The sequence below is a fragment of the Cavia porcellus genome, unplaced genomic scaffold (genome assembly GCF_034190915.1).
Source record: "Cavia porcellus strain 051 isolate PalLab524CR breed Dunkin Hartley unplaced genomic scaffold, mCavPor4.1 scaffold_18, whole genome shotgun sequence".
In the NCBI taxonomy this organism is placed as follows: domain Eukaryota; kingdom Metazoa; phylum Chordata; class Mammalia; order Rodentia; family Caviidae; genus Cavia; species Cavia porcellus.
In genome coordinates, this window is record NW_026947501.1 from 49,858,157 (window position 1) to 49,981,122 (window position 122,966).

The following is a 122,966-nucleotide window of genomic DNA, read 5'->3' on the forward strand; positions in this document are numbered from 1 at the left end:
GCTTCAAGTCTTTCGAGATCGGTTACACTAGCAGGAAATCCAGCAGAACTAACTGCTGTTTCTATCACCCCTGCATAATAAATAATTCTTTTACTTCTTTAAATGCACTCCTGGAAATTACTCAGTCTTCTGGGTTTTTCTGGTAGGGTTATTTTTTTCAACATGACATTGTTCATCCTTATGCAGCTGATTTTCCTTATACACTTAAATTTGTTGCTGTTAAATAATCGCCCAGCTTGCACACTATAACGATGAAATTTTGGTCCTCATCTAAGAAATTATTCTTAAATATGTAATTATTTCAACCTGATACTGTAATCAGTAACAATAGTTTTAAAAAATGACTGTATATAAAATAGGTCTTATATATGGCAAGGATTCACCCAAATAAATAACACAAATTTTATTGGGCAGCTCCTTCTAAAAGTGGTTCACCAATTAAGCGTTGCCAAGCTCTGGGGTGCTTGACTCTTCTTCTAGGGTTGATTTCAGGCACTTCTCAGGTTGAACAAAGAATTGAACAAAACAAAGCAAAAAGCAGTGGCAAAGTTTATTTGAAAGAGCAAAAGTGAAGCATGAGGGGAAAATTGGCTCTGCAGGCCGAGCTTAGGCAGAGTAAAAGAGGAAAGAACAAGACAAAATTTCACTCTGGAGAAAGCAGAGCAGGCTGTCATGAGGAAAGTCACCACAGCAAGCCCTTCCCAGTGACCCTATCCTTTTATGCTGACCAAACCCAGGAGAACGCCTACATCCGGGTCCTGAGAGGTGGTGCTAGGATCCCACAGCTTAGGCTGACTTCAAGTGTTGGCATCCTGCTGAGAACCTGCTCAATTCTCCTGAAAAATCCACGCACAGGGCTTAGAGAACAGTTCTGACCGAGTGTCCAGGATCTTGTAATCAACAGGTCCTGCCTGCCTCTTCAGCCAGCTTTTCCACACCCTGATCGTCTGTCTCACAATCAACCAAAGGAAAAGCAAGGAGAAATATTTGCAAAACATCTCACCAAAATAGTTAATGCCCAAATTATAATCCTTTCTATTGGAAGGACCCTTAAGAATCAATAAGAAAAAGCCAAAAGCCAAAAAGCAAAGGACATAAATACAACTAACCCATTCAGAAAAGATTCAAGGAAGCATGTGAAAAAGATCAACAACTTCACTAATAATCAAAGAAATAAAAATGAGGAAAATTTGCTGATTATATTAGCGACATCCAATATGGCTTTAAAAACAAACCCCAAGTCAGGACTTCTGGCACATGCCTGTAACCCCAGTACTTGGAGGCTGAGGCAGGAGGAGCACAGACAGTTTAAGGCCAATTTGGGTTACAGAGTGAGTGCAAGACCAGCCTGAACTACACAGCAGAAAGTTACTGTGATAAAATCAGCATGGTACTGGCAAAAAAAACAGACCTGAGGATCAGTGGAATAGATTAAAAGGTACAGACACAACCACAAAGACACTCAGCTGCCTTATCTTTGACAAAGGGGCTAAACATGTTCACTGGAAGAGAGACAGCCTCTTTAATAAATGGTGCTGGAAAAATGGGCTTTCCACATGCCAAAGACTAAACTTAGAGCCACGTTTGTCACCATGCACTAAACTAGTCAAAATGGATCAAAGATCTACATACTAAAACAGAAACACTAAATCTGCTGAAAGAAAAGGTAGGTAAAAATTTTGAAGACATAGGGGTAGGCAGAGAGCTCATGAACAAAACCAAACTGCACAGAAAGTATTTCAAAGAATAAACAACTGAGATTTCATCTTATTAAAAAGTTTTTTGCTTATCAAAAGAAATCACCAGGGGCTGGGGATTTAGCTCAGCAGCATAAGCACCTGCCTTGCAAGTGTGTGGTCGTGAGTTCGATCCCCGGTACGGATAAAAAAGAGAAAGACAAAAAAAAAAAAAAAAAGAAAAAGAAAAAAGAAAGAAAGAAAGAAAGAAAAGAAAAGAAATCACCAACAGAGTGAAAAGATAACTCACAGAGTGGGAAAAATGTTAGCCAACTGTCTCTCCCACAAAGGACTTATACCCAGAATATACAAAGAATTAAAAACTCAGGCCCCCCAAATTCAAAGACCCAATCCAAAAATGGGCCTCTGAGATGAATACACAATTCTCAGATGAAGAAAGACAAATGACAAATAGATATATGAAAAAATATTAAATATCACTGGTCATTTGAGAAATACCAATTAAAACAACCCTGAGATGACATCTCACTCCAGAAAGAATGATTATCATCAAGAAATCAACCGATAGGCATGGTGGTGCATGACTGTAATCCCAGCACTTGGGAGGTTGAGGCAGGCATGTTTAAGACCAGCCCAGGCTACAGAGTGAGCTCAAGGCCAGCCTGAACTGCATAGTGAGACTTTCTCAGAAAAAGAAAAGAAAAAAGAAAGAGAATTCATCCGATGACAAATGCTGGAGGGGAGAAAGGAACCCTTCTCCACTGGTGTAGACTGGTGTAGACTGGTGGAAATAAATATGGAGCTTCCTCAAAAAACTAGGATTAGAGGCCCATCCGACCTACCGATTCCCCTTCTGGGTATTTTACCAAAAGAATTAAAAACATCCAACCACACTGATATATATTCACCCATGTTTATAGCACCACAATTTGTAATAACTAAATATTGCAAACAACCCAAATGCCCATCAACTGAAGAATGGATAAAGAGATGTGGTATTTTTATACAATGAAGTTATACAATGAGTTATACAACTCAGTTAGGACAAACTCGAGACTTTTACAGGTAAGTGGATGCAACTTGAGATCATACTCATAAGTGAAATGAGTCAGACTTGCATGTGTAAATAATGTATTGTCTCCTTAGTGTAAAAAACTGAAAGAGTAATAAAGATATTGTGAAAGTGAAAGGGGAAGAGATTGCTCAAAAGGAAAGAACAACTGGGATGGATGAAAAGAGAAAAGAAAGAAGGGAAAAGATTATATATATAATACATAATACATAATACACATATATACAAGATAGATAATTATACTACTAATCTGCTAGTTCATCAAAAAGAACAGTTCGTGCTTATACTATCTGACCACTTTTTGCATGCCTATATCTTGCAATCTGAGCAACTACTTTGGAGATAACAACATGCAGTATAGTAACCATTGTTAATGTCCTATTATGTTAATTTGAAGTTTTGCATCATTGTTTTTATTCTTTCTTGTTATAAAATAAAATAAAAAAGTAAAAACAAGCCACAGAGTGTTAACGGGAATATAGAGAAATGGGAAGACATTGAAAATTGTGCCAGGAGATGGAGAAATAACCTTTCTGGGAAGCAATTTGAGAGTAGCCATTAGCAATTTAAACATGCATGTTCTTTAACTTACAATTCCAAATTTAGGAAACATACTAAGAAAATCATCTATGTCTGTAGAGAACTTTGCAGGTTTATACATTACTCTATCATCTACAATGAGGAGAAGGAATATGATTTCCTGCTTTTTTCATACCAAATGCATATTGCCTTTATAATAACAATACTAACCGTGTTATTATGGAAGGGGGAGGGGAAATAAGGCACATGGTCGATATTTTCAACAATGGATAGCAGAATATTTTCTTACACCAAAAAAAACAGAAAGTCATTTGTGTTGTATACTCGGGGACAGTACCTGCCACATGGTGAGGCCCCTTAAAGCCAGCACCATCAAGAGCTAAGGTAATGTTGAGGAGCAGGAGTCCAGTTGGACCTACTGTCACGACAGACAGAATAATTTTTAATACAATCTGATCATTCGTGTGAAAAGAGCTCTTGCTGAATCTAAGTGTCCAGGGAAAGTAAGTAATGTCAGTATTTTGGAGTGAATTTTTATACAATGCAAAGCTCAGTTTGATCCTGTGGCTAAATTAACGAGTGAAAGCTAATTTATTATGAGTTTTGTTGTGATGCTCCAATCTGTTTGTACATTGAAAGAGGCAGTGAAATAGTTTCAAGATACTAAATGGGGTTTGCAGCTAATCTGTTGTTGGAAAAAAGTCCCACCAAGTGGGATTCAAGAGTACCACGGCTTCCAGTTTTTACAGTGGGGTTGTATTTGTAAAAAGATAAAGGAAAAGATGTACCAGTTGGAAATACGGTGACAGGACGGGGTGGGGGTGGCTCCATTGCCTTTCCAAGTCCTTTGGGGCACAGTACAGCAGGCCGGCCCAGGGCTGTGTGACTGTGGTATGCCTGCCTTTGTCCCCGCTGCGAATGATCACTGCATATGGCTCAGACTCTAGGTTTTTATCCACTGAATTTGCAAGTGATGCCTACCCGATATGAAAAGGGGAAGAGGCTCAGGTTCATACTCTCCCTGCTGCGTTAGAACATTAGCCTGCTCGGTTCACTGCTTTGGGCTCTGGGCCCAGCCGTGTCCTGCACCCTCAAACCCACACACTGGGGTCCTGATCCCCAGTTCCTCAGCGTGCACTAGGAACTGAGCCTGTCACAGGGGTGATTAAGTTAAGTGATGTCACTGGGATGACCCCTAATCCAGGAACTCCAGTGTTCACATAAGAAGAGGAGCTGAAGACATAGGCATCCGCAGAGGGAACTGTCTGGGGACACAGGGAGAAGGGCCACCTGAAAGCCACTCAGGCGACATGCAGAGGGACCAGGCTGCCTGCACCTGGGCCTCAAACTCTGCCAGCATGGTGAGAAACCAAAGCAGTGCCCTAGGAAAGGAGCACTCTGGGCTAGAACCCTGCCCCGCCCGCCCTTCCTAACGAGATCCATCGCACGCGTGTGCGCGCACACACACACACACACACACACACACACACACACACACACGCTGTCACAGCCCCGCCCTGCCCTCGTGGGTTATATAAACCTTCTGTACTTAGCATGAAAGTCATGCTTTCAGCCTCAGAGCTACACTCTGACACACATCTTCTCCGAACAATAATCCCCCTGACTCCTTCCTGTCTGATGCCTGGTGGAGGGTTCCTGCCAAGGGTTCTGTTGTTCATTCTTCTGCTATCTGGGATATCAGTCGGTGGGTTGGGACCGCTGTTCTCTTTGGAGTTTTCCCCTTGTTTTTAGCTTCCTCTGCCAGTTGCTTCCTGCCGGGAATTCCCCTTCTTTCTTGGTGTCACCTGAGGACAAAGACGGCTGAGAGATTTTTACCCCTGCAGGGTCCAGGTCCTGGCAGGCATCTGAGACTAATTCGGACAGGCAGAGGAAACAGAGGCGTTTCCAAGCTCAACAGGCTTCCCGGAGAAGTTGGTCTGGTGTTTCCCAGGAGCTGCTCGGCAGGGGAGTGAGGCATGGAGGATTCTGCCCTCAGGGATGTTAGCAGACACAAAATCCAATCCAACCACTCTGAGTCAGCTGGGACAGCGTCTTCATCTCACCAGCCAGAATCTGATGCTATTCACAGCGAGGCTTCCTTTATTTATATTAATATGACAACTATTTCATAACCCTGACATGGATTAAATTTCTCCCACTTACCAAAGATAGAGAGCAGGCCCTATCTGGACAATGAGATGGGAGCCAGTCATCTTTACCTAGAAAAGCATTAGATCATTGTCAGGTAGAAAAATATGAATTGGCTTACTCAAGGCCCTGGGAACCAATGGGGAAACTTAGCTCAATGCACAAAATGATATCTGGGTGTTTGGAATAACCAAGTAATCAACCAAGTCAAATAATTAAGATTCAATCAACAATTCAGGAAACAAATCAATGGTACGTGGGTACTGATTTAGAGGAAGAGTACAGGATGGGTTGGAAAAGGGCAGAAGAAAAGCAGGAGTCAGCGGGAAGACAGGAGACCACAAGGGAATGGGCCCTGGGGACGGAAGCCCAGAGGTCACCATGCTTACCTCCTTCACCCCCAGAGGAAGGAAGCGGTAAATAGTTCAAATGCCTGTGTGTGCCGGGCGGCGCTGGGCTTCCTGCTGCCCAGGCAACAGCAGCTGCTCTGCTCCTTGCTGACCTCTGCACCTCTGTCCAAGGGCGGTGGGGGTCAAGGAGCCCTGAGCGCCTGCCTCTGTGGGCTCCTGGTTGCACTGTCTCACCCCAGTCACCTTCTCGTCAGCCCCAAGAGGAGCTAGTCCCATCCCATTCATGAGCGAGGAAACGAAAGCCTGAGGGTTGAGGACAGTGTGCTCCGAACTCCGACGTTGATTCTCCTCAGCTCCGGAAGCCATGGGTTCAGTGCCCAGCACCTCAGAAACAAAGACAGAAAGGAAAGGGGGAAGGAAAGAAGGAAAGAAGGAAGGAAGGAAGAAAGGAGGGAAGGAAAGAAGGAAGGAAGGAAGGAAGGAAGGAAGGAAGGAAGGAAAAGAATTTCGAGTAACATGTTGGGCTAATTTATTTAAATGAGTTTTTTGCAGAAAATCATTGAAAAATAATGTACAAATATTTTTCAAAAACCATTAAAAGCAGCAAGAGCTCATAAAACAGTAAAAACTACAGAATCAGAAATTTAAGTGGAAGCCTAGATAGGTGAGTGGGGTTGCCTTGTACCCTGGAGGCATACGCCCACCTGGGAGAAACTGAGCTTGGGACAACATGAGACAAATCAGCATCCAGAGACTGGCCCCAGGGGACTCAGTCTCCCAGAGACTCTCTCCATAAGGATGCAACCGACAACAAGCTTTTCCTTAAGTAAACTTCCATCAAAAAGACTTCCAGGAAAAGTGAGTCAGTGCTGAACAGGGCCCGGAAAATGGAAATTTCCCCTGCCATCACAACCATAAGGCAGTCCGCGTGGAGATTTGCAGACTAAAACCGTATCTCCTGGGTGATCCAAAAAACCTCAAGTTTTCAAATTAAACTCTTAGACCAGAAACATCCAAGACTGCCGGAGGAAATAAGCATAGATTCTCCCCAGAAGAAAACAGCTTCATCCTAGGATGGATAAAACTTCAAAAATAACTTTCCTAGGACAGTAGCCAGTCATAGCCAATGTAAGCAAGCGTTCAGGGAAAGCAGGCAGCCTGAGCAGAACCGGTGTAATGTGGGTCAGAGAAACTGAACGGAAGGACTTCAGATCCTTAGGTATCTAACAGAAAACATAAGACAACAACACTGGGTGTACTTTTAAAAGAAAAGTATATAAAAATGGTAAGTCTCATATCTGTAGGAAATAAAGGACAACAAAAATGTGACTAGAAGATTCGAATAATAAACAGAACTTTCAGAGATAAACAATAAAGTAATTTGAAATAAAAACAGTGAATTAAACAGAAGAGCAGAAAATACAAGAAAAACTTAAAGACACAGAAAGTAGAGTGACAGTTTAATCTCTTTTTGACAGCGATTCAAGAAGGAAGGAAAAAGAATGAGACAGAACAAATATATGAGGATGCTGATTGACAATTTTTCATCAATGATGATTTTAATCTACAGGTTCAAGAAGTCAAACACGGACCTAGGCATGGTGGCGTATGTTGGAGACCCCAATTTCTTGGGCAGCTAAGGCAGGAATAGTTCCTGCCACAAGTTCAAGGCCAGTGGGGACAACTTAGCAAGAACCTGCCTCAAAAATCAAATAAAAATGGCCAGGATGAGAGCTCAGTGTGAAGTGCTTGCATAGCACGCACAAGGTCCTTGGGTCCATGCCGAGTACTGAAAAGAGAGGGAAAGAAAGAAGGAATAAAATGTCTCAGGCAGGATAAAGTAGAAGAAACCTGCACGAAACTTATTATAATGAAAATAAAAAACACTACAAGCAAGTCAACTAGTTCAAAAAGCAAAAGAGAAACAAAGACTTATTACATTTAAAGAAACCACAGAGTGAACGGCTTTGAGGTCTCAGCAAACAAGGAGGGAAGAAGGGGAGAGAAAAGGGAATGGTATCCCCAACAGGTAGAAGGCAGCAAAGGCCAACCGGGAATTCTGAATTAGATGTCAAAGGGTCGAGATTTATGCTGTCGTTTCTAGAAGAACCACTAATAACATAGAAACCTAGGGCATTACTTCCATACGACTAGAAGATTTAAAAAAATAAAATGATAAAAATATTAAATTAATCCCAAAGGAGGCAAAAAAGGAAAGAAAGGATTTGTAAATCTCTCACGCAGCCAGGTCCCCAACTGTGATGCCAATAGTACAGATAGCAAGGTAGGAGGTCACTGTGATGGAAGCATCTCCCCTTCCCCCCTCCTCCTCCCCCTCCTCCTTGTCCTCCCCCTCCCCTTCCCTTCCCCCTCCCCCTCCCCTCCCCCTCCTCCTCAGCTATCAGAGATGAGCATGCGCAGTCACTCTATTTGTCCGGATGGTTTCACCATGTTCTCAAAGGGGTGTCCTGTCCCAGTGTTACTGGGAATCGGAGTTTGTGTCTCACGATGCAGCAGAAGGGATGGGAGGAAAGCTGGAAGAAAGTGTGCTAGAGGAATGTTCCTGAGTGCAGGAGGGAGCCTGGAAGTGGGTTTCCACAGAGATTCTTGGTCTGGAAGCTGGTGCACAAAAATGACCACATCTCAGGCCACTCAGGGTCAAGCTGAGGTCCCCTGTGAGGTCACAAGCGGGAGATTTGGACCAGGAGTACACAGAGAAAATGTACTTTTGCAGCACCAGTAACTGTAACTGTTCCAAAATCATCCACACATGCAGAACAGACATTGCTAGGGAGGCAAGAGTTGAGGCTTGGTGGCCCTGGTTATATCACCTCATGTGTCCCATTTCTGGGCTTGCTAGCCCAGGAGGGTCTCCCCAGCGTTTGTCTGGGACCCTTGCTCATCAGCCCATGGGAGCCCTGCCCTGGCCCCTCGTGTCACCATTTTGGAGCAGTTTTAGCCTGTGGCTGCTCACAACCTCTTGGCCACCGGGGGTGTGTGTGTGAGGGGGTGGCCTGCTCCTGGCTGGCTGTCCAGAAGGAAAAGAGGCCCTGGTTGGACCTGAGGAACTCTCTTCCATAATATAAAATAATTTTAGCAATTCGGGAGCCGAGTTGGGGAGGCATTGTTTCAGCTTTCCTGTGCTGCTCTTTGTTAAGTGGATTTTGTTTTTGCTTTGTTTTTCTTCCTCACAGAGGAAATTAAATGCAGCGAGCTGGAGGAGGGGCTGAATCCAATGTGTCAGGGCCAACAAAGTCAGGAAGTTCAACTGATGGCCCCTGGCTGGGTCCAAACAAAAACACCACCACTGCCACCTCGTGAAACAGAAACCCCTATGCTAAAGCAAAAGGTGTGAGAAACGGTCCCTTTGGGAAACACAAAACTCAAGTTTCTAGGTGGCATTTCTGTTTCCAGTCACTCAACAAACATTATTCAGCACCTCACAGGGTCTGCCTGGTCCTGTGCTGCCAGCCTCAGCCTTCAGGAGCTCCCGTTGTGGAGGAAGGACAGAGACTCTAGACTGTCAGTACCCAGCCTGGTGAAGAGGGGGATGGGGAGTCTCCTGTGGCATTAGCTGCAGATGAAGTAGTCGAGGAAAGGCTTTCTGGACAAAGGGAGAGTAGGCTAAAGCAGGCCAAGCAGAATGTGACCAAGGCAAAAAGAGAAAGAGAGATTCCAGGCAGAAAGGGCAGCATGTGCAAAGGCCGTGAGCCAGGCAGACCTGCAGCTCTCAAGGGACTGTGAGCTCTGTGCATCAGGAAAGTGAGAGGGCAGATGAGTGTGACAAACGGTTTCTATGTCAGCAGCGTAAACTGCAGGCCTGTGCCCAAGCAGAGAAAGATCTATGATCTCAGACATCCACCTCCTGTCGCTGTTTTCACCCTGGGTTAAACTGAGGGTCCAGGGGGTGAAGGTAAATACTGAGACATGCCATGGATCTGGTTGGTGCATACATGGCCACTGTCTAATCTGGAGCAAACGGCCAAAACTCTCAGGGAATCTGCTTATCGCTGAAATAATAAAGAGACTGCCTCCCTAGGTTACTGGGCATGAGGTGCTGCTTGTGCCAGGGGTGGAACCCAGGGCCTCACATGTGCTCGGCCCACACCCAGCCACCAGGCGGACCCCAGCCCCAGAGCCGGGGGAGTTCCCTGAGTGAGAATGACCATCATCCTCATCATCATTGTCATGGTCGGCACCATCCCAGGGTTTCTAACTCTCCTTCCCAGCCCGATGAATTATGAGAGATGGAAACATGGAAAGAAAGCAGGAGAAGTGGAAGAAATGGAAGGAGGCTACAGAGGACTCCAGAGTCCCGCTCCTCCAGGGACCCTGACACTGGGAAGCCACAGGAAGAGAGGGAGGAAGGCAGGTCCCCTTTTCTGAGCCACAGAAGAGTGGAGAAGCAGAAGGGGCCGTGGTGCAGGGTAGAAAAACACAGAAGAGTCCAGATTCAGCACTGACAGCCATCAGTGGTGCGACGCTATCACTGCGTACTTTCGCTTTTTTTCTTTTTAATAAAACTTCTTTATCAAGGGACTCCCGCATTGCCACGGAGGGGAAAAGCGACGGACATCATATTGAAATGCTGAAAGTGTAAAACATGGCTATGTATGTGTTTTTAATTTTATGTCACCCCTCCTTGGCAAGGCCAATTATACCCAGCAACAGAGAAGACAGAAGGGAGGGACAAGCTCTCACTCTGAGTCCCCAGGGCCAGAGCTGTTTCCACAGCAGAGCCAGAGATGCTACCCCTGCAAGGCTCAGCAGGGTGACCCACTGCACTGCCCTTCCTCCTCTGGGCATGTGACAGAGGTGACAGAGGGATGGAAATAGGCAAAGGATAGGACCAGCGGATGCAGATGGCAGGAGACACACACATTGGTAGTTCTGGTGCTATAACAAAATAGCCATGCCTGGATAATTTATAAATAATATACATTTATTTATCATAGTTCTGGAAGTCTAAGATTAGAGTATCACCAAGTTCAGGTTCTGGTGAGGGTCCTGGATCCTGCTTCCAAGATGGCACCTGCATGCTGTGTCCTCCCAGGGTGGAAGGGACAGAAGGGAGAGAGGCAGGGAAGGCTGAAGCTAGTTCCCTCTGCTCCTTGGTCAGGTGAGAACATTCATGAGGGTGACTTAGTCACTTTCCCAAGGGGCTCAGCTCTTAACACTTTACCAAAAAGCTTCCTATTTGTCAAACCTCTAGAAATAGCTTTTTAAAGGCAGCCAAACTCTTTTATTCTGTGATGCCAGTGTTTCTCAAACTAGGATCCTTGGAACTGCAGCATCCTTCAAGATTTTTATAAGTGACAACAATTATTATGCAAAAAGTAAACAAATGAGAAAAGATAGGATTCTGGAGACAATCTCAGAAAAACTAAAAAAAAGTAGAATTAACCAGACTTCTTCTTGGTAGGAACCCTCAGGTCTTTAATATAATAATGTATCCATGAGTCTTCAAACCAGAGATTTGGGAGTTTTTGAAAAGGAAAGTTCTCAGGGGTCATGGAATATCTCGCTGCAAGTGTTCTATAGAAAATTAAGCCATAGCGCTAAAGTTATGCTGATGAGACACTCGTGTTAATTTTGCCGTTCATTGCATACCATGCTGGGATATTTCACATGTTGAACAAGACCATGTGAACCACGCAACTTCACCCTCCCTACTCTGAGCATCGGAACTCTGCCCTGCAGGCCTCTTTGAGCACTGACAGGAAGCCACCCGTGGGAAATCCCACACCATGAAGCCTCGTTCCTTGCAGAAAACTGTTAAGATGTGTCGAACAAACTCGAGGCTATGTGTGTAAGAGTACACAAAACATAAATGGATTTCATGTTTAGACCTGATGCCCATCAAGGAATTGCACCACGTTCATGCAGATGTTCCAAAATCAGCAAGAAGGAAAAAAATCCCAAATCTCAAACTGTTTGGGTCCCAGGTAGCTCAGAGGAGGGATATTCAACCCATATCTGCACTTCAGACTAGCTCTGTGCGAACTCAGTACTATGTACTTTTAACCCCTGTGAAGACCTGCTTCTTTTATTTTTAATCTGTGCATGTTTGCGGGACATAGTTGTCACACTCATGGAGTAGTGGGTGTGTATATAACACACTCCAGTCTTTTCTCCCTCCCTCCTCCCCGGCCCCTCCTTCTATCCCTTGGTCCTCTTCCCATTTGAAAAGCTCTGTCTAGCAACCTGCTTCCTAGTCTGTCTCTCACTCTGCTCTTTAATTGATTTATATTTTGGGTTCCTCCTAAAGAGAAACCGTGCGGTACTCCAGCTCTTGTCTAACTGAGTGCGCTTAGCGTGAGGACCTAAGATTCACCCATTTTCCTGCTGCAAGAAGGGCTGGGAGACAGGCAGGGAAGAGAAGAGCCTTCGGGAGGCTTCTAACAAATCTTGACTAAAAGAGTTAAAGCCTCATGAGAGAGCAATTAAGAAAAGCAGAGAACGCTGACAAGCAGCCCCTTTTGCTTTGGCAACATGGCCCCAATTTCTCTTTTCCTCTTCTAGCTAAATACAAAAACCCACGAAGAGGTGGGGCCTACATAATGAAAAACTCCGTGTGTAAAACGTATATTCACTCCTGGACACCCACACACCCACAGAGGAACATATATTCTATATTTCACTCTTCTCACCATATTAATACACTAATGCGTACATGTATCCTTCCTTTGCCTTCAGCCCTAATTGTGAGGTTCTGCTAGAATTCTCCCAGACACCTTGACAAAACCAAAGAGACCAAGAAAAGCTTATCCCAAAATGTACACATAAACAATAAAAAGAGACAGTGGCAGAATTTGGCATCTCAGAGCTTAAAACAGCCAATCGAGTTATAATAACTCTCAAGAGAAACGAAACTACAGATAAAAACTCTGGATCCTGGCTCTGGGTTTGCTACCTTATTCCAGCAAGGTAATGATCTATTTCCTTATTTCTTTCCCTTTCTAATGAAGCTTCTCCCTCTAAACTTTTATCTCTGTTTATTTATATACGTTTAGAAAACCTAGATAAAATCTACCCCCACTGGACACAGCACTACAAATGACCCTCATGTATCATTCTTTGTAGCAGACTAGTGCTCGCCTGTGTGTAAACAGGGCATTTTATTCATTCATTTCTCTTTTGATGGACGAAGGGTTGCTTTCAAGATGTGGCTATTACAGCTGGGGATTTAGCTCAGCAGCACAGAGCCTACCAGCAAGTGCAAGGTTGTGAGTTTGATCTCCAGTACAAATAAAAAAAGAAAACAGAGGTAGCTATTACAAGTTGTGCTGCTATAAAGATAGGAGTGCATGGATCACTGTGATACCCCAACTCACTAGGGAAGATACGTAGGAAGGGAACAGCTTTCTGAGGACTCTGTCTCCTACTGATCTCCATCATGGTTGTATAATTCTTGTTACAAATGACAGCATAAGTTTCCTCTCCCCCACCCCCTCCAAAGCCTCTTCAGCTTTTGTTATTATTTGACTTCTTGGCGCAGCCAGCCTTTCGGGAGTGAAATGGAATCTCAGCATTGTTTTAATTTGCATCTCTTTAATGGCCAGAGACGCTGAACATTTTTTCCTGTATCATTGGCTGTTTGTACTTCCTCTTTGAGGTGTCTGTACATTTCAGTTTCCCATTTTTATAGTAGGTCTTTTATTGGGGGGGTTGATTTTTTTCAGTTCTTTATATATTCTAAACATTAGTTTTCCGTTCTAGGTGTAACCAGCAAAGAAGTTTTCCCAGTTACACCTCAGACAGAGGGCCTTGCTATTACTCATCTTTAATGGAGACATCTTTAACCCAAACAGCAAGCTTTTTTAAAACACTGTCCTTAGACTCCATCAGGATTTGCAGACTTTTGTGTTCAGCCGGGCCCCAGACAGATGCTCTTAGTAAAGCAGTCTGCTTGCTTCTTTCTGCTGGGAGAATCTAACTGGTAATTAACAAGGATCACGTGATCCAGCCAAACCCAGTCTGCGGTCCTTTAGAAAGATGCGCCAAACATATATTCTGTTTACAGATGATTTTGTGAAATGCTTTTCACAGGAGGGATAGTAACAAGAACCACACACAAATCCACACAGCGCAGTGGGAGTGGGCAGCTTTGCGAGAATATTCTAACCTGCACTGCAAGGAACAATGAAGATATTTGTGCCGAAAAGCCAGCCAACACCACCATACAGAATTTGCTTTCAAGAAATTTCCCTATGCCCATACAAACCTTTAAAATAATGTTTAAACAAATCCAAAATAACTGCTTGAGTATGCCTTTTCCTATTCTTTTGGAAAATTATTTAATGAGCTAGCATAAGATTTATGTTTTTGTACATAATTATGATTTGGAAAAGTGCCTAACTGCCTGCTTCATTTATGTGACAGTTGTAACAAGATGACTTATTAAATTCCAACTAATCTCTGCAAGAAAGGAAAGAAAACCACTTTTCATTTTTGATTTAGCTATTTTTCTCTTGTTACTGTGACAAAATACCCTACATCCAAAATTAGAAGGGGAAAGGTTTATGTAATTCAGTCAGTAGAGATTTTAGTTCGCAGTCAGCTGGCTCCAAGACAGGGTGGCAGAGGGGTTCCCAGCAGGCAAAAGGCAGCAAAAAAAGCAAGGGTCTTTCTGTACCTTATCTTACTAAGGGCACATGGAGTAGGCAGCACTCACACCTTAATCCCAGTGCCTTGATCCCAGCACTGCACCATGAATCAATCCCAGCCTCACACACTCTAGACACAAGCCACAACAATCTTGTTTTGCTTGGTTTTCTATCAGACTTCAGGAAAACTCCACGTTTATTATAACAAATTTCAATGGAGTTGCTCTACAAATATAATTTGCAAGCATCCTGTGAGGAGCGAAGCTGCTCTGTTTCATTCCATACGTTCCCTGAGTCCCTGTGCTATTTGTCACACCCATGCGGCCAGCTTTCCACCGGACCATGGCAAAGGCGGGGGAAGGCAGGCTGAATTGGGAAAAACAGTCTCAGTAGCAATGGGAGGTCTCCCCTGTGCTCCAGATATGGATTTCAGGTCCAGAAATGGCAAGGAGCCAGGAGAGGGGACATGCAGTTCCTGCTACTCGGCAGGGCCAACATGGGAGGATCTTTAAACCTAGGAGTTCAAGACTAGCCTGGGCCATACAGCAAGAAGCCCAATAAAAAGAAGGAAGGGAGGGAGGAAAGAAATGAAATGAAATAAAGCAAAGCAATGCTCAAACTAATTTCAACTGGGGCAAGACCCAGATACTGAAGAGGTCAATACAGATCAAGGAAAATTCCACCCTGTGAGAGCAGTTTGGGATCTGTCCAGAGTCCGTCAGTCTCCGCAGTCCCCGAGTTTGAAGTGCCACACCTTCTGCTCTTTCTGTCCGCCATGGATGGTCTACGCGCTTGTCTGTTCCCCACAATGCCAGGTCTGCCAGGTCTGGCCTCATGCATTACAATCACTCGTTCGCTTTATTGAAAAATACACCATTTCCTGAAGACACCTGGGTACCTCGACAGAAAGTGACTAATTACCAGAGCTGGGTGAAACCGAGCACCCAGGATCATCAGACATGGTTTTGTGTGCAGACAAAGCCCAGCTGGTGCCCTCTCAGAAGGTGAATTGAGACTAATTGGGTAATCTAGAAGCCAATTAGACAAAGTCGGCAAAGGAAGTTCTGTGTAGCTAAAAGAGACATTCTCTCCAACAGGGGAAGAAAAAGCTCTGTGTGTGTAAGTTGCAGCATAAGGAGCTGGAATCACTGTAGAAACACTGAGATTTACTTCCCTTGCAATGGCATTAGGTGTTAGAATGAAGATACAGAACCTAGAAGCAGACGGAGACCAGACGTTTCAGGAACCAGTCATGTGTGCGGGCCAGGCTTCTCACAGTGGGTGCCGCAGAATGATTTTTTGTTATGTCAGGTGCAATTCCACATTCCCCTGAAAGCCACGATGACTCTGCTGTTACAGACCCATGCAGGGGCAAATGTCTCTTGCAGGTTTACCACACGGGAAGTGAAAAGCTGTGGTTACGTTTTCTGCGGGTGTTGTTGCATTAACACACAGCTGCTGCTAACTGCCTCAATGTATATGATGGCTGATCAAATTAGGGATACCAGCTGGCACCTGTAGGAGATGAAATTAATAGGCCCTCGGGATGGAGGGGGTGAAGTGCATTTTTAGAGTCATGTAGCCAACAGGCCTCCACAGCTCTGGGACAAGATGAGGTGAGGTTTGTATTTTGTAGCATCTGATATTCAATGCAGTCAGTAGCAAAGAGACTACTGGTCAACCAGAGGGTTGCGGTGTTTCTGTGGCATTGCCAGGTGTGCCCCAGTGCCTGTACTGGTTGGTGCTCAGTACGCAGGCAAACATTATGCTTGACCGGTAGTAAATAAAAAGAGTCACATCACAAGGCTCTTGCTACAGTTATTCCCAGTCTCCGGGGACATAAATGGGGGCATCTTGGCAGGTCACCTGTTGGAAGGGAGCTGGTAGGAACAGCATGAGGAAGGAAAAGAACTCTGCCTTCAGCTTCCCTGGACCCCTGAATAAGACCCCTGCCCGCTGGGGGAAGCTCAGGATTTGAGAATTCCTGGCCCAGCACACAGAGGAGGAGCCTTATTTATATACCTTCCTCCTTGTCAGATTGAATCTGTCAGCTCTTCCAGAGAAAACCTGAAAGCTGAGCTGGAGCTGCCCTGGAGGGATTTTCGAAGCACAGTACTCACTGCCTTCTCCCTTCTGTGACATCTGGGTTGCAGCTGCCATTTGCCTTTCCTGCCTAGCAGTCTCTTGGCACTGGTGGGGGACCAGCTGCTCGAATGCTTATCACCCCCGCCAGTCACCCCCCATTCTAAGGGGTCACAAAGGAATCTCCTGGCACCGCCTTCTGGTGCCAGGGAATTCTGGCTTTTTCAAGCAGCAGAAACTTGGGCTGAGGAGATAAACAGGCAGCAGTGACCCACTTACTGACTGATTAGGGACTTACTCCCACTGTCCTGACCCTGAAGATTCCCCAGGCACTAGGACCAGGCGCTGTATAGTTTCTAGGGGACAGCCAGAGGCCATCCTGAGCCAAATCCAGGGCCCTCATCAAACTTCAGGCTCAGGGTCCTCCTGCAGTGTCCTCCACCAGCTTCACTGGAACTGTCCTTGGAGCCTCACCCTTGGTGACCACGCCCCTCCTCAAGGGAGGGTGCTGGCCTTGGAGATCCCTGGTGTTTCCCAACAACTGTCCCAGGCTGCCACTTTTTTTTTTTTTTTTCATTTGAATGAATCTCTGTCTACTTCCAGAAGTGGTTCTCAAATATGTAGGGAGGGGGCTGTTTTAAAATGGTAAAATATACCCGACAAAAAATCACTTTAACCATTTTTAAGTGTAATTCAGTGACATTCACATCCGTGTGCAAACTGTCACTGCTACTATCTTTACAATTTTTCATTATCCTGTAACCTAAGGTAATAGTTCTGCACCTTGGTGCGTGCAAAGGCAAAGAGCACAACCAGGAGACAAAAAAGTAGAAAAAGATTTGTTTCCTGCAGCAAGGAAGGAGCACACTGAAGTTATTCACAAAACAGGGCTTCTCCTTGAAAAAGTACAGGGATTTTATTCAAGGAGTTAACTACATAGTCATATGGGAAAGTGTATGTAAGGATAGGGACACTTCTGAGCATGCTCCATTTAAGGTGCACCCTTCTGAGCATGCTCAGTTCCAGGTCCTAGATCCCATGGAAACAAAGAAAGATGGCTGTCATGAACACATCCGGGCATGCTCGATTTGGTATTACACTGGGCAAAGGTTACTTTAAGGTCCCCTAAAAGAGTCAGAGTGGCTCTGGTGACCTTGGATGATCCCTCCTGAGTTTCTGGATAAAGCCAAATAAAAAGAAAGAACAACTTTGAAGGGGCGTTAAGAGCCATTTAAAAGGACAGCAGCTTTCTCACTTTCAAGGAGAGAAGTTGGCCCCTCAGAACACCTGCTTTGCTTAGCAGCCATCTGTCACAAGACGCAGCGCTGCACTCCTGAGCCTGAGCTCCCATCTCCCTCTGCCCCCAGATCCTGATAACCACCATCTGTTCTCAGGCTCTGAGGGTTCACCTATCCTAGGCTTCAGGTAAGCAGCACTACACTTTGGGTCTCACTTTTGTTACTCTGCAATGTGTCCAAAATGTATCCGTGTTGTGACAAGGCATGATTTCATTACTTTTTAAGGTTCAGTACTGTCCTGTGGTGTATCCGTGCCACGTTCTGCTGATGGGTCCGGCTGTCACTGGACATGGTCCTCAAGTTGCTCTGCATTGTGAAAAATGCTGAATCGTGAGACCATGAACATCGTTGGACAGATCGGATTCGGTCCTTGAGCTACGTTTCTTTGTGCACCTGCCCAGGAGCAGAATTTGCCGGTCATTCATTAATTCCATGTTTAATTTTCAGAGAATGGCCAAGCTGCCTCCCATAGCAGCCACACCACTTTGTATTCCCACCAGCAATGAACAAGGGCCCCAGTTTCTCCACAGCCTCACCAACACGGGTTAGTTCCTAGTTTTAAAAAAATGGCCATACCAATGGGCTTGGTTTTGATTTGCCTTTCCTTAATGTTCAGCGATGCTAAGAATCTTCTGCTCTGCTTCATGGGCACTTGTGTAGTGCCTATAGAGACCTGCTCATCTGTCCATTTTCATCCTGGCTGTGTCTTACTGCTGAGTCCTCTGTGTTTTTAGTCCAGATGGAGATGTCCTCACCAGGAGACACCACTGTCCAGCTGCCTGACAGCCCCTAACAATGCCACACGCCACCAAAATGTGTGCGACCCTAATGCCACCACCACACGGTTCCCTCGAAGGAAGCAAGGGTGGGAAAGAGGACCCAGCCCAGCAGCACGGGGCAGGAAGGTTAACAGGAACAGCACTGCGGGGCAGAGGCGGCCAGGGCCAAGCTGCAGGTCTGGGCCTCACAAAGGAGCAGCCATGGCCTAGGTGGGCACCACTGGACTCCTGGGTGCTCCAACTTAGTTACTTTTTACTCATTGCTGGGACAAAATACCCAACACCCAAAATGAAGGAAGGAAAGGTTTATTTCTTACAGTTCTTGAGTTTCAGTCCATACTCATTTGGCTCCAAGGCAGGCATGGGAAGCCTGGCCACAGTTCATGGCAGCTGCAAACAGCAAGGCAGAAACCAGCAAGAGAGAGAGAGAGAAACACACCTTCCTCCCGCTATTCCATCGTATCCTGGCTCCACCCCTAGGCATGTGTAACACTCACTCCACCAATCCAAGCGCTAGACCATGAACCAATCACAAACGCATAATTGCAAGAGGCTTGGGGGCCACTGACATAAACCAAGACGCCTCCACCAAGACAGTGTTCTCCTCTTCCCACCCCCTTGCAACAAGACCTCCTGGGAAAGAGGAAGAGGTAGTGCCTGGCATCAGTATTTTTAAAAAGGGCCCAAAATCAGACAGTGTGATGCAATTTTTTTTTTGTTTTGGATTTTCAAGACAGGGTCCCTCTGGGTAGTCCAGGGTGGCCTCCACTCACTACCTAGCCCAGACTGACCTCTGACCAGCCGACCAGCCGGGACCTCTTGCCTCAGCCTCGGGAGTGCGAGCACCACCGCAGCTGGCCACACACTGCAGGCCTGCCTCAACCTGAAGGCGACCCCTTGGGTTTTGTTTGCGGCTTCCCGCTCTGGTGCAAAAGTGGGCGGGGCACCGCCTGCCTGAGACCCTGGCCCGCAGCGCAGGGGGCGGGAGCTCTGGCTGCGGTCTTCGGGTTCTTGTCCCGCGCCGCGCCTCCGCGTGCCCCGCTCTAAAATAAACACTGCGGGTGGCGGGACCGGTGCAGCCCCGATCCGACCGCTCGCCCTGCGCTGGGCCATGGCCGAGGCGCCCGCGGACCCCCGGGGCCTGCATGGCCGCATCCTGCGGTGGTGAGCGGCCAGGACTGGGACCGGGAGGGAACTAGGTGGAGGAGCGTCGCCCCCTAGCTGCTGCCTGAGGCTCCAAAGCCTAGGGTAGGGGCTGCGGCCCCAGAGGAGGTTCCCAAAGGGCGGGGCCTTGGTACTCACCCTCATGCCCAGCCCATTCATTTTATTTCATTGTGTGCGATCCTCCTGCCTCAGCCTCCCAAAGCGTCTTTTAAAGCTGGCATCAAAGCCCAGATGTAGCGACGGTGTAGACTACACACACACACACACACACACACACACACACACACCTCTATGAACCTCTGGGTCGGGAACTGCACTATGGATACCAGGGTTTTGGTCCTAGGCACCCCATCTCACAGAGTTGGGGGGTCGTTGCTTGGCCAGGGGAGCCCAGAGTTCGCGGGCCCCACGATGTTTTGGCTTAGCGTGAGATCCGAAATGGGGTCACACACGACGCACAGCAACTTTTGTCTGTAACAATGCGTTGTGCTTTGTGAGGGTCACTCCCCGCTGTTTAAGCAGAGGCAGGGAAAACAATCTGGGGTGGAGGGACCTCTAGCTCCCGGGCGGGAGGAACGCCCTGTGCGCAGCACTGTGGAGAGGCGGAGGGACAGGCGGCCAGGGCGCGGACCTCAGGGGACACGACACGGTCGCGGTCAGGCGGCCTGCGAGAAGCGCAGGCCTCCAGGATTCCCGGCGCATTTCTCAGGAGGACGCGCTGAAAAGATGGCGAGTGTGGAACAGAGAAACCAAGGGTGCGACTGTGACTTAAAACCCCAAAGGAGCTGCGGGGTCACCGTGCTCCCCCAAAGAAAACCTGTGGGCGTGTCCTAGTGCAGACCTGAGGAAGCAAATGAATAAATGAGTAAAACTCCAACCAGAAACGGTGCTGCACCGGTTTTTAGGAAGGTGCAGCGCGGCCTCCCAGCTCTCAGCCGAGTCCTCACCAGAAAGGACCTGGCGGCCACCCTTCCTTGGGTGCCCACGGCAGCGCCACCAGGCCTCCGTTTAGTAAGTTAGGCTCTCGGGGTCCTGACGTCACTCCAGAGATTGGGAAGAACGGCGAGAGGATGAAATGCAGCTGAAAATCCTCCTTTGGACAAGATGGTGCCCTCGATCCTCAGAGGTAAACTGAAGCCATTAGGAGGGTGAGGACCACTCCAGCGGCCAGGCCAGATGCAAGACCTGTGTCCTCGCGCACAGCCCTTCCAGCTTCCGGGCCCCAGGCACACTTCTTAGGGTCCTCGGAAGGCAGTGAAAGTGGCAGGGGCTTTGGCTCACGAGCAGAGGGGCAGCACAGGTGGGCAGGACACTGGCATGGAACCCAGCCTGGGGCTTGCGATTTCCAGGGACCTTGGTGTCTAGGGTTTCCAGGGAGACCAGGCCACGTATAGCAGGGACCACATTGATGGTGTACAGAGCCCCCAGGGCCTGTGGAGACTTCCAGAGCCGGGCTCCTGGGGGAGGACCAGATGAACTTTGAGTATAGCCTCGCTGTCCTGTCATCTGTTTGAGACCCTGGGCCACCATCACCATTGTCACCTCACAGGGTCACTTCTCCCCAATCAGTCTGCAGTGGAGACAGCCATCCCACCAGGAAGGGCGGGTGTGGGAGGGTGAGGGCAGATCTCAGGCAGCACAGAGAAGGGGGAAAGTGGGTGCAGACCCCACATGTGTGATGTGGCCTGGCTTGTGGCCCAAGGCAGACCCCAAAGACCTCCCTCTGCCCAATTTCTGGGCGCACTGAGCACTGGGCACACTGAGCCCTGGCTGGAGACAGCAGAGCCTTGTCCCAATTGTCCATGTGACCTTCCCGCAACCGGCTGAAATACAACAGAAGTGTATTTCAAGAGCACAGAACCAGACCAGAGCAAAAGGAGCTCCAGTTCCCACGTCCATCCTCATGGGAAGAGCCAGGCTCGGGAGAAGGGAGACCACTGACCTGCGGGACTGCATCGAGGCCTTCTCAGAGGGAGGGGCTGCTCTGCTGCCCTTGTCTCCTTGGAGACTGGAGAAACAATGAGATTGGGCAGCTAGGAGAGGACTTTAGTGACCTGGCCCACCTGTCACCCTGGCTGGTGGTGGTGCCCTGCGGTAGTTCTGCCTGCACCCTCCTAACTCGGCCTCTCTGGAGGTCAGGGTCTCCCCCAGCAGGTGCTCTGTACTGCCCTGTTCCCCCTACTTCTGACTTCTGACCCCACTCTGCATTTGATGGGAGGCATAAAAATGCTAACAGTAACTGCTGCTGGTGCCTGCCAGTGTGGCCTGCATGCCATATGTTTGCTTCCTCCTCGCTGAGGTCACTCAAGAGTTTAAACGGAGTCTCAGCAGCATTGCAGAGGGCTGGCTTGGGGTCCTCGCTGCAGTTTCTGCCATGTGTGGGCACTAGTGCTGGACTGAGGTCCGGCCTTGACATCCTCTGCGTGTCTTGGCAAGGGTCCTCCTGCTGCCCACGTCCAGGCTTGGGGGACCTTCAAGGATGTGGCCCAAGATGGTGGTGACTTTCAGAGTAGCCAGGACCAAAGAAGCAACATGGGTCTCAAACTCAGGGAGCCCTTTCTTTCTGTGGGTTTCGAGGAAGGTGCTGGCCGGGTGACAGCCCTTTGCGGATCCTCATGGATGTTATTTCGCTGTACTGAAGACCAAGCCAAGAGCTTCCCGCGTGCTGAGAGGACTTGGTCCCCATTGTTAATCTCAGCACTGGCTGAGGCTCCCTTGAGTCAAAATGACTGGACCAGAAGAGTTTTGATTTTGATTTTTTTTCCAGATTTTGGAATCTTTGCACACATTTAGCAAGATGTCTTGGGACGAATCCCAAGTCTAAACGCAAATCCATCTGTGCCTTATACACCCCCACACGTGTGTCCTAGAGCACTGGTTTTTCCTACACATTGGTGTAGTTTCCTACACAAGATAAGGTTTTATAGTGGGAATTTCTCTCTGGTGGCTACATGTCAGCGCTTTAAGAGGTTTGGGTTTGGAGGAGTTGGGGATTTGGGATTCTGGGTTTTGGGTGTCTCAGTTGTATGACCATTTGTCACCCCCACACGCCATGAGCCACGGTCACATCATTTTGAAACAGGAGGACAATCCCCAGAGGCCTCCAGTGATGAGGAAGAGCCATGAGCAGACGTGGAGGTGGGAATTCATCTCAGGAGTCGGTGTTTTGTACTATGCTTTTGGGATCTGTCCCCTACTAATCTGCTGTAGCTCTGAATAAACAGAAGCCAGTTTGAATCTGCCACGTGGCCCTTCTTGCCATAGTGCGCCAGCATTTTCCCACAATTCAGGGTTTTTCATATATCAACAGGTGTTGTCTTAGGACCAGACTCCATGGTATGGCCTGGAGTCCCGACTACTCAGGAAGCTGAGGCAGCAAGACTGCTTGAGCCCAGAAGTTTGAGGCCCAGGGGGCTGGGATTTAGCTCAGCAGCATAAGCACCTGCCTTGCAAGCAGGCAGTTGTGAGTTCGATCCCCGGTACTGATAAAAAGGGGGAAAAAAAAAAAAGAAGTTTGAGGCCTGCCTGGGTAACACAGTAAGACCCTGTCCCTTAAGAAAAAAGAGAAAGAAGAGCAAATATTAACATCAGCTCCATGGGTGGGCTTGTCACCGCCCCACCCACTGCTCATCATCACTCTGTGGTCAGCCTCCAGGCCAAAAAAGGCCCTGAGTCTAAATCTCTATGCAGCACCTGAAAGATTGGGTCCCACGGTGGGGACACCACACCCTCTCAGAAAAGCCACCTTAGGATCTGTTCTGGACTGAATGCCATCACCCCCAAATTCATATCCACCTGGAACCTCAAAGCACAGATGTAACCAGTCAAGGTCACACCCGATGAGAGTGAGCCCTAAACCCAGCCATGGGTACCTGCAGAAGCAAATCCACAGAGAGAGGAGCACTTGGGGAGATGCGCACAGGAGGATGCAGGGAGACTGGTGTGAGACTCCTGCAGGCCCAGGACTCAGCTGTCACTTGTGGCTCCAGATCCAGAACCACACAAGTGTGACAGTGGCCTTTAGTTCTTTGGGAACAGAAGTGAGCTGTGTATGACCAGTTCTGTAAATTTCCTGCTTTAAAGACTCCTCTGTGTTTAAAGAATGTGCAGACCGTCTTTGCCTATCGTCACCTGCTGGAGTTCATCGGGAATGCACTCCAGACCCTCATGGGTCCATCTCCAGGGATGGCCACTTTCCTTATGTAAAATGACGTGTGGTATTGTAAACCCAAATATTGAGTTCAGTCATCCAAGTATTGTAACCCTCTTTCTAGTTTTCCTCACAATCTAAAAGGTTATATCTGTGATCCCATCAAGACGTTATTGGAATCCCAGCAAGTTAATTCCAATCTACCACCACCAACGCAACCCATGGCAAGAGTAAAGACACCAAGACATAGTAGGGCAGTCAAGGGGTCCTAAGTCCAATCCCTGTGAGGACACGTGGACCAAGGCCTTGATCCTAGGTCTCTCCCAAAATTTAGTATCTTGTGAAGCAGGGGGGTGGCTCAGGGATCAGTGACAGTGAGGATGGCAGGAATTAGGTGAGTAACAGCTGCAAGATTGGCATCTCTGTAAATTGCAGAGATAAAGATATGCAGAAGGTCAAGTTACATAACCCAATTAAGGTAGCAGTGGAATTGTTTTGGGGGGTTGTCGCTTTGGTTTCTGATATGCAAACTCTTATGCCCTGGGGAGTCATAGCCTCTTATTTTGAGGCCATACCCAGTTGACATTCCTGGAGCTGTTTGCTCTAACATCTCCATGCTTATATCATGTACATGTCTGTATTGTACAGAGAACACTATTCGAAGAAACAGGACTGTCTGTTGGCTAGAGAGATTATATACTAGCACCTTGGCTAGCCTTATTTGCAATGCTTAGAGCCAATTGAAAAGAGAAGGAAATGCCAGCCTTTTACATGTCAGTATAAGGAAATGAGTCTCCAAATAATCAAAGACACGGTAATTATTTTGGATTCAATTGTCTTCCACAGTGTGGTTTGCATAAAATCAAGGTCCATCCTGCAGCCTTCTCACTGTTTCCGGTGACAGATGCCTCACCCAGGGTAGGAGCTGTGTGAACAGTCACTGCTCTCCATTGCTTAGGGAATCAGTCACTGAAAGTCCATAATCAATATTTTTTCACACTAGCCCAAGGACAAAAGGCTCATCCTTGATACTGATGGTGAGCTTTCTAGGGGTCCATCTACTCAGTAGCGTAGATGGATTTTACTTGGTGGGTCTCACACCTGTCTGATCATTAGTTTAACAAAATGTTCTGCTCCCAAAAAAGATGCCAGTGTCCTCTTCTTTCTCCTCTCCCCCAGGCTGGTGGACAATTTCTGCATTTGTGAAGGGCACAGCTTGCCTCGCTGTCTCATGTATGAGATTTACATGGATACCTGCGGACGGAATGCTCAGAACCAAGTCAACCCAGCGACATTTGGGAAGGTAAACTGTGCAGCCGTGAGGGCACTGTTTGTTATAGTCCTGTGTCACCCAGGGGTGGAGATGCGCTCAGAGAGCTGCACTGAAGCTGCTTCCTTGGTGTTCAAGCATCACGGAGTGTTCCTCCTCAGAGCAAAATAGCTGCAGGGTCACTGGGAGCAATAAACACCTGGCCCACCATTCTGTCATCAACTAAAATGTCATCACATGGTGCATGACTGTCATTGGGGACATTCTGACATGCATTTGGGTCTAACAGGTTCTCAGTGGGTATGCTGGGCTTCGTTCTGGAAAGCCCACCAGATGGTCAAGATGTTTCCTCTGCGTCTCCATCCTCCTACGCTTCAGAGGAAGGGACCGGGAGGGATGAGGAGTGGATCCCCCCCACCCCGGCTGTTACTATGGCAACTCCAACTGCTTCTCAGAGAGCCAGGTTTGCTGGGCTGTTAGTTACTCCTGCCTAGAATTCCTGATGCTCAGCGCCAAACAAACTCCCAGCCACTCTGTGGCTATAGGGCAGTTGCATTTCAAGAACTCACACACTTTGAAGATCTCCTTTGGAGGGGGTGACTCATTCCTGCCCACTTTGAGAGTGAGGGGTTTGCAGCAAACAGCAGCTCAGGATAGAGTCTGAGCCCTCTGCAGCCCGCAGATGAGGCTGAGGGGACAACAGGGGCAAGGTAGGTGAGAACCCTTGCCCTTAGTGACCTTAGAGTCCAGTCCGCACACACACACACACACACACACACACACACACACACACACACACAGAGCGGTATAGGCAGGCAGTGTCAGCATCGTCTCGTGGTCAGGAAAAGAAGCCTGCAGACTGGGGATAGGATGGCTGCTAACCACAGTGTGTATGTGGCAAATCTAGCCTTCTGGCAGGGGTTCAGGATCTGTCCACACATAGAGCTCCCCAACACATTCCTGGGTTCAGAGATGTTGGAGATCACCCCATGCCCAGGGTGAGAGCTGTCTGGAGCACCAGGGCTATGGGCTTCTCAGGAGAACAAAGGTACAGAGGTGCATGAGAGTCACACAGCCCAGCGACAGTGGGGGAGGGTGGGGGAGGGGGCCTGTTCTTCCTCGGGGCAAGCTCAGTCCTCGCTGGGACTGGTGGCTCGGCTGACAGGGCCTTGGTGCAGTTTCCAGCCTGTGCATCCTGACTGCTTTGGGTGGCCATCAGCAGGGCCTCTAAGATTTGGGTGATGAGGGGCTCCCTTGATGGGTCCCCAAGCTGCCAGGCCGTTTCCTGCCTTGTCTTCCCTTCCTTCCTCCCTTTCCCAGTGGTCCCTGGCGGATGTTTTGTGTCACACTTTCATTACCGGTGATTCATGGCCTGATTGTTGAAAGAACTTCCTTAGATAAGGGCAGAAGAGAACCAGAGAAACTCATGTTCACAGTAGAGTGACATCTTTCAACCCACTGCCCTCAATGCAGCACTTCGCCTGTCCCCCATCCGAGGCCCCTGACCCCCCCCGGTGGGGACCATCATCCTGGGCACTGGTTTTCTCTTGCTGGAGAGAGGGTGAGGTGTAGCCCAGTGATAGGGCCCTGCGTTTCAATTCCCAGCACCAGAAAATCAAAATCAAGAGTCCCAGAGCATGCATGGTGCTGGTCCGAAGCCTGTCACCAGAGTTTGCTGTGTGACATTATTGAAAGGAGTCTCAAGTCATCCACAGTCACTGGGACTTCGCTCCCTTGGTGTTGCGTTAAGAGCCATCCTGGTTCCAGTGACACTGGCCTACTGGGTCACAGCTCACACATGCACTGTCTATGCATGTGGGTTTGTGCTGCCAGGGCTTGTGCACCTGTGCCCTATGTGCGTGCGTGCGTGTGTGTGTGTGTGTACGTGTGTGTGTGTGTGTGTGTGTGTGTGTGGCTGTTGTGAAGATGTTCCCCAGGCTGTGAGTATCCTTGAGTGAACCTGCAGACCAGAATGCAAAACACACATAGCCAGCAACATCCCAGCCAAACTGTCCCCAAGGCAGTTGCTGCAGGTCGCCTCGCCGGCAATCCCACGGGCACCAGCGTTACTGGCACAGTGTTGAGAAGCTGGCATCTGGTCTTCCAGCCCAGGTCGGAGTCCCTGAAATTTGCATATTTGGTGGGGGCTCCGTGCTTGTGACAATTAGACCACACAAGGCCACCTTCCCAGGTGCCGAGGCACAAATATTGGAACCGGCCCCTGAGCTCCCTCCCAACGCGGGCTCACGCTCGGCCTCCCCTTCCTTCCCCAAGACTCAGGGCCTTGGGGTCATCAGGGAGCGGGGCCCTTCCCTTTTCTCTTCCCTTTGTTCCTCCTTCTCCTCTCAGTGGCTTTGATTCCGCCTGCTGTCCACAAAACTAAGGCACGTATTTTTTTTTCACATAAAGATAAATTAAGCGGGGCTTCCCGGAAACTGCTCTGCGAACTGTGACATACTACATGCAGACATGTTACGTGTGAACATACTCCATGCACAGACCAGAACGTTAGTGTTGGCAGTCTGTTCACACTGTGCGGCTATTCTGAACGCAGAAGTGGCTGTGCCTTTGTCCTTGGTAGCTCATGCTGCTGCTTGATCTGTAGGGTTGTCACCCATGCAGCTCCCATGGTATAAGCGGGTCTCTTGGTCACTTGGGTCTGCTGGGTGACCCTCAGGAAGACTTTCCTCAAGCTGGGAGGCCCCACTGTGCTACCGATTCATCTCTCAGAGTACCAGTAAACCTCATCCTCAGCAAGGCCTCCCAGGCTGTCCCCCATCTGCCTGGACATGTTATGACTCTGTGTGGTCCCTGCTGCATTTTCTAAGATTTCAAAAACTCTTTTCCACCTTGTTTTAAGGCCTTGGGGTCAGGGGTGACAGCAGGACATGTGTTTAGTGCATGTAGACCCTAGGTTCAACCTCTGCCCCTAAAAAACAGCCAAAGGGGGCCTTCCACAAAGTCATTCCAGAGTGCAGGGTGGGGGGAATACAAGGAGGAAAAGGGAAAAATTCAAGGAGACTAGTGCAGAGACTCGTCCCCTTGCATTTATTTTGCATTTGTTTTTCTTTCTTTCTTTCTTTTTCATTTCAAACAACCGGTGTACTTGGGTTACTTTTAAATCTTCACTTCTGGGAGCACACACTCGCAGTGTGTGATGCTCACTCTGGTGGCGGGGAGTTGATGTGTGGACCCAGCACAGCTCCAGCCCGCCTCCCTTTCCCTCCCTCCCCTCCCTCATCTCTCTCTCTCTCATCTCCCCTCCCTACCCTTCCTCTCCCTCATCTCTTGGTTCGCTTTCCTTTTGCAAAAGCCCCAGCTCCCTGTTTCCCGTCACATGTCTTTTATTTTGGTCTTTATGTATTTATACTTGGGGTGTGGGTCGGAGAGCCCTCTGGGCCTGGGCCAGCCTCCTGGAGCAGGTCCTCAGTGCTGCTGCGGACTGTGACTAACAGGAGAGGAAGCGGAAGAGGATGGGGTCCCGGGCATGTTTACCAGGGAGACAACAACACCCCCAGTCCTGGCTTCCCGCCTCCTCCCCCGAGAGCCTGCTTGGGTGGGTGCCAGGCTCCTCTGCATATGTGGGAACGCAGCTGGTGCTTTCTGGCAGCTGTGGCCGGTGATGGGTGACACTGTGACGCCCCTTCCTGGGGCAGGCGATGTTGCCCATGGGCCAGGACGCTTCTGGAAGGTGGACTTCCTCTGTTGAAATAACATTTACTCTTGTTTTTCTGATTAGGAAGGAGTACATCCTCTTGGTAGGAAACGTGGAAATTAAAGAACAGGACATTAAAAGAAGGAAATAAACACTGGAGATCACCCTGAAGTGCAAGGCTGCAGCTGTGTGCATGTGGCTCTTGTGTATGCTCGTGCACACGTGAGAGCAGCAGCAGCCAGGGCAGGGGCTGCAGGCTGGTCACCTCCACTCCTTGCATCCCTTTGCATGGCTGTGCCCTACCCCGCTCCTTCCTGGGTGAGCACAGGAGCCTGGGGTAATTCCATGTCCCTGTGTCACACTTACAAACCTACCTCCATGCTCGTTCCTGAGCCCTGAGCTGAGATCAGCCGCCCACCTGGTGCTTAGGGTCCATCCCAGAGAGCCAGCTCTTTATCTCCCAGGCAGGATCCCGCTCACCTCAGCCTTCCTGACTATGGGTCTGAGCCCAAACGGTAGCTCTGCTCAGCCAGCCCTCCCCTTGCTGCCCCCCCCCCCAGAAGTCCAGGCCATGGCCAGACACAACCAAAGGGCCCTACAGAGAGCTCTCCAGCGACCAGAAACACCCCCCACCCTTCTCACCCCCCCCCCCCACCCCCGTGAGACTGAGGTGCTGGGAGCTCAGCCTTTCCTGCAGCGCTGCCCAGGGAGAGGATGCGCTCACAGCAGGAAGTGCCTTGCACTGTTGCCTCCTCCACTCGCCAGGGTGCACAGCCCAGAGGACATTCAGAGGCTTAGGATGAGAGCTGGCTGAGAGCTCCAGGACGCAGCTGGACGCGTCAGCCTATCACACAGTCACTGGCTGCGTGGATGGATCGACAGGAAGACGGGTGGATGGAGCAGTGGGTGTGGGGGAGCATGACAGGCAGATGGGCAGGCAGATAACAGAGTGAACACCCCCTCTGGGGACTTTCTCCTTCCCCTTTTGACTTTTGTCTCCTCCGTAGGCATTGGGTACTGAGAGAGCTCTTGTCGCTTCTCTATCTCCTCGCTATACCAGTCATAAAGACACCCTTGGTAAACTCTTCTTTAACTGTTTTCATCTGGCAGTGCTGTTTCCTGATCAGCACTGAGAGAGAGAGAGAGAAAGAGAGAGAGAGAGAGAGAGAGAGTCCTATATAAATATAGAGATGGATGGTAGACACAGATTAGAGATGAGAAGATAAATACATATAGAAGTAGATAGCTACAGATAGATACAGAGATATAGTCACAGAGATAATTAGAGACACACAGATAGACATGAAGATAAAAAGATATTTACAGAGATAGTCACAGAGACACACAGAGGTAAAGGTAGGCAGAGATAGGTACAGGGATGGAAAGACAGACAATGCAACCTTTCACGCACCAAGCTGAGACTCACTTTGTAGGTTATGACCCCGAGTGAGTTCTTTAACCATATTGTCCTACAGCTGTCATCTGTGAGGATATTAATAGCACTAATGTTAATAAATAATGCCTACTTCATAACCGTCTAAGGAGCAATGAATGAAAAGCTGCATACAAAGAAAGTAAAACCATTCTCACAGTCAAGAAATACTTTTACTATTAGCATGCCTGTTTTTTTCTCAAAATGCCATTACATTTTCATATTAAAACATTTTCAAATGCATGTTGTATAATGGCGGGAAAAGTTTTTTGAACTGTACCATAATTTATTTAACCATATTAGTTTCTGGAGATGCAGGTTGTTTGTAATTTTTCTCTGGCTAGGCAACATGAACCTCTCTCATTGCTTGGCTGTTTCCCTAGGATAGAGTCTCAGTTATGGTTTGTATTTGAGGTCCCCCTAAAACTGAGTATGCTCATAGATGGGGCTTTGGGGAGTGATTGGATCACAGGATGTGACACTCATTGGTGGATGCAGCCCCTAGTGAATTTATAGCTGAATGTGATGATGGGAAGTGAAGCCTGATTGGAGGAGATGGTCACCGGGGGCGTGGCCTGGGAGAGTCTGCCTCTCTCCTCCTCCCTTGATCTCTCTGCTTCCTGTCCACCATGCCATGAGCAAGTCTCCCCTGCCTGCCACCCTGCCTTGGAGCTATCTGAAACTACACTGAAATCTTTACAAACTGTGAGCTAAAATGAACCTTTCCTACTTTAAGTTGTGAGTGTCAGCTATTGTATCTCAGCATGGAGAAAGTAACTAAAAAACCTGCCACTTTGCTCCCCACATCAAATTGTAAGCAATTATAACCAGCTCACCACTCTGATGATAATTCATGGTATTCTTGCTCAAACCCATGTATCCCTATTCAAGAAAAATTTATTAGGTAAACACAATATTCAGCTGTTTCTGTCTGCACTTATTGGGTGACTAGAGAAGTTAAGTACTGTACTTTTGCACAAGGTTTGGTCGTGGATATCTCATGTGTACACAGATTATCACCAGACTATTTTCTACTTGGAACTAGAAATGTTTCAGATTTTGGAATACTTGCAAGGATATAATAAGATATCTTGGGGAAAGGTGAGGCCTAAATCTAAGTTTGAAATTCACTTCTGTTTCATATGCAATTAATGCACATAACTTGAAGGTAATTTTGCCCAACAGTTTAATTTTGTGCTTGAAACAAAATTTTATTGTGGGAAATTTTCTGCTCATGGCATCTTATCAGTGCTTAAAATGTTTCAGATTTCAGACATTTTGGAATCTGAATTTTCAGATTAGACATGTTCAACCTGAATTTGTCTTTTTCTTATTGATTAGTAAGCTCTACCATGACTTTCTATAAACTTCATTATATTTTTGCAAGTAATTATCTCAGGGTTTTTTTTTTCCATATTAACTGTAACATACCTGATCATGAATAAAATTATAGGATAATCTTAGGCTAGGGTTATGTGATCTAATGTACAGATTTTTATGTTGCCAGGAAAGCCTGAAGTTTATTTCTGCATCTCCTTTCAAAATACCACATCATTTCCCAGGATGTCATATCTGAACCCATGGCATGAGTTCCAATGTTCATTTGCTTGTTGGTTTTTGTACTAGGGATTGAACTCGTGACCTTCCATTTTTCAGGGAGGGGCTTGAGCCATAGAACTAAATCCCCAGCCATCCAATAATTTCCTTAGGCACCTCCTGTTCATATCTTGGTTTTATTTTGTAACTAGACAGGAAGATGTGGAGTGATTTTCTTAAGATGATTTATTGATTTTTCATTCTCCATTTACTGACTTTAGTCTCCATTGGCTGACTTTAGCTCTGGCCTTTGCTATTTATTTTTCTTCTGTACATCTTGTACCCCCCTCCTCCACCTGAAGAGCCCCTTGATTTGCACACATGGCTGCAGGGTTGCACTGTGCCCAGGCTTATATTGTCTTCCGGCAGGAAGACTCTGACCAAAGAGTCCGTTAAATCCTACTTTTTGGAGCCAGTACAAATGGAAGAAGATTTTGGAAAACCAAGAGGAAGTGCACAGCATGGCTGCACAGGCCAGGGGCAGAGGTGATTTTGGGGCAGCTCCAGCAGGGAAAGCTTCTGGTCCCTCTGGCAGTTCCACCACCCCCGGGGTGCCCTGTGCTCACAGGCCTGCCCGTAGGCCACACTCGCCTTGGCTTCCTCCAATAAGCGAACTAGAAAAGATTTTAAGGGATCACAAGCAGAATAGCTATCCCCTGCACCAAGCTGCAGATTGGTGAATCAGAAGTAACCAGGGTGCTTAGTTTCCAAGCATTCACCAACAGAAGCTTGAAACAGAAAGTTAGGTAAAGAAATGAATAACAGAAAGTCAAAATCATTCCCCCATCACAAAAAGGGGGAAGTGGTGCACTTGTAGCACCTCACAGGATAGCCTATAGGGTGGCTATCAACCACCCCCCATTTCCAGGGAATTTTAATAACCAGAGGAGATGGCCATGGTGAGATGGTGCAGTGGGTGGGGGAGTAGCATACAAAACATCAGCTGTGCTAACTGTGGGGTGCTGGTGACCTCACAGAACTCACGCACATCGTGCAGCTTTGATCAACAGCCGGGAGGCAGCCATGGGCCAGAGGGAGAACCAAGAAGCCAACCCGCTCCTGTGCGCCAGCCGGTGCCCAGGCTGGGAGACAAGAAGGGCCCCTCCCCCACCCCGTAGGCAACCAGCGGATCCGTAGGAACACAGGCGGAGAAGACAGCTGCTGAGGCAAAAGAACTACTTCATGCTGGTAGTGTTTGACTGACTTCGCAGGCCTAGAGCCGGTGGTCTCGGCATCCATTGAGGGGATAACAGTATGCAATACAGCAACTGCAAGGATTTCCTTCTGTCTTGTTTTTGAAACCCAGTATTTTTCTCCCTGTTTTGTTTGGTTCCATTTTATTGCTTTCTTTTATTCTCTTTAAAATTAAAGAAAAGAAAAACAACTGGGACAAATGACACTGAAGTGTGTGTGCTTCAGTTTGGTGCTGGGGACAGAACCAGGGCCTCCTGCCTGCTGAGTGCAGGCTCCACCACCAAGCCGTGCCCCAGCCTGGCACTGGGATGTTTAGGTTTTATTGTTATTGGTACATGTTTGCAGCACTTACTGGTTACATCGCTCATGGGGAGCTGGCACTTGCACACAGCCCATCTCTTCAGTCTTTCTGCATCCCTTTCCCCTCCCTTGCCCACTCCCTGCCTTCTTCTCTTGGATCGTTTTTGCAAAAGATCTGTCTCCCTGTCAGCTATCATCCTTTACTTTACTCTTTCATTGATTTGAACTTTGGATTTCTTGGATAGAGAAATTATGCAATATTTAAGCTTGCGTGTCTGGTTCATTTCACTTACCATTATTATCTCAAGAAGCGTCTATCTGCCTATGAATTCCTCAGTCTTCCTTGTTTCTGGCAGAGAAATGCTCCACTGCATACAAATAGACATATACAGAGGTACCTTGGTTTACAAACTTAACTACTTTCAGGATTTGGGGAAGGATGTCTGCATCTATGTTTGTGTGAAGAACATGGCCACAGTTGTGTTTGTCACCCAACATGGAGTTTGCAAACAGGAGCGATATTTTGCCAAACACTTTCATTTGGAAACCAAATTATTTGCAAAGAGAAGCATTCGTGAGCTGTGGTTATGAGCTGCACTCCTATATACGTGGATATGTGTAGTCCCTGTGACATGATACCTTTAATTCTTTGGGGAAGATGCCCAGAAAGGAAATAGCTGGGTCCAGTGGAAATTCCAGTTATTGTTTTCTGAGGACTCTTCACACTGGCTTCTACAGGGGTGTACCAGTTCACATTCCCACCAAAAAGGAGGAGGCCTCCTTTCTCAGCACCGGGATTTAAACACTTTTCTCTGAACACTGCGTTCTTTTTTCCAAATCTATTTGGTTTGGTTCCCCACCCCCAAAATCTCACTTATATTTATTTTCTTTATAATTGGAAAAGAGAAAGTGATCTGGAATATTCTAAGAGTAAATAGGGTGTTGGTCCGGATCCCTGCCCTAACTCTGGCTTCTGTCCACAGCTCGTGCACCTGGCCTTCCCTGATCTCGGCACCCGCAGGCTGGGGACCAGAGGCAGCGCCAGGTAAGGTCACATCTTCATCTCCTTTGCGATGGTGAACACAAGGGTTCCGGGAACTGCAAACTCTAAGGCACAGCTCTGACCAAATGCCCGTAGCTCAGATTAAAGCCTGTGTCTGGAAGCACTCAGGCGACAGAGAACAGAAGGCAAAAGTCACTGTGTACATGTGTTATTTCTGTGTCCACACTTTAAATCTTTAGACAAGTAAATGTCTATGGAAATATTTGGGTAGTTATCCCCATGAAATAATGAATGCTCTTAATTTCCTTTGAACTAAAATTTCTTGTTTCTTTGCAGAATTTTGAAATGTTTTCCTTTTATTATTAGTGCCTGTGAATCACAAAATACTAGGTTTCGATGTGTGAAATACGTCTTGATCACATCCACCTGCCCTCCTTCCCTTCTTCCATCTAATAATAGCCCTCTACTTCCGAGTCGTCTTTTTGGTCCACATATCAGGGAAAATATGCAGTATTTGTCTTCCTGAATCTGACTTACTTCACTCAACACAGTGATCTCCAGTTTTATCCATTTTCTTGCAAATGACAAAACTGCATGATTTTTAATGGCTGAATAATACTACATTGTAAAAATAAAATAGTGCAGAGTGCACCACGCACTGTCTGTCACCTGTCCGCAAGCAGCACCTGTGAGCTGTGCTGCCATCAACACAGGTGTGCAGGTTTCCCCAGGACCGACACCAACGGAACTAAGTCGGAGTCCTCCGGAGCCCGGAGTGAGGCCCACCTCCTTAATCAGAATCTCAGAAAGGAAATTCTCACATTAGCAGGGGCATTGTTACCGCCACTGTCACACAGCCATTACAGTCACTTGCCCATTGGTTAATGGAGGTGAGAAAAGGGTTGGAAGCCAAGTTAGAAAGGTCGCTTCTTCCCCCTCCTCTGCCAGCCGCGAAGCAGGAGGAGACAGTGGCAGAGCTGTCTCAGCAGGAGAGAGCGGTGCTTAGGCACTTGGGCCACAGGGAAGCATAGCTCAGGCACCTAAATGAGCCTGCAGCACAGCGGTGCTGCCACCGGCTGCTTCCTCTGAACCCACCGCAAGTGGGAAGGTGGCAGGTGCACTTAATAACTTAACCCAGGGACCTCAGATGAGCTGTGTCCCCTCCCCGACCAGCCCTCCTCCTATCACTCCCCACCACCACCCCGGAAGGAAAGGTCCGCATTCAAACTTCACAGTTCAGTTTCCACCAGATGGGAATGGCTTTCCCGCCTTTACCCAGTTAAACCTCCTCACCCGAACTCTTGCAAGCCCCTGATTGTCTGTGATAGGAACTTGCTGGTCCACTAACCGAGCCGGCTCAGCCCAGGACTGGTTAGCTTTTCTGAATGAATGGAATCAGAGGTGAAGTCCAGAGATGGACTCTGGGGCCTTCATCTGCCACTCGCTCTGTGGGAGACGTGATTTTAAAGCCGACTTTGTTCTCAGGTATCATTATGACGGGATCTACATCAAGAAGAGTTCTTTCTTCTACTCTCAGTATTGCTGCCTCCTGGGTGAGAAGAGAAGCCTCAGGTGGGTGTCCGCCTCGGCTCCTCGGCCGAGGACAGAAGGGCCAGAACCGGCAGCATCTCAGCTGTTCCGCCCTTCGGTCCTCCTCAGGGTGGGGACACGCGGCACATCAAGACACCTCTGGTCAACAGAACTTTGTCAATCTCAGACCATGTTATTGGCCAGAGAAACCCCTTCTGTTTTCATTTCCATGGGCACTCTTCCCCTGGGTTATCACCCTCATGGCCAAAGCCATTTTTGCTGAGACTTCTCTCTTCTCTGCCTTTCTGCATAATTTGACATAATTGGCTGCCTCTTTCTGGAAGCTTCCTTTTACCCTCAGGACTCGGGCCCTCCCCTCTCCACCTTCCCCCTCCGCCCTCTCCAGTGACTTTGCTGTCCCTGACATGGGAGAGCAGCATTTCCAAAGATCTGCTCTCCCTCCTGCTGGGCTCTCTCACCCATCACCTCCCTCTTAAATTGGCCTTCACTGACTCTGACCCCGCCCACCTCCTAGCAACTCATCTCTGGCGGTTTACTGGACGTTTCCGTTTGCAGAACCACAAAAGCCTTGAACTCAGTTGTGGGCATCTAAACTTAGCAGCTCCTCCCAAGTTTCCTCAGCGCCTGGCTTCCTTATTTCAATCTGTGGCACCAACAGAGAGAGTCTATACAGCGTACCACAGCCACCCCAACTCTCCTGGGTCATAAAAGCCTGTTCATTCTCTCTTTCCTGTTCCCTTGGCTTATGCTATTAGGTCACTGGTCTTTCTTTCGAGCCCTTGTCACCCTAGACTGAGGTTATAGGTGACCCTCCACACAGAGGGCCCCACAGGATTCACCTAAACTCCCATCATGTGCTGTGTCCTTCAAGGGTGGCATCTGTGCTAAATATGCAGCCCTCTCGTGGCCATGATTCCCTGAGTAACACAGTGGAACAACTATGCTCGGGGCTCGTACATTGTGTGAAGTATTCTGAGTCGTCTAGAGTTGATCTCAGGTGCAGGGAGGAAGTGTGTGACCTACGCCGTTTGGTACAAGGCACTGCACGCCTGTGGGTTTTGGTGCCCGTGGGTCCTAGAGCCAGCTCTGTGGATACCAAGGCGACTGTGGTTCTGTGGCTCCGCGATGGCCCCCGTCCTCAGCTGCTGCCATGACCCAGCCTCTGGTCAGTCTTCCTAAACTTCTGCCCGTGCTCTGCGCCTGCCTGCTCCTGCACGCACGGGTGTCCTTCCAGCTCGCAGTTACCCTGCCAGGCTGAGGTGGGCAGCTTGGTGCCTTCCTGCTGTTTCCCAGCCATGTGGACCTTTCCCCTGCCAATTTAAACCAGAATTATAGCCAAATTCTGTTTCCTGAACATTTCCACAATGGCTGTCCCTCAGCTCCTGCCACCCATCCTCCCCAGGTCACTCCTTCTGTCCCTTCCTGGTGTCTCTCAAGGCCTTTCTCAAGTGAAACCATCCCAACAAAACCTGCCCCAAACGGGTCTCCTTCCTCCGCTTCCCCTTCTTGTTCACCACCTGCCCTTCCACCCAGCACTGCTGCTGAACTCACAAACCAGCCCTGGGCCTCATTTGGCATCAGTAGACGACTGACTGTCCAGGTCAGCAAGGACACTTCAGTTCCACTTTTAGCCCAGCATAATCATTAGGAGTGCCCCCCCTTTCTCTTGAATTGAGTTGGGCAATAAATTATAGCAGACTCTATGGTTACCCTTTGCCTGAGGTCCTCAGAAGTCTCCAGGATGGCCACACACAGATGGCTGAGGTGAGGAGCTAACTATGCATTCAGTCTGACGCCGAATGTGACGGAAGTGTCAGAAGTGTTCTGAGCCCCCAGGAGGGACAGCCTGCATTCAGGGCAAGGAACTGTGAAAGGCCTATGGGTGAGTGAAGTTTTCAGCCGAAGGACACATCAGAGTTCTAAGCAGAAAAGATGAGAGAGGCAAGAGGACACCCAGGCTCAGGTAGGAAGAGAAGAGAAGAAGAACTGTGAACACCTGGATGTCTTCCTGCATAGAAGTGTGTGGAGCTATGGCCAAGCACAAACCTAGAGGAAAATTCAGAGGTCCAAGACCTCCAGGCTGGGACAGGGTTCTCATAAGCCCTGCAGAGGCTTCCTTGGAAAAGCGGGTAGAATCATCACTGAAGCCTCCCCAAACACAGAGGCTTCCTGGAGCTGCCTGTGCCTTCCATCTCCTCTACATGTGGACTCACAGCCTTTGTCCTTTTGCCCTTCCACTTTCTGCCATGGAAGATCTAGCAACAAGGTGCCACTTAGAAACAGAGAGAGCACCTGCACCAGGCACTGAATTGGCTGGAGCTTCCATCGTGGACTTCCTGACCTCCAGAACTGTGAAACGTGAATTTTTTCTGTTTGCAAATCACTTAATTGAAAGGACACGTGAAGGGGTGTCCCCGTCAGAGTGACTGGTGAAGAATTGGGAACTGGAAATCGGGGTTTAAAGGACAGATCAGAAGAGAGGGGGGATGGGCCCAGGCTCCTTCCAACACCCAAAAGAGCTCCAGGCCACAACAGAGGAGGGTCAGGGAGGCCTCAGGACGGGGAAGCTGACTGAGTCAGCATCCATGGAAGGGAACAGAGGTGACTCAGCCACGCCTGTCCCCTCAAAACCTCAGATGCAACCTCGAATCAAGTCATGGTGTTCTACTTCAAACCACCTCTTCCTCTTCCCTCTCTTATTCATAGCTTAGTCACGGAGGAAAAGATTACATCCACCGAAACAGAGAAGTTCAGGAAGCGAGCAGCTGCAATGAAAGCTCCCTTTCAGTTACGGTAGATTTCTTAGCATGAAAGAGGCCTTGTGTCCCCCATCCCCTGCCCCACTGTACTGTCCTGAAGGCTCAGCTGAGGTCCTTCGGCCTTTGTTTACCCCAGAGCACCTGGAAGCCAGTCAATCAACAGACACTAACCAGCGCACTCTGCAGAGTGTCCCAAGGGTGCCCCAGGGCTCTGGATTGTCTCAGATGTCACAGAGATGGAGCTAGAGCTGGTCTTCAAGGGCAAACAGGAACAGGCATTGCCCTCGGGGAGCAGGAAGGCACTGCAGGCGGCCAAGACAAGAACGAGAGTGACTGTGTATGCATTTGGTGGACTCCTTGGGCAAAACATGACTCAGCTGGAAATCAGGACCAATATAATTCAAAAAAAATTTGTCAGTTAAAAATCACAAATTGAAGTCAGGCACGGTAGTGCACAACTATAATTCCAGCTATTGGGGAGGCTGAGACAGGAGGGCTGCAAGTCTAGCCTGAAGAACCTAGTGAGAACCTGTCTCAAAAAGGAAAAATAAAAGAGCTCAGTGGTGGAGCACCTCTGAGTTCACTCCCAGTCCATGGCACACACACATAAAATAATTGACACTAATTTGTTTCCTGAGACAGGTGCCCTGCAAGCACTGTTACCCACTCCATGTTCGACAAATATTTAGTAATCAGTGAACTTTAAAATGCTGGACAAACAAGAGATTTTTTTAAAAGCATGAAGATTTAAGAGTAAGCTTCTTTTTTGTTTTGTTTTATTTTGTTTTATTGAGACAGCTCTCACTATGTAGCCCAGGCTGGCCTTGAACTCACAGCAATCCTCCTGCCTCGGCCTCTGGAGTGCTGGGATCATAGGCATGAGCCACCATTCCTGGCCTAAGAGTAAGTTTCTTACCAACACCACAGTTCAAGAAATACTACACTTACATTTTAGAAAGCAAAGCTGTGGAACAAGGCACACTGTCTTTGAGCTATCCTGGTGGAAATGTGGTCTGTTTTATTAAATAGCTCTTCTGTGAAGACCTGTGACACAAATGCCACTTTAAGGTTTCCAAATAAAAATGTCTGTCTGGATGGCTGTCAGGTTCCAGAAGCCAGAACTCATCCTCTGTTCACGTCTTTGTCTGTGCATCTGATTGTGTCCCCACTGGGGTAAACCAGGCCTGCTCCAGCTACTGTGGCCAGCAGTGCGCAGGATAACAAGGCCTCTCCTCTGGCTGAGCTGTAGGTATCATAAAGACTGTAAAAACTGGAGCAAGATGGGATTCCAAGAGAAGAGGAGGGCGGGGTGGAGAGGGCTCCCTTCCAGCAATGTCATTTGAGAGTAAATGTGAATAAAGTTCTCCAGCAAGGAAAGAGCTAGAGGTGGTGTTTCAGGCAGGCAAGGCAAAGAGCAGGTACAAAGGTCCAGGGGCAGGAATGAGTGTAGAGAACAGTGTGACAGTGTAGGGTGGAGCTTGGTGGACAAGTGAGGGAGTGGGAGAAGACCCCCCAGCTGGAAGATGAGGTGGTGGGGACAGAGAGACCAGGTAGGAGTTTCTTGCAGCAGCCCCGGTGAAGATGGGCCTTTGGATTTGTTACTGAAATACTCTACTCCTCCCAGCAAGGCAGTAACAGCTGCAAGTGAAGACCGCATGTTCCTTCCCAGGACTGCAGAGAAAAGGAAGGGGCAGGAGTGGGCCTGGGTGGGTGGGCTGGCTCTGCCACAAGGAAGCCGTGTGACCTGGGCCACGCCACTTGTCCTCCCTGCCTCAGCTCCCCACCCGTCACACAGACATCTCCACAGCGTCTAGTTCTTGGAGCTATTGTGAAGACTAAATGAATTAATACAAGCAAAATCCCAGAAAAATGCCACAGAGTAAGCTCTTGTTTTAAAGACAGGGTCTCGCTATGCAGTCCAGGCTGACCTTGATCTTACCACGTAGCCTAGGCTGGCCTCCAGCTCATAGCAGCCCTCCTGCCTCAGCCTCTCGAGTGCTGGAATTACAGATGTAATTCATCGCTGAGTGATGGTTCATGGCGTTGGAGTATGATTCTAGCTATGTAATTGCCCCTTGGCTCTTTCATGTAACTTTTCTTTCTTTCTCTCTTCCCCTCTGCTTGGAGAGAATTTATAATTCCTTACTGGTGCATTTGAGAATGACTGCTTGAGAGTCCTTGTCCGGGAATCCCAGCATCCGCTTGCACTCACACAGCCCTTGGCCTCTCTCAGATCGTGGCTCAATGTTGAGACTCCTGACAACTCCTGTTTGGGCTGAGCCATAGGCTTGAGTGCTGTCCCCACCTCCCCATGGCAGCTTAGCCTTCTGAGCCCTGGCAGGCTGCACTTGTGGCATCCCCTTCCGGTCCTGCTGGGACTTCTGATGGATTCCCTCCCAGGTCCTGACCGTCTTCCAGGGCCGCATGGTGGGGTGGGGCTGGGCCTGAGTGTCTTTGTGACCCTGGAGCAAAAGAGGGAGCCAGGTTCTGCTGACCTCTGCCAGGACTGCACAGGGTGCAGCATGGGCATGGACCTGGCCAGGGCCTGACCTGCCCCTGTCCCTGGCCTGCTATCCCCTGGGATGAGAATAGAGCACCCTCCAGGTCGCCGCCAGCCCCTCCCTTCCCAGAGCAACAGTCTTCTTCCCACTCAGAGAGGCAGGGACGCCGAGGGACACCCAGCCACCGAACATACCCTGATTCAGGAAACCTCTGCATCTCAGGCCTGAGACTGTCCTGCTCTCCTGCAGGAGGAGCAAAGTCCCCCTGGCCACTGGGGAAGCCCCCTTGCTCCTAGAGTGGCACCAGCAGGGAAGGATCAGCTAACCACTGGGTTAAGCTTTCAAAAACCGAAGACAAAGAGAGATCACACATGACCTCTGAAAGAGTCCAGGGACTTTGCCATGAAAACCCCTCTAAGGGCCAGACGGAAACAGCACTGTGATTTTCGAGGGCTGAGAGAGAAGAGCTGTATCCCACTAAATTATCCATTGGAACTGAAGGAGACACAAGACTTTCTTGGGTGAAGGGAGCCATAAGGAATTTGTCTCCAGCTGGCTCACCTTAAAGATAGGCTAAAAGAAATCCTTCAGAGAGAACAGAGCCCTGGAGCATCCACGAAGGGGGACCGATGCAAAGAGCAGAAGTCCAGGAACGTGCAAGAAACTGTCCTGTTTGTGCACAAGTCCTGTATGTCGCATTTGATGACTGAAACAAAAATGACAACATCTGACACTGGAAACAATGTCAGCACGGGGAAGGCAACGAGCCCACGGGAAAGAAATTTCCAGCCTCTCACAGAAGGAAGTCACGCGCAAACACTGACACTCAGACAGCCACAGTGGAGATCGGATAAAGGGCTCCCCAAAGTACAATGATTAGGGAATGGAGCTCAGGGCAGAGCCCTTGGCAGGCATGCAGGTGGGCCTGGCTTCAACTCCCAGCAACAGAGAAAAGAAACACTAAAATTACGATGTCATCCTACAGTAGGTTCATAGTAACTCTCAGAAACAGAAGGAAATAGAGACAGAGATTAAATGTGAAGCCCAAAAAGCAACAGAGCGGCAGAGTTCAATGTCAATGTGCCAGTAGTGACCTATGAAAAAAGACCTGCAAAACCAAAAAAAAAAAGACCTTCCCAACCAACGGGGAAGATTGGTGGAGTAGACTTAAGAAGAAAAAGACATGACTCAGGTAGACACTGTTGCCAAGAAACCCATCTCAAGCTCCACGAAGGAGACAGGGTGGAAGTGAGAGAAAGAAAAGGTGGCGCTAGTGGGGAGGGGCCACGTTTATGTGGAATACAGGATCCCGAGCAAAGAAGGGGTAAACCAGGGAAAACGGACCAGGAGGGCGTCACACGGTAGTGGAAGGGTCGGTAACCATCCTGAACATGAGCACGCGGATGAACCGGCTGCCCACTTTCGCTCAAATAATGCTGTGGCCCTGGCTCAAGAGTTGGGGTCACTTCAGCAACCCTCGCCACCCCCACTGTGTGCTGGGGATCCTCAAGACCACCACCCCCTGCCCCCACTTTCGGAGTCCGTGCAACTCTGGAGCTTGGCATGTAATAGTACTCTGCACGCCTGGGAGCTGGCGCCCTCTGCCCAGGGCAGGCCCAATTCATAGGCTGTGGAAAGGGGGTGGTAGCTGGTGTCCAGCACAGACCACGTGTCCTGTGTGGCCGTGGCACGGACAGCCAGTCCCGTCCAGGTCCCAGACGCTAGCCAGAGCCCCACAGAGACCCCTCCAAGGACAGCACCTCGGGCAGCAGAGGTGTCTTCCCCGTACAGTGGGATCACCCCATAAGTAAATGGGCTCCCCTCTTAAGTGGGTGCATTGCAGGGAGTATGATTATTTCTCAAGGAGGCCACTTTTAAAAAACCAATAAAATTTTTCTCTAAACATAGAAAATCTTATTGTAAAAGGTATGTGGAAAGGGAAATCGCTCAAACAATCACAACAAAGAATAAAATTGGCCGAAATTCTCCAGCTGATACTAAGGTTGGCTGTGTAGCTACAGTAACCAAGACCAGAGTGCTTCGGGGCTGTGGACACACAGTCAGTGGATCGGAGTTGGGTGTCTAGACATAGACCCAGCTAAGCTCGGTGGATTTTGACAAAAATACAAGAATAATTCTGTGCAAAGAGGGTAGCTTTTCAATAAATGGACACTGCATAGTAGATAACTACACTGAGCCTCTGCCTAAATCTTTCAGCTTATGTAGAAATTAACTCAGAATGGCTGGCACAGTGTGCGCACTGTAATCCCAGCTACTTGGGAGGCTGAAGCAGGACGCTTTCGAGTTTGAGCAACACAGGGTGACCCTGACACAAAACAAAGCACAAAGGTTGGAACGGAGTTCAGGGTGAGAATACTCACCTAGCATGCATGATGTCCTGGATTTAATCCCCAGGACCATATTAAAAAAAACTCAAAATGGGCCACAGACTTAAATTTGAAATATAAGGATAAAGCCAGATATGGTGGCCCACACTTGTAATTCTAGCTGCTCAGCTGTGGCAGGAGGATTCTGTGAGTAGAGAAGCTGATCAGCCTAGTCAACGTAGCGAGATCCCATCTCAAAAATCAAAATTAAATAATAAGAGTATTAACCTTTAAAGAAAATAGGATGAAATCATTGGGGAGGAGGAATAGACAGACAGTTCCTAAACTTAATACCAAATACATGATCCCTAAAAAAAACCTAAGTCAGACTTCATTGGAATGAGTCTTTCTGTTCTGGGAAAGTCTGTGGGAAGAGGATGCAAGTTGGAGACACAAACACCATGGAAATATTTGCAAACCACACTGCTGGCAAAGGCTTGGTATCCAGAATATACACAGAATGCTCAGAATACAGCGGCAAGTGATCCAGTGGGCCAAAGACGTAGCCAGGCGTCTCCCAGCAGAAGCCGGCCAGTGGCTGGAAGAGTGACCCGCATTGTCGGTCACCACAGAAATTCCCTCCGAAACCACCACGAGGTACACCACCACCCTTGGAGTAAAGGGAATAAAGCTCTCGATGTCACAAATGCGGGCGAGGTTGTGGAGGAGCTGGGTCATCCCCATGTGACTGTGGGAAGGGAAAATGGCCCAGCTTGACAGTTTCTCATAAACCAAACATTTTAGTTTTCATCTAAACCAACAACTGTACTCTTGGGCATTCACCCCAGTGAAAAGAAAACTACTGTCCACACAAAAACCCACACATGTATGTGCATAGCTGCTTATGTGTAATAGCCAAAACGTAGGATCGGCCCAGATGTCCCTCAGCAGGTAACTGGCTAAACAAATTGGTAAAGCCACACTGTGGAATACTACTCAGCAGTAAAGAGGAACAGACTATGGATACAACATAACTTGCGTGAATCTCCGGGGAGAAACCATGCCAGTCCCAAAAGGGGATGCACCATATGACTGCATTTATAAAACATTGTGGAATGACAAAATGCTTGAAATGGGGGACAGATTAGTGGTTTCCAGAGGTTAGGGCACAGGGGAGGGTAGCAGCAAGAGATGGATGTGATTATGAAAGAGGGACTCAAGAGGTCCTTGTGGTAATGGTATCGGGTGGTGGATGCCCGGCCCTGCACAGGTGATAAGATGGCATAGAAACACCCACCAATGGGCTAAAGGAAGACCTCGGAAGTTGGATTAGGATCTATGGATTGCACCTATGTTGATGTCCAGGTTGCCATGGTGACATCCCTTGGAATCCCCAGATCCACAAACTCAGATTCAACCATCCATGGATGAAAAAAATAGGGAAGAATATGGAAACTGTGTGGACCATGCACTGACTGATTCCCTGTGGAGGAGCTGAGCAGCCCAGCTCTTCACCTCTGCAGGCTTGCTGGGTCGAATGCCGAAGGAGAAGGGACCGGGCATGCCCTGGGGCCATCGTGGACCAGAAAGAGCTGTGAACCCCGGAGTGGAACTAGAACAAGCACCCCAGGGAGACCGAGCAGTGACTGGACCGTAGTTTTTGCAAAATGTTGCCAAGGGGAGACAGGCAGAGAAAAGGAACTCATACGAATTATTTCGTACACCTGTTTGTGTTTTTCACAGTTAAACAGTTAAAATGATAAACCACGTGCGGCCCTGTCACCTAGAAGAAGGTGTCACGGCAGCTGCCACGTGGTATCCCGCCATTCCTCAGGGTTCCAGCAGCCTCCAGGGCCCTTCTTCTCGTGCTTGGGCTTCTGGTCTTTCCTTTCTTTCAAAGGGCTCTTGACACTCATCTGGTGACAGCGGCATGGTCACTGTCCGTCAGGGCACACTGCACCTTCCGTCCATGTGGCCTGCTGCAGATACACTGCAGCAGGTCATTCGCAGAGAGAGGAGCCACCGAGGAGGGGGAAATCATGGCCCCAGGGGTGCAGTGGACTCTGCTTGCAAACAGCCTTGAGAGGCCACCCTGCAGTGTCCAGAAGCCAAAGGGGACCTGCGCGCAGCACCTGAATGGTCGTATGTGAGAATCTTACTTATGTCCGCCCAAAGGAAGGGCAGGAATTCATTTGGAGGAAGGGGTAGAGTGAGGTGTGGGCTGGGTGTGTACTCATGACGAGGGCTTCATCCTCATCACATGTGAAGCTCCGGCTGCACCCCTAGTGCCACACAAGCAAACACACAGACTTGCCTGGCCATAGTCGTGGGGTAGCCCCTTGCACCCTCCGAGCTTCCTATACAAGCTAGGTCCCTGTGCTGGCCTCAGCCTGCAGGAGGACGTCTCTTTTTTGCTTTATTTCCCCTCTTCTGAATCTTGTCTTAGAGAAAATGTTGAAACACAACTAAAAAGATTTGTGCAGAGAATTCGGCCACAAACCTGCGCTGGCTTTGGGGGACTTGCTTTGTCTCCCTACGGAGCACCCAAGAAGCTTGCAAAAATCTAAGTAGCCTGCAAGGGCTTCACGACAACCCATCTCCTCCCTGTGGCTTCCCTGTCCTGTCTCCTGAGTCCCACCCATTCAGAATTGTGCACCTTCTGGTCCCTGGGGCCACCCACTGCGCCCCTCCCTCCTGCCCAAGCCCTAGGATCCAGCCCAGCTTGGCCCAGAGCAGGGACAGGACAGCCACAGTCCCCTGGGCATCCATCTGCAGGGGTGACAGGGCAGCGGAACCCTTGGAAAGTCTCCATGGAAACCGCAGAGGGGCATCTGCCCTGACCCCTGAGTGGAGCTTTGATTTGTAAAACATGAAAAGCTTGGAGGGGAGAGGGAGGGAAGGGGCAGGGGAAGGGTAAGAGAAAGGAAGACACGTGAAATGCCCTTCCAGCTGCCGGAACGTGAGAGTTCTGTGCTGCACAATGCATTCAAAAAAGTAAAACTTTACAAAAGAAAGGAAATGGGCAGAAGTGTGCTGCACACAAAAGACCCCCGGGAGGCCCAGAGCGCATCCCCCACCCCCGCGCAGCTGCGAGCGGCCCTGCTCTGAGGCTGACCTGCGAAGTCTCCGGATCTGGATCAGGGCCAAGGGATGAGTGCTGTGCTGCCGTGAGTGTACGTGTACGTGTGCACAGTGCACGTGCGTGAGCGTGTGTGCTTTATCCCCTCTCAGCTTCGCTCACCTATCTTCTCCACTTCTTAGTTTCAAAGAAAACTTCTTTGCCTATTTTCCAGATAGAGGAAGCTCCATTCTTCCTGTAACTTCTGCAGCCCAGGGTGCAGGGCCTGGAGTTTCTCCCAGGAGATTAACCCTGGCCTTGCAAGCTCCCCCAGGCATCTTAGCACATGAAAGGCTGGAAAGAGCCTCTCACTTGTGTGCCTTCCCGGGCCCGCGCCTTTGTTCTTCCTGCCTTTCTTCTGCTGCCAGCCCTGAGCTCGGGACTGCCCTGGCAGCACAGTGGCCCTGCGCCTGTGGCTCATGGCCAGGCTTGCAGCTGGCTGATGGGCAGAGCCAGTGGAGGAGTCCTTCCGGCCCCGCCCTGGGGACATGGAGGTAGGGGAGCAGCCCCGCAGGCTGATGGTGCCCCATGATCTCTCCTGAAGGTCTGCCCTGCCCACCTGGAGTCATTGTCCCTTCTGTTTAGGAGCAAGCAGCAAGACTGGGTGAAGGGCAGCTCTCAGTGCTCAGGAGGTGCCCAAGTTGCACCCGCGATCTGGCCCTGTCCACCCTATGGTTTTCGGGGCTGGTTAGGACTTGCTGAGGCCAGAAAAGCACGCATCACCCAGTTGTTGTCTGGCAGCTGAGGGAGATCATGCAAGAAAGTGCACTGCAAAGGACGCCCTGGCCTGGCAAAGGCTTGAAGGCAGACCCCGCCTGAGCCCCTTGGCACATCAGGAACTCTGTCATTTGTCCCAAGCACCCTCCTCCTCCCTGCTCTGGGCCGGACGACCTGTGGTCTGCTGTCTGCCAGGAAGAGCTGGCCCACAGCAGCTGAGCTGGGCTCCAGAAGGCCAGCCCGGAGGACTTGTCCTTGCGTGTTTCCCCCGGTCATCACTCTGCAATGAGGTCATTCATAAAATCCAGTGGGTCAGGACACAGTTAACCAGGGGCTGCAGCCAGCTAGACATGCAGGAAGAAAATGACCAAGCCCCAGTGCCCTGCGGCCAGCTTCTGAGACAATGGTGTTTCTGTCCATTGTAAGTTGCAAAGAACTTTTGTCCTGCTTTCCTTCTGATCTGTGATGTGTAGGTGTGTGTGTGTGTATGTGTGTACGTGTGTGTACACGTGCATGCACGCACTCCATGCAGGGGATGGAACCCAGTACCTTGCCAATGCTTGGGTAAATGCACTGCCACTAAGTTGCATTCCCATGCCTTTGATTTTTTATCAGACTTCTGTGAATCCTAAGAAAACAGAGAGGGCCAGGGATTTAGCTCAGCGTCACAAGCCTGGCAAGCTTGAGGTCATAAGTTCAGTTCCTGGCACACATGCACACACACAAAAACAGAGGAAGTCAGCCCAGGGAGGTGGGGCAGGCCTGTAATCCCAGCACTCCAGTGGCTGAGGCAGGAGGATCCCTGTGAGTTCTAGGTTATATATAGATATATATAGTGAGTTAAAGGCCAGCCTGAACTACATAGTGAGACTCTGTCTCAAAAAGCCCAGAAAAAGTTGGAGTCAGAGTACTCTCCAGCTCTGAATTTTCTCTTTCTTTTACCCCGTCTGTAAAAAGGAGTAACTGTCCTTATCTACCTTCCTAACAGAGTGCTGTGAGGGTTAGGTAAACCAAGCACAGCTCTTAGCCACAATGAGTGCTTAGTATATTTTATCAACTCGAATTAGTGATAGGATTGAAATTCCATGAACTTTTGTGATCACGACATTTGTCCTTATACGAATACATATTACCACTTTAGCTTCATACCTTAAAATGCCCATGAAATTCCGTCTCTTCTAACCCAAACCCAAACCCTCAATCCGTGGGCTTTGGCAAAGCCCTGCAGATGGGCCCTCCCCTGGCAGGAAGGTGTGTGGCTCTGCTGTGAGACCTGGCCCCGGACAAGCACAGGACAGGAATCGGGTTTTATTACATTTTTATCCTCTTAGCATGGTAATTGCTTCAAGTTGTTTCCCTGCTGCTGGAGTGATTTGCGAGGGCAGATTTGGAGGCCAGACTGATGTAAATGAATGTCTGGATTAAGGACAAATGATGTCAAAACCTGAGAATGTGAATGCAAATCACAGCCAGGCTGAGAAGCCAAGTGCAAAAAAAAAAAAAGTGTATTAAGTTAACATTGCACTTGAAAGACTTGTGGGGAAAGTTTTGCTTGCAAAGATGAGTTGTAGCACTCAGGAAGCTGAGGCAGGAGAATCCTTTCGGGCTTAAGACCAGCCTGAGCTACAAAGTGAGCTCAAAGTCAGCCTGGACTGCATAGAGAGACCCTGTCTCAAAACCAAGAAGAAGAAGGAAAAAGAGGAGAAGGAGGAAGGGGAGGAGAAAACATGAGTTGTGTGCCATAGAGTCACGTCTCAGTCCTCTGTACCACCTGACCCCTCTGTAGCCAAATGGCTCATAAAAACTAATTAAAGTTATGCTTAGTCTTCACCGCAGTGAGCCAAAAGGGTGTTTGCTGATCTCAAAGAAACGAAGGTGTCCCCGAGGGTGGCCAGATACGAGCCTGGGCAGGACAGTCTTGAGCACTCAGATTCTGTTATTTCCCTGGCAGGGGTAGCAAAGTGATGTCCCCAAAAGCCAGGCTTCCTAGTTAGCTGGCCCTAGACAGGGCCTCCAGTTCTGTTTTGGTGGAGGGGTACTCAGCCTCTGCAGTCCCTGGTTGGCTCTGTCCCCTCTCTCCTCCCTCTCCCCAGCTTACCTGATCTTTTCCCCAGCGTTCACTTTGAAGTCCAGCCAGCCTAGAACTCAGTAGCGCAGGTTCGTCTCCAACTCATGACAATCCTCCTGCCTCAGCCTCTGGAGCACTGGGACTATAGGGGTGCAGCACCACACAGGGCTCCCCCTGTGGCACTTAGTCCTGGCATCCCACTTCAGGGTGCAGCAGCTGAAGGAATAGCCCCTGCAACCACTGATGACTTCATGGAACCACTGAGCTTAGGGTCACTGGTGCCACCAGCTTTGGCCTTTTTTCTCTGCATTATAATTCAAGACCAGAGCAGCACGGAGACAGAAGAACCCCACCCCCACCCCGACACCCACCCGGGGCTGGGTGCCCTCCTTCCTGGCCAGGCCAGCTCTGGGGGTTGTGTGTGGTTTTACTCAAGCCATAGTCTAGCGATGACTGTGCTTTTGGTCGTAGCCTGATTAATGTCCCAAAGGTCTGACTCAGACCCACACTGAGGACATGACACATGTGGCTGCCTGGTTGGCACTTGGGACGCTCCCCTCCCATTCCCTTGCCAACACGCCGCCTCCTGGGTGGTCGGCCCCAGTGCAGGGAAGGTGGAGTTCTGGTCTACCACAGCCTTTCTTTCTGGCCCGGCCCAGCTTGGCCTGCCAGATTCAGGCACAGCCCTGCCGACAGTGTATGCCCATCCCTATCTACGAGGTCCTCTGGCTACTGTGACTGACTGGGGCCACCTCTCATCCCTTCTGCCACTAGACTGAGCACAGCCACAACGGCCTGTTCACTTGCCTGTGGCCCTTGATGCCTTGTGACCTCCTGCCCAGGTCTAACTCATGCGCAGCTCCGAAAAGCTCCAAAACTGGGTGGCTGTGGAAAGAAGCCACATATGGCCTCCCTAAGCCCTAGGCCATAAGCCATTGCCTTGAATCAGGGCCTCCCAGCTTTTGCGGGGAGGGATGGCCTCCCGTTCCCATCTTTGTCTGGCCAGGTGGGGAAGAGGACTTTGTTAGAATGATCCCATTTCTCTATGGGGCAACATATTTTCTCTTTCCCACCATTGTTCTTTTAATGCATAAAATCCCCCCAGTTAATACTACAAAGTAATAGCTCCCCGAGTGAGCACTTCTGCAGGCGTCAGATGTCAGGCAGCCTCTCAGTCTCTCTCGCAGAGATGAGAAAGCCAGTGCCACCCACTTTCCACGACACTTGAATTAAACCCATATGCAGCGGTGGCCACGTGGCAGAAACCTGGGAGTTGCTTTTAAAATTTCTGAAGACTCGAGAACGTTACTCATCACCTCAAAGCTGTGTGGGTCCGGTGGGAGAGGGGGGTGAGTGATGGGTGGAAATTCCCCTCGTCACTGCTTTGAGTCTGAACCAGGCCTTCTCACTTCTGCAACACTGCTTCTGCATGTTCAGATCATTCCCCACTGAAAGTCACCGTCACCATCGCAAGAGATCAGTGAGCGCTTTCCTAGGACTTGGTTATGATGAGTACCAGCCACATTGGCTTAATTAGCTGCAAAGGATGCACTGCTGAGGTGTTACGTGCGGGCTGCTGGGTTAGCTAAGGACTTGGCAGGGACGCTCACACCTTACTTACGCTGCAGCTGCCATATGCCTTGCTCGACATTCTTCTCTTTGTGCTTCTTTCCCAGTAGACTATAACCTCAGAAATGAGAGGCCTTGTCTATTTTAATATATCCATAAGGCATAGCACAGTGCCTGACATGTGGTAGACACCTAATAAATACTTGATGAGTGGATAGAAGCGTAAGTCATGGATAGATAGATGAATGATTGGAAGGGTGGATGGATGGATGACTAGATGGATGGATGGAAGGTGACTGGGTGGATGAATGGATGGTCAGAGCTGAGTGTACTCATGCTGTGGTCACAAGTATTAATACTGTGGTTTACATGCATTTTCCACAGGAAACATAGCAGGAGTAGAATGTTGACTGTAGAGAAACACTGCAGGACTGTAGGGAGATGGGCCTTGCTCTAATTTAGTTGAAGAAGCCTCATGAGTGATTTTTAAGACATCTCCTAGACTAACGATCATATTTTCCTTGTTAAATTCCTTCTCTTTTGGCCCTTTATTCAGGGAATTTTCATTTCTGACATTTTCTTCTGCCTTATTTCATTCTAGGCTTACTTTTCAGTTTATTTATGTTTGCTGTTGTTTTGTTGATATCATATCCCAGAGTGCAGGGTGAGAGGCTGTTTGTAAATTTTACCCGGAGAAACTCCATCACTGTCACCTACCTAGCCAAAATATTGTTGGTCATGACGTGCTGGGTTGGGCTTTCATAACAAAAGGCCACAGCCAAGGGGGTTCAACGATAGGAACTTACATCTTTGTGATCGTGGGTGTGGAAGGTCAAGGTGCCCACAGGTGCAGGCCCTTCTGGGCTTCTGGGTCCTTCTCTCTGGGTTCTCACATGGCCTTTGTTGCAGAGACAGGGAGAGGAGGGAAGAGGAGGAGGAGGATTAAGGCTCATTTGATTTTACTATCTCACTTGATTTTCATTCTTCTTTAAAAACCTAGTGTCCATGGCAGAGATATAGCTCAGCAGCATAAACAACTACCTGGCAAGAACAGCTCCTGAGTTCAATTTCCAGTACCAGAAAAAAAGAAAAAGAAAAATCTAATCTTTAAATATAGTGACATTAAAGACCAGGGCTTTAATATATGTAATTGGTGACAGGCATGGAGCATAGTTCATAATATATGACAGTCAGAGTAGCTAAGACTCTTCAAAACTTTTTTTTAAATACAAGATTTTAACAAGAAATCACCTGCCAGATGTGGTGGCACACACTTGTAATCCTAACACTCGGGAGGCTGAAGCAGGAGGATCCTTGTGAGTTTGAGACCAGCCTGGGTGACAAAGTGAACTCAAGGCCAGCCTAAAGTGCACAGCCAGACCCTGTCTCAAAAAGACCAAAAAAAAAGCAAAGAAATCACCTTAAACATTTTTGGAACTAATTACTGCTAAGGATTCATAATCAACATAGGCCCTTCAATGACTGTATTCCTCCAGTAGCTAAGCTCCTTGCAGAGAAGCTTGCGAGTAGGCAGTGATGTTTTCATTCTGCGAGCTGAGGTCCAGTTCTGTGGCTAATTCCGCGGCCTCCTTTTCTGCTGGCCCCCTGTGAGTTCCAGCCTCCGCCTTTCAGGCACTGTGTCTCCTACTCGTTTCTTCCCCCAGACACTGAGGAGCTCTGCATGCGGCTTCTTCACAGCCGCCTCGGTTTCTGAGCCGAGCTTTCTCCCGCTGGAGGATGAACAATCGGACAGCACTGGCCGCGCTGTTTTCCTGTCCACCCCACTCCGCCGACTCACTTCACACCAGTTCTCAGGTCTTCATCGCCACTGTCGCTGTGTGGTCTCCCTTGGCACTCTGTACTCTGCTCTGCGCCTTCAAATGAACCCCCAGAAGCACATCCGAAGTCACCTCCAGAATCAAAGCACTTTCATCCATTTCTTGGGAGAGATCCAAGAAATAATAATAATCTGGTGCTTTGCCTTTGTTGTTTGTGACACAAAGTCCTTTCATTCTCCACCAATTTCTTAAATCTTCATTCTCCTTGTGCTATCAGTGCCAGGTCTCCTGCAGCTCCTGGAGGAGCTCACTCAAGAGTTTGGCCACTGCCACCAAAGCAGGTCCCCTGCTTTCTGCCTGTGCCCACTGCGGCGGCAGAAGGCCTGGCCAGGCCCCGAGAAACCTCTCCAGATGCTTCACCCTCTCACACTGCTGTTGCCTGCGGGCGGGGTCCATGCCTGTGTCCTCCCAGGCTTCAAGGGTCTGAAGTCAAATCTCTTTTGATGACAACTTTTATTAGAAGGTGAAGAGGGTCTCTGTAGTAGGGCTGGATGTAGACTCTGAATCTGTGTGCCTCGTTTGGAAGTAGGTGAAAACACTAATCACGTGGGTGGCAAATATTCTCCCTGGCTTGCCGTGACTTGGGTCAGAGAATAGATGGACAAAGACCTTCGGAGGAGAGCTGTGGGGCTTTCGGAGGGCTAGATGTGGTGTCAGAGCTTCCTGTGTGAGAAGAAAGTCAGTCCCCAGCCCCCTCCCTTCCAGTGACGCCTGCTTCTGGAAGCTGAGTGACAGCCACCACCTTCCTCCTTTCTGACACCATCAAACATAGAGACATGTGTGTGCCTGGCACAGATGGAGATGCCAGAGTCACACCTGCCTCGACTGAGTCACAGTCCTCGGGCTTGCTAGGAAAGCTGGGCAGGAGACACTCCACACCCCTGGCATCACAAGTACAAGGGGAGTCTCCAGGCTCTCGGTTTCTCAAACACCCAGCATTAAAGAGAAATCGTGCCACACGCATGGACAGGACCAAATGTGTTCCCCGTTATGTGCCGACGTCTCCACCACAACACACAAATCCAAGCCCTGGTGAGTGGTGCCTGCTGGTCCACCGTTCATCACCAGTTTCTTCCTTCTGAGAAGGTGCTGGGCTGCGTCCGCTGCCTCAGAGGAAAGTATCGATTCTGATCACTTAAAGAGGGCTGAAGTCAGAAAGTAGTAAGATTTCGTTTCCCTGATGATTTTTCTTTTCCCACAGAAGCAGGTGGTACTCTGGATGATATCATATCTTTGCTTCCAAAAGGAACAACCTTTAAAAATAAAGACAGGCTTATCCCAGTTACAGAAATGGGTTTTGAAAAACTCCAAACACGCACTCTCCCCCCTCATGGCTATGAGCGTGGAGGAGGACTTTGCAATAAAACTCATGCCCCAAACCAACAACTTCACTGCAAAAGAAATCCCATGTCTGTGCCCAGAGACAGATGTCTGACTAACATTACCCCTCTGTTCTCTGCCCTTCCACAGTGGAGATGTTGCCTTTGAAAGATCTGTTGATTATAACATCATCCAACAAGAAAGAACTGTGAGTATTGAATGTTATGCTATGACAGAACAATGTTTGTTAATTACTTAACTGCACCCCCACTTGATCTTGATTGCTGGGTGTTACCTGGGCAGGAAGCACTGCTTGGGGATAGATGTGGTCCCTGTCCTCGAGGACCATGCCATCTAGCTGCATGTAAGGCATTTAACTGGATTCTAAGGATTTCCAAGGACCTTAGGGAGAGACAGACTTTGTGGGAGGGAGGTAAGAAGCCCAGATCATGAGGGCTGTGGATGCCGGGTGGGGGAATGTGGACTTGACTCGGGAGACTGCCTTGACACCACTAAGGTATATTCAGAAAGAAAACTGCAACATACATTGGCTGGCACCCACTCGGGACTCCTCCTATCTCTCTTAGACAAAAGCTTTCTTTCCCCAGTCAATATATTCTGTTCTTAACCTTAAAAAACACATTGGCTTTGGAGATGCCAATTCTGAGAGCGGTGTGTTCACGGAGGCAGGAAGTACCAGTGGGCCCAGGAGACTGACAGAGTAACCGAAGAGCTAGAAGGAGCCCCAACTAGTGTCCTCAGGGCTGACACAGTGTGTGGCACCAGTCAACTTTCCAGTATTGTAACAGAACACCTGAGACAACTTTAAGAGAAGAAAGGTTGTCGGGCATGGCGGTGGATTCCTGTAATGCCAGCATTTGGAAACTGAGGCAGGAGGTTTGCAAGTTTGAGCCCAGCCTGGGTAACTTACGAGACCCTATTTCATTTTTTAAAAATTCATAAAAGGACTGGGAATGCAGTTAAGTGGGAAATCCTTAGGTTAACTCCCCGGCACACACACAAAAAAATGGAATGAAAAAAAATGGAAGAGAAAAAGGAAGAGAAAGAAGAAGGAGAAGAAAGAGGACGAAAAAGAAAAAAGAGCAAAGATTTCTATCGGTTCACTATTTGGAAGTTCAGTCTGTGACCAGCTGCCTGTTTGCTTCTGGACTCGACCATCATGGTGGGCAGTGAGTGGCGCAGCAAAGCTCTTTTCCTCATGGCTGGGATAGGAAAAAAATGGAAGAGGAAGACACCAGGTCCACCAATCCCCTTTGTGGACACACCCCCAAAAGCCTTGAGAGCCTCCCGCCAGGCTCCGCCTCTTAAAGGTCCACATCCTCCCAACAGCACCACAGGCTGGGTCCCAGTTTAACACACAGGCCTCCAGGGACCACCTAACATCCAAAGTGTGGCATGTATAGTCCCTGGAGACTACATACACTCAGACTTTAGCAGCTCTGTGCCAAGCTTTTACTTTAGATTTCTGATTGTGTTGCAAAGAAACTATTTCAGTTTGTGGCCCCTAATTCTTCCCCTAGGGCGTGAGGTAGCTTCGTGGTGGAGCGCATCTTAGCAGGTGCAAGGCCTGGGTTCAATCTCCAGCACCGAAAGATTAAAGTTAAAACTGGAACTAATACAGACTTTGTTTTCGAAAGGCCAGTTCCTTCTGGTGTGTAATGAAAAGCTTATGCCTGTAAGGGATTTCTATGGAAGAAGAGACACAAGGGAATGGATTCCAGGAACTCATGAATTGGCTTTTCATGATGTCTTGTGTAACATGCTTTATATGCTCCCTGTGCTCCTTTCTTGAATTTCTCTGCCCTACTCTGCCAGGTGACTTCAGGAGCAGGCAAAGGCAGATGTGCTTGTCACATGGCAAGGGAAGGGTTTCCGTACACTGGGGCAGAGCTCAGTCTCTCTGGGGCTACAACTCCCAGCTTGAGTGTGCCCAGCCTGGAAGCTTATGTGGTCCAGATTCCGGGCCTTCTCTGGGGTGGATGTTTCCACACATGGGGTGCAGTTTAGCATGAGAAGCCAGCCCAGAGCTGGCATCAGGGGTTCTTTGGGTCTTCTTTATCAGAGTGCTGTGGTCAGGCTGGAAGGCACAAGGAATGAGCCACCCTTCCTGGTCCCTGAGAAGTGCCAGCCCTCAGACTGTGTGGCATCCAGCGGGCCTACACACACTTTCCCAGGGAGAGGGCTCGTGGCTGGCACAGACTCTGAGTGGGCCCAGGACCACCAAAGAGTCCAGAGGTAGAGGCTGACAAGCACCATCCCATGTCCCCACCCGGGTCCTCAAGGGCTGCTGAGGGCCCCAGAGAGGAGGTAGAGCTCTCTGCAGCCTGTTCCTTGGCTTTGTAGCACTCTGCAAGGCAGTGGCTGAGCAGCTCCCATCCCTGAGGCACACTTTATGGATGGACCACTCCAGCTTGTGACAGTGATTTGTGAGGCTTTGATTATGGGCCGAGAGAGCTGAGAATGGGAGGAGTGACATTGGTGCCCCTGTGTGGAGTCACAGGGAGATCTTTGCACTGGTAAGAAAGAAGCAAGTCCCAGTTCCCATGGCAGATGGCGCAGCCAGATGTCCAATCTGTGGGGATCATTTCATCCTACTTTATCTTATAGAAGTTATTCAGAAGGCCAGAGCAGAACTAGCTCCCCACATTTGGGAGATGGAGGCAGGAGGATCACTGTGAGTTCCACACCATTTCTGGGCTACATAGTGAGTTCAAGGTCCCAAGGACCTTGGACTACATAGAGAAACTTTGTCTCAAAAATAAACAACAAACAAAAGAAGGCTAAGAGAACCCTGAAGAAATCATTTCAAATAAAATCATAATCCTTCAGGCTGGGACAGTCACGAGTTCCCTTGCTCAGAAGGGCCAGCAGTGTGGGTGACACCGGGAGGAATGGGAAATGTCCTTTTTTTTCCTGTGGCTTTCTGTGATTTGTAATCTTACAGCAGTCTGTGCTTCTCATTTCTCTCATCGGTTCTGCCCCTGAGATTTTTGATACAAGAGACCATGTTTTATGATCTAGACAGGGTGTGGTTTTATTTCCAGAAGTAACGGTTGTCTGCACAAAGGTTGCAGGACCCTGTCTATGGCACTGGCTTATTCATATAGATCATATTTGTGTTGGACATGGCTATTCATAATGACCGGAGGACACCATCCTAGGAGAAATCCGTTTGGATCACACCTTAGGTCCTGGCGGTCAGAGTTCATGGAGTGATGTAGAAAAAGGTGACCACCCCGAGCCTGAACTATGAGCAGAAAGTTGCTGGAATCAGTCATGCAGCTAAGATGGCGTGAATTTGGCACAGCAATGTGGTTGTGACATGGTTTATCTGCCAGGAAATGCATTTATTTTAAAGAAATAATCCACTGTGTACATTTTTTCTAGTGTGAAAGTAATTTACCACTGAAGACTAGTCCGGCCTGCCTTCCTTTATCTGAAATCAGAAGATGTCTGCTTTGGGAGCAAGAACTGGCAAAGAAATACTCCTACACAATGGTAGGTTTGTGATCTCAGCTACTCGGGAGGCTGAGGCAGAAGGATTACAAGCTTGAGGCCAGCCAGAGCTACTCAGCAAGTCTGCCTCAAAATAAAATTAAAAAGCGCTGGGGTGCGGGGTGGTGGGAGAGTGCCTGCCCAGTGTGCAGCAGGCCCTGGGTTCTTCCTCAGTCCCCACACACGAAGAAGGCAGGTTCATGTCATGGAGGAGCTACCTTTTCACGCCACGTGATATGTAGAGCAGAAAATGCCTTATTTTGCCTGTGGTCACGGTCGTGTCACGGGGGTGATATCTATCTCCTCCTGGACCCGTGAGGACCAACATGCCCTGCTGCCCGGGTCTTGGAGGTGGCAGCACATTCAGCCTGTCCCTCGCACCCTGCGTGAAGGCCCACGTGGGACTGCAGTGAGGCCTCCCCGTGATAAAGCAGGGGACAGAGGCACAGATTTCCTAGAAACGGTGGCTGGGAAATACAGGGGGTGGGGGTTTCGGTTTAGGGACCAAGTTGGGGGCCTTTGTAGTAGTGAAACAAACCTGGAAATGTATGAGTTAAACATGAAGCACAACAACCCGACCTCTAGCTCCGGAAGGTTCTCTTTGCTGGGTGAAAAGAGACACCCGCAGCCCCACAGCTGTCCTGCCAGAGGCGCTGGGAGCAGAGACCCTTCAAGCTGCAGCGGGCTCAGAGGACCAGCCCAGCCACTTTCCGTCTGTTTTCTAGATGGCCCTGCTTGCTGAGGAATACTGCGGCTACTGTCGAGACATTTTGCAAAATGTGAGGAACCAAGAACTCGAGAGGGTAGGTTCTTACCTCCTAAAGACCCGAGTCTGTGCCTGGCTGTGAACCATCTCGCTGGATGGGACCCCTCCGGGATAGCTGGGGTACACTTGGCTCAAAAGGCAGCCAGGGGCTCTGGAAGGTGGGGCTGACACGAGATTCAAGCCTTGGGAGAAAATCCAGGGTGCGAAGAGCGGATAGCTTCGCGCTTTAAGCACAAATTCAGCCCTTTTTACTTTTAGAACTTAATGCCTGCTGAATGTGAATTAAATACTGGTAGTAATAGTCATTCTGGAATCGTTAGCAATGCCAAAGAACTGATAGGCACCAGTGAAAAGGCAAGCAGGACTCTGAAGCGGGCAATCTGAAATGGGACTTAGAGATTTTATTCCAGAACTGACGGTCGCACGTGACTCAGTTCTGGAATGAGCTCAGAATCCGCTTAGTACTTGTTTAACATCTGCAGGGCCCTGGGTTCAATCCCAAAACAAGAACTGCCCACCCACATTCGGGTCTACAGTCCTGCTTGCGTCGTCCACTCATCCCCTCACCAAACACTTTGCAACCAGCTCACTCTCTGGGACTAGGAAAGTATTCTCCACAGGACTTGAAAAATGTACACTCTGGTAATAAAAGGAGCAGATCGGCCAGGAAATGAGACAATGCAGGAATTTCTAAAATCGCTGTTTATCATTTGCTTCTACTGTGACAACAAAATACCCAAGACAGTCGGTCTAAGAGAAAAGGCTGGGTTGCCTCCAGTTTGTGGAGGTTTCAGTCCCTACTAGGTAGAAACTTGTCACTTTAGTAGAAACGCTGGACATCACAGCAGGAAGCATATGGGGTGGACTGTTTCCCACGGCCTGGAAGCTAAGAGAAATGAGGAGAGGCCTTTGAGGGCACAGCTTCAATGACAGGAAGGCCTCCCACTGGGCTGCATCTCTCAAAAGGCCCAGCACCTCCCAGTAGAACCATGGGCTTGGGACAAAACCTGCAATCTGCAGCCTGCCTTTTTTCCCTCAAGGGATTGTCTTGGGCCACCTATGAGATGTGTAACATAGCTAAGGTATGTAAATAATAAAACTTCATTTGAAAATACTTTTATTAGAACATTTTAAACAAGAGAGAAGAGAAAGGAAGGAAGAGGAGGAAAAGAGAGGGAAAAGAAGGAAAAAGAAAAGAAGAGAAAGGAAAACAGAAAAGCAAACACATGTGCCTTTAGGATAGTACAAAAGCAAACTGTAGCAGTTACTATAACAAAATAGCAGATGTAGGCTATTTTATAAAGAAAAGAGGTTTATTTGGGCTCACAGGTCTGAAGGTACAATTGCTGGCCACCCAAGGTGGCACAGAGCATTACACAGCAAGGGAGGGACAAGGAACATTGTGTGTGTGTGTGTGTGTGTGTGTGTGTGTGTGTGTGTTTCTAATACATCCACCAGCACTCTGGTGACCTTATCCAATCCCAATAACTTCCTGAATTCGTCACTTTCCCATCACTGGGACAAATTATCCAACATCTATAATTTAAAGGAAGACAAGTTTACTTGGCTTATAGCTTCTGGGGTTTCAGTCCATGATCTGCCAGCTCCAAGTCATGAACATCATGGTGGAAGGGCGTGCATGGCGGTCAAGAAACAGAAAGAGAAAGGAGCAGCCAGGGCCAAGAATAAACCTTCCCAGATCACAGCCCCATGACAGCCTCGAAGCAGGCCCCACCACCTGACACCACATTCAGCTGGGAGCTGCTTAATGGACAAACTGACTGAGGATTGTAGCACCTCATGATCCAGTTACTTACCAGTGCACAGGAGGCTTTACAGGGACACTCAGTATCTAAGCCATGCACTTCCCAAAGGTCCACTGCTAGCATCACATTCCTGCCCCTCACTATGTCACAGTATGTCTGAGCTCAGTGGGGGCTACATCAAATTCAAACCACAGCAAGCTATAGGTTAGGACATCTTGGGGGCCTCAGAAGAGTGCCAGAGAAGGCTGGAGAGCTCCCCCAGAGCAGGCCCAGTAGCTGCCACACCCAACAAGAAAAGCAGAGGTTCAAGGGACAGGAAATGGGGTAGGAACAGGCTTCCAGATAGGGCCTGTGATGTGGGCCAAGACAACAGGATGTTCTCAGGCTTGACGTGACAGGATGGGCCTCAGTTTATCTCTAAGGGAAAGAAGCCAAAGAGACACAGGGCAGGCAGGCGGCTGCTAGCAAGGGCTTCATAAACCCCACAAAGATTTCTGATTTATTCTGAGAGTCCAGAGCACTGACATGGGTCTGGGCACGTCAGGAGGTTTTGCTCCGGTCCAGGTGAGAAGCGGGGAGGCTCAGTCTGGGGCACTGGCAGAGAGGAGAGAGGGGGCAGATTAGAGGACATTTCTAAGTAGGATCTGCTGACACTGCACCTGGTGGTGAGGTTGCTCTCCACGCTGAGACCCACTGACTTCACAGCACCAGGCACCAAAGTTACCAACCTGAGAGGAACAGGCTCCTGCACCCTGCGCTTCATTTCTCTCTAAGTCTCTTTGGCGACATATTCTCTAGAATTGATAACCTTAACCATAGGACCCTAACACCATGACCTCAAGGGCCAATGTTCACTTCCTTGAGGGCCTACACATGGGAATGGTGCCTTCCAGGCATCACTGTGGGTCCTCATGATGGCTCAGGTTAGCTTGCCTGTGGAAATCCCCCAAATTGGTAGTTACTAGCTGGGAACCCACATTGGCCATCTAGTTCAAAAGAAGATTCTGGAAAAGCAATATGGAGAAAGCAGAAAAGGAAGAAGCTGCCATTTTGTTCCTCCACAAGTCTTTAGAGATGGCTTCTGTGTAGAATTACATCAGCCCCCTGTGCTTTCACGGTCCTTGGGAGACTTCCAATTCCATGTCGAAAGATAGTCAAGGCTAACAGGCCGTTAGGCAATAAATATTCATCCTCAACTCTTGACCTCGTTTCTGTGACCTCATCCTCCCATAATCAACTAGAGCCCCCTGGTGGTCAGGAGTCGCCTTCTGACTAAAGACTCTCCTCACCCAAGTGCGTTCCAGGTCCCATCCCACAGCCAGGGGCACTCGGTGGACCTCATCTTCCCAACATGCCTGGAAAAGCAGATGCAGAGCTTCTGATTCATCAGAATACAGTCACCCTGCAGGGATAGTTAAGTCTACACAGGGCATTTTTCTCCAAGACACAAAAAATGAGCTCCCCAGGGTCTGCTCTGTTCCTTCTGCCAGGTGCAAGACTTGCTCACATCTTTCTGGAAATCTCTGCAGCAAGATGTAGTGATGTTCATGGCGCTGCCTGACGTGTGCCAGCTCTTGAAGTCCTACGACACACAGCTGTACAGGGTAGGAAGATGCTGTCCATAGCCTGGGTCCTTCCTGGAGATGGACAGCAGGTGCCCAGGAGCCCGGCAGCCCGCCCACCCCTCCTGGCATGGCATCCTCCGAGGGGTGACTGGGGGGAGGGACTGTGGGCATTTTGATCTCTGTTTTAATTTCCTTACATAAAGAAAAACCCACAGCACACAGGGACCTGTGGTTCCAGTGCTGGTGATCCCTGAATTGAGCCGAAGTTCTTTCCCTGGACACTGTCACCAACGAAGACATTTAAAAATAAGCCACCACCATAACTGCTTTGGCCTCTGGGTAACGGCCAGGAGCTTGCCTGGCTCTGTTTGAAGCCTGCTCCAGAGTGACTGTCATTAAGTCTGAGAGTTAGCTATTTATCTTTCTGTCATAAAGGTGTGCTCCTTCTGTGAGTCAGTCACCAACCTTAACTTTTATTATTCTTTTAGGAACAATTTTCATGCTTCTCAACTTTTAACACAAAAGTGCAAAAGTGGGGCCTGGTGTCAGTGCTTAAATCTGTTTGGTGGCCCACCTAGGGTTGGCACTGTATTTTAAAATGTTTGAGTCAGGGGCTGCTGTGGAGTAGTTCCTTCCAGAGCCTCAGCCTAGCATGTGGGCTCAATCCCTAGGGCCAAAGAAAACAATCAGTTACAAATCAACTATTTGTAAAAAGTTCAAATTCACGTGGCAGCCCAGGGCAGTCACAGTGCCTCTCCCTCTGGCTGATCCCTTCCAACTTGGGGGACAAGCCCTGTCCCTGTCCCTCCTGATCCTTGTCACTGTGAGTCACAGCCGCTGCAGCATCGCTGAGCCACGGTGTCCTGATCCTGCTTCCCAAGGGACTTGAGGACCTTCTCCTGCGAGACTTTCTGGAGGATGTTTCTATCCAGTACCTGAAATTGGTCCGGTTATTCAGCAGGAAATTTAAGTGGTGGCTTCTTAACGCATTGGAAGGTTTCCCATCCATCTTGCAGGTCTCCAAACTCAAAGGTGAGTCCCCCCTGCCCCCCAAAAGAGATTCTTCTGTTTCTACTCCATGTGAAGCGTTGCCTCCTCCCTACAAGGCCCTGCACAGCCTTGGCTTCCTCCTCGCCCTGGCACTCTCTGCCCTGCATCACAAGGTCCCCCACTGACCCTCCAGATTGCTCACCGGCGCTGGCTGGCTGCTGGCTATAGCCTCTGAGTACAGGTTGAGCACCGATGGTCAGGAAACCCCAAGTCTGAGCACCCCACTCTCCAACACACCCCGAGTGCCAGCTCCAGGCCACACCTGACCTCTGGTGAGTCATCACATTCCAGACACAGGTGTACAGGGTGTGCTGTGGGATGACTCCGGCCACCTGTGTGTGGCATGTATGGGACATAACATACTTCGTGTTCAGGCTTGGGCTTCCTCCCCGGGACAGTGCGTCCTGTCTTTGCAAATATTCCACAGCCCCCAAAATCAGAAGTCCACAACACTTGTGGGCCACACCTTTGGGATAGGGGTGCTGAGCACTGTGCTGTGGTCCCGCGCTGCCTGGGTGCCGGCCCTGGGCTTCCCCTGGGGGCCAAGCTGCAGCTGCTGGCACAGCCTGGCCTCTCTGTGCTCCTTGGGCTCTGTGTCCTTTCAGCGCCCCAGCTAACCATCCTGCCAGCACCAAGTCCACCTCACACTTGTAAGGTCTCACCCTGGCCCACAGCCCTCCCAAGACCCCTCCTCCCCATACCTGACCTCCCTGGGCCAGCGGCTCTGGTCACTACTGGCTCCCAGGTGGCACAGGAGGGGGCCTTATAGGAGGGGACAGGGCTTGTCCTGCCCTCAGACTCCAGCTGTGTCCATCTCACGCTGGACACCCTGTTTCCACCACTTGGAAACAGGGCATGGCCAGGCAGGCAGAGCCCACAGTGGATGAGACAGCGGGGGGCTACAGAGAAAGAAGGAGAGAGAGGCTGCGCTTTCTGGAGAGGGGTGTGCAGAGGGGAGTCTCCACCCCCATTTCTTTCTCCCTGTGAACAACAAGGGTACACACAGACTCAGCAGCCCACCAGACGCCAGGATGACACCGTGCTTTGGCACACCAGGACATCCGGGGATGCGCTCTGGTGCCCAGCTCTCTGCCTTGTGTGCCTCCTCCTCCCCCAGGGCGCAGGGACCTGGGGAGAGAGTGCCAGTGATGGCCCACACTTGTTCTCCACAGAGGTCACCATGTTTGTCAAGAGACTCAGGAGGAAGACGTACCTCTCTAACATGGCGAAGGTAGGTCGCAGACCTGGCGCCAGCAGGATGGAGCTGAGGGCTCAGAAGCTGCAAGTGTCCCCAAGGGCAGGCAGTTTCTATCTGTCTGCAGGGGCCTGGCTGGCCACAGGCCAGGAGACATTGGCCCTGTGTCACCCCATAAGATGCCCACTCCTCTCCCCACCCAGCACCTGGGCAGTGTCGGTGCGGGGGAAGAAGCCAGGAACCTGGGTCAGCCACTATGAGAGGTGTAAGGGCCTCACACCACATGCTAAGACAGACAGACCGACAGACACCCCTACACACACCTGGCTCTGAGCACTTAGGGTGGCCCCACCTCCAGGTCCCTGAGCTCTGACCTCCTATGGGGTGACCATAATGCTCAGGGCTCTGGGGAGGGCTGAGGGAGGGTGGAGAGAAGGTTACAGGCACCTCTGCATCTGCAGCAGCACCGGCGGAGAGTCCCAGGCCTGCAATGCGCACCTACACCAAACGCAGACAGACTCTTCTTGGTGTGACCACACTAGCATTGTCTGCCTCGCACTGGTGCCTGGGCCATCTGGACAGATTTACAGCATGCCAGAGGACACCGTGCTGTTGATACAAGGCCCTGAGCCACCGAGGGTTGGCTCACTGTGGGGTGCTGGCCTTGGTCCTCTGTGGATCCCCAGGGACAGTTCTGACCCACACATAGCCACTGGAGAATCTGCTCTGAAATCTAAAGAGCCGTCCCATGCTTCCCCTGTGCACAGCCAGTCACCTGCTCTGTCCCCCCAGGGGCCTGGGTTGGGTGAACGATGGGCAGTTTAAGGCAGGGAGAAGCCATGGTGCCCCCAGCCTGGGTCTCACCCCGGGCAGCCAGGCCAGTCTGGAGGTGAACATTCGCATGCAGGCTGAGACCCCACAGTAGAGGATCCAGTTCAAATCTGTTTCCTTGTCCTCAGCAGCAATGACAAAATCTTGGTACTGCAGAGGGGCAGAGTCGGTGAGAGCAAACCCCACAGTGTGAGTAACCATCCCGATTCCCTCCCTGTCTCTAGACCATGAGGACTGTGCTGAGAAACAGCAGGAAGGTCAGGCTCTTGAAGTCGGATCTGCAGGCCATTGTAAACAAGGGCGCCTTGGACATCTCTGCGAAGCCCCTGGGAAGTGACCGGAGCCACGCAGAGGCTGCCGAGAGCCACCCAGAGTTGAAATGTAATCCTCCTCCCACGATTCCCCGGTCGGGGGATCCGGTGTCTACTCAGCGCTAGCTCGGGCATTAGAGCCAGTTTCTCCGCCGGGACAAATGCCATTTCCTGTGGGCTGTGCTGCTGTGTGAGCTCTCACAAGACTTTCTGGCAGGGTGACCGTGTCCTAGGGAAACCTCTGTGGCCCCGTGGCCCTGTGGCCACAGCTTCCAGGACCTGCCCAAGGATCAGACAGGGCGTCTTGCTGCTATGGGTTTCCCGGGTGAACAAATGAGCGGAGACTGACACCACCCTGTTCAGTGCTGCCACTCCACAGTACCCCTCTCCGGTGCCTCCCTCAGGAAAAACGTTTGACTTCTCTCCCCCTTGTAGACATGCAGGCTCAAGCGTCCCTTCCGTCGGGTAGGAACGGGATCAACCTGGCTCAGTGCCTGGCCTGTCCAGCCACAGCGCCAGCAGGTTGGCAGCTGCTTCCAATGTTAGTTTTATGGCCATGCAGTTTAGGGGTGTGCTCTGTAGCACCTTGCAGACAGTGACCATGAAGGGGATGTTCTTGCCGTTGGCTCTCTGGCGAGTTTAATGCTTCTAGAAGAAGAAACCACACTTCTTCTGTGAAGAGCGTGGCCTTGGCTGATGTGTGAGGTCACTTGGTGGGGGGTTCCCTGGGCATCCACAGAGAAAAGGAGCTCGGCCAACTTAGGGAAAGAGTTCTGACCCCGCCCCCAACCCCAGACAGTGGGTACCAGGAGGCTGTGGGCACCGGGCGCCTGCTTGGATGCCCAGTAACATCCAGGAGGCTCTCCTTCCAAGGGCAGAGCCCCTTCTTGGTCCTCTCCCCTGGCATAGCACTGCTTGCCTGGTCTCCATGAGCTCCTTCAGGGTGTCACCTGCATCTTTTTCCCTCAGACGCTCCAAGTGGCACTGCCACACAGCAGCCCTTCGGTATTTCTTAGCCAGGCCCCAGCAGCACACAAAAGAACCACTCAGATTTTCCCATCCTCTTCTTTGCCTTTGGAATGGGGCTGACCTTGGCAAGGCTACACCATTTATCAAAATACTGAGCCGGGTGTGGTGATGTATGTATGTAATCCTAGCACTGCAGAGGCTGAGGCAGGAGGATCACTGTGAGCTGGAGGCCAGCCTGGGCTACATAGTGAGTTCATGGTGAGACCCTGTCTCCAAAAAAGTCTTCTTTTAAAGACTGAAATGCATCCATCCTTGTTAGTAAATAGCCTCTGCCACCATCCTGTCCCTGGTACCTGTCAGCCTGCCTCTTCCCCAGTCCAGATTCCCCCCTTGACCATTCCCTGTCCCCCCAGCCCCATGATGTAAAGGTCAACACAGAACCTCACAAGCCTCAGAGCCCCCTGCAGCATCCTGATTAGTGGGAGCATCCTGCCCAGGCATCAGCTCCCTAAGAAGCCCCAGGGGGCTGCTCTGTTCCCACTGTGAGGCCCCCAGGTGCCCACCATACTGTCCGCTGACTCCCAGGGCTCCCGAGCTACTGCTGTCTGCTTCGAGAATCCTTAAGAGGCTGCAGAGTTCGGCTTGGAAAGTAGCACCCAGTGGGCATGGGCTCCAAGGTCAGAGGACATTGCACCCAGCCCTGGCCAGGCTCACCACAGCCTCCTCAGTTCTCTCCCTGGGCAGCAGAGCTCAGACAGTGGGACAGCCAGGGCTGTTTCCTCCCTCGACGCTACCTGTGCAGGTGAATCGAGACCTGGTGTCCTACACTTGCCCCTGCTGGAGTACCTTTCCATGAGCAGGGCACTCTCTGGCTTTGATGTCCCCAGTGCTGAAATGGCATTAATTACCAAGCCCTTTTGTGCAAATGTCAAGGACAGGTGAGGTCTTGTCTGTGAGCTCATCTGAAGACAGCTGTGTGGTTACAGGGCAGGGCTGTTGTCTCAAAGCCTCGTTCTCCGTCTCAACAGGTGGCAGAGCTAAGTCAGTGTGACTGAAGCTGATGGCTGCAGGGGTGACACATCCTTTGAGCTGTAGACCAGTTTGGGGGCTCTTGGGAATCCCTTTGAATTGATGTTGTTTCTTTGGTTACCTAGGAGACCAACACCCACACAGGAAGGAGGTCTGGGATCTTCTAATCCTCTCCATTTTTGTTTGTTTGTTTGTTTGTTTTTGTAGGTTTAAGCTGTTTAATTTCTTTGCTGGGAACATCAACTGATCTCAGTGTATTCCTGAATTGTCTGTCTTCAAATCTCCAAGCATTTATCTTCCAGGTACAAAGCTATGACTTCTTTATGGAAAAAAAACTGGGTGTTGGCCATTCTGGCTAAATTGTAGCCTGCAGTGCCCATTCCCTGCCCACAGGACTATGAACCAGATGACCGCAAGGTGCCCAGCCCAGCCTTAACACCCGTCCTTTGTGTGTAATGCCCAGAATTCCTTTGAACTCTCCCCTGCCCCAGGGCTGTGAGAAAGAAGCTCTCTGGCAATCACAGCATCCAAGCTGGCCTGGGCACTGGGACAGGGAATCAAGTCTCACTTCTCTGGCAAGGCAGAGAATCAGGATCAGGGTATATGATATAGGTGTGCATGTGTGTGTGAGCTTATGCATACAAGTGGGTGTGCATGTAAGGGACGTGTCTCAGTTACTTTTCTCACATTGCTGGGACAAAATGCCCAACACCCAACATAAATGAAGGAAAGATTTATTTGCTCACTGTTTGTGGAAGTTTCAGTCCATAATCAGTTGGCTCCAAGAAAGGGTGGCGTGGCACAGGAGCGGCAGCCAGAACAAAAGGGGGAAGAGCAAGCCTCTTTTCCTCCCTTATATTGTACACAGGCCACCCCACGCCCCACTCACAGTGGGGGTGTAGCACTCACACCACCTGTGTCCTCTTCCCCCACAGGCTGAGGATGTTTACAAAGTAAGAACCCTGGCTCCCTGCTGAGTCTCTTAGTTAAACTTCTAAACTGCTGGAGTTGACAGTGCATCCACCATAACAGGGTGTAGTGTGGTTAGGGGTGAGTGTGGATGTACGGCTGTGTGGGTCACTATGAGTGTGTGTTGTGTGAATGTGAGTGTGCACCATAGGACTCTGGGGAAGGAGCAGGGTCCGTCTGGGGAGAACATGTCAGCCTGGGGTTCTGCAGACACATTCTAGTACAGTGTGCCTTGACAGCAGAAACTCAGAGACGCACTCTGGGTGTGGCTCAGCGGTAGAGCACTTGCCCAGCATGTTCGAGGTCCTGGATTCGTCTCCAGCCCTGCAAAGACAAACCCAAGAGAACTCCCAAAGCTGTTGGTGGCAGCCGAGGGCGGCTCTGGGTTTGTGGCAGCTGCCTCTTGGGACTCAGTTCTACAGGGTCCTGGGCTTGCTTTTCATTCCCATGCACTGAGCTGACCTTGAAGAGCCCAGCATGGGTCCTGCAGGGTGAGATATGGGAGAGTGTGGGGGAGATGGATTTATAGAGAACCAGAGGGCAACTCTAGGGAACCAAAACTCAGGGACCAGGGGACCAGCTTTGGTGTTCTTTAGCCTCTGGCCACATTGCCTCTGGTGGGAGTGATAGCCACTTCCATATCCCTCTCACCTTGGTCTTGTCCAAATCCCTGACCTCCATAATCAGGAAAAAAGAGCAAAAATATTAACTAAATGTGGAAGACCACAGAGGACCCTGGGGCTCTTCAGAAGCTCCTGGAAAGGAACTGGGAAACAGTTTCCAACCCTCAGGTGGCTTCTGCTTCCCTCCGTAAATTCTCACAAGATAACCAGCCCAACCTGTGCGGGTGTTTTTTCTTCTGTATTGATCCAGGGCTGAGCGTAAGCCACAGTGACACATCTGAAATTGCACAGCCGATGAGACATTTACCCACCCAGTACCTAAGGACTTCCACGTCACTAATAGGAACTAGTATCATGGTTTGTCCTTGGCTTTAGACACTCAGCCCCTCACTTTAGCCAGGAGAAGCCCCCAAAGGCAGCTGTACCAATCCTGCCTCCAAGCAGCCACCAGCCCCTCTGCTTTGTAGAGAAAGTGGCACGGAATTTCCCAGGTCTCTACCACCAAGTCTGTCCCCTGCACCCATGCATCGTGTTAGAAAAATGATGTTTCTGTAAGTGCATGCCTGGAAGGGCTTGTTTTGCAAAGTAGCTTAGCCTGTTTAAAAAAATGAAAGAAAGAAAGCCAGACTTTTGTCAATAAAACACTCACACTGTTCCACAGGAGGCCTCAGGCTTGTCAGAGATGACTCATGGCCTCACTCGTAGCATCTGGCGTCTGCTAGAGCGGGAGAGGACAGCCAGCTCTGTCACGAATTTCTCACTGTTCTTGGCCCGTGCAATCCAGTCTAAAAGGAGGAGCAGGAAGTGTCTCACAGTGGAGGTGGTGACTGGGAAGTGCACTCAGCAGCCCACGGCTGTTGTCTGAACATTAGAATGTTCCTGCACAGAGGGTGAGGTGCCCAGGGCTTCGTCCCTGGTTGCCCTTGGAAAGGTTTAGTTTTTTCATAGTCTCACTATCTCTCAAGTTAACCCCCCTCAACCTCCCACTGGTCCCCAATGGAAGGAGGGTCTTCCCAGAGCCCGGGTAGTGAGTGAGACACAGAGAGGTTGTTCATGTTCCCCGGAGCCCAGGTGTGCGGGCTTTCCTCAGGGGCATAAGGGACAAAAGGCACAGGAAGGGTATCTCCTCTTGTCTGGGCAATCTTTCCACCTCTGCTTCAGAGACACCTGGGGGCCTGCCATTGAGGGGTCCACAGGTCATAAACAGAGGTCGCAGCGGCTCTGGGCATCCACGGAACACATGCACCTGGAAGTCGCAGGACCCTGTGGTTTGTAGGTGACTTCAAGTGTGGCTGTGGCTCATTCTCCACCTGGAGAAAAGAAAGAGGGTTACTTAGTCTGCACAGAGAAGTGTCTTGCTGGTACTTGGCACCCCAGTTAGTGCACCGCAGACTGCTAGAGGACTTCACTCTGCAGGACACAGGGGCAAGGACCTCCCAGTCCTGAGGTCACTTACAGGGCTCAGTGCCAGCACAGCATCTTCCCAGATAAGTGACCTTCATTTCACTGTTAGGGGACCCTGTGCTGTTTCATTATGATCAGATGTGGCGTGCCCGAGAATCGGTCTGGAAAGCCACTGACCATCTGCCAACAGCCACGGGTAGGATGGAAATCAGAAGTGAGCTAGTTCTAAAGTGGAAATGAAGTGCAAGTTTGCTGCAGAGGAGAAACATGAGCCATCAGGTCTCAGGAGAGAGACCGTGAGCTGGCTGCGCCCCAGACAGAGCAGCCAGTACCCAAAGACCCACCGCACCTACCCGGGGTCTCGGAGGAGCATCATGAACCATCCGCGGGATTTTTCCTAAGGGAACAGAGGATTTTAGAAGCCTCACTAACTGTGCAGTGACATCCAGTGGCCTTCAGCATGATTGCTCCACAGGATTTCTCAGTGGCGCTTAATAATAGAAAACCCTCAGAACAAGCGGATTGCACAGAGTTTACCTGGGAAGGAAAGGGTTCCAGGATGGTGCTGCCCTCTGAGGCACAAGGCCCGGGGAGCTCTGCCCTGCGGTGAGGCCAGAAATCAGGTAGGCGGAAGAGACGAGAGACAAGGCCCTAGAAAGAAGCTGATCATTTCAAAGCTACTTTTTTGGTAAGGATGAAAGCAAAGGTGTCTTCAGGGGAAAACTGGGCTGCTAGAGGGTTTGGCTGGTATCTCCCTCTGATCAATTCCCAGAAGGTCAGATAAACACCTCAGGTTGGGGCCAGCGACATAGAACTGTAGCGTGAGCGACCCCATTTTGCTTTGCTTCCCGCTTCCCTCCACCTACCTCGAAGGACCCCTCTCTGAAGAGGGGGGCCAAGGTTGGAATCGGCACCCCAGTCAGCCTGCCACCTTGGTTCTTATGCCTGTCGTTTATCTCCCTCTTCTCTTGTCTTCTGCGAACCTACACCCGATGTACGTGTGTGTGTGTGTGTGTGTGTGTGTGTGTGTGCTCTTGAGAACCTGCCATTCTTCCAGATTTCATCATTAAAATTGGCATTTGTTTTTCTTACAAAAAAAAAAATGGAACAGCCAAGCAAAAGCAAGGAGGAGTTTATGAAATTGGCCTCCAGCTTCCAGCTGAAGTGGAACTTCCTCCTCACCGCCGTGAGCAAAGCCATGACGCTCTGTCACAGGGACAGTTTCGGTAAGACAGAGGGTAGGGTCTCTATGCTCCGCCTTGTAACTGTGAGCGTCTTTGGGAGGTGGGACCCAAAACACAGCGAGTGCTGCTACCCACTGCCACTGGGAAGTACATGACAGCATGTCCTTTTCCTCCTCAGTCGGTGGATCTAGCATCCCGTGGCTTCTGACTCTTCCCAAAGTCAAAATAACAACGAAAGGTCAATGTTTGAATCAATTCAGCCCCAACTGCTCAGCTAAAGACCCTCAGGAGTGAGAGCTTCCAGAGCTCCTGCAGAAAGTGGCCAGGCTGATGGGATGAGTATATTCAGAGTGAGGGGAGAATTCTGAGAGGAATTCGTGGTACTATGTCTTTAGTGTAATTTTAAAAATGTAAACATTCACTGTATAGTTCTACCACACCTCGTATGTTATTAAAGGGCTGGGAATGCAGCTCAGTGGCAGAGCACCTGCCAATTGTGTGAAAGACCTTGGGTTTGATTCTGAGAACCAAAAGAAAAGAAGGAAGGAAGGAAGAGAAAGAAGGAAGGAAGGAAGAGAAAGAAAGAAAGAAAGAAGAGAAAAAGAAAGAAAAGAAAGAAAGAAAGAAAGAGAGAAAGAAAGAAAGAGAAAGAAAGAAAGAACTGGGCATAGTGGCACATGCCTATAATCCCAGCACTTGGGAGGCTGAGACAGGAGGATTGTTGCAAGTTTGAGACCAGCCTGAGCTACAAAGTGAATTCAAAGCCAGCCTGAACTGCATAGTGAGACCCTGTCTCAAAAAGACCAAAAAAAGAAAGAAAGAAAGAAAAAGGAAAATAAAGAAAGAGAAAGACAAAGGAGAAGGAAAAGGAGAAAGGAGGGAGGAAAAGGAGGAGGAAGGCGAGAAGGATGGACAAAATAGATCCCATTGATCTTCTATTGATTTTTCTATCATAAATACAGAAAACCATGCACATTAACACCTCTTCCTCCATCCTGGAAGCCGACCATGGGAAGCCCACGCTGGCTTTTGAACTGCCTACTTTGTGATGTTTTGAGAAAAGCATTGAGAGGCCACAGAAATGGAGAACTGGGGCCCACTGTTAACTCTGCAGCAGCAGGTGTTGCAGGCCTCCTGGTCAGTAGCTGGTCACCCCTGCCCCCCGCCCCCCCCCCCGCCATTGAGGGAAGCCATGTCTTTGATGAAGATGCAGCACAAAGAGCAGAGGAGGAAGAGAGTTTTCTGCAGCTTCCTGGAGCGACTCATCCATCCCCCAGACGTGTTTGTACGCTGTTCCTGGCACTGGGTGTGCAGGGGGAGGAAAGCAGGCCCCGTTTCCGCCCTGCCGGCTCACAGTCAGGTGTCTTCCCTGCCCAGAGCCTTCTGCGGCCCTGGTGACCAGCAGGCAGGGCGAGGCGGAGAAGGCAGGCCCTGTCCTAGGTCAGCTCTGCAGCCGCAAAGGTGACCCCTGCTATCCAGTGAGGCCCAAATGGACTCTGCTGTGTGCTGATCTTGTCTGGGGTGGAGGTGTAGGGCAGAGTTCATGTGCAATAGCAGAAACAAGCCTAGACCCCTGGTGGCCTTGCTGTCACAGGCTACCTTCTCTAGACCTCTGAGCTGAGTCAAGGTCCTCATGCCAGCAGATCTTCCTCTTCCTGTGGCCTGCGGTTTGCGCAGTTGGGGAGGCCAGGCCTTGGCAATCGAGGGGCCTGTGTATCTTTTTGGGCCGGTGTCCCTCCTCGACAGAAAAAGCACAGGGACAAATCATGAGAGCTTTGGAATAGGCAGGAAGACTGCTTTAAATGGGCCCAGGGCTCTGAAAAGATAATGTACAACCTAGGCTGGGTGACACATACCTGGAATCCTGGCACTCCAGGAGGCTGAGGCAGGAACATTAGCATTTCAAGCCCAGCCTGTGTAACTTAGAGACTCGGCAAGATTCTGTCTTAAAATAAAAGATTAAAAAAGAATTGAGGATGTAGCTTAGTGCAAAGATCCTGGGTTCAATCAGTACCAGGGGAACAAAGAAGATTGAGCATACCTTTCACCAGCTGTGAAAACTTCTACCGGGAGCAGCCTGCCAGCCACACGGATGCGTCTGAGTCACAGAAAAGCAAACTGTAGCAGACACAACTGATGACCACCTGACCACAGGGCTGCTTGTGTCCCTGTGTGAATCAATGTCCTGTTCTTCAGAGCCTCACACGTTCAATGCTTTGCATCCTCCTCAGGCCAACTGCAGCATGCTCTGAATGCCCTGCCTCACCAGCTCAATCGGAGCTGTGTAAGAGCCACAGGTTTACTTTCATTTAAAAATTACCTTGGAGTAATTGCAGTGGCCCAGAGCGCCTGCTCGCTTTCCCAGGCAAGCATTAAGGCTCCTCTTCTTTCCGGAAGAGCAAGAGGCATTCTGGGAACAGCGGCCAGGCCCTGGAGGATCTACATCCTCCCAGTCCTCTTGCGGGCTGCATAGGCCCTGGGGTGTGGGCTGCCGCAGAGCGGTGGGCCCCTTACCCGCCCACTGCCTGCCAGCTCCCATGTCGGCTGCAGGTATGATGCTCTCTGAGGCCATTGCTGTCACAGGGATTTCTTCACAACTTGTGTTCATTCCTGCTCACTGTTTCCACACAGGCTCCTGGCATCTGTTCCACTTGCTGCTTTTGGAGTACGTGACTCACCTGTTCCAGTCGTGCCTAGAGGAAGAAGAGGAGGAGGAGGACACGGGTATTCTCAAGGAGGCACTGCCAGGTGACCGGTCTGTCGCCCCGCCGGTCCAGGCCCTCTTCCAACCTCTGGATCCCTCGCTGCCTCAGAACTACGCATGCCCGAGCACCGGCCCACGGCAGGGGACCCTGGAGCACGGCAGCCACAGCCTCGGTCCCATGGGCATGAGCAACGTGGTTCTCTGGGTCCTGGGCTTCCTGGTGGACACTGCCACGGGCCATAAGGTAGACACCAGCACGCACGGACACTCACACACCCCACAGGGTTATTTCTGGGGAGATACAAACCACACGGTGGCTAGGAAACCCACAAAATCACGGGCTTCAACACCTATAACGGATTCTAAACCCCTCTTCACTGGCACTCATTTTTCTGGGGGTGTGAGAGTCACACACAGCAGCTTAGCTGTCACCCCTGGGCCAGCCCGGGTGTACAGTGCAGTGACAAGGGACACAACTAGGAGTCTGGAGTCGGGGTGGTGGGTCTCCCTTCCGGGACGTTCCCTGTTGGCGGGACTCACGGGGCCACAGAGCATGGCTCGCAGCTAACCTGAGCTACAAGCCGAAGGTGCTGCCGGCACCCAGAGAAAGGCAGCACCGCTGGAAAGCATTTAGAAGCTGTTGAATGGGGTTGCATCTTAAGAGATAAAAACAAGAATCAATGGGTATCCAGCACCCGCTGTGCACCCCCTAACACCGTCATGGTGGAGGTGCGTGACCCCAATTTGTTGAATATCAGTTCTCAGCACTTCCAAGGCTTATATGAGGACAGTGGGGCTCAGGGAAGCACAGGGGCGGCACAGCAAGGAAACTCGAGGAAGCGGTGGGCCGGTCATCGTCGCCTGGACCACCGCCTCTCAAGTCCACTTTCACCACGCGGCAGGTCAGAGGCCAGCAGGCGGTGCCCCAAGAACAGCAGGAAACAGGAGAGAGCAGAGATGAGGCCTCTGGTGTCAGCACAAAGAGCCAGTCAGATACAGGAAGCAAATGAAACTCCTGCACTGGGAAGGAGGGGTGGGTTGGACTTTAAAAAGTGGCCTGGTGACGCACACCTGTAATCCTAGCATTCAGGTGGCTGAGGCAGGAGGATCACTGTGAGTTCAATGCCAGCCTGGGCTATACAGAGGAGACCCTCAACAACAACCACCACCACAAAGGTGCCAGCAATTGTGTTTGCACTAATTTCTCAAACTTCAGCCATTATCCATGGTCTTCCTTCTGTGGTCACAAGTTTCCTGTTAAGTAGAGGAGTTGCATTTCATTGGAGACCATTAGAAGCAAGTGTTTCAGTGAAGGGCCGGGGATACATAGCTCAGTGGCAAAAGCACCTGCTCAGCAAACACGAGGTCCTGAGTTCAATTCCTGGCACCAAAAAAAGCAAGTGTTTCCCCATCACACACGCAGCAGCTCTCCAGCGAGCAGGGCCCAGAGAAGAAGTCACAGTTCAAAATCATCCACACCTGGAAGTCTTCAAAGTACTCAGCTCTTCCCAGGGCCCTTTGCTTCCCAGGTGAACCCTCCTTCTGGGCTTTCTGGTGTCCTGAACAAATTTACCATGCAGTACTACGGCTCAGGCAAGAGAGCGCAAGCAGGAGAGGAGGAAACGATCTCTCGGGTTTGCAGATTCCCTCTGTCTGTCTCTATTTCGTCTCTGGTTTTTCACCTCAGAATAGTGAACTCGTGTGTCCAACTGCTTTCAGTGCTGGATGTTGTTACTGGAATAAGTCTGGCTCTCGCTGCTCAGAAGCCAGCAGTTAGAGGTGACAGCTGGTCGGAGGCAATGAGATTTATTCAAGAGCTGGCATTCTGAGCCAAGTGGTCGAAGGACTTTTGTAGGGTGGGGAAGGGGAGGCAGGCACACAGCAGACATAGGGTGGACATGGGATAGGCACATGGCAAGCTCAGGCCGAGCACACGGGCACGCAGCAGGCACCCAGCTGCAGGCCAAGCGAGGCTTCCTCACTCAGGCACCGTCTCCTTTCTTCTTTTCGAAGTAAGGCGCTGGATTATGAGCCAGCTCCTCCAGCTCATTCAGGAGAGACACATTACTTTCATGCAAGTTACTCTCACAGAAGCGCACAGGCTTTCTGTCAGTTGATGGACAGCACTAAAGACTAAGAAGGGGCTTTGCAAATGTCACCAGCCTCTGGGTTCTGTACCTCTAATGAAGGATTATTTAACAGCTGCCACTCTAAGCATTGAGGGGAGGCTTCTCCATGGGGTTTAGAATACCAGGTGGGAGAGAGGGTGAAAGGAAACTGAAGGGACAGCAACCCAGGAGGGGCTGGGGGAGTGGCTCTGCCAAGGATGACACCTGGGCAGCAGCCTGGCCACAGAACATCTGCGCACGGGCTGTCACCTCCTCCGCAAGCCAGTAAAGCAGATGTGATCATCAAACATGACACAGTGATGTCCTGGGCTCAGACTGGAAACCAGAGATCCATGTGGGAGAAAAATGAATCAGCGACACCCACTGAAGCACAGAAGGGGACTCCTCGGGACCAGGTGGTGGGCTGGGGCCACAGCAGTGGACCCAGGTCCATGTGCAGCAGGGCAGCGGGCGTGTAGAGCCCAGCATCGAGGTGGGGCTCACGAGCAGGAAACCACCGAGGGTAAAGATCAGAGGCTGGGGATCCAGCTGAGCCACCTATTGGGAGTCTCATGGAAGACGAGGCAGATGACCAGCGTCCTCCAGGGCATTGAGGATGAGGAACCTGCTGGAACTTCCCTCCGTGATGATCACCATGCTTCGATATCAGCGGTGGGAGGATCTCGTTCAGCTGGCTCAGCAAGGTTCCTTCCTGAAACTGGATTCTAAGGAAGTGCGCTGATGAGCCCGGGGAAGGTTCCAGAGCCTGCCGAGTTCGGCCAAGTGGACAGTCTTGATCACTTTTGCATGCTCCTTAGTCAGCAAGAAGACCTAGAGGTAACTTTCACCCCCTCAGCCACAGTCGGGCAGGCATGCAGGGCAGCTCTGGGTCTGCAAGGTGCAGGCTTCCCTGTGACGTGGAGGTCACAGCCCTGTTTCACAGATGGCATAACTGAGGCTCGGGAAGGGGTTGAATCATTTTCCCAAGGTCAGCTCCCTAATAATTGGAGAGCAAGAATCCACATTCCCACAGATCTTCCCGGCATCCTCTCTCCCCGGAGAGCACTGTGCCATGGGCTTAATTCCAAAATCAGCAGCTTGGAGTTGGGTGATTCTCATGCATAAATTCCCGGGTCAAATTCCACCTCTTCCAGCTACTGGCTGAGACCCAGAAAAGTTCCTTAATTCAAGGAGATGATAAGGAATTCCATAGGACTGCTGTGAGTTTAAATAAGCCAATCATTGTAAAATGCTAGAAAATTCCTTAGAATGTAGTGTGCACCCACAGCCACTCACTGTAATTGTTATTTCTCCAAGGAACTCCCCCATCAGATGCCTTCCCACACTGCTCTCCCCCACCCCTGACTCCTCTGAAATTCATTACAGTGAGGCCTGACCTAAACTTGATGGAAACAATAGAAAAATGTTAAATCTACAATTGAACTACATACTAAAGCAATACAAGCAGATGAGTGACAGATAATCCGAGGTAATATGCATTAGAGATTAATTAAGCCCATTCCGTGCCTCCTGCCTGCTGAATTAGCTGTAATGACTTAAGCTGCCACCCAAGGGCTCTGTCCCTCTAATTGGTGTGGCCTTCCTTATTCAGCATTTGCAGTCATCATCAGTAAAAGCCCAGGTCCCTCTGTGCTCTTCCGCAGAGTGAAGCTGTGCTCTTCTGCACAGCTGTAACGGCTCTGCTCTGAGCCATCGGTGCTGCCCCACGCCTCGGCAGCCGCTGCAGTCAGCGTTCAGCTCCACAGCACCACATCTGTCGCTGCAGTGATGCCAACACAGGAGGATGCCAGGGCGTGCTCAGCAGTACTGTAAAAACAGTTCATGATGTTAAATATGCCTTTAAAAGTACAAACTACATTAGCCGGATGTGGTGGCTCATGCCTGTAATCCCAGCACTCAGGAGGCTGGGGCAGGAGGATCATTACAAATTCAAGACCAGCCTGGGCTACAAAGTGAGCTCAAGGCCAGCCTGAACTGCATAGAGAGATCCTGTCTCAAAAAGACAAAAAAAAAAAAAAAAAAAAAAAAAAAAAAAAAAAACTACATGGTTTTTCCATTAGATGAGGTACTGGGAACTAAATCAGAATAAAGTATTAAGAAGGAATGAGAGACAGAGAGACAGAGACGGAGAGGGAGAAACAGAGACAGATGGAGGGAGAGAAGAGGCAACGCTCCAGCCCTGGGGTGAAGTGCAGGTAATTTTCTGAAAAAGAAGACAAGTGTGTTTTCAGTGAATGGTAATGTTATTGTTGAATCTGGAGAAAGAAAAACCTACTTTGGTGAATCTTGACACCAGTGTTACACTGCGAAAATCTTTGCCGAAATATGTCAGCTTATGGAGGATTTACCGATGACATCAGACAAGAGAATTCATTTCTACTGGTTTTAAAGTCTTTGTATGAAAGGTGGATGAGTCTTCCCCATTCTCCCAGAGCCGGGACGGGTCGAAGACTGCCCCTGGTCCTCAGGCAGCTTACCTGAGAGGTGGCAGGAAGCTTAATCAGAAGCTGCGAACCTCTGGGGTCTGCTACTCCCTAAGGGAGCATCACTCTGGCAGGCTCAGTGGCCACTGCTGCTTCCTCCCGCCCAGCCACTTCCGAGGGTCGAGTCTATATGGCAGCTAGAGAGGCCTGCATCAGCTCCAGGGACCCAAAGGAACGCGGGGCTCGGTGTCCATGTGGGGAGGCGGCCACCCGAGACCCACGGACATCAACTTGACCCTCTCCAGATGTGTACAGCTGCTGCGTGTCCTCTATATCCGTCTGCAAGCAACCCACTGTCTCCTCTCCCCTGCTCTCTTGCCCGCCCCAGGATGGCACTACTTTCATGCTGTCCTCTCCAGACCTGGGACATTCCCTGGGACTTGAGTGTCCCCAGGCAGGGCCAAGGACAGGTGGATGAGTTCAAAGGGCAGCCCCTGGAGCTTTCTCTCTTACCTTTTCCTTTTAAACCTTTCTGCCCTGCAGTGTATCCAAGTCTTGCTGGAAGACAAGGCCACCAAAAGCACCATGAGGTTCAGCCTTCCCGTGGGAGAAGAAACCCTTGTGAGCCTGACAGATGGACGGAGGTTCATGATTCACACATCCGATGTACCCTGAGCGCAGAGAAAGCAATGCTGATGTGAAAAGTGGTTAAAAGTATATTAAGTTCTAAAGCTTTTATGTTGCTATGGGAAAAAGTTTTATGTATATATTAGAGGTAGCATGTTATGTTTGCATTTATTTCGAGGAGTTGGTATAAACTGATTTAGAGAATAATTTTTGTCTCTATTGCTTTTCTTCTGGCCCTTCCCACATGTTTCTATTTTGGGAGCTGAGGAGAAATTTGAGAACTCTTGTTAGGAATAAAAATGGTTAAGTCTCCAGAGAAAGATAAAATTTGAAAGACAGAAACTGGCACAAACCACGGAATACCAATGGAAATGCTTTTCTTCCTCTTGATAATGACTCAATGGAAACAAAATTTGTAGAAAGACCCCCTCAGGCAATGAGGAAGAGAAAACATTCAATCTAATAACCCTGTCGTTCTCATTCTCTGGTACATTAATCGCCTTGGTTCACCACCCTGACTTCCTTAAAGCGGGGTAGAATTTTGAGTGCAAAAATGTCCACCATGAACGTGGATGTCCTGTTTCGAATCACCTTTTATTTCCCTCTTTGAAGCAAAACCCTAAAAATGTTGGCTCAAGAACAAATCATTGTTGTACCAGACCCACTTTTATGTAACTGCTTATGACATTTAAAAGGAATTTAACAATGTATGCTTAACGTGATTCCTGGCGTAAATGAGGAGAACAGAGACTATTTTATTGATCTCGTATTACAGATGAAATGAACTCACCTTCTCATATGAAATGGATTAGACTTACCTACAAAATCGATTTAATTTCCCTAAATGCTTAGAAATTTTAAAGAAGCATAAGAATTGTATGCCTGAAGGTTCATTGAGAATTATCCCTCTTTCTGGTTAAAGAAGCAATTATCTGTGAGCTTCTACAATCCCATTCCCCACTGTCTAGAAGGAGCAGCTCCTGGTCAGTGTGCTGGGGGCTTCTCCGGGTGATGGGCGCCTGACCCTGAAGGTCATCTGTTTGCACACAAGGAAGCAGACAGTCCACAGCCTGAGTCAGAACAAAATCAACAACAGAATAATGCGTCTGGCTTGTGTATTTTGGGGTAAACTGGTTAGGTAAGAGCTGGCAGAGGTCACCTGGAGGTGTTGTCCTTGAATGCTCAGGTTTATCAGAGAGCAATTCCAGCTGTTCATCTGCAGGACTGGGCATCAGGATTCGAGGTGATGGCAGGGATTTGGGAGGGGCTCTGCAGGTGTTGCAATTTTTTTTTTTCATTTTTCAAATCTGGGGATGGAATCCAGGGCTTCGCACCAGCTAGGCAGGCGCTCAGCCCCTGAGCTGCACCAGCGGCCAGAACTGTGGGGATTTTTATTGTTACAGTTTCTTTCTAAACCATTCTAGCCAGGAGGCAGATAGGCACTCTGTAGGAGGTCCTTGACCAGGTGCAGGTAGAGAGGAGAGTGACAGGAGGGGACACAGGAGAAGGCGGAGCAAAAACAGACTCCCCAAGGGAAAGGTGAGGGGAGGAGAGAGGACCCCATCCACTCCACCTCTGAGCCACACCCCAGCCACTTCTCTGTACCCTGCCTCTGCCCTTCCACCCCTCCACTGTAAGCTGAGGCAAGAGGACAGGCAGGGAGCGCTCTCTGCTGGAAAAGCACTTTTGAATACTAAATGCTGATAGCACTAAGCATGTTGGGTATCACACTGGGACAGATGCTAATGACTGAACAGAGTCCTCTATTATTTGTAGACAAATGAGAACAGGAAATCTTCCTTTCCTTCACCCCTAAACCTCAACCTTAAATTTTTACCTGAGAGGCAGAAATACTTGGCAGAGCAGATTATAAAAAGATTTTCTTTTTCTGACAGTCATGGTAGCCCACACCTGTAATCCCAGCACTTGGGAAGCTGAGGCAGGAGGATTGTTGCAAGTTCGAGACCAGCCTGGGCTACAAAGGGAGCTCAAGGCCAGTCTGAACTGTATAGTAAGACCTTGGCTCAAGAAGCCAAAAAAAAGAAATTATTTTCTGCTTGTACCATCGATTGGCAGGTGGGTAGATATTCAATATTTATAATAGCTTTTGACCAAATCCTCTCTTGCCCATGCAACCCCCTCAGGACCCATGCAGTTAGCTACATTCCTAGACCATATTTTATTCTTTATTTTGAGTTGGTGTCTGGGCTGGGCTGGGCTTACATTTGTGATGCACCTGCCTCCAGGTCCCCAGCAGTTTCGGGGCAGCTGGCTGCTCTGGGGCAGCACTGGCTGGGAACCCGGGCTGAGCTCCACATGGCTCACCCACTCCTCCCACAGGCTCTTGCGTGCTCATGCTCAGGGCAGAGGGGCTCCCAAAGCAGTGTAAGTGGAGACCCGACACAGTCCTTGCCCTCACTTGCATGCAGTGTGTTCCCGGGCCATGCACCTGAGCACATCCAAGCTCCAAGCTGCCCACGGGAGACCCAGGGAGGCATCATCAGCCCACCCCACTACACTCAAAAAAAGGCCTACACCACTGGCCCCACTGTCCTATTGGGGAGACTTCTATAGTGGCTATGACCCACCCAAGGCCATCAGGGCCACAGCTCCTCCTCAGGGACAATACCTCAGGGCTATTCTACCTGCCATGCAGCTGGGTGGGAAAGAGGTATCTTGGGGTGCACAGGGGAAACTGTGCTTCCTGAAACAGCAGTGTGAACTGGGAATACCAGCAGGGCTCCCCAACGGAGCACCACTGACTGTAAGCATGGGACACATCTCCTCTCTCCTCAGGTAAAAATAGCAACACCATGCAGATTCCAGAACATGAATTTCACGCACAAGATAAACTGGAAGCCCACTCACATTCTAGCAGGAGACAGATGCTCCAGAAACAGATAGCTGATCTAGAATCTATAACAGTGTGTTCCAAGATGGTTTGTCAGGTATTCACTCTATTACCAGGTATGCTTGACACATTGGGGGCTGGCTGAGTATAAGTCCCTGCTCTGAGGGAACTCAGGTTCTTGGCAGGGGGAGGCTGACTCTGCGCTCTTCAACAATTAAAAGCAAAATATCAGGTGGGCATGGTGGTACATGCCTGTAATCCCAGCACTCTAGGAGGCCAAGGCAGGAGGATCGTTGCAAATTCAAGAATCGCTCGGACTACAAAGTGAGCTCAAGGCCAGCCTGAACTGCACAGTGAGGTCCTGTCACAAAAAGACACAAAAATATCTCACAGCAATGAGTCTTGGGGACAGTGACACACAGCAGCAATGAGAAGGGAATGTGGCTTCTTAAATGCATTCAAACAAAGCCCCGTTCACAGGTGAATGTGGAAAAAATGAGGAAAGGAGGAGAGGGGAAGATGTGAGAGCTCCGGAGGGCAGGGGAGGGGCTAAAGGAGGAGGAACCCTGAACTGAGTTTTCAGTGTTGTTTCTGAGGGTAGGCCAGGCTGGGCTGTTAGAACCCGCTCATCAGCTGGGCCCAGTCCATGCCCTGCAGAATGTATGTTAAAATTATCTTCCTAAAGGCTCAACACTCTCGCGTGAGAGAGTGGTCACGAGCTGTGTCACACACTGCGGTGGCTGCTTCCCCCAGCCCCTGTGAACTGGAGCTTCCGTTTGGGTGATACCAGGGTGAAAAGGACAGAAGTCCCAGGTCAGGACCCCCCTACTTGAGACAGCCTCTTCCCACCATCGAACAGCCCCGGGGTCACCCTCCGGGTGAGGGCAGCCTGCCCTGCTGCCCCGGAAGGGGACAGGAAAGTTGCTGGGCTTGTGGGAACGGGCAGCTGTCCTGGGAAACTGACCAAAAGCTTGCCCTGGGTTACAGCTTTTTGAACTGATATTTTTTCTTTTTTAAGATCTGCGTTACATAAAACCCTCTTCCATTTAACACGCATATTTAGAATATTTAGAACTGTGTAACCATCACTATGATCTAAATTGAAAATCTTTTCATAACCAGAAAAAACCCAAAAGCCACTGCAGCCGCACCCTTCCCGCTCTCTCGGTCTCTGAGAAGTGCTCCTTTAGGTGACCGCTCCTCACTGGACAGACACCACATCTTACTGTCACTCATCACTTCATGGACACTTAGGTGGCTTCCACCCGATGGCTGTCATGAATAGTGCTCTCTAACCCTTGGGTTCCTATCTAGCAGTGAAATTGCTGGCTCCCGTGGTAACTCTGCCTGCAGAGGAAAGCCAAATTTCTCTCCAAAGTGCCTGTACCATTTTATATTCCCATCGGGAATGTGGACGGATCCAGTTTCTCCACACTTTACCAATGGTTATTACCTGCCTTGTTAAATCATAGCCACCCAAGAGCACATGAAGTGGAATTTCACTGTGCTTTTGATTTGCATTTCTCTCAGGACAGAGGTTGGGACCTTCCTATGAGTCGACTGGCCACTTGTGTACCTACTTTGGAGAAATGTCTGTCCATATCCTCTGCCATTTAAAATTGAATTATGGCCTTGATATAAAATTATAAGTGACCTTTGTATATTTTGATAGAAGTTGCTTGTCAGACACACAATTTCCAAATATCTCAACTGCAAATATTTTAGTGTGCCTATACAACAGAATTTTTTACCTAGCCACACTTAGTAAGAGAAATATTGTCTAATATTTAGTGTTATTACGTGTTTTGCCACACTTAATAAGAGAAATATTATCTAATATTTAGTCCATGTCAACAAAGAAGAAACATCAGAAATGAACCAAACAGAAATTTGAGAACTGAAAAATACAAGGACTAAAAAAATTTCATTTAGAGAAGTTCAAAGCACTTGCTCAGGCGGACAAAAGAATCGGCAAACTTGAAGGCAGATCAGTTGAAAGTATCCAGTCAGTGGGGGAGAAGGAAGATGAATGAAAAAGCAAAAAGAGAGGGCACGGGTCTCACAGGACACCGATAAGAGGAGGTGGCAGGAGCACCGTGAGCCGGGTGCAGTGGCACACACCTGTACCCCATTTTCTAGGAGGCAGAGGCAGGACCTTTGAGAGTCCTGGACAGCCTGGACCACACAGTGAGTTCAAGGTCGGCATGGGCTGCACAGCGAGCAAGATTTTCCTCCAAGGAAACAAAGTCAGATGCAGTGGCCCACGCAGTAACCCCAGAGAGGCCGGGCAGCCTGGAGACTTAGTGAGACCCTGTCTCAAAAAATGAAAAATAAACAGGCAATGTAACCTGGTAGGAATATCCTGGGCTCAATACCCAGCTTCGTAGGGGAAAGGGTGCACTATGAGAGTTCCAGGGAAAAGAGAGAAAGAGGTAAATGGGTTTGAATAAATAGTGGCTGAGCTCTCCCCAAATCTGGAGAAGGACTTGGCATCCTGATTAAAGTCCAATGAACGTAAAGAGAAGTTTGAAAGCAGCAAAATAAGTAAATGAAATTTTAAAAAGTGACTGGTTGCACCTGAGATGTGACGGAAATAAATGAGTGAACGTTTAGATTTTAAAACCCTTATAGAGTAAAATTCATACTGCCAGGACACCCCCTCTGAATTATCCCCTGGCTTCAGGTGCATGGGCCACTGTTCTCACCACTTCCTGGCACAGTGCTGGGAGTTCTGTGACTGATCCTCTAGGAGAAGCAAAGATGCTGCTGCCCAGGGCCCTGCAGCGGAAAGGCAGCTCGTAAACACAGGACAGCGCCCTCGTGGTCTCGTTCACCGGATCTTCCACTGTGCAGCTTACCTGGTTTTTCCCGGATGGCAAAGTGACCATGAAAGGTCCGTGTTTTGAATCGACTCACAACACAGAGACTGGGACTGGGGATTTAGCTCAGCGGCACAAGCACCTTCCTGACAAGCGCGAGGTTATGAGTTCAATCCCCGATAACAAAAAAAAAAAAAAACAGGATACAGAGGCAAAGGCAGCCAGGACAGAGCGCAGGAGACTCTGACTGCAAGACGACTTGCAGACCTGCTTCAGACAGTGGCAAGAACATAGTGTGTCCAAAGCAAAAGTGGATATTCTGAGAGGAATCCATGGCAATCTCTTTCACTGCAATAAACTTTTTTAAAATGTGGATATTCTTTGTAGTTTTCAGTCACTTATACAAGGGTGATCTCTGTAAAATCATCAGCCAGAAACCTTCTAGGCTGTAAAGAGTATTAGGACACACATTCAGGATACAGAAAGAAAAAACTATCAAAAGGATCATATGTCTGGTAAAACTGCCATTCAAAAATGTAGAAGCAAAAGACTTTTCCAGATAAGCAAAACACTGGGGAGCTGGGCATGGTGGTGCATGCCTCTGATCCCAGCACTCAGGAAGCCGAGACAGGAGGATTGGTGCAAGTCTGAGACCAGCCTGGGCTACAGAGTGAGTTGGAGGTCAGCCTGAACTCCATAACAAAACCCTGTCTCAAACATACAAAAAGAAGTGTAACAAGTAACAAGAACTAAAAAATATATTAATGAATATAGAACACAAAATAAATGTAATTTGTTACATTAGTAACGAAGCCAGAAAGGAGCAAGAATAGGATTTTTGTAAACATCTGAAACTGAGTTATCAGTTTCAAACTGATTGTTGTAACTATGCTTTATACAAGCCTCATGGTAACCCCACAGAAAATACACATAAGAGATACACACATAAAAAAGGGGAAAAGACTCCAAGCGTGTCACTACAGAAAAATCTATGAACACAAAGAAAGATGACAGGAGAGGAAAAGAGAGATAAAATGGTACAAGACAGAAAACAATAAAATGACAGTTGCTAGTCCTCCCTTATTGGTAATTACTTTAAATGTAAATGGCTCAAACTTCCCAATGAAAGATGGCGTGGATTTAAGAAACAAAAACCGTATTGTCTATAAAAGATTCAACTTAGTCATAAGGACACATATAGATGGAAAGTGAAAAGATGGAAAACCGGGAACAGAAGTGGTTATATTTCTAGGAGACAAAATAGATTAGGGCTCAAAACTACCATAAGAAACAAAAGAAAGTCATGACATAATGTTAAATCAGTTTACAATGAATGTGTCTAAACTCAACACTCAATCAGGTAACACAGGAGTAAACATTAACAAAACTTACAGGATGGTCTAGGGTGTTACTCAGAGGTAGCATGTATGCTTAGCACACACAAGGTCCTGGATTCAATCCCAGGGAGTGCACGCACACACAACATGGAGAGAAATAGACAGCAGCGCAATAGCAGTAGATTTCAACATCTCATTTTAAGTAACGCATAATCATCCTGAAGGTCAATAAGATAACAGAGGGCTTGAACACTATCACAGACAAAATAGACCTAACAAACAGACATAGAAAATTCCATCCAACATCAGTAGCATACACATTCTTCTCAAACACAGAATATGCTACAGCATAATTCACTTGTTACATCATGTAACAAGCTTAACATGTTTCATAAGATTGAAGTTATACAAAATGTCTTTTCTGGCCACAAAGAGAGGAAGTTACAAGGCAACAGCGGAAGGAAAACTAGAAAATTTTAAAATAGGGGGAAGTATACACTCTTGAGCATGCAATGGGTCAAAGAAGAAATACCAAAAGAGAATTTTTAAAAATTTCTCGAGGCAAATGAAAATGAAACACACACACACACAAAAAGAAAATGAAACACAATATGCAAAAACATGTAGATGTGACAAAAACAGTAATAAGAGGAAAGCTTATAGCAGTGAACACCAATAATTAAAAGATCACAAGCAACTCAATTTAATATCTTAAAAGAAGGGCAAATAGACTAAGCCCAAAATCAGCTGAAGGGAGGAAACTAAAGAGTAGAAACAAACAAAATGGAAAATAGAGAAATAATTGTAAGAATTAACAAAACTAAGAATTCTTTACTTTTCTTTTTCATCTTTTTGAGTCAGGGTCTCACTCTGCAGTTCAGGCTGGTCTTGAACTCACTTTGTAGCCAGAATGGCCTTGAACTTACAACAATCCTCCTGCCTCAGCCTCCCAAGTGCTGGGATTACAGGTAACCAGACCTGGGTAAGAATTGTTTTCTGAGGGGTCTAAGGCCACACACATCAACTAACCTTCAGCACTGAAGCACTGAAATAATGTGATGTGGAAAAGCAGTCTCTTCAACAGCAGTCCTGGGAAAATTGGATATCTGCATACAAAATCATGAAACTGAACCCTTTTCTTATGCCAGACACTAAATTAACTCAAAATGGGTTGAAGATTTAAGCATCTGATTAATACTCTTAGAAAGCTTCAGAGCATTGGTCTTAGCAATAATTTTCTGAACCTGACACCAGGTCCAGGGCAACAAAATAAAAATAGGTCAGCATCAAACTGAAGTGTGTGTACGTGGTAAGGAAACACTCGCCAGAGTGAAAGGCAGCCTGAAGAATGCGAGGAAATACTTGTGAACCGTATCTCTGATGAGATGCTAGTATCCAAACTACAGGGGACCCGTACAGCTTAATGACATACACATGCACACATTCATGTGCACACACACACATACACATGCATACAGGTTGTTTAAAGATGAACAAAGAACTTGAATAGACGTTTCTCCAAAGAAGAGCCATAAACAGCCAGCAGGCACACAGAAGATGCTCTAGGAGACCAGTCACTAAGCAGGAAGGCACAAATGAAAAATATAATGATGGGAGAAGCCAGCCTCTTCCTGTGAGTTCCCTGTGAGGGAAGGAGAACCAGACACCACCCCTGTCCTGTCCTTGGCCGGGAGACGGAAGAGCCAAGGTTTCTCCCACACCCCACCCCGTAAGTGACCAGCTGATCCAAAGAAACACAAGCTGTGACGATAGCCATTTAAATAAAATACAAACCTAATGCTTGTAGTGTTTAGTGTTTCACTGACTTCCCAGGCCTAAAGCAGATAGTCTGATCACCTATTCACAGGATAACAATAAACAATACAGCAACTGTAAGGGATCTCCTTAGAGATGGTGGCCATTGTTAATTCCCTATTATCTTGTTTTAAAATCCTATATCATTCTCATTGTTTGGTTAGGTTGGGTTTTATTCTGTTTTGTTTGGTTTGATTTTATTATATCTGGTGGCATGGCAGCTATTTCAAAGATAAGATATATTTTAAAAATTTTTTTTAAAAATCAGTTGGACATCATATAATAAAATTAAAACACATTCACAATGCTATCTTTGTGACCTGGAGGAACAGGTCTCTAAGCTAGTAGGTTTGAGAGAACAGGCTCTAAATCTCTCCCGAAGGCTACAAGGTCTCTAGCTTTTCAAGGCTATTTAAACAGGTCTGGGCTCTAGGAAAGCAAGAGATTCATAAAAACTACCTCCTAAAAGTTGAGCAGGAGGACCTATTAAATACTGGCAGAAAATGCCAGATGAATGAAGTGGCTAACCTGGTGCATGGCATATGGGGAAGATGGGTACTGCTGACCCGCTGAGCTTGGGTCTAATCAGGAAATGAAGCACAAGAACCAAAACACTTTAGAGGGAAGAAGCTAATTGGGAAATTTTGACCAAAGAGGACTCCTTTTAGGGTTTGCAACTGAACGCACTCCCTCAGACTCTGGGCGGGACAGGGAAGCCACCCACTTCTGCCTCAGGATCCACTCAGGCCTGGCAGGCGAGGGTAGACAGAGCCTTCAGAAACCAGCATGTCCCTCAGGTCCTTTTCCCATCCCCTCTGCCAGATGTCACCACCCCTGGAGGAGGGGGGGGGGAGTAAGAGGCCAGCCTGCAGGCAGCCTCTAGGGCTCCCTTCCCAGAGACCACAATGCCTGTCCTTTCTCCTCTGCAAAGTCAAAAAGCATGCACCGAAGTGGCATCTGACATCCCAGGTGGAAATCACAAAGCAGGATGGGGGGGAGGAAATGGTTTGTCACACGGCTGGAGGCCAAGGGTAGGCTGGACCTTGGACCCAGAGCCCTTGTTTTCCATGACTGACTGGACTGCTGTCAAGAAGATGGGCACAGCACTGCAGGGATGGGGAGATCCAGTGAGATGGAGATGCAGGCGGAGAGCCTGAGGCGGGTACAGAGCAGCACCAAGCCCTGGCAGAAGCCAAGGCAGGAGATGCGGTTACTTCAGGAGATGGGGAGAGCAAGGCTCGGCCAGAGATGCTCCAGGAGAGACTGGGCTCCCCGAAGGAGATGGAGAATGCACAGCCAGGAAAAACAGAGGAGACCTGAAGGAGGAGGAGCGGTGGGCCAGGTGCTGGGCTGCAGGGCATCACGCTAAGAGAGAGGCTGGGAAAACCACCCTGGAAAGCCTGGATTGGGAACAGGAGCCGGGGAACCTCCCAGACACGGAATAGACATTTTCCCTCAGACTGGCTTTGGTGGATGAGGAGAGGGGAAGGTAGCTGGACAGGGAGGGGGCAACCATAGATCATTCGCCAAGTCATATGCCATACTTTGGTGACATTTGCAATAACAATAACAATAATAATAATAATAATAATGTGCTGTTTCAATTCTTTTCATGCGGAACAAATCTGGAACAGGATTATTAGATTTTCAGCCCAAAATCTGGAGTAGAATATGTCTCTTAATAGCTTGTGGCTGTCGAAGCAGAAGAAACAGTAACTAATTTAAAATTTTTTAGTATCTGTAAAATGTCATTTCTGAACACAATCCAAGCATTTGCCAGTAAGAGGACATTTTAAGAGCGTGGTGTGTGTCCGTCTGTTCTTTTCTTCCAGTAACACAACACCATAGCCTGGTTAAGTCACAGAGGAAAGAGGTTGATCCTGGCTGCACTGGCAGTGCAAACCGCAGGGGCACAGCCTTGATGCCTCCGGGCTGGAAGAGTCCGAGTCTGCCCAGGCATCCCGCGGCAAGTGCAGGCAGATGTGTGGCCTGCGCCTGTAGCGACCGCTGCAGCCCCAGATGTTCCAGGGAGAAGGGCGTGAGAGGATGAGGATAAAGAAGAGACAGAGCTGGGGCCAGGTGCAGCCCGTGCTCTCCTGATGGGAGGGAATGAGCTGCTCCACCACTGGGCACCTTTATTTATACACTCAGAAGGATGACTTCACTTTCAATGATGTTGCCTGGCAACCTGTTGGCCTGGCTGGCCTGGGCCCTTTGCCTTTTTTGGAGCTGGATTAGCTTGTTTACGGGGCTTGTTTTAGGCTCTCTGGGGTTTCAGGGCTGGCCTTGCTTTTGCCCCACACCTGTGATCAGTCTCCAGCGTCAAGGGCTCCCTAAATGCGCCTGTCCCTGTGGCCCCTGCCGTTCCTCTTACACCTCTGGGCGTCATCCTGGGTCACCCTCACAGCTTCACCGAGTCCTCCTCATCTCGTGAAGGTTCTGCTTCTATCGCGACCATAGGATCAAGTTTCTGTCCTTAATTCCTCACTGCAGGGACTAAATCTCAACACAGGAAGCCCTGGGCCACACACATCTCATCCTGACCAAGTGAATAGTGGATTCAGCCTGGCGATGAACGGGGGAAGCGCCCCCTGACGGTGTGAGAAGGTCTGGGTCCTCTGGGGAAGACCAAGGGGCTTGGACAGGGTGAAAGAGGGGTTTGTTTCCCCTGAACCCCGCTGGCTCAGTCCCCCACCTCCGTCTGAGCCGCTGGTAAGAAAAGCCCATAGCCTATTTGCGCGGTAGCCCCAGGCACCTGCCGGCTTTTACGGCCTTCTTCCCCGCACCCCGCCGGGGAAGCCGAGGGCGCGCGTGGTGCAGACTGCGCGGTGCGCACAGTGCGCGCAGCCTGGGGCGGCGCCCGCTCCCCGCAGCCTCGGTTCCCGCACGCACAAGGCCCGCGTGGGGACCCTGCGGCGGGCAGAGGTCGGGGCGCCACTGCGCGCCCGGACCGCCGGGGGGTGCTGCCGTGCCCGCCAGGTCCCCAGGCCGTGCTGCAAGATGTCCCCGAGCAGCCTGGGTTGGCTGCTGTGCTGCTGCGCGCTGCTGTCGCCGGCCGCGGGCTACGTGCTCATGAGCTCGGTGTCCTGGGCCGTCCCCAACGAGGTGGATGAGGAGCTGGACAGCGCGTCCACGGAGGAGGCGCTGCCCGCGCTGCTGGAGGACCCGGCCGGCCTCTGGCAGCGCAGCTTCCCGGCCGCCGCAGCGCACGAGACCGGAGCCCCCCGCGCCCCACCGCGCCCCGCCGCGGCCCCCGGGATGTTCTCCTACCGCCGCGAGCGCCGTCCCGCGCCCCCGGCCGCCCCCGCGGCCTTCGGCCCCGCGCCGCGCGCCCGCCTCGCCCGCTCGCTGGCTCACGCGAATTCCTGGGGCTGCGTGGCCGCCGTGGCCGCGCGCGACAAGGTAAGAGCCGCGGGCTGCGTAGATGACCCGTGGGGACTCGGGGATTGGGTCTCCTGGGCTGGTGACCAGTCCACGTGCGGGGTCAGCACCCACGGACCTGGGCGGACTGGCTGCGCCCTGCAGATCGCCAGAGCCACCTGCGTGGGAGTGGGTCGCACTGGCAAAGGGAGCGTTGGGGGGCAAGTAGCGGACCTGACAACCAGGTTTCCTGGCAGGGGCTGCACCCTGTCTGGAGGTGACCCAAGAGAGGTCCAGTTAACCAGTGTCTGCCCCAGGCTGGACAAAAGGGCCAGCGTGGCCTTGGGAACCGCAGAGCGGGCCACAACGGGGCCACCAGAAGGCCACTGGCCCTACTGAGGAGTGCTACTGCACTTTGGAAATCTGCATTTCAAAAATGCAATCAGCAGGGGTTTCCGGTTACATGCCTGTAGTCCCAGCACTCTGTGTGGATAAAGCAGGAAAATTGCAAGTTCCAGCCCACCCTGGGCAACTTCATGAGACCGGCCTCAAACTAAAATTTAAGAAGGAGCAGGAAGTGCAGCTCCGTGTGAAGCCAGGAGTTCAGGCCTGTGGTAGAGAAGGGGGACTTTTCTGGACAGGAAAGAAGGGGGAATTCTTAGGATGCTAGGACGTTGGTCAGGGGTCGGGCTCCTGCCCCAGCTCAGGGTTTTGGATTTAGCTCAGTGGCACAGCTCCTGCCTGGCAAGCACAAGGTCATGAGTTTGATTCCTGGAACCAAAAAAAGAAAAGAAAAAGTACTTTGACTTCTACAAAGCTCTTGTCTGCTTTGTTAGGGTCCTTCCCACTGAACGCAAACTCAAATTCAGGACACATTTGTATGTGAAGTCTCATGTGCACGAAGTCTAGCAGTTTACGTCACCTAGACGTGAGAATCTGTGAGTGATCAGGTGATTCCACTTAAGGACTCCTTAGTGTTAGATCTCCTTAGAAGTGTAAAGTCCTTCCACTTACAGTTTTACACACAGTTGTCATGCAAGACTTCAGAGACAGTCCCTGAGTTCTAAGTATTCCAGTTGTCTCCTTGCTGTTGTTTGTTTGAAGTATTGGGGATTGGCTTTAGGGCCTCTGCATGGAGCTACATCCTCAGCCCTTTCTAAAATTTCTTTTTAAAGAGAGTTGCTAAATTGCTAAGATGCCTATGCCAGTTCAAACTTGTGACTCTCCTGCCTCAGCCTCCTAGGGAGGTGTGCTTTGGGAATAAACTCATAGATGATTGGGTCACTGCATTAGCAGGATTTGGAAAAACCCAAGACTTTAGTACTTTGTCTTTGTTGGAAGTCACAGAAATATGACATACCCCTTCATACACCCTCCTGGATATTCATGAAGAAAAATTGGTATGTTGTGTGTCTGCAGCTTCCTTTATGCTCAAGGCTAACAAATCAGTTTCTTATAACTTGCTGAGTTCTATCATGAAATGATATTATTTTACAGTAAAATTACAGCTAGTACATGAGAAAGTAGTGTAGCCCTAAATCATAGAATGTCCCTGGCATCAAAGACCAAGCAAGATATTAAAGGGAAGAATTAAATTTTATCCCCAAAGTCACCAGAAATTTGGGGGAGGCAGTACAGGTAAAGGATGTTTAAGGGGTAGCTTATAGATAGAGTTTAGGGTCACCACCACCCCATTAGTGTCACTGCCTCTCCCTCAAATGCTGTTAACTTCAACACAGTGGACACTTTTTGCTGTTCAGAGACAGCTTCAGGAATAATCCTATAGCCAGGCACAGTGGTGCATGTCTTATTCCCAGCACTTGGGAGGCTGAAACAGGACAATCACCTTAAATTCATAACCAGTTTGGGCTACATCTTGAGTTCAAAATAAGCCTGAATTGCATAGTGAGACCCTGTCTCAGAAAAACACAAAAGTAAACACACAAACAAGTAAGAATAACTCCGTAACCCAGAGAGACAGGCCCTGCTGTGCACCCACTCCAGAGAAATCCCAGAGCTGCCTCTGGCTGTGCTGGATGGACTGGAACCCTTGTGATGGGCCCCTGTGTTGTTTTTCCTGGCCAGGGACACAGGTCAGCTCTCAGCTCACGTCCATCCACAAAGCTCAGCAGTTGAGATGGCTTTTCTGGTGTCCCTTAGCTCCAGGGGCTGCCCTTTGGGAGCTGCCTGCTTGTCAGCGATGGCCCCTTCAACAATGGCACAGGGACACCTTTCTTCTACGTGACAGCCAGGGACCCCGTGGTGGCCGACCTGATGAAGAACCCCATGGCTTCACTGATGCTGCCGGAGTCGGAAGGAGAGTTTTGCAGGTAGGTGAGGGTTTGGGGCAGAGGTGGGACATGAGCCATAACATGATAACAGACACTTTGCCCTCAGAATCAGATACTTTCCCACCACTGACCAGCCAGAGTGACTGGAGCACATTTAATTTTGTGACCCTCAGTTGCCTCCTCTGTCAAATGGGTTACAAATGAACCTTGACTTGCACTGGGCTCGCAGCCCATGAAACACGGATGTACGCTGCAAACACCGTGGATGGCAGCTGCCTCCAGCAGCCTCACCTGCCTCTAACCTTCTCAGAACATTCGAGTTAGCTCACAGCCAGGAGCGCCCAGTGCAAAGCCTGGCTCACAGCTCACACAGTTCATCGCATATTGTGCTCAGAGGGAAAGGCAGCATGCTCGTTCTACGTCAGCCGCCCAGGGAAAGATCAGGATTTAAAATCTAAAGTAGTTGTTTTTGCATGTATAAGCTGTCGTCGAGACTGGAAATCCTACATCGAGCCACCGTACTCTGGGAGTGTTCATAATAATTTCTACCTTAGAGAGTTATTCGAAGTGTTGGCTGTGGATCAGAGGGCGTCGTGCAAATAAACAAAAGGCTCAGTGGCAGTTAGCAGCCGTGTGGGACAGGGCAGGGTGGGCTGGGAGTCAGGGAAGGAAAAGCCAGTGTGTTTATCGTCCTCCACTTCATTTATACGCCCACTGTGCATGCAACACAGAGCCAATGCCTTCATTTTTTAATCCTCCAACCAGTACTGCGGATTGAATTCAAGGCATCGTGCACGTTAGGCAAGTGCTCTACCCCTGAACTATACCGCAGCTCGTTTAATAGTTTCTATTTTTGATTTAAGGTCTCGGTACTTTGCCCTGGCTGGGTTTAAACTTGCAATCTTCCTTCCTCAGTCTTCCAGAGAGCTGGGGTTAATAGGCATGTGCCGCAGCGCCTGACTAAAAGCTCCATTGCTCTCATATATTTTCTCAAACTCTCTGGTCACAGAAAAACCTACATGAAGCTGGGCATGGTGGCTCATGCCTGTAACTACAGCACTTGGGTGGCTGAGGCAGGAGGATCACTATGAGTTTCAAGGCCAGCCTGGGCTATAAAGTGAGCCCAGGACCAGCCTGAATTGCATAGTGAAACCTGTCTCAAAAAGACAAAAAAAAAAAAAAAAAAAAGAAAAAGAAAAAGAAAGAAAGGAAGGAAGAAAGAAAGATAGATAGGTAGATAGATAGAAAATAAAAACCTATATAAACAAAAAGTACTCTCTGGGAGCTGAAGATATGGCTCAGTGGCAAAAGCACCTGCCTGACAAGCCCAAGTCCTGAGTGTGATTCCTGGTACTCCCCCGCAAAAGTTCTGTCACCCAGATGGCATCATCTGTATTCCAGATGCAAAGTCTGAAGCCTGTCCTGCCGCACCGAGCTCACGTGGGGCCATGTATAAGAGACACTTTATATACTGTAGCTATAAATGATCTGTTGGAGCAGAAGCTAGCGAAGTGTTCTCCGATCTGTAGGTTGTCTTTTCCTGCTGTTCACTGTTTCCCTTGCTGTGCAGAAACTCAGGGCTGAGGTTAGGACAAGGGCTCGGATTAGGGTTGGGGTGAGTTTGCTGATTCTTGCTGTGTCTTTGACCGGTACTTGTGGCCTCGAGTTTTGTGTATGTTTTCTTCTAGCAGTGTAACAACTATTTACATATCATTTACATAGCATCAGATATTATGAGCAAGCTGGAGATATTTGAATATGTAAGAGGGTGTAGCAGAGATCTGAGCTTCATCTGCAAAGTTTGATTCCTGTGGAACATCCGGGGACAAGTTCCCCAGGGATACTGAGGGTTGGCCGTGTATGTCATCCACATAGACAATTGTATAGACCCCCTATACAGCAACAACCCCCACAGGGTGACAGTAGAAGACCTGTATTTTTTATCCCCCAACCAGTACTGCAGATTGAATTCAAGGCATCGTGGGTGAGGGGAACTGGGATGAAGACCTGGACAGCCTGGTCCCTTCCTGGCACACGGATTTAGATGATGAGGGCTTGTAGCTTGGAGGAGTCTGGGGTGACTCTGATGCTGCACTGAGGACATTCGTGGGTCTTTAGTATACTTTCTGCATTTCCTGTAAAAGCTTGCTAAGAACTGAAGCCCAGCGTGACTGTGTCCTTTGTAAAAAGTCCAAATCAGAATCTCACAGAGAGACAGATAGCATCTCAGTCACCACCTCATCTCACTGATGCATGGATTCTAAAGCATCGGAGGGTGGAGCGGTGTTTCCCATGGCCTGACAGGGAGGAAAAGGGGTTGGTCAGCAGGTGCAAACCTCCAGGTATAAGATGACCACATTTGGATGATTTCATTAATAATGTACAGAATGGTTCATAATGGATTGCTGATTAATTCCATCGTGGTGATCATTACACAGCATATACATCCATCAGATCATCACACTGTGCACCTCAAATGTATTCCATCTTTACTTGAAAATCAGATATTTTTAAATTAAAGAAACAGAGCATGAAAAACTTGGCCAGGGAGGTAGCTTTCCTGCCTGTCAGACGTCACATCCATTTAGAGAAGGCTCTGTGTGCTTGCCCCATCTAATGTTTGTTCCTTTATTTAAAGTCTGGTTTATTCAGTTATCCTGCTTAGTCCTAGGTGCTGAGATGTCTTCATCTAATTAATTAGATGGATTAGGACTGGAGGTCGTCCCCTCGCTCTTCCTAAGACTCCAGTCTAAAGAAGCTCTGGCTCCCAGCAGCTCCTGCTCTCTCTTTTTCCCTCCCCTGCCCACCCAGATGCCCCGTCTTGCAGTGAATTTATGCCCAGACCAAAGACCTGTTTGTAGGAAAAACCAATAAATCATGATTCATGAAGAAAGGCCCAAGAAACGAATCTTTGGATACAATTATTTCTCGTCTGTGTTTTAGTTTGCATCTCCTTGGGGGACCAGGACAGCACACTCTTGGGACCAGCAAGGGCTTGCTATGGAATTCTATTCTGCTTGATGATTTGAGGTCAGTCTTCATTTTGAAATCACACTACGTGTGAAACCAGAAGAGACTTTTCTGATGCTTTCTCCTGAAATGAAAAACCACCAATGGATAGTTTAGACAAATTTTAGGTTTCCAGGAAAAGTTGATTTGATGATCAAGAAAAGAGAAGCTTAAAAAAATAAAAAGTAAAAAGAAAAGAAAAGAGAATCTGGAAGGGAATCTCCCTCTTCCCAAAAAAGCTTTTCATGAAGGAGGCTGGGGGATGCTGCCAAGCACCTCAGCCCCTCCTGCTCCCCCAGAATGGAGATGACCCTGTCTTGCCAGTGGACGGTGGCTCTTCTCAGCCATCTTTAATTGACCTCTCCTGGGTGTTGTTTAGCAGCACAGGAAATGCTGAGCTCTAGATTACAAAGCAATCTAGATTGCTGGGGATTGCTGGGGATCCCAGCTGGGAATGCTTCGCTGGGAGGGGTGCCTGTTGCAGAGACCACACAGCTGGAGAATCTGACACTAGAGCCAGGGACCTTTGCTCCAGGGTAGCTGTAATGCTTGTTCTGTCCTGTAAGCATCCCTGCGTGTGGTAGGCAAAGCAACAGGAGGCGGCTTCCTTCCCTGAGCAGGAGACCGAGGAGAGGAGGAGGTATGCGTGTGGGGCTGGTTTGCCTTTATAAATCCCTAGTGAATACAAACAATTAGACGTACACTCCTAAGTTTAATTATTGCTTCTTTGTGAAATGTGAAAGCCGTTCTGAAAATGACAGTGACTCCCAGCCCCTCTCCCTGCTCCATCAAGGATGCAAACCTCAGCCCAGCCTGATTCCAGATGTGGGCTCTGGGCCTTGTTTCCCTCCAGCGGGGTTTGGAAGCTGCCAGCGCCATCCCACTCTGGGAGCCCCGTCCTTCCTGTGAACACGCACAGTGAGCCGGTGGGCAGCGCTTACCTGCTGATGGCCCAGGAGAGCTTCCTCTGCAGTCTGTCTCCACCGGAGGTATGATATGCATTTCACAGCACAAGGCCTGCTCCAGAAGCAGACTCCAGTTTCTCCTCACCAGTTCAGCTTCATTCCTCTCTCAGGCAACATCAGATCTTCTAACTAAATCGCCCTCTGCTCAGATTCCTGTTACCTCTTCTCCTCCTTTACCCTGACTTTCCCGTATCCCTGGAGCTGGCATTAACTTGCTCAGCTTTTAAAAGTGCTGACTAGGACAAGTCTGCAAAGAGAAAACTTGAGCAGGTGCTTAAGTACCCAGGCCCATTTTCCACTCATTTTTGTGGTCAGAGCTCACAGAAACTCACAACCACTTCCTTCTCCCAAGTTTTACTTCAGCCTGGTGAAGATTTCTCTCCCTGGTTCCTGATCAGTTCACGAGTTCGTCAGTTACTCCAGCACCTCGTTCCTTAGAGAAGCCCGATCCTCCCTCCTCAGACCACCTCTACACAAATGTTTTATGCACCTCTTAGATACATGACCCAGTCTTAAGCAGAAATAACATGAGTACATATCATGCATGTCACGTGTCATTTTGAGGCAGTAACTCCATAATGATACTCCCTCCAAAAAGCTGTTTGTGCTATTAATATAGCTATAAAGGTTTTATTACAGGATCCCCTGTCCCAAGCCATTGTATGCTGTCTGCCTGTATAGATTTGCCTCTCTATATGGCCACCCCATGTAACTTGAACTATATCATATACGGCACTGTATGATTTTTTTCACATAGCATTATATTTTTAAGCTGTATCATGTTGTAGCATGTGTCAATAATTTGTGTCCTTTTATGGCTGAGTAATATCCCACTGTATGAATATACTACATGTTACTGATCCATATATATCATATATACTGATCCATAATATTCCACTATATGAATATACTACATGTCACTGATCCATGTATTTACCGTCGAGGTCATTTACTGTCAGGTTTCACATATGCGTAATGTTTCTGTGGCCATTCATGGGAGCACTGAACAGACACGTTTCCAGCCTCTTTGGTGTGCCTTCCTTCCTACGATTTAGTTGTAAGATATCACCCAAACCCTCACACACTTGGAAGGTGATTGGGTTAGAGGCTGACACTGGCTTTCTATTAGGAGGTGGGCTTTGCTAATAAGAGACGGGATTCTGGGGGATGACACGGAAGGGTTTAATCCCTGTCCCAAACTCCTTCCTCCTGCTTCCTGCTCCCTAGCCGCATGCTGTGAGCAGCTCTCCGCCAGGCCCCTCTGCCCTGCTGTTTCTTCAGAGCCAGCTAACCCTGGACTGAAATGTGAGCAAAAATAAACTGTCCTCCTTTACATGTTGGGTATTATGAAATAAGGAAAGTGACCAAGACATTCCTAATCCTCAGCGATCATAACATGTTCTTTCCTCTGACATTTTTCTGTAATTTTTAAACATTTTTTTCTGAACACACACATGCACAAATAAACCATTAAATACACCAACATCTTGGTATACCGTGTTTGGGAAGGCTGCTTGTGTAGCTATTAGAACAATGCATCTCTTGGGAAGCTTTTACAAAAGAGGAACTTGTAAAAGTGTGAGTATTAAAGGGATTATTATAGCAGAGGAGGATTACTTCTCTCAGAGTAGGGCAGGTGTTTGGAGGGCAATCTTCACGTTTAATTGGAAACCACTTGAGTACCGAATCCCGTGTTGCTGGATCTTGTTGTGGCTCCCTTGCACAAAATGGACTTTGGCCTTCTGCGTCTTCCAAGCGTTCTGGAATCTGTCTCGTGAGCTTACACCTGAGGTCAGGAAACCCACTCTCCAAGGACAGATCCTTTTACTACATTGGTTCCATCACTCTCAGGGAGAAAGGATCACATATCATGTTAGGATCTGTTATAGGAAGAACAAAGAGATTAGAAGAAGTCCCTGGCTGTGTGCAGAGGAAACTGGAGGAGCTCTGGGTGAGTGGCAGAGCATCACCAGGTGGGGAGCCCAGTTGGGGTCAAGGACAGACATCACATTATAGGACAGCTTCTGCTACTCTTAGGCAAGAGTCCTCAAACAAGCAGTACACCCTCGGGGTTTTTCTGAGGCCACCTGAGAAGGGTAGGCCGAGCTCTTCTGGTCCTACCTTGGAGACCTAAGTGTTTTTGAGTCCCAAGCTGCCATCTTGGCAGAGCATCACTGGGTGGGCACGAGGTCAGGTGGAAGAGGAGAATTTCCTAAGAGAATGTCCTCTGCACTGAAGAAGAGGTGAAGTCCACACTGCCCTAGCCCTTCAGCCCTGCCCAGGCCCTCGGTCCGTAGCCAAAGTCTTGCAGCTCACTCCAGCTGCAGGAGCTGCCTGATGTCCCAGGACTCCAACAGGAGCCCCTGCTGGGACTAGGGACGTGCTCCCTCTCTCCTCTCCCCATCACCCCTGGAGGTCCTGTCCTCTGTCTCCCACCACATTAGATCTAGCAGGCCTTTCCTGGAGACATCGGTGGGAGGGGTGCAGCTGGGACTGCCGGATGCAGGAGGGAGGGTGGTGAAATCGGAATTTCAGATTCAACACTTTCTTAGCACTGTATAATTATGTCCCAGATACTGGAGGGGAAATACTTATACCAAAAAGTAAGTCGCTCATCATAAACCCAGGTGTACCCGGGCATTCTGCATTGTTACTTACTTAACCTGGCAACTGCAGGTAGAGCACAGGGTGGAAGCCATGTTGCAAGCCGGCTCTGCTCCCCTGGTGGCCCCTCCACTCTCCTTGTCTCCTCCTTCCTGTCCTCCCCTGGGGCCGTCCAGACACACTCCTCCCTCTGTGCTTGTCTATTCTTCTCTGAGTCTCAGCAGCCTCCTCAAAAACAAAACAAAAACTCCTATGCCTCTTGCCAGGAAAAGAACCCAAACTTCCCAAACGGCAGAGAAATCGCCATTTACTGTAGTGCGCACATCAAGCACGGTGAATTCCGCTTCTCTCCTTCTGAGCTGGGCACTTTCACCTGCGTGACAAATGACCAGACCGCATGGCTTACACAGGGAGCGTTTACCTCTCATGGTGCCAGAGCCTGAAGTCTGCCAGGGTCTGGGTCTGTGAAGCTGCTCTGCCAGGTTCAGGCACCCTCACACAGTGGCCTTTACACCCTCATACAGTGAAAAGCTGGGGTGAGCACTCTCTGGGGTTCCATATGCACCCCATTCATGAAGAAGATTTTACCTTTGGACCTAATCACCTCCCAAAGGCCACCTCCTCTGACATCGCTCTAGGGGTTAGGATTTCATTGTATGAGTTTGGGGAGACACATTGGGGCAGAGCACCATCCGCACACTGGCCTGGGGTACACTGGGGAGGGGACCTGGCACTCCCCCCTCTGAATCTTTACAGCACCTTCCTGAACCAGAGAGCGGCTCCTCCCCCACTCTTCCCCCATCCCACAGATGCACAGATCCCAAACCAGCTGCCAGCAGTTACTGTTTCTTTCATAGTGATTTTGCTTTGGGGCTCCATCTGGCAGAAAGGGAGGTCAGGAAACAGCAGATGGTGGAGTGGATGAGGGCCTGGGCAAGATGTTGACCAGGGGACCAAGGAGTCTGGAAAGGCCTGGGGGAGGATTGGCTGCTGCTCATGCCTGCCGGCTAGGGATGAGCCCTGGACTAAGCCAAAAAAACAAAGACACTGATGCTTCCCAGCTTCGTCCAGGAAGGCCTCTTTCCTTACCGCACCATAACCTAGGCAGAAGGAAACATCCTGGCTAAAGAGCAGTACCAGCACATGCTTAGCATGTATGAGGGACTGGGTTCAATCTCCAACAGGAAAAAATAATAAGAGATAACATTTTTAGATAATAAATTTGGGGGTGGGGAGTAAGGGTGGGGATCGACCCCAGGGCTGTGTCCATGCTAAACAACATCCTCAAGCCTAAATAATTGATTTGTGTAATGAAAGATAGATGGATTAATTCACTCATTAGATTATCTCTATCCACGAGTTCTGCATCAGGAGATTCAATTAATCGTGAATGGAAAGATTTGGGGAAAATTGCTCTTATACTGACATATGCACCTTTTTCACATCATTCCGCAACGCGGTATAACCATTGTTTACATAGCATTCATATTTGTAGTAGGTGTTCCAGGTAACCTAGAGATCACTGAAAGTGTACAGGAAAATGTGCATAGATCTACTGCAAATTCTACAGCATTTACATAAGGGATCTGAGCACACTCAGATTTGGTGTGGGACATAGGACTGCAGTACCAACTACATGGATGCCAACTTATAACTATACCTATAAATCAGAGCTTCAGACCAGCATAATTATTTTTACCTGGTTGGCTCCAAAGTAACTCAGTTCCAACAAAATATGTACTGTTCTAACATAGTTTTGATAACTGGGAAGGGCCTCTGATTTTACTCTATTTGCAAACAAGGTATCCTGCCCCAATTCATGGATTCAAAGATTCCAGCAGAAGACACAAGACTCCTAGGTCAGAGATAAGGGATTTTATTACTCACTGCAAGTCCAGTAGCCAGAGTATCCCCATTTTATGTCACTGTTTCTCTGAGTCCCTACTCCAAAAGGGTGACATGAAGTGGCCAAATGACGCCTGTATAAACAGTGCACTGTGTTCCAGGAGAGGAGCCCTGAGCCAGGAGAACCAGGTCTGTGTACAGTCAAGCCTGTCTGGAGAAGACACTAGCTCTGTCTTCTAGGACTGTTTGCTCTAAAAACATCTTTGTGCAAAACACGGTCAGTAACAAAGCAGCCTCTGCTCTCAAGACATCCAGAAGTGTGAGGCCCATAGACAGAAAGCTGCCTCCAAACAGAGGACATGAGCAAAATGAAACAAGTTCTTTGCCATAAAGTACCGCAGTTGGTTTCTAGTCCTTCTCCCAGTACTGTCTTCATTCCCAGTTGAAACCTTATGAGCCTGGATTTGATTGTCTGCATTCCTGTTCCTATATTTCTAAGCCTCAACTAGAGCTGCCCATAAAGCTCTGCTCACAGCATTCAAGGCTTTCAGTAACCCATTTCTTAAAACCTTTCCAAACTTTTCCTCCAGTTCCAAAAGCCTCTGCATCACAAGGTCAGGCATAGCCACAGAAATGACACACTTCTCCAGCAGCCGGAATTCCTGTTTGCTATGCCAGGTGACACATTCACATGTCCCAGGGATGAGGGGTAGGCGTCTTCCAGGGCCATTTGCTTGCTTGCTATAGATGGAAGAAAGTGATACCAGGCTTAGCTGTGTTTCCTTCTGTGGAGATGCAAAGTTCTCTGTTTAGCTATTTGAATCTGTAGTCTCCTTTCTACTCTGTGTATCCACCAGCAGAGGACAAGCAAAATGCAAAGGCAGTGTAGTCTTCTGTACTGACCTAGGAGTGCTAATTCCAGTGCTGTCATGAGTTAACTTGAGTGGTAAACAAAATTGGTGACAGTCTTATCTCAGTGGACACAAACTCTAATATTTCCAGTTTGTAAATTTCATTCCTGTTTACTGTTTCTTATTTTTTCCTATGCATCTCAGTGCCCCCCCCCCCAAATACAATGTAGGTTCTGTTTTTACAGTCATTCTTGTAATTACATGCTGCCGGGGCTTTTTTTTTTTTTCCTCATTTTAACCCACAAGAAAAATTCACAACTCAGCAACTCCATTTTTGCAGTAGCAAACACATGGCAGACCAGAACACTTTCCAATGGAGTGCAGCGTTCCCACAGGAAGCAGCTCACCTGAGTACACAGGTGTGTCCACTGCGGCCCTCACTCATACAGCTGGACAGGGTCTGTAGTAAAGAAAAGCTTCCAGGCAGGTAAAGACAAGTGCTTACATATAAGCAAAACAAGCGCTTTGTTTGACAGCTGTAGCTTTCTCGAGCGTGTAATGTAATGGGTAAGAATGAGTTTTAGGGATTCATGCCTCAAGAAAGCAATTTTATGATTTCTCCAATCTGTGGAAAGAAGTGTCAGGGTCTCCTTGGCCACATCTGTGGACTCCCCACATCGGCTTGGAGGCCTCTCGGGGCTGATGGGGCTTGCAGGCCCACAGTGTGAGTGGCGAGAGGATACAGGGCAGCAGCGTTAGAGGCACCAGGTCTATCAGGCAAAATGCAAGAGAAACCAGACACTTCCCCCACCCCATCCCACCGCTGTATCTCCTCCCTGTGGAGTCCCAAGAGGACGCATTTCATTCTCCCCTCACAAAGGCACAGCAAGGTGTGCAAAGTATTGCCAGCTAAAAAAGCGAGCTGGGCCTCTGTGTACAAGACTTTTGCTTTAATTCAGTTATACGGGTGCTACCCTCCCTGGTGACTGATCTGAGCTACTCAGTCCCTAGCCTCCTAGAGCTCAGACAATGCAGTGGTTCAGGGCCTCAGGCACACAAAAGCACTCCTACTGGGTGGGGTATCTCTGCGACATAGGTGTCCTGTAAAAGCCGGTCAAGGACCCATCCTCCCGGAGATGCACCTTTCTTTGGAATGTGCAGGGTTTGATAAACACAGGGCTGCTGCACTGACCTTGAGATGCATCAGTACTGCCAGTTGGGAGTCTTGCTACATCATAAGAATAGTGCGAGGATCAAACATGTTAGATGCTTTAAAATATAAGATACATATGTGCTGCATAAAGACAGATGGAAAAAGTTAGCATCCATTTTTCTCCCCAGCAGTAACCAAATTATGAAACCAAGCAAATGGATAAGTAGCAAGGCATGGAAATTTAAACCGATCTGCACATCCCACCCACAGCCTTCCATGCCTGCTTAAAATGGGCCCAGCTTTGCCTATGATGTTAGTCATATCTTTAGGATGGTAAAAGTACACATTTCTAGGACCCACGTGAATGTACATTTTCTATACCTTCTGGCTCCATGGAAGAGGACCTGTCACGAACACTGCCAGTCTCTAGTTTCAGCCCAAAAAGATACTTTCAAAATGTTATAGATTGATGCCTGCCCACATAATGTGTAATCCACTGTCATCTCAGTGTAATCCTTGTCACTGCCACAGCAAATACACCTGCAGCAAACTTAGCAGGCAAGGCTGCGGGGGAGGCTTTGATATTTCCTGCTTCAGGAACATCGTTCAGTCCTTATCATCTTGGCTGTAGGTTTTCCTGGGCCACCAACAAGATGGTTTAGAAAACAAAAACTCATTTTCTCACACTTCTAGAGGCTACAAGTCCAGCGTATTACTCAGCTTTCCTGTTGCAATGCACAATACTGGACACCCACAATTTAAAGGAGAGGTTTAATTTGGTTCACGGTTCAGCAGATTCAGTCTGTGGTCAGCAGTCTCCAAGGCAGAAACATCATGGTAGAAGGGGATGGAGGGAGAGAGCTGGTCACCTCATGGCTGGCAGCCAGGAAGTAGAGACAAGAGAGGAGCTGGGGAGGGAAATAAGCCCTTGTAGATCACAGCCTCAGTGGCTTGCCTCTTCCAACCAGTCCTGACCCCACAGCAGTACATTTAGCTGTGAACTCATCAATAGATTGATCCTCTGATGAGTTGGTGCCCCACGAGCCAATCACCTTTCAAAGGCTCAGCCTCTGAATCTATCCTCTCTCAATAACAAACCTCCATTTCCTGGGGCAGTGCACTTCGACTTCAGATGTCATCTAACAGCCATAGCGAGACCTAATTTACGAAAACACTCCCATCACACAACCTATAGAAAACATTTTAAATAATTACGATAGCTAGGTGTGGTAGTGTAGGCGTGTAACTCCAGCACTCTGGGAAGCTGAGACGGGAGGATGGCAAGTTTGAGGCCAGCCTGGGCAATTTAAAAAAAATAACCAGACTATCTCAAAATAAAAAATAAAAACAAAGTTGGGGTGGAGCTCAGTGTGCCACCCCTGGATTCAATCCCCAGTTCCAAGAAGAAAATTTATAATAAAAGTCCGAATGATATCATCAGTAATGTGACTACCATTTTTTAATTTTTAATAAAATCCTTCATCTTTCAGGCTGATTACCTAATGTTGTTTTAACAAATAAGAAATGTTTTCCATCTATAGAAAAAACATTGTCGATCCAGAAGACCCTCGCTGCGCCCGGTTAACGCTCACCGGCCGAATGATCATGGTGACGCCAGAAGAAGTCGAATTTGCCAAGCAAGCCATGTTTTCAAGGTGGGTCAGGTTCCAGGATTAGTTGGCCCAAAGATGGCAGGGGGAGATAGGAGAAGGGGGTGAAAAAGGAAATATGGTGCATCGTGTACGTGTACCAGCTCCCCATGAGGTACGCATCACTGTGTACTACAGACTGTACGCACACATACATTGATGTACTCATAAAAATAAAGTAAATGTGTTTGCCCAGAATTATACGATAATAAAAGTCGAGGTCAGCGCTGTACCTTTGACACCTTTTGTAAGATGACAGGTGGTCAGAGCTGCCCTACTCTGGTCACACACCACCAACCTCTCACAGGGTGTCGTGCGCAGTGACTCTGGGGGGCCCCACGTGGAGGTACCCCAGGCACTGTTGTTACGTCTTCCCAACCCCGGCAATGCCCTGCCCTGCGATGAAAATTCCTCAGCTTTCTTTAGTCAGTTCATTACCACAGACATTGTCAAATTCCGCTCAGAGTGGTTATAATTGGTTTTGCTTCATTACAAATATTTTCCCAGTCTAGACTTGGTCTTTGAATTCTAGATCATTTAGATTGAAAGAAATTTTATTTGTATGAAGTTCAAAGTGGGGAACCCAGTTGCTGCCCTCAAGAAATTACAGTGTGTGTTGGGGTCCAAAGGGAAGGGGCACCTACAAAAGGTGGCAAGTGACAACCATGCTATGCGCCCCTGGCTGGCTCGGCCTGGATGGACAGTCCTGGGCTTGTGCAGGAAACACCTTGCTGTGAACAGACCCACAGCTCCTGGCTCACTATCAGCCACTGATCAGCCAGGTGCTGAGCCAGGTTCGCCCCTTGGACCAGAACTCCTTCACTATGCTGTCTCCTTGCTCTGGCAGGCACCCGGGGATGCGGAAGTGGCCGCGGCAGTATGAGTGGTTCTTTATGAAGATGGACATAGAGCACATCTGGCTTCAGAAATGGTATGGAGCCGTCTCCGATGTCTCAAGGGAAGAGTATTTCAAAGCCGTTCCCAGGAAGGCCTGAGCAAGTAAGAAGAAAGTCCTCAGTGTTTGCAGGAAAATGAAAATCTTTTAATGATGCTGGGGCAGCTCCTGCTGCAGTCTCTTTTTTGAAGGCTCCCTAGCTGCCCCGTCGTCCCTGCAGCAGAATGAGCGAGAGAGGTGAACAGGGACCTCATGCTAGACTCAGGTCATCCGAGGGGTCCTCTGTGGACTCCTGTCCTTCAGAGACTCCATCTGGCAGCCACCTATGCTGCGTTTCAATCCAGACTCACCTATCCAGAAGTACCTGCGGGCTGTCCAAATGGCACATCAAGAATGCTGTCATTCCTTTCTTTAAAAAAAAAAGAAAGAAAAAGAAATCATGCCTGTCCTGCAGTGTGACTGCTTTGTCTCGTGAGAGCATTTTCGTTGCTTGCTGTGCTGAAAGCAGGATATTGGATCAAAGCTCACCAGGACCACCACAGAGAAGCTGACTGTGCATCCCACAGCCACAAGTACTGTGTTTAAAGTGAGGCTAGAGGACTATGGTGGATGACTCGCCGTGGTTCTCTGTGGCAGGTGCTTTACTGAGTCACAGTTGCTAGAATGCATTGATCACATGCAGAGTTTTCCCCACTGCAACACAACAGACAGTGTAAAACCCCCGCAGCACTTCATGCACATCTGTGTTCTGCATATGCAGGCCACAAGAGGATGCTGAAGAGAATGCGGTTGGAATTTGCACCAAGTTTCCGAGATCCCCAGCTGCTCAGGTGTCTGAGACCCCCTCTCCCGCATCCGGAGGGGTGGCATCCAAAATAAAAATTCATCCTTGCATGGTGTGCAGAGATGCAAGAAGGTGGAACCGGGGAAGTAAAGATGATTCAGGCGATTCAGAAAAAGGAAGCGGTCAGTTCTGAGGCTCTGATCCCTCCCCAGCCCTGGGCCAGGCTCTAACAGACACCACCTCATTTAGCCCTCCAACCAGTAACGCGCTTGCCATCCTCACCACTTACAGATGAGGAGACCGAGGCCCCGAGAGGGCAAGTCAGCATCCCCTGGTCAGCCCCATCCATGGTCTCGCTCTGCAGCTGACTGCACAGTGGATGGGTGGTGCTGTCAAAGCTTCCGGTCATAAAGACAGAAGAATCGCTGAAATGCACGGAGAGTCACCGAGCCAGAAAAAACAGTAAAGTGATTGCAGCAGAGGATGACTGACCACACAGGCACGATTCATCACTGTGCAGCAGGAGGGGGTCTGTGAGGTGGGACTCTTACTACAGATTTTAAATTTTTGGCAAATTCTATTCTGGAGTGCCTGGTGTTTGCAAGAAAATAGATTGCACTTGTGTACACACCCAAGGCCTGCGAGTACCTACGTGTGCGTATCCACGACTTCCCATAATAAATCCACAAAGAATCGGGTGGTGTCCAACTCCTATCTTCACAGCAGTAAATGCTCTTGGGTGGGTCAGGAGTGTTAAATAATGTAACACACATCACTAACATAGGAAATGCACATTCTTAAAGGAAGCCAGTGTTAATGATTATGTTTTAGTTTCATTTAGCAACATAAGACACAAAGAGAGCTTGAGTTGTCAAAATATATTTTAAGTGCCTATTACTGAAACATAGTAAGACGTGCAGTATTCTTTTATTTGTTGTAGGCCAGTTCTCAGAAGAGTTCCTAATAGTGGCAATTCCTGAAACATAGCGCAACTCCTTAAGGGTATTCTGTATTTTCAGACTATAAAACTATTGCTGACCCCAATTTAGAAGATGGAGAGAAACTGGAAGAATAAGCCACAAGCTCAAAAGTGCTCCATAAGTCAACCTCAGACGGTTATTCTTGGAGCTCTCCTGCCCCCTGGCCCTGTCTTATGGGTAATGCTCCTCCACTGGGTTTGCTGTCACTCTCAGGCTCCCTGTGGCTCTGTAAGGGTCCCAGAGGCTTCAGAGGGCTTCACTGAGTGGGTTCTGCTTCTAATCACTGGTGAATTTTGTCAGCTATTAATCCACATTGCAGGAAATCACAACAGGTAGAACTTTAAGAAAAGGGCTGAAAATTCACAGGTTTGAGTCGTATGAGTCCCATTCAGGTAAACGTGTGTCTAGAAATTCATTGATTAAAATTTTTCAGACTAGAAGCTCTAAACATAGCAATAAGGCAAGAAAAACAAATAAAATGCCTATTGATTGGAAAGAAAGAAAAGTAGCCCCATTTACAGATAGCATGATGGTCTACAGAGAAAATGTCAAATAATATATTCTTTAAAAATCAGCAGGCTGGGGATATAGCTTAGCTGCACAGTACAAGGTCATGAGTTCAATCCCCAGTACACCCCGCAAAAAACTAGAAAGCCCCTACAACCGGTAAATGCATCAAGGTCTCCAAATGCAAGATCAGCCCTGAAAATGTAATCCTACTTGAATGTTTCAGCAGTGAGCATATGACAACTAGAGCTAAAAGCATAGTACCATTTTTTGGCACTCCAAGATGAAGTGCATGGGTATAAGCTTAACTAAACATGCACAGGATTTATATGTTGGAAGTTTTAAATGCTAATGAAATAAAAAGCCTAAACAAGTAAAAAGAGATACTATGTTCATGGATTTGAAGGCTCAAAATAGTAAAGATGTTTGTTCTCCCCAAATCGATCTCTTAGTTTAATGTGATTTCTATCAAACCCCCAGCAAGGTTTTGCAGAGAAATACACACTTATTTAAAAGTTCTGTTTCAAGCTTTGCAGTATTTGGAAGAGTTAAAACAATCTCGCAGAAGAAATCATTCCACCCGATGGCGAGGTTTATTAAAGAGCAGCAGTGTTCAAGACTGTTACTGGTGGATGCATAAACAGGCATGAATGACAGAGCAGAGACGTGAGACAAGTTCGCAAAACTGTGCTTAACCATTTCTCCACAAAGGCAAAAAATAATTGAACCAAGGAGAACAGCCTTTTCAATAAATGTGCTGGGGCGAGTGGACTAATCTTCTTACCTTATACGAACGTTAACTCCAAAGAGACCGTATCTGTAGACATGAAATGAAACCTATAATTATAGAAAGAAATAGAAAATCTTCAAGACTAAAAGCTAAGCAAAGAGTGTACACTTGAGACTAAAGGTATATTCCATGAAAAACTAGACAAATTAAACATTATCACAATTTAAAATTTTTGTTCTGCAACAGATCATGTTTAGAAGACCCACAGACAGACTACAGACCAAGAAACAATATCTGTAAACTACACATCTGACAAAAGGCCAGTGGCCCGCACAGACAGAGGACTCTAAGCTCAGCCAACGAATCCACTTAGACAGTGGAGGACAGGAGAGGTCGTTTCACTGCAGGAGACCTACCTGGGGAGTGTGCGAGAGACATGCAGAATCTTTGTCATGAGGGGACTCCGGTCAGACTCGAACCACAATGCCACACCACTTACACTTACCAGAACTGCTGCGAGAAAAAGCAGTGGTGACACCAGATGTCGGCGAGGATGCAGAGAAATGGGAACAGCCATACACTGCTGCTGTAATAGCCACTCTGAAGGCCATTTGGTAGTTTCTTTAAAAACAAAATACACAGTTGCCATACAGACCAGCAATTGTACACCTGGGTGTTGGTTCCTGAGAAGTGAAAATTTATGTACATGCAAAAACATGCAGATGAATAACTCATAGCTTTCAAACACTAGACAGGCCAGGCATGGTGGTGCACACCTGTCATTCCCATACTTGGGAGGCTGAGGCAGGAGGATCATTGTGAGTTTGAGGCCAGACTGAACTTCGTAGTGAGACCCTGTTTAAGAAAATCAGGCAAACAAAAATATAAACTCGACACGACCAAATGTCCATTAATCTGATGGCTAATTAGATGCACTGTGTTATCTAAGTTGTGGAATAAATCACTCAGCCATAAAGAAGTAGCTAATTACCAATACTGGCAGCCACTTGGATAACACTCCAGAAAACTGGCCTAAGCACAAAAAGTCAACCCTTAAAACTCCTACGCTGTATGATTCCATGTATGAATCATTTTGAAATGCAAAATATAGGAATAGAAAATAAACTAGGGCTTCCCAAAAAAGGAGTGTGGGAAGCAAGAAAGATGGTTTGACTATAAAAGGGTAACGCAAAAGATCCTTGCAATGATGGAAATATTTGCTGTAACTGAACGATTAAGTATAAAATCCGAGTCACAAAACCACTTTAGCATGGTGCTACCACGAGGAGAAATACAGTAGAAAACAGGGAAGGGAGGGTTATGTTGTTTCTTAAAACTTCATGTGAAGCTGTGATGATCTGTAACTATCTCAGAATCTACAATTACTTTAGAAGTAAAGGTTTAATAGGAACAAGATTTAAGGCTTTGCTTAAATAAGACATTTAATCTCTCGTTCCCTTTCTGCCTGTCTGCCTACATCTGTCTCTGTCTCTCTGTCTCTTTGTCTGTCTCTGTCTGTCTGTCTCCCCCCCCATTCATCCCTACAGAAATGAGAACTGAGTTAACGTGCCAGAACCTACCAGAAAACAGACATTTCCTTTGTCTGTATATTTGCCTATGTATACTTGCGGGCAGTTGTAAGATTTCTGTAAAAGTTTTCTAAATGTTTCTGATTTAGTGTTGAGTACAAAGCAATCAGGATTCAACAGGGGGCGGGGTAGCTTGTCCAGTACATGCGGGGCCCTGGGTCCCGTCCACAGCACCACAAACAGAATTGGACAGATGTGCTGATAGATGCGACCCGGGATAGGTCGGAAAAGAAGGACACGGTGAGTGAGCTCAGGTGTGTGTCTGTGTCCAGTCTCCGGGCAATGGTGCCCCACTGAAGTTTACACAAAGCACTGTATTTCCAGGAATCTTCCTGTAAGTGTTCTGGGAAACAGTCTTTGGTTAAACTAATTACAGTGTATCCAGGCCGCTGTGTTTTATTTACAGAGGTCGGAGCCCCCCGTGGGGCTGGCTGTGTCCTAACTCTGTGGTAATGTTTCAGTGCCCCTTGTTCCACACTGGCGCTTTGTAACAGCAGTTTGGGAATTGAAATGTATTTCTAGTTTTTCCAAAAAGCCTATATTTCATTCTTTATCAGTATCAAACACTGTCTTAAGCAATTTATTGACGCTAACTTGATTGCTAGAACAAGTCAATTATGAAAAATTTGAATTACAATGAAGTCACGGTTTGTACTATGTAATTAATGCACGCGGAGTGTAAAATCCATTTTCAAAACTAGATGTGTACCTTTCACCAAAGACTGTTTCATTCTGGATATGGTTTCTGTGCGTGATTCAGCGAAATTATAATATTTATATGTAATCATTGCATGTAATGTTACAAATAAACATTATTAGATTTCTAACAAAATAGAGGGCACTTTAGCAAATCTGCTGATAAATTTCCACTAGAAAGAAAAGAATGAGCTGAGTCTTGTGTTCCTTTTTGTTTGTCTGGTCTTGTTTGTGCAACAGCATCTGACTACATGACCTAGGCTGCTCTTTAAGTGCTGGGCTCCAGAAATCCTCCTGTCTCAGCTTCCCAAATAACTGGACCGCAGTTATACATCCAGGCACACAGCTTTGTTGGGTTTTTGTTTGTTTTGTTTTGAGGCAGGTTCTCACTATGTACTTCAGGCTGGCTTGAACTCACTTATGTAGCCCCCAGTCATCCTCCTGCCTCAGCCTCCAGAGCACTGGGATTACTGCCTGGCTTGTCATGATTTTTTTAAGGCTCTGAGTAAAATACATTTTATTTGCAGACATGAAAAGGCAAATGCAGCCACATCTTGCCATTATTTCAAGTGAGCAGCTGCACAGGATTTCCTCCTCCGCCTCCACCCGTTGCTCTGCCCTCACTCAGGCTTTTGCTGCTGCTGCTGCCCCAGCGCGGAGGCCCCTGCCCAGCTGCTCCTACCGCCAGAAACCAAACGGAGCCCAGGGGGGTGCCGTGCACAGTGTCATCCCTGAGTGCCTTTCTGGCAGCCTCCACCTCGCCCCAGTGGCCCCTGTGCTTGTCCCCACCCTGGGCATGCCACTCTCCGAGCTCAGCCACACCCTCCAGCACCTCTGGAGACCACAGGGGTCTTGGGTTAGGGCTAGAGCTAGGATTAGGGTTAGGGTTAGCGCCTTCCCTGCCTGATGGTGGTTTCTTGGGGGGAGGCCTCTGGTGTTGCAAGCAGGGTCATGAAGAAATTCTGGGCTAGGAGGTCTGTTAGAGTGGCTGCTGTGCTGTACTATGGGTACTAAGTCGAAAAAGAAACAATTTAGCACCCTAGATCCTCAAGTGTAAGGGCTGTATTGGGGGATGAGCAATGGATTCTAATCCCAAGTGCAGAGGACAACCCATCCGGCTGAGAAACGGCAAGGGTGTGCTTGTGGCACTGCAGGAGAGACCACCTGAGCTGTGAGACCGTGATCTGGTGGCTTGGAGACTCAAGGTTGGCTTCGGTCACCTGGCTCCCTGTACCTGCAGCTTGGCATGTGCTGCCACGGCTCCCTGGGATTCTGTGGTGACTGTCACCAGGATCTGTGCCTGTATGGGCCCGCAGAGGATGGGGTGGGGAGTATAGGTCTCTCACTAGGGCTGGGGGAGTGTGCACCTCACAGAACGGTACCTGGCTGCCCGCTTGGCAGCGGTGTAACTGAGTTCTGTCGGGGTCTCATGAGAGCCACTCTCTTGGGCAGCTGTTTCTTCAGACAGGAAGAGGCCGTCAACAGCCGGAGGTGGCAGAGCTGGAGAAGCCCCCGCTGCCCTGTTTCTCAGCTATGGTCGAGTGACCAGTGTGGCCCCCTGGGAGGAGGAGGCTCCTTTGGTCTTATCTCATTGAAGAATGATGATTTGTAGAGCAGTGTTAGAGCAAGGCGACAGTGGCCGTTGTTTTGGGCTAAGGCCCCGCCCTGGACTCCAGGAGAAACCAGGCTAAAAATCAAGATGGAGTCACTGATGTCAGGGTCTCCCCACCTGCCCCGTCCAGAGTGGACACTCAGGCTAATGCTCCGTGGTAACTTTGCATGGTGGTTGCCAGGGGTGCCAGGCACGTCCTAGAGTCCAGCAAAGAACGGTGAACCTGGCTTCCTGTGACCCCGCCTTGTGTAAGTCACAGGTATCAGAGCTATTCCCCTCCTCCTGCCGTGACCCTCCTCCCTTGCCTTTCCGTTCACGCTCAGAGACTTTCTATTCTGCCCACTTCAAGCTAAGCTGCTGGCCCACAGGTAGCTTCTGACAAACTCCCAAACCTGGAAATCTACATTCACTGGCAGTGAAGACTTGGCGCGCCACCTGGTGGCACCCTGGGAATTGAAGTTCCCAGAATCTGAATAGGAGAGCGGGATTTCCCCTGCCAGCCAAGTACCCTGGTGGACACAAAGAACTCTCTCTCTCTCTCTCTCTCTCTCTCTCTCTCTCTCTCTCTCTCTCTCTCTCTCTCTCTCTCTCTCCCCTCTCTCTCCTCTCTCTCCTCTCTCTCCTCTCTCTCCTCTCTCTCTGTCTCTCTCTGTCTCTGTCTCTGTTTGTCTCTCAATAAATATTTTCTTGCACATGACAGGCTAGACTCACAAAGCATGATATTTTGATAGTGAAGTTTTACATTATAGGTATCAGTGACCGTAACTCAATTCCTGCTGTGCACTAGGATCTCACACGCACTATCTCATTTAGTTCAGCATCCATCCTGCAGGGCTCAGCAAGTTGGTGGACCATATTCCCAAGGTACCAGGGCAGCGAGGAGAGGCCTGAACGGGATGAAGCCGGGGCTGACTCGGCTCCTGTCCCTGCTAGCAGTGCTGTGCTGTTTCTTGACTCCTGTCAGGTCTGTGTTCCTCTCCCTGGGTTTCCTGTCTCTTCCTCTGTCCTCAGCATGCCCTAGGCTGTCCCAGGCACTGGCCCGGCTCAAAAAGGATCCCAGCAGCTTCCAGATCCTGCATGAACCGTCCCAAGCCATGTTCTACCTGGTGCTCACCTGAGAGGCCGGGCATTTCACTCTCCTTGCCAAGTGACAAAACTTACCCAGAATCACACAGCTTACAATTGATGGCACCCTTCTGTGAGCTCAGATTTATAAGTTCATGTGAACTACCATCCAACAGTCTTAGGCTGCTCCATGAGTTTTTTCAGCATCAAATCATGATTCATAAATTGGGTGTGGTGGTGCACACCTGTAATCCCAGCACTCAGGAGGCTGAAAAGGGAGGATCCCTGTAAGTTCAAGGCTAACCTAGGCTATATAGTGGTACCCTGTCTCAAAAACAAGATTCATATTGTGGTTTTTGTTCATACATACTTAGCAGAGCCATAACTCAAGTGTGGACTCAATGGTGGCCTCACAGTAGGGGCTTTGGTCCCTACCTCTTGCCTTCTGTCCTTCCTAGGTCTTTTGCTCTTCACATCCTACTGTCAGCAGCTAGTATGGATTCTTAGCCACAGCTGGGATGGAAATCAAATGTGGGCTGGTGCTTCAGTTCAGTTCTTCAGGGCCTTCAGTAGGGGAGGGCCCCAAACCAGCTTCCAAAGTGGTGCCAGTCAGCTGAGAATTCTTGCTCATTTGTACAGAAATCATGACTTGGCAAAGGGGCTGTTTTGGCCTTAACAGTCCGTGCTCAGCTCTTTCAGTGTTAGCCACTCTGCTTCCTTCTTGGTGCCCGTAGCTACCAGCAGGGCCCAGGAACTCTCCCAGCCCCTGAAGGTAGGAGCTTCTGCAGTTCTCTGAAGCTCTCCAGTCACTCCCTGTTCCAGCCACCGTCAGTGCCAACTTTTGATGTGACCAGTTCAGATGCTCTGCTTGACACAGAAGTCACAAATTAGCAGGAATATGCTATTCAGAAGAGGCTTATGGGGACATACTCTGCAGCGTAGGGGAACGGTACGCTGAAGATGTGGGGAGGTTGCTTACGGAGGAATAAAGGTGGGCTCAGGTGTGCACAAGTCAGGCTCTGCTTGGTCATGGGGAGGAAGGAGTCCTCGAGGACTGAAAAGAGAGGACGGCAGAGGGGCAGGGTCATGTAGAGAGGCACAAAGCAGTCACCTGGGTTAGGTCTGAAGCTTACTTCAGATACAGCAAATGTCTTTCAGTGCGGTTATGGGGCATCTCATGCAGCCAGGCATAGGAAGCAGCTGTAAAATAAAGGTGCTTACCTGCAGGGGAGCGGGGGGCTCCTCTTTCCTGTCTCCATCTCCCACCAGCCTCCTGTAGCTTGTTATCAGCCTTAAGTGCTTCTCTTTGAAACATCTGCTGTTAGCTAAACCCCTGCTTTGGGCTTCCACAGACTAGACTACTTTCAGATGGAGTCACTCATCCTAAAGCTGCACATCCTCACTCAAACTAAGCTATCTGACCATCTGAGAAAGCTAAATTCCCTTTTCCTTTAAGCTTTACACAATAAAAGGTAAGCTGGAATAATCTGGTATTTTCTAATCAGTTTGCTATTGTCCTGCCCTACCTTATGAAGCAAGTAACTCTGAACCCTGTAAAAGTTAAGCTTCATGTGTCAACATGCTTGGCTTGGGAGCTAACCCAGGGATTCATAAAGCCTGATTCTGGGTGTGTCTGGTAGGTCGGGTGGCGTCTGTACCTGGGGTCCTTCACCTCTTCCTCTCTGGCACAGCACCTCCCCCACTCTGCTCCCAGTATGCCATGAAGCTTCAGCTTCAGTCCACCGTACCCTCCATGATGATTCTGCCTTGGAGCCAGCAGGCTATGGACTGAATCCCGAAACCATAAACCGAGTTTAACTCGCTCATCCTGTAAGTTGTGGGTGTCAGGTTCTGTGTCTCTGTGATGGGAAACCTGGCCAATACAAATCCCAATCCACTCCTTATTTTTTTGTTTCTATGTTTTTTTGGCTTTTTCCATTTGTAAAACCAAATGTCTGTGATCAGTCCGCTGGAACACTTACTTTATTTTATGTAATTAAATATAAAATAAAACCAACCAGATTCTAAAGCAAACTGACTGTAATAGCAGTTTCCTTTCATCACAGCATGGAGAGTCTGAGGCAGGAGGAGAAGCCCAAGTTCAAGCCTAAACCTGGGCTATGTAGGAAGACCCTGTCTCATAAAACAAAAAAAAAATCTCTAAAGTATTGTAATTTGTCTTTCAAGAACTTCTAACTTAGGAGGCTGAGGCAGGAGGATCACGGTGAGTTTGAGGCCAGCCTAGGCTACAAAGTGAGTTCAAGGCCAGCCTGAACTGCAGAGTGAAACCCTGTCTCAAAAAAAAAAAAAAAAAAAAAAAAAAAAAAAAAAAAAAAGAAAGAAAAAAAAGCCTTCTAAAGCCAAACTCTGGGATAAACTTATATAAAAAGCCTTTTTTAAAAAAAATAGATTTTTTTGAAAATATCATGCCATTGATCTAACAGCATTTGAGAAAAACATTATGAGGGGATAGAGCCAGGCTTCACCAGGAGGTGATCCCCACCTGCAAACCAGTGCCACGCGTGGTCTACTGCTGGAATGGGGACAGCCAGGCCCAAGCCTCTCTCGTGAGTCAGCACCATCGCAGAGTGCAGAAAGAGAGAACCAGGCCTCACCAGGAAGCGATCCCCGTCTGGAAACCATATCATTTTCATTGTTTTGTTGGGTTGGGTTTTATCCTCTTTTGTTTTGTTCGCTTATGTTAAATCTGATGACAGGAGCAGCTGTTTCAAAGTTAGCAAGACCTATTATGATAGCCATGCTGGATTTCCTGTCAGCTTGCTTTGAAGTCCTTTATCCCGCTTGCCTTCAGAGAAGATCTGGAGCCTACGTGGTGGTGTACTCCTGCAATCCCAGTACTTGGGAGACTGAGGCAAGAGGAACACAGTGAGGCCTCAGGGCCAGCCTGAGCTACATAGAAAGACTCTGTCTCCAAAACACAATGGGGTGTGGCTCAAGTGACCACATCAGCAGGGAAAGAGGGCCCCTTTTGCAGCCTGGGTACCAAACTTATGGCACACATGCTGCAGCCACCTATTTGTCCTGAGACAGACAATTCCTAGAAACCCAAGAACTGAATTACCTGCACGGCGGAGCTGTGTTGATTTGTGTCAGTCACATATACATGTCATCACAGTGGACTGCAAGCTGAGAAAGGGGATCCGTGTGCTTTGGGTACCGGAAGATGAATCTGTTTTATTCCTTTGTTTATTTTCTCTAGTCTGTGCTTCAGTTTTTCTATAAAGCTACAGCTGAGTATCTAAGTAGGATTGAAGTGCAGGTGAAGAACCTGGGCCTGTCCTTTTAAATGTCCTCAAAAGGATGACTCATGGTGTAAGTGGGTACATGCATTACCTCTGCCATTCACAGATGAAGAATTTCCCACCACGGGAGTCCCTGCATCTCACTACCAGGGGCAGCATCCCCGGGTCAGGAGAGGTAGGGACACATAATGGATGCCCTGGTTATGGCACTGCTTATCAGATGTCCTCAGCCTACTCGCCCACGTGTGCATGCATGGGTCAGGAGTGTGGCATGGCCCGCTTGGCCCACAAGGATAAGATGGGTTTTATGAGTGTTCTGGTAAATATCCAAACTCAGCATCGGCCACCATCTGGAAAATATTTTCATATACTAGAGCTAAGTTCTCTAACGGCTTTAAGGCAAATGCCCATAGATCCATTTAGGACTATTTGTTAGAGACTTTGTTTTGAAAGCAGGACTCAGTGCATAAAAGTCTCAAACAGGAAGATCTTTAGTACTTGAGGAAGAAGCTTGATTCTTCAGAACGTTAGAACTTTCAAGATGTCAAGCTGAGTGTGGAGCCACACACCAGTAATCCCAGGATTTGAGGAACTGAGGCAGGAAGATCACCCCAAATTCAATGCCAGTCTGGACTACACATAAGCTTAAAATCAGCCTGAACTATACATAGCAGGACCTTGTCTCAAAGCAAACAAACAAAACGAAAACAACAATAAAAACCCAAGTCTTGCCCATCATTCTGTTAATGTAGTAACCTACTTGTTGCCAGGCATGGTGGTATATGCCTATAATTCCAGAACTTGGGAGGCTGAGGCAGGAGGATCACCATGAGTTCAAGGCCAGCCTAGGTTATATAGTGAGTTCAAAGTCAGCTTGAACTACATAGCAAGATCCTGTCTAAAAGAGAAAGAGAGAACCTAATCTTCAGAGAAACAAGAAAAAGGGCAGAGGATATAAAATCTAGTAATACTATTATTCACTGTTCAGAGTGACATTAGTCTAGTCTCTTAAGTTCAATTTTAGCATTCATAAAGATAAGGACAACTACTACGAAGAGAATGAGAGACACTATGGTAGTCACTAGTGTCTTCCCCAATGTCAGATTTTGAAGACCTAAAAAGTCTTCATCATCCTGTAATGATTTGATTAGTTCTATAATATGCAGTATGTATTCAATGTGTGTGAAGATGGGGACAGCTATGTGGAAGAAAACTAGAGACAAGAAGATAGACAGTGAAGAGCTCCAATGGACTTGCCTTGAAATCTGTATTTCTTTAAGTTGTTTCTTCTTGAACTGTTTTGTTCTGTTTTGATACATTTAATCTTACCCTCTTTAAGATAAAAAACAAGTGTGTTGGACTAATAACCATATTACTAAGTTTTTGTTGGATCATTGAGCAGAACTGTTGGCAGTGTCACTATTTGAATGTCACTTTACACACTTTAATTTTGTAACCTGAACAACTATTTCTAAGATGACAGTATGTGACCGGCGCAGCTCCCCAATGAGACAGGAAACGCTTCAGGTGGGTAACAGGAACTGCCACCTTTATTGTTGCGGGTTCTGGCTTATATATCTGACTGTAGCCAATCAGGCTGCCACGAGGGCTGCCACGAGGAGGCAGGGCTGGAATGAGACGCAGGCTCTGGCTAATATACTCAGGTGTGGTGAATACGAAGTGAGTACGGGGTGGCTAATTTGGAGAGGGACGTAGCGCATTGCGGAAGCTGGCGTGGTCCTTAGTCCCGGGTGGGGTATGTTGAGCACCTGTGCCCAACAAGTATGTAACTTATCAACTGGGGATTTCTTACTGTTTATTTTTCTGTAATTCTGTATTATTTCTACCCCTTTTTTCCTCCATGTTTTGTTTCTTTCTCTTTAAATAAAATAAAATTTAAAAATTAAAAAAAAGGGCAGTGGGACATCTCACTTCAAATGAAGTCAGGGAAATGGATAAAGCGTGGGAAATGGTGCAAAACATTGCAGAAAATCACCACCAGAGTGAGGCTGTGGCAGTGAAGTGATGAATCTGTTTAACGACAGTGCAATGTCACATTTCCACAAAATCCCCAAAAGGAGGTAAAAGCAGGTGTCATCGGACAGGCACGCTGCTAACACTGCATGCAGAGAGCCCAGTAAGCCGACAGACAGCAGAAACTCCCTTAGTGGGAGTGAAAGTCATCCTACCATGACCCCCTCTCTCGTCTCCCTTGGGCCAGCTACAGAGGTTTTCAAGTCAGACTAAGTTATTTTTCTTGGCATTTTGTGTTTCCTTTATTGCGTGGTACTACATTATAGTATTATAATCATTTTTATATGATTTTTGGGTCGTGTACCAAATCGTCTTGAGTTTCCACTGTTTCTTAAGGGGAAATTCACTTTGATACACAAGTAAAAATCTAGAGCTATTCATGCACTCACTGGATACTTAATACTTTAAAACTGTGGTTATTTGTTCATTTAAGATGAAGTCTACGTTTCCTAGGCTGGCCTCAAACTCTTGCTCAAGTGAGCCTCCTCTCTAGCCTCTCAAGTAGCAGAAACTACAGACATGCCACGATGCCCAGCTTCAAGTCAAATTTTTAAAATGTGATAATATGATGGTTATGTTTTTACAAACTGCCTATCTTCTAATGGAACATAGTGAAATGTTTATGAATAAAATAATATGGTATCTAACGTTCCCTTCAAAGTAAGCCAATAGAGAGAGAAGTGGTAGTTAGGGGTGAATTTAAAATTAATCATGTGTTGATCAAAAGTTATAAATACATAGACTTTCTTTGGCCTCTATACTTTGTGAAATGTTTGAAACTTTCCATAATAAAATAATTTAATGACACCTCCCCCTATTTCCTCTTGCTTCTCCAAAAAAAAGCCCTGGAGACAAGGTGTCTTAGCTCTTCCTCTAGGGTAGCACAGAAAGAGCACTGAAACGGAGTAATCGTCGCCTGGCAACCAGTACACAAGGTCCTGAAGGATTCGGCCAGCAGTGATAGCTCTGAACCAGAGAAGCCCAGCAGAGACTTACAGCTGGTCCTGAAAAATAAAGACCAAGAAGAGGCAGGGCTGGCCCAAGACTTCACCTGCTAGAAGGCTTGCCTGATTAGCCTGATGGACTTCTATCACCAATCATAGCCTTTAACCATAGAACAGGAAAAAAGCACTACCTTGCTCATTTTGGGGGGTGGGGTTTTTTTTGTGACAAGGTCTTGCTATGCAGTTTGGTCTGGCCATGAACTCACTGAAATCCTCCTGCCTCAGCCTCCCAAGTACTGGGATTACAGGTACGCGTCACCACGTCCTTACTGTGGTCATTTCACACTGATGGTGCATACAGCTCTGTGCAGAGGTGGACTCAGTAAAAGAGCAGCCACACAATCCCAGCCCCTATGAAGCTCGTAGTATTACAGGAAGGCCAAAGTCTTGGAGAGCAATCCTTTTGTTTTAAAAAGTACACACATGAAACATGGGAAATAGGAAGAGCACCAAAGTTTGCCTGTAATTAGGGGCAGACTTCACGGAAGAAACACATTTGGAGTTACAAGGGAAGACAAGAGTTGTATTTGCCAGGACAAGAACCAGAGGCAAGAGGTCGATTCCGGAATAAGGAAATGAATTTGAAGGACACAGTGTGAAACCACAAAGTGTTCTGGTAACAAGCATTTGCCTTGCGGCTGCATCAAACCAAGAATTCCAGTACCTGTTTCCTGATGCATAGACTGCTATATTTTATTCCTCATTCAGGACACGCTTGGGTCACTATGGACCTTTTTAAATTAGCTCACTGTTGGATAAAGGGGAAATCCAGCTTCAAGGACACCTCACAGCTGTAGGCCTGAAAGCATCTCACACGCAGATATAGTACGGGGAAAAAAAAAAGATGACAGGGCTTATGGCCCAACACAGAACACAAGGTGTGAGTGGTAACAACCCACTTCCTGTAATTACAGACCCTTGTGTAAGAAGAGAGAGGAGTCAGAAATCAATGCTCTCCACTTCTTTTCCAGCAACAGTCATGTTTTGTGTAGTAAAAATAATGACCAAAATGTGATTCCATAAATCACATGGTTTACTATCAAAGAAAAGTTTTAAATATTTTTTATGTTTATGAGTATGGTACGTAACCATTACATTCACTGTGGGAAATAGGTACATATACACAACTTAATTCTATTTACATCCTTCCCCGACTCCTCCGCAAGGGTAACTTTTTCTTAGGTTCACAATGCTTTAAAGAGAGGGAGAATGGAACAAATCTTCCAGGGAATAACACATCCAGAGGCCAGGTCGTGAACCATTTAGTGGGTGAGCTCCTAAATTACTGGTCCAGCTGCTCAGTCAGGAGAGCAGCGGGCCTTGGAGTCAAGTCTAACTGAAGATAGAGGTGGATCCTTAACACAAGGTTCTCAGGAGAAGGTGGGTTGATCAATTCGCAGGAGTAAGCTGGGCCACACGCTTAGCAGGGTGTGCGCAGCGCCAGGGCTCCGGCCATACTCAGGTTCACAGGATCCCCATGTCCGGCAGTGCGCGTGTGGGGTCCACGGGCCACTACCTTTCTGGGGGCGAGGGGCGAGGAGCTCACTCCAAGCTCTCATGCATGCCGGGTCTGGTAAGACCTGTCATTTTCAAAGGGAAAGGGAAATACACTTTTTTTTTTTTCTTTTTTGCGGTATGGGACTTAAGGTCAAGGCCTTGCACATACTCAGTTTTCTCATTTTGATTTTGAGCCGGGTCTTGACAAGTTGCCCAAGCTGTCTGGCAGGTGGGATCCACAGATGACAGGCATGTGCCAGGGGCCGGGCCTTATTTATTTTATTTATTTTTTGTCTTTTGGAGACAGGATCTCCGCTACGCAGTTCAGACTGGGCTTGAGCTCACTTTGTAGCCCAGGCTGGTCTCCAATTTGATCCTCCTGCCTCAGCCTCCCGAATGGGCTTACTGGGCTTTGGGTTCTTTTCAAAATCTTTTCCTGCGCTCCAGACAAGCATCAATGAACTCGTTCCAAACCTCGCCACTCGCCTCCGTAGAAGCTTCTAGTTTCTTCGATCGTTACTTTTCCAGATCTGGAGGCGCTCGACGTCCTGTGGCCCAAGCCCGGCTCCGGCCTCAGGGCCGCGCGTGGTCTACGC

At 48.7% G+C, this 122,966-nt stretch overlaps 2 protein-coding genes and 2 long non-coding RNA genes across 5 annotated transcripts; 3 read left to right on the forward strand and 1 right to left on the reverse strand.

The window, feature by feature from the left end:
* The first annotated feature begins 17,545 nt into the window (after window positions 1-17,545).
* Window positions 17,546-18,376, forward strand: LOC134471514 (uncharacterized). The gene is made up of 2 exons (XR_010040965.1): window positions 17,546-17,920; window positions 18,019-18,376. It is a non-coding gene; the product is annotated as an uncharacterized LOC134471514 (long non-coding RNA).
* Window positions 18,377-19,683: 1,307 nt separating this feature from the next.
* Window positions 19,684-79,372, forward strand: Rfx8 (regulatory factor X8). The gene is made up of 17 exons (XM_023565832.2): window positions 19,684-19,736; window positions 20,642-20,747; window positions 23,838-23,938; window positions 25,066-25,189; window positions 34,317-34,378; window positions 35,822-35,908; window positions 54,255-54,312; window positions 57,513-57,623; window positions 58,346-58,423; window positions 61,643-61,756; window positions 62,599-62,749; window positions 63,940-63,998; window positions 65,018-65,174; window positions 67,310-67,404; window positions 71,210-71,324; window positions 73,914-74,230; window positions 79,082-79,372. The coding sequence occupies exons 1-17, from the start codon at window positions 19,684-19,686 to the stop codon at window positions 79,211-79,213; spliced, it is 1,920 nt and encodes a 639-aa protein (XP_023421600.2). The 3' UTR covers window positions 79,214-79,372.
* On the reverse strand, window positions 67,821-70,944 carry LOC134471349 (uncharacterized). The gene is made up of 2 exons (XR_010040762.1): window positions 70,452-70,944; window positions 67,821-70,004 (listed from the first exon to the last, which is right to left on the reverse strand). It is a non-coding gene; the product is annotated as an uncharacterized LOC134471349 (long non-coding RNA).
* Window positions 79,373-90,251: 10,879 nt separating the features above from the next.
* On the forward strand, window positions 90,252-108,090 carry Creg2 (cellular repressor of E1A stimulated genes 2). Of its 2 annotated transcripts, none has more exons than XM_063229825.1 (4): window positions 90,252-91,389; window positions 93,508-93,677; window positions 97,501-97,636; window positions 97,965-99,091. In XM_063229825.1, exons 1-4 carry the CDS (start codon window positions 90,988-90,990, stop codon window positions 98,004-98,006), a joined length of 750 nt encoding a protein of 249 aa, XP_063085895.1. In that variant the 5' UTR covers window positions 90,252-90,987; the 3' UTR covers window positions 98,007-99,091. The 2 variants fall into 2 exon arrangements, with proteins under 2 accessions (XP_063085895.1, XP_003471772.3); XM_003471724.5 differs by lacking the exons at window positions 97,501-97,636; window positions 97,965-99,091 and adding exons at window positions 105,607-105,720; window positions 106,562-108,090 and having other exon boundaries at window positions 90,273-91,389.
* The last annotated feature ends 14,876 nt before the right edge of the window (window positions 108,091-122,966 follow it).

What these genes read in the sequence shown, in the direction of transcription:
- Rfx8 (XM_023565832.2), top strand. Translation starts at nt 19,684, where the DNA reads ATGGCCGAGGCGCCCGCGGACCCCCGGGGCCTGCATGGCCGCATCCTG. An exon ending in CGCCACCAGGCCTCCGTTTA is followed by an intron (nt 20,748 to 23,837) that starts GTAAGTTAGGCT and finishes CTGTGTTTAAAG; the next exon opens with AATGTGCAGACCGTCTTTGC. An exon ending in GGAACCAAGAACTCGAGAGG is followed by an intron (nt 58,424 to 61,642) that starts GTAGGTTCTTAC and finishes TCCTTCTGCCAG; the next exon opens with GTGCAAGACTTGCTCACATC.
- Creg2 (XM_003471724.5), top strand. Translation starts at nt 90,988, where the DNA reads ATGTCCCCGAGCAGCCTGGGTTGGCTGCTGTGCTGCTGCGCGCTGCTG. An exon ending in CCGTGGCCGCGCGCGACAAG is followed by an intron (nt 91,390 to 93,507) that starts GTAAGAGCCGCG and finishes GGTGTCCCTTAG; the next exon opens with CTCCAGGGGCTGCCCTTTGG. An exon ending in AAGCAAGCCATGTTTTCAAG is followed by an intron (nt 105,721 to 106,561) that starts GTGGGTCAGGTT and finishes TTGCTCTGGCAG; the next exon opens with GCACCCGGGGATGCGGAAGT.